This window comes from Zeus faber (assembly GCF_960531495.2).
Source record: "Zeus faber genome assembly, chromosome: 13".
In the NCBI taxonomy this organism is placed as follows: Eukaryota; Metazoa; Chordata; class Actinopteri; order Zeiformes; family Zeidae; genus Zeus; species Zeus faber.
Window position 1 is genome coordinate 16787575 of NC_137198.1, and position 138079 is coordinate 16925653.

A 138079-nucleotide genomic window follows, 5' to 3' on the forward strand; every position below is an offset into this window, starting at 1 on the left:
TGAAATCAAAGAGAATTTTGGGATAGCATCATTAAGCCCTTGGTGGAAAACCTCTTGGCCGCCCTGGATAAATACTTTCAGCGCTGTAATAGAAAGCCAGCGGCAAACAATTGGACTTACTTGACCCTAATTGAGTCACTGGCAGTGCAGTTGATTGTTCTGGTATTCAAGCCTTGATGAGGCTGCCAGCACTTGTGTTGTTATGCCGAGTTCTTCTCTCTCTGGGATATCTCAACTTTACTACTTTTCCTAAGCTTACTTTTTTTTTTTTTTTTTTGTTTGTTTGGTTTTTTTTTTGCAAATTTGTGTTTTTAAATCCTTTGCACTCATTATTTTCAGTAATAGCCGAGTTGATCGTATTGAACCGGCACACATGTTCGCTTCGGGAGAGATCTCGATACTAATGCGCTTAACGAAACAAATGTTTATACAAAAATGATAACGAGTGATCTACAATGCATCACGGAAGCGACCCTTCAGCAGATGTGCCTGATTGCTTTAACCTGATTGCGGATGGGGCTCACATCCCTTTTGATAAACAGTGTGAGAGAAGAGCAGGACAGGTTCTATGATGCTCAGACTGCGAGGCTGTAAAACAATCAGAGTTTCGAGGGCCGTGTCAGGGAACGGAGGAAAGGTGGAAAGTGAAGCCAGCGGAACAGCTCTGAACTCTGGAGAAAGCCTCCTTCCTCGGGTCATCCACTCCTATTGCCTCTGTTTGCTTTTTTTCCACGTTACTCGGCAACCGCCGTAGCACAACATTGCCTCCCGTATTCCTGCTATTTGCTCAAAATAGTATTTTATGGTAGAAACGAGCCCTAAACGGCGAGCTCCCGGAACAATACGTCTGTGTTGTTATTGTAAACACTGCTTTATAAAGAAGAGATCTCAGCGTGGCGGAATTTGTGCCAAATGATTTACAGCAAAATGGAAATAAACAGTGCCAGGACTCGAGGAAACAAATAGACTACACAATTCGTTTATTTTTCTTCCCTTTTCTAATAGAGTGAAAGTCTTATCTGAAACAACTTTAGCCGGGCCCTCTCCAAAGCCGAGGCTCATGCGTCCGTGACCAACACGTCATCACTTAGACCCACCGTTGAAACAGAGCCGTAAATACATATACCGCAGACTGGAATTCTCTATCTGCTTCCAGCAACAACACACTCTGGGGCTCTTTAGAGGAGCCAGGCATCGTCAACACCAAGGAGTTTGAAGATCTCTTCTCCAAGGCCACGCTGCAGCCAAAGAAGAAGCCCCTGTCCGACACCTACGAGAAGAAGGCCAAGACCAAGAAGGTAGGGGATGTTTTTTGGCTGTTCCTCCGGCGTATGGCGCTATGTGTTTGATGAGACGTTGCGACGGGTTAAGACAGGTTGACGTCTCACTGGAAAGCGATGAAATGGGGGCTTAAAAATAGAGGTTTTGTTGATGGCATGATTGGGGTACGGGGGTCCTACAGTCAGTAGCACCTCCCTTGTAGGAGGCTCCAATCTCCCTGAAGGCACAGAGGAGTCTTCGTTCAATTCAAGTTCGTGAAGTCTCTCATAAGAAATCTCATAAAACATTCTAACATTGGGAACACTACCCGTACTTGCCAGGAAGAAAATGATTTCTGCTCAAATATGAATCTATTCATTTTTTTTTTTTGGCTTTAAATGCTTCAAATTATTTCAGGACACTATGAGGCGGTTCTTTTGGATTAAGAACGCTCCCGATAGAAATACGTTCGACCCTGTGCTTGTACAGTATATTCTATCGCCTGTACGTATCCCAATCCCTTCGATGTCGCCCACTGGCCTGGCCGCAATGTCATCCATTGCAGCCAGGCCGTGCAGGAAGACCCCGCCCTCCCTCTGTGACCCCTTCTAGAAGTTTCTCTTTTCTGAGAGTTGTCCCGAGTTAAGACTTTGCCGTTAAATTCCGAAAAGTGGCCTCGCGAAGCCCTTTGAAACTCTACGGTGGCCGAGGGCGATACTGCGTAAACTTTGACTCGACTTGACACTGCGACTTAATGGCTGAGGTTCTGCAGTCGATCGCCCACTGGACCCTGCCTGCCCAAGACACACTTGTTGATGTCAAGTCCGATGCTGCAACTCAGCACATCTGCTTCAGACAGAGCTGTGTCAGCAGACCAGCCCCTCCGTGGTCCTCAGTCTGGCGTCCGAGCAGTTAAAAATCGGCCGGTGGCCCAGACTGTCCCTCTAAATCCATACCCGTCCTCCATTCTGATCAATTTGTAAAGGCTCCTGTGTGTGTGTGTGTGTTTGTGTGTGTGTGTGTGTGTGTGTGTGTGTGTGTGTGTGTGTGTGTGTGTGTGTGTGTGTGTGTGTGTGTGTGTGTGTGTGTGTGTGTGTGTGTGTGTGTCTCTGTTTCCATCCATCTGGTCACTCTAAGGCCGCAATCTGCCCAACATTTGATCCGACTCAGTTAGCCACAACCAGACGCTAATCTTGCCAACTTTGTCTAGTCAATGTCTTGCATCAACCTCCGAGAGGTTTTACAACCCCGATGAATTGAAGCTAAGAGAACATCGTGTTGAGGTTAGGCAAAGTCTCTGATGGAGCTGTCCGACCCGAGCCAAACTACAGTTAGATAATGTTCGTATACTTTTGTCTTGTGATCGTGGGGGAGCTCAGCACTCGCTGACCCGTGTTGAGGGCCAGATGGAACATTGTCAGTCCAACTCCATTGCAGAGGGTTTTGTTTTTTTTTTGTTTTTTGGTTTTTTTTTTTTTTTTCATAAAACACCAATACGTGAAGGCGCAGTTGTCTTTAGCTCCCTTGGCAGTCCAGATAATCCCTCAGCTAGTCTAAATAGAAGCAACTTGTTTATTCTTTTTTATCCGGAGAGGCTCGCACTCTGTTTAAAGAATAAAAAATATATCTGAATCATCAACAGATAATAGTTTCCCAGAAGTTCGACATGTTGTGTGTGTGTGTGTGATCGAGAGTGTTAATGATGATGATGACATCCGCATGTTGAGAAGAACTGGATGACAGAGATGGATCGACTAGAACGATGAGGAAAACTGAACTGGTGGAAAAAAGGATGGAGAAGACAGTGTGTGTGTGTGTGTGTGTGTGTGTGTGTGTGTGTGTGTGCGTGTGCGTCCGTGCGTGTGGGGGGTGGAATTGGAAAGGAAAAACATGTTCATGATTTCCCTCTCCCGAAATCTTGACGGTGAAGGAAGAGGAGATTGTTTTGCAATATTATTATCCTCTTCTTGTTGTCTTAACTACCAACAGCAACAACACACACGCATAAGGAAACTTGAGCAAGGATTTTTGAGCCCGAGACAAATTTTTCAAGATATTAAGACATTTGTCCAAAAAAAATCTCTTGTCTTTAAGAGTTGTTAAAAGCAAATATTTCAGGCTGGCTTGATATCATGTTATATTCCATTTGAGAGGAATTCCTTTCATTTTTGAGTGTGTGCGTGTGTGTGTGTGTGTGTGTCCGTGTGTTTTCCCACTTCTGTGCTTGCACAATGCTCAACGACCATTCGTCCGGACAGTTTCTTAGGCACTTTCTCAGAAAGCGTTGCCAGATCGCGTTAACGCCACAGCCCCGGGCGTTTGCTCAGCAAATCCAAAATGGGTGGAAGAGAGAGAGGAGGGGACGTGTGTGTACATTATGCATATATATGAACCATTTCCCCACATACCAAACAACTGTACACGCCAGATCCGAGCGGGGTGTGTGTGTGTGTGTGTGTGTGTGTGTGTGTGTGTGTGTGTGTTCGATGCCTATCCACGAGTGAGTTAATCTTTATCACGTGTGCCATCGAAAAAGGGGGGAAAGAAAGAAAATCAAAGCGCTTGTTTACTCTAGAGCTTTTTCTCTCGGCTGATTACCATATCAAAGCCGACAGGATGACAGGCGGAGAGCCCTCTCACCCTCCCAGACCAGAGCAGAGCAGAACAGGGGTATAATTGCAGGCATGTGGCTTCACTCCACCGGCCAGGGGAGGCGAGCGGAGAAGGGAAGGGGTTCCAACTGGGGGTGGAAGGAGGGCGGGGGCTGCAAAGCCGGGAGGACGCGCGTGCCGGTGCATTTGTGGTTTTGGCGGATGAGGGTGTGGGGGGGGGGGTGGCGAGGTAGGTGGGGAGGGGTGGAATGATGGATGGACGGATAGAAGAGCACACGAGATAAAAAGTGAAACTTGTGAAGTTGTCAGGGCTGCTGGAAGGAAGATATGAAGAGGAGATAAGAGAGAAGATTGATGCAGATGAATAAACAAAATCACTCACACTGTGCGTGCGTGCGCGCGCGCGCGCGTGTGTGTGTGTGCGCGTGCGTGACGTGCATAGCGCAAGCGTCAAGGCAGCGTTTTCATCAAGTCCATATCAGGTTTATACGCCGCCGTTGCTTTTTAAACAAACGGTTGTCTAAACCGCGTTAGAATCACGGCTCCGCGGGAGTGAGTTATGCATCACGGCGCTGGGTTTATTAAAGGCATATTTGAAACGCGGGCTCTGACGTAGGAGAGTGGGCGTAAGATTAACAATGAGTGTATCTTAGGGGGTTATTGATGACAAACCTCTTGATCCGCGCGTGTTATTGCAGCGTGACATCTGTGTGGCTGAAGCCAGACGGTCCGACGGACCGGGCGGACGGTCACCGCCCGTGTGCGCCGGCCGCCCCGGCGCTGGCTGTGTAAACTATCCGCTCTGCGATGTCCCTCCCCCCCCCCGATCTGGACCCGCTGGACCCCCTCAATAACATCAGCCACCTGCTGCACCTCCGCGACAGCGTAATCTTCCCTTCTCCTTTTCTGTGGGATCTACAGAGAAACTTTCGTTTCTCCCTTTTTTCCCCTCCCGCCTCACACCCTTTGACCCAGCGATACTGTTCTTTTTTCCCCTCGATGAGAGTTACCTTTCCACCCACAGGAGGGAGCTGTTCCCTGTTAATATCCGCCCGTTATTGGTCTCAGCATCAGCATCACACAGTCGCCCCCACGTCTGAAAAAAAGCCCGAGCGTCCAGCGCAGAGTTGTCTTTTCTCATTAACTTAACTGTTCGGGCTAATTGGAGAGTTCTCGGAGAGGTTTCCCGGGACGCTTTTAGTGTGGCCCGTCCAAAGCGGTTAATTAGAGGTGTTGGGAAAAGCCTGGCGCGCTGAGCCAGCCTTCCCAAGACTCCAGAGTGGGAGATCCCCAGTGATCCGGGTAATAGTGCTGGAAGCAGCATGGCACCCACTAACGCCCTGTAATGCAATACCGACTTCTAAGGCTTCTGCGCTGCAGCTCCCACTGGACAGCCCCAGTAGCCGTTCGCACCGTAATACCTAATGAAGAAGCCTGACACATTAACTTTTAGAGCAGGCCTTTAGCTTGCCAAAACTTTCTCTGGCTTTATGGCTAATACAGTCATAAGTAATTGTGACCATGTGTAGGCACAAATAAAAATCCTGTGAATTTATAGTTTGTTATAAAAATCCCGGCTTCTCCCTTGCCTTGCTCTTCTAGACTGTCCTTTTATGGTGGCATTTCTGCCTTTGTACTTTCACTGTGACCTGATATTTCTGATAATGTGACACATGCTCTTAAACCTAAATAGGGAGTGTAGAACATTACGTCCCGACTGATGCAACTTGACAAAGTGTGTCCCGGCACACTTGTGTGTATGTGCGCGCGTTCGTGTGTGGGTGCGTGCGTGCGTGCTTGTGTGTGTGTGTGTGTGTGTGTGTGTGTGTGTGTGTGTGTGTGTGTGTGTGTGTGTGTGTGTGTGTGTCAGTGTGTGTTAGACATTTCTTAGTGTCCTGGCGATAAGCGATGACAATTTGTGTTGATGGGTCTGGGCATTCAGGGTCAGTCCAGAGGATTCACAGACATGCAAGTGTGTTGCATCCCTCGTCATCCATCACCAGCTCCTCCACTCCTCCGCCCCTTCAGGCTGGGAACACATTTTTTTTGTTATTGTTGTTTTTTGGTCCTCGCCTCTCGGACCTCTTTGCATATATCAAAAAAGGGTCCTCCCGACCACGGAATCGTGTCTTTGAATACGCTTTAAATTGGTGTTTGTAAGATGGGCCTTGACTCGTGTAGACACATTTTTAAATCGATTTCTTTTTTTTTTTTTGATCAGATATTGTCGGAGCTTTATAGCGTAGGTTTACTTTAAAGAATGATGTTATATATCTATAAATATAACGATAATATGTATGTGACGGTCACTCCTATCATGTTTGTTTTGATTTCTGCCTCTCGCCAGATCATCAAGCTGTTGGATGCGAAGCGCTCCCAGGCGGTGGGCATCCTCATCTCCAGCCTCCACCTGGAGATGAAGGACATCCAGCAAGGTGACTCCCAGGAAGTAGCCCTTATTTACTTGATCCCAACGGCAATAAACCAAATTTACAGTCGCTTTCCCTCATAAAACGGGGATGACTCGCTGACAAAACGCAGACAGGGGGGGAATTCTTTTTGGAGATGAGACATTAAGCCGCCGTAGGAGAAAATTATTTTCCTCCCATTTGACAGCTGCTCATTCGTAACCGGATCCACTTTGATTTCTTTCTTTTTTTTTTTTTTTTTTTTTTTCACGCTGGGAAAGGAAAAGGGCCCGCTCCATCAAAATGCCTTGATACGCCAACGTTGGAACCAGATTCAGCCCTTTTGAGCATTTCTCTCGGGTTCTGGCCGCGATCCTTTCTGCGCTGGTTAAAATCAAATTGCATCCTCCCCGACAACACAAGCGGCGGAAGAACCGCGAGGAATGATTACACTCGGCGTTTCAGTGGAAAATGCAGGCGCGACCGTGCGTGCGTGCGTGGTGCGTGCGTGCGTGTGTGTGTGTGTGTGTAAACACATAACGGCTGTGCTGGGGGACCGTGGCTGCGCCGACCAGGACTCGGGACTGAGCTCCGTGCACGGTGGCGGCGAACGCCTGCCGCCTGGCTGTCTGAGCATGCGGCCAGGCGATCTGTTTATTGTAGCCAGTGACGGTTTCCACAAGCCCTAATGGGAGCGACACCCCGTTAATGATGTGAGCGTGTATAAATCCACCTTTCACAGTTTGCAGACACCGCGCTGCCACATAAAAAGCACCTCAAACGCCGGGGCGAGCGGCACGCAGGACCCCGGCCACCCCCTTTTCGGGTTTTTTTGGGGGGTTCTTGTTTCGTCTCGGGGATTCTTTTCTATTTATTTTAATTTTTTTTCCTGTCTTCCCTTGTCTCCTTTTTTTCCGCCAATCTACTAAGTTGGGAAAAGGCCCCAATAAAAATGCGCCTGCGTTCCCCTGTGTGTGTGTGTGTGTGTGTGTGTGTGTGTGTGTGTGTGTGTGTGTGTGTGTGTGTGTGTGTGTGTCTGCTTCCTAATGGGGGGTGTGTGGAGGTGAAATGGACAATTTGAATCTGACGATGAAGGACAGCGCCTTAATAAGCGCCTCGGAGGACCTGGGTCCCCCGGCCTCGCCTGCTTGCCTTACCCTTTGTTGCCAAATTAAAAGGACATGGGACATGTAATGTAATTAGAGCGACAAGGGAGGGAGGGAGCAATAGAGTGGAGGGGGGGTACCGAGGTACTGGGGGACCTCAAGGGCCACCATGGTTCAAGGGCGAAGGGTTGCCCCCACCCACCCCGCCCCCCAACACCTCGCTCCACCACACGCACAATACTCGTACTCACACAAACACACACACACACACACACACACACACACACACACACACTCTCGCTCTAACCACATACAGCCAAAGCCGATGAGTGAAAACTGGAAGGAGAGGGTGTGAGGCGGTCGGCAGGCCAGCTTTGATCTACGGGTGTGGAGAGATATCCGGCCCCCCGCCCCCCACCCCACCTCAGATCAGAGCCCTTGGTTGCACACTGGACCAGTCCCCCCCCCCATCCCACCCCCACCCCCCTTTCCGTGTGTGATTGACGGCTGCATGGCTGAGGGAGTGAATAATCCACTCTAATAAGATGTAGGAAGCGGGGACCTCCAGCGCCGACCCGCCCCAATCCAGACGCCGGGACCCAGACCACATGGATGGTCTTCACCACGGCAGCGACGCAGAACGTCCCCTCCCTGTTTAAAAGTCTCATTTTCGGTCTTTCACTTAAAGGCCGTGCTCGCCTTCAAAAAATCGTAGCTCTAGATCTACAGTCGAGGCGTCGCGGCCGTTTGTTTTCCGCAGCCCTGCTGAGCTGACGGCAGCCAGATCACCGTCAGCTGATCTGGGGGGAAGGAATGGAGCCCCACCCTCCCATCCCCTCTAGCTCCCCCCTCCTCCACCCCTGCGTCCTCCGCGAAGCCGTAAACCTGAGACACAGAGCAGGAGTCACTTGCTCTCCCCCTACAACCTTTCATATTCTACCTCACAACGCAACCAGCTTCGTGCTTTTTATTTATTTTTTTCCTTCTCTTTGTCTCGTCAAGTCGCAGACTTGACTTAGGAAACGGGCCGGGATATAGACAAAAAAAAGAAAGCGTCCTCACGGTGTTTAGGTCTTTATGAAGACGCCTCAATGAATGAATCCCGCTGTCTTAGCTCCTCTCACTCTGTCCGGCTCTCTCTCATTCTATAAAGACTGTCACCGCCGTGCGCTGCACCGGTTCTAGCTGCAGGTCGGTTGCGGCGCAAGCATTTTATTTTTATTATTTGCTTGTTTTGATGTGTAGACCCACGGTGCCAAGTGAAAGTTGCATTGATATTTCCCCGGATTTTATTGTTGGATATGGCCTCTCTTTAATATCACTTTTTATTCTCAAAAGCCGTTGCAACCACCGCGAGTTTACATCCCTGATAATAAAAAGCATTTTAAATCTTGGAACCCTGGCATGGGTTTGAAGGAAAGCCTTGCACCGCCAGTGTTTAATCCTTTAATAAGGCTGTAAATGTCTCTAATAGATGTTACTGTTTCAGCTGTTCTGACTGTGGACAACTCTGTGGTGGATTTGGAGACCATCGAGGCTTTATATGAAAATGTAAGTAAGCAGCGGGGGCATCGTTAATTATACTGATCGCCTGAAAGGAACTTGAGAAGCCAAATTCTTTCTTTTGTTTATTGCCGCGCACATTTCTCTTTTTACTGCGGGTTCTCTGACCTACAGATTGCACTTTGAGTTATTGTGTTTTGGGATTCGTTTGTCTCTTGTAGTTCATCTCTGTGCGTGGGGAGCAACCTGTCTCTGTGTCTTTGTGTCGCTCTAGAGAGCCACCAGCGACGAGATCCGGATGATAAACAAACATTATGAGACGTCCAAAGAGGATGAGGTCAAACTTCTGGACAAACCTGAACAGTAAGAATACACTGGAAAAATACTTTTGCCTTATATGTATATATATATATATATATATATATATATATATATATATATACAGTATATATGGTAGATGTCACTTTTCATTCTTTACTTTGAGAGCCGGTCTTATTTTATTCAATTTATTTAGCATCAATTGCAATATTTGCAATGAAGTATTTTCCATCTTAAAAAGACAATACAGGGAGTCTAAAATGCATAATAATCAATGTGTATTTATTTATTTATGTACATATTCATTTATTTTTCTAAATATATTCATTATGCAATGTTTTTTTCACTTGATGGTTGCAGGGCAGTTTCAGCCCTCTTAATCCAGCTGACTGGTATAGCAATATTGGAGGGTTGGGGGTGGTTTTTCTGCGGTTCTTCTAACTTATTGAAAGATTTCACCGGTACGCCGACCAAATAATTACGAGGTGTAAACACGCAACACAACGGGATCGGAATCTTCACTCATCTATTTATACGCGCTTGTGGAAAAGTTAAGCAACCCCGAGTTCTGAAGTTTACGCTAGGGCGGTAAATATTTGCCTACTTCAGCTCATCCGTGACCGGTCGCGGAATAAAACTGCGGCGTGACACAAGGTTCACACGCGGTGCTCCTAAAAGTCTTCCGCTGCCAACGCATTGCATCGACATGTGCGTTGTTCCCCCCCCCTCCCGTCGAGGGTTAAGCAGTCTGGGCCGGTTAACGAGGCCCGTGTCCCGGCGGAGCCGCTCGGCCCCCGGGTTCCCGCCCGTTTGCCGTGTTTGAACAGAGCTGTCAGTGGGGCGACCCGAGCCGTCCCCGACTCAGCGTCTCGCACCGCCGACCAGCCCGGACGTCCACTCCGACGTGGCGCTGTTTACACGAGTCGTCCCCCATCAGCCCTGAGTTTCCTTTGATCAATCACTGTATGCCGATGGCTGCGCTCTCTCTCTCTCTCTAGCTCTCTCTCTCTCTCTCTCTCTCTCTCTCTCGCTCGCTCGCTCTCTCTCACCCCAAACCACCCTCCACTCTGCGGGACCTTTCAAACCCAGCCGAGCAGCACTGTCAGCTGCCCGGCCGCCTGTGAACAGCAACACTGACTCAGCCGCCCCGGCGCGGGGGAAGCGCCCCCCCACCCCCACCCCCCGAAAAATAGCTCTTCCTGTCCGACGTTTTGTTTAATCCTGTCATAACACATCACACCCTGTTCTCCGCCACCCCCCCCCCACCCCCCATTCTTCTTCCTTTTTCCTTTTCTTTTTTAATTAATTATTATTATTATTATTTTTTTTATTCTTTGAGGTTTCTCTATGAGCTTTCCCAGATTCCGGACTTCTCGGGTCGCTCCCATTGCATCATCTTTCAGTCGGTCTTCCTGGAGGGAGTCTCCTCCATCCGCCGAAAGGTGGAAATCGTCTCCAACGTCTGCAAAGTGAGACCACCCCCGTCAAATACGGTTCCTTGATTCAGAAGAGATGGATTGGATGGATGGAGATAGAGACTTCTTGCAATTCCTCTAACTAGGGGAGTGAGTTAATCCAGATGTGTGTGTGCGTGCGCGTGTGTGTGTGTGTGTGTGTGTGTGTGTGTGTGTGTGTGTGTGTGTGTGTGTGTGTGTGTGTGTGTGTGTGTGTGTGTGTGTGTGTGTGTGTGTGTGTGTGTCTTAACAGGAGCTCCTGGAGTGCAACAGCCTGCGGGAGGTAGTGGGCCTGGTTTTGGCCTTTGGGAACTACATGAACGGGGGGAACAGGACGAGGGGCCAGGCCGACGGCTTCGGGCTAGAGATTCTCCCCAAACTGAAGGACGTCAAGAGCCGGGTAAAGGCGAAAACTACACGCGCTCCCTGGGCAATCAATACTTTTGCTGTACAGAACTGGCTTTCAATGCAAAGTATCCCATCCGAGCCATCCGAGAAAATTCTACACATACACTGAAAAAACATGCTGAAATTCTAGAAATCGATATTTCTTCTGGGTTCACTGCTTGAAATTGAAAAATTCAGATTCACATTTTAAGTTCAGAAAACTTCAAAAATATATATGTTCAATTGAAGACATTTCTTAAAGTTGATCCAATGACTTCAATCCAATGATTATTTTTTTTTCTCAGTGTCCACCCACCACTACCACAATTTATTCAAAATAAATCTGCACTCAGATTTAAAGATCTCCCTCCTCTGAGATACACACTCCTAGACACACACTTTTCCCCTGGCAACGACACTGGCTGTCGAACTGCTCCTGCACTGCTTTTTTCCAAGTAAAAATTGGCAACCAGATTCCAATTTCACCGTCACGGCAACGTCTAAACAAAGAATACAACTTTAATATCTGGGGCTTTAATTAGCGCAACCAAAACAGATCTTCATTGTTCATTTCCGCCTCAGGACAATCGCATGAATCTTGTGGACTACGTGGTGTCGTACTACCTGCGCAACCTGGATCTGGTACGTCAACGCCAGAGCCTCTTTTTCAGGGAGACAAAAGAATTTTGAACCCGGAGACGTCCTTGATAAAGTTCCCCCCCCGGGGTCAATCTCTTCCAGCACGCGGGGACGGATAAGAGCGTGTTCCCTCTGCCGGAGCCTCAGAAGCTCTTTCTGGCCGGCCAGGTCAAGTTTGATGACCTCACCAAGGACCTCAGGAAGCTGAAGAGAGACCTGACTGGTAGGACGCGCATTATTTCCCCCTCCAACCGCGGCAAATATTGTGTGAAGCGCCTTAAAGTGCACGGTAGCACCGAAGCATCTCGGAGCTTTGTTGCGAGTCAATTAGGAGCAATTTAACGTAAATTGTGTGATGCCAATTGGCATCCAGTGCATTAGGTGGGTGTATTCAAGACCCTGAACGCCCCGCAACAAGCTTTCCAGAGGCTGTGTCACGCCTTAAAAGCCGTTGTGCATCACGCCGCCTTTGCTTCTCAAGACGAGGAAACAAGTCGGATGAAAATCCCCAAAAAAGCGAATTCCGACCCATCAGAACGGTGATCGGTGGGTTCAATGAGCAGTCGTCGTTTCGCTTCTTCCGCGCTCGCGTCGTCCGTGGCGAAACTCTCTCGGGCGCCAGCCTCCGAGCTAGCCAGTCAATAACCCCTCTAGTCAGTCTGTCGGTCGTGGTCAGGGCCACGCAGGGGTTACGAGGGGACGACTCCCCGTGCCCTCTGTGTCTGTCGTTATTTAAATCAACCAATAATACGGCATATGAAAGCAATTAGATATGCTCCGCAAAGCTCCCCTCCATTTTTAGATCGCTGTTAAAGCCCTCCCCTCTTTGACCCGGGGGAAAAATACAAAGAGTCTACTAAAGTAGCCCAGACCCACCTCAAGCTGTCACTCATTTATTAGGAAAAATGGAAGACTTGAAGACAATAAATGCGATACAAGGGCCCTCGTATTTGATCTGGCCCGGCTCTCCTCGGGGATATTAGCAGCGTTGAATCCCGCCTGTTTGATGAGCTCCACCTCTGACTCCCAGCATTTCTGTTCTGTCAGCCAGTCGCCAGGAATAAATATTTATATCCCGCCTATTATAAACCAGCCTACGGAAAGCCAAGTGGTTTTAATTATGACGCCAGAAAAGGCCGCTTCCATCCGCATTTTGAAGCGGTGTTGCGGAGGCTGGCGAAGAAAAAGACACTCGAGCTGAAGCCACCGGACCCGTCCTGAGGTGGAGGCTCCTCCACAGACAAGGTGGTAGCCATCGGGAAGACATCACTTCCTATCGAGCCCTTTCCATGTAATCGCTGCAAAGCAGTGTGTGTGTGCATGTGTGCGTGCGCGTATATATGTGTGTGTGTGTGTGTGTGTGTGTGTGTGTGTGTGTGTGTGTGTGTGTGTGTGTGTGTGTGTGTCTGGTCCGAGGCTGCGCTTGGCAGCGGGTCAGACTGGCTGCCCTCTCCTTCACTGGCTTGTGCAGAAACATGATCCTCTTTTGATGGGGCTTCCTGTTTGGGGAGAGGGTGCTGACCTCTCTGCGCTCCGCTCAGATGGAGAGAGGAATGAGTGGGAGGCCGGCGGGATCCCGGCACTACTGTAGCGCGCCGCCCGGCTCTGTCACCGGCGTTATGTTGATTGCCGCGGGTTTCGACCGCGCGCTCAACCCTGGAAAGTAACACGTTGTGAGATCTTCACTCCGAAAAACGTATCTGTCATGTAATGTGAGTTCATTCTGCGTCCGTGATTCACCGTCCGCGGCTGGTGGAGCAAACGGCCTGGTTAACCGCCGGGTAATTGGGCCGGACGGCGAGGCCCAGGACGCTCCTTGAATTGAATTGTATCAAATAAAAAGGAACAGTCAGAGCTCATTTGCTGCTCAGGGGAGTTTAGTGTTTCACAGAAGCCCCGGCCCGGGTTCAGCATTCACCGCTGTGGCAAATCAGACAGTGTCCTGGTTTTAAATGGCCTTTAATGTCAGGTCCAGGCAGGGCCTTAGGCTGACGTGCGTTTTATGATGGAGGCGCCTCTTAAATCCCCATTCATGGAGTTGCCGTGTTAAGGTATCGCTGCCGCCGCCGCTCCCTAGCCAGAGCCGCAGATAAGACAGACCTGGGGGTGCGTGTCCCCGAGTGATTTACAACAATGATCTCATAGCCCCCCTCTGAATGACAATGAATACTTGAATTCAACAATGATCGGGGTTTGTACCAGGTCCTTGAGCTGCTTGAATTTGGTCCTCAAAGTTTTAAGCACCGGAATACCTTAAAAGTAGCCCCTTTTGTGGTAAAGTGCTTGAAAGGTCCTTGAAAAACTCACTTTTAAATTTTGTAAAAATAAAATCCCTTAAAATCCCTTTTACAACATCAATTGAATCCAACGTGGTTGGAAATAGACATTTATACTAGTAGATGACAATGAGATTTATATATATATGTATATATAAATATATCATGGATTAGAATTATTTTATATTTTAATTCAGATTACAGTGAAAATTGATTACAGTTGTTTTGCATGAAGTCATTGAAAATGAAATGATTGTGCTTAAAAAAAAGTGTTTGAAAGTCCTTGAATTTCATTTTGTAATGGCAGAATGAACCCTGAATGATGCTTAATTTGATCATTGTTGTTTTTTTACATGATCATAATATCGCATTCAGATGCGTGTCTCGTGACTGTCCTGGTCCATACCTCTACCTTCATTCATTCACTCACTCTGAAATATATTCAATAATTCAGTATTTATTTATTCATCAGTACCTTTTCCACTTTCTGCTTCCTTGCATATGCTGCTCACTCATTGCACACATTGTAATTACTGTTACTGTTTACTCAGATCCTACCTCGTGTATGTAAATATTACTTACTTTTTCACATTTTTACTATTGGTTCTATACGTTCTGAGCATGACTGAAAACCAAAGTCTAATTCCTGATGTGCGTACTGTAAGCACACTTGGCCAATAAAGCCCTGATTATGATTCGGCTGCTGAGTCGGTAGGAATACAGACACAGACGGATCGTCCCACGGCCCCCGACGTATTCCCTCACGTCGCGTCACACCAGAGGTCATTTATGACGACCGCTTCCTCTAACCCCCTGAGCACGACTTAACTCTCCTCCTTATCTTATAAGTCTTGGCCGATATCCCCACCTGTCAACACGCGTCTCCTCCAGCACGCGGGAGGAGCGCCGGGGCCGGACGGGATCGGGCCGCTCGGGCTGATTTATGGGGAGTGGAAAGGGGAGAGCGTGTCTTACCTTTTTCTTTTTCGGAGGCGGTTTCCTGCCCGGCCTCGACGAGGGGGGAAGCGAGAGGGATTTTTTTTTTTTGGGTTCCTGGGTAGAGGGGAGACGGGGGTCTCACAGTCCACTGGGATTGTATATAATTGGGGATTAGCGAGTGAATTCCTCTGATGGAAATGATCCACATCCTCGGTATAAATAACTGTGATGTGCTGTGGCCAGAGCACAGCAGAAGTTTAACCTCTGATGAAAGGTAAGAGTCTGTAAAAGAGTTTCCAAAACCCTTTAAAAACTGGTGTGTTTTTTACAATAGAGCGCAGGAAGAAAAACAATCATTTGAAGAAACGTATATATTATTCTTGTTTTTATTATTATTATTTTTATTTTTTTAATTATTATTATTATTATTATTATTATTATTATTATTATTATTATTATTATTCATTGTTATTATTATTCATTGTTATTAATTATTAATAACAATAATTTAAGTATTAACTGTAATTATAATGACATCAACAATAATCGTCATCAACATTTAAATTGTTTTGGTTATTCATGGAAGCAAATGGACAACAAAGTAAAAATAAATTGCAGAAAACAAGGTGAAGATTTTTCCAAAAAAGCAACATAAGCAAAGGCCCAGACAAAGGAAATATCAGAGGGATTTTCCACTGAGAGAGAAATAAGCACGCACAACTTTTTTCCCCAGTGAGAGCGTCGCTTCCCTCGTCAACCGAAACGCAGAAGATTGAAAAACTGCGTTGGCATCCGAAGTTTTCTCATCGTGGCTTTGCCTCAGCTATGGAAACACATTTTTGATGAATTATTTTTTTTTTTTTATTAAGTACAACTGACACCCTGCTCTTAAAAGCTGGAAAGTTTTTTTGGATTAGACAAAGGGAGAAGAATTTGCTCCCTCTTAATCAATCTGTGTGAAAATATTTCTCTCTCTCGCTCTCTCTCTCTCTCTCTCTCTCTCTCTCTCTCTCTCCGCTTCCTTGTATTTCTAAACTTTTGTATTGAATCTGGCCAGCGTGTGTCTCTGTCGGGGCGGGGGGTTTTCAGACCGACCCCTCAGAGACAGAAACATCCATCAATCAGCTAATCCCAGTATCTTGTGGTGCGCCGCTGGCTCTCCATCCATGCTTATGCAGAATGTTGTTTTTTGGGGTTTTTTCCCCCCAAAATCCAACCAACAATGTTTCATTGTTTCGCTGCAGTGTGATTTCCTGGTAGCTTGCACTAAGTGCTGCGCTGCGGTCAAATAGTGACCACGTATTGACATCAAAGCCGTCATCTGACGAGCCAAAAAAAAAACAACAAAAAAAAAAAAATGTAAGTCATTCTCCGCTCATGTTTTCCTTTTCGTGTGTGCATCGCTCTTCGCTTTACGCAAATTCCCACAGTTATTGTTGCGTGACCTCACATGGCTATGATCCTCAAATGAGTCTTTTCCATTCAAATAAGATGAACCTTATGGAATTCCTGTAGATGTTTATCCTCCTGTACATGTACAACAGAAATTCTCAGTTGTGTGGGCACTTGACATGCACATGGGGTCAAGGGACATTTCTAAGATTTATACAGTATATTGAAATGTATTGATATATATTTCATTTGTAAAAGTTAAATATGTTGTAAATATGTCGTTTCATTTATATTCCATGTGGAGCTCCGTCTTTCCTCTGTGATACATTAAAAGTAGCCAATGCGATATGCAAATTCACATGAAACTTTTTACATTTCCTGAAATGCAATGTGCAATATCTGCACTTTGACCCATAATGCCACCTTTCAAATTTGTGGAGCAGGCTCCAAAATAGTACTAAAAAATCCTATTGTCGCTAGAATTTTGGGACCTAAAAATGGGCCAAATGAGGCTGAGATTCTAAGATTCAAGATTCAAGATTCAAGAGGTTTATTCGTAACATACATATACATACTTTCATACATATATGCAGTGAAATGTCAATGCAACGCACCCGGTGATTACACTCAATATGTCCTAGACTGATGTGTTGTAAACCGCTGGCCAAAACCTATAGCACACCTCTCAAGCCGGTCGTTTCGATATATTTTGCGTGTATGTGACTCAGTAACTGAAGGGACTAGTGCAGTGCATTTGGCTAAAATATAACATGTGCGGTCATAGTAAGTGTGCAGTGCTGCCAGCACACTTAATGAGATAATTAATTGTGTCCTGCCCGGGAAAATGAACTTGCGCTCGAAGACATACGACATTAAATTCAAGAAATGCCAGCCTCTGTGGAAAGATGCTGAGTCGGCTGGAATCCGAGCCATCCTGCCTGTGAGGTAATGGTGGCGGGGGGGGCGGGGGAGCGTGTTAGTCCGTCTGGGGTGGGCGACGGGTGCCCTGTCGTTGGTTGTCTGCAGAAAAGGCCGGCGAGGACACGCAGTCCCAACAGAAGCAGACAGCGCAGTCAATTAAACCCGAGTGTCTTTGATGACATATTAGAAATCTGCCGCGTCTTCTTGGAGGAGGGCGTTGCGTCGGCAAAAAAGACCCACGGTGCGTCGGGATTGGATGGGGACAGGGTGGTATCGTTTACTGGATATTTTTGAAACAATGCAGAAATGACAGAAAACACTGGGAAAACGTTGGGAACCCTGTGTTTTGACACCTTTGTGGCCCTCTTCCTGGCATTGACATGAATGTTTGTATCCAGAAACCGTCCTGTATCGTGTGAAGTCACATTACAATGACTTGAATGCCTTTTTTTTTTTTTGATCTCGTCCCCGAAGGGCGGACGTCAATGCAAAGTCTAATTGGAGCCAGACCACCTTAAGGGACCCCCACATCGCAGTCGCTGGGTATTGTCAAACTCAAAACTCTTTTCCTCATTGGCTGAAATGGCTGCTTTTTAAAGCGTTGTCCTATTAACATATCATTAGAATATAATGCATCGAGCGGCAATCTTCAGTCCCCATTCCCTGCAGATGCCTATCAGTTTTTTTTGCCGTTGTTGTTTCTGTGGGCTTCCTCCTTGCGGCCTTTGCTGTCTGGACCACATTTGGTGGAAAGCCACCACTAAATTGTAGACTTGCTGTTTTGAACAGTTTTAATGGGCCATGTTGAGTAGGGGGATTTCTGGTGAGGAAATGTGGGTTTTATGTAAAGGATATTGTGTGTGTGGTGTGTTTGTATATCGGTCTACCTGATATTTTCCACTACCCAGATAAACACAAGCTGAAGCCGGCATGCTGAGTGTATATTATAATAGCTGTATTAGTCGTACATGTTTCTCGAGACAACGTTTGAGCGAAGAAGGTCACAAGCGTCATGTTGCCGTCACAGATATTTTTGCTCGCGGTTCCATTCGTCACGATCAACCCCTCAAAGAAATGGCGTCTGTGACACAAAAGTCGAGTCGAAGCAGGTGTAGTTCCTGCCCCGCAAAAGATGTGAGAGCCGTTTCTTGTCGCGCTGAGGAACTATTTCGATATGCAGTCATAAGCAAGTCGAGGTATTTACTGCGGCCATTAATGACTAACAGGCTTGGAGGATCGCGCCGCTGCCAAAGTTGTTTTACCAGCCGTCTCTGCAGCGCAAACCGGGCTAATAGAGGAAATGACAAGGTTTGGCTGGAATCAGATTCAGTCACTTGTGTTTCCTCGGAGCGTGTGTCAGTCGGCTTGAGGGAAACATTTTGGCATCACAACAAACGCCCGTCCACAAACAGCAGACAGATCTGCCGCCGCCACATGTGCACAACAATAAGCCTGCATGTAAAATGTGTTTTTTTTACGGCAACAGGCTCTGCCTTTGAAGTAACATTTCCTGCAAGTAGTGTTCAGTCATAATGGAGTGGTCAAATCGCCGTCATTTCTCTTCCTTCTCTGTCCGTCATAACTTATTTGAACTGTCCTCGCCTTCTATACGTGTGTCCAAAAGTGTCCAAAACCTGAGTGAGTCATTCCGATTGGCCGTTTTTTTTCTTGCGCACGGGGCTTGTTTTTGTCTTTTTTTTTTTTTTTTTTTTTTTTTTTTTTGCTTCATTAGTGATTTATATTGAACCTTGATTTAATAAACATTGTTCCCATTCCATTGTTTATGCTGCCAGTAATTGTTTATACTGCCCGGTTTATGTTGCCAGATCACTTTAATAGCCAACTGAGTGGAAATGTTTTTAGTAAGATGCACACACCTCAAAACTCTTGACCGACTGCATACTTTGTATAAAAAGCTTACCTATATATGAGACGTCAATAACCGGCTTACCAATTGTATGTTGAGACATTGTTGTATCCATCACCGACTGCGTTCCAGAGCCAAACTGTCTTCCTCTCCTGTGGCCAGAGACAGTACTTACACCTGAACTCGTTTCCTCTCACCTTCCTCCGCTCTGACCAGCTTCCGAGAAGGACCTGCAGAAGGTGTGCGCCAGTTCCTCCGGAGAACACCTCCAGCCGTTCAAGGAGAAAATGGAAGCCTTCGTCTCCGACGGTGAGTGAAGCCGTCACTCTCTTTGTATCCCAGAACAGTGCCGGAGTGCTGCTGTGCAAACTCAATGTACTGCGCATGCAATCTTACATTTTAGGGCCGTGCTGTGTTGTTATTATTATTGTAATATGCCTTACAGATCATTTTTAGACCTGTATTCAATCTTCTCCTGCAGGATTGTGGAGGATATGCATGATGTTCGCGATGTCGGCATAAATTTTGACCTCTATGAAATAGTGACTTTTAAGATTATAAATACCAAGTGTGTGGAACCTCTCCTGAATCGGAGACAATCAGCAGTCTTGTCAGTAGCGATGAGGGATGGGCTGCGCACTCCTCTGCGACTTGAGCCAAATCATGCACAATGACACCCTCCCAGAGCCTTCCGGAGATGGATATTTTCCACCGGTCATGCTTGTAAGGGGCTCGTCACCTGGAGTTGAGGAGGAATAACATAAAACTCGGCTACCCTGGAAGGATAGGTTCGTCGTTTATCAACCCAGGCCTTATTAAAATGTCAGTTCCCACCATTAATAACTGTTCATAGCACATCCTTAAATCAAAAAGGAAGCTCACAATAGTGTCAGACATTCTTTATATATATATATATATATATATATATATATATATATATATATATATATATATATATATTGCAATTGCAAAAAGCAGTTTTACTTAAAAATTCGATATGACTGTTCTTCAAAATATGTTAAAGAAAATAGACCAAGACACCTGGGCTTGTACTGCGAGTTCCCCATTTTTGAACGGAGTTTTACAAGGTTCTTTGTTTACCGCTTCAAACTTTGTCCCGTTGAACTGCGTTGAAGCACAGCAAGAAGCTGCAGCAGAGTGGTAGGTTTCTCGGTAAGTAAGGCGCTCAGCGAGGTTGTGCTATGAATAGCTAAATGGTGGCAACCAATGAGGCCCTGATTGAAAACTAGAGAACCTCTTCTTAAAAACTATGCGAAGCTCAATTGATCATTTCTTCTACAGGAATTCTAAGTTCTGTTCACCATACTTCCTTGTTTTGCGCTCACTTGATCCCGCCTCTGCAATACAACGGTTGTTTTTCGGTGCGAGGCAGGCCTACCGCCTTCATTCTCGTGTCTTCCAAATTCCGACAACTCTTTGACCCGAGAAGCCATAGCTGAGGAGATGGTTGTTTGGAGAGCTAGAGTAGCCATGTTTTCCTCCCGAAGAACAGCAAGCGACCTTTAAAATCGCGAAAGGTATAATTATGCCTTTTGCATTGTCAGGCAGTGGTGCAGGAAGGAGTGTGTGTGTGTGTGTGTGTGTGTGTGTGTGTGTGTGTGTGTGTGTGTGTGTGTGTGTGTGTGTGTGTGTGTGTGTGTGTGTGTGTGGTGTGTGTGTGTGTGTGTGTGCGTGCGCGTGTGTGCGTTCGTGCGTTTGTTCACACTGGGAGATAGGAACTGGGTAGAGTGTAAGACAGCACGGGGACAGCAGGCTACAGGCCTGTAGAAGGGATCACATTGCCCCTTACGTGGTTCTCATGTACTCTTGGCTGCCATAAAGCTGGCAGGACATCCTTGGCTGCAGTCTTGTAAAGGCAGGCCAGCCTCAGTGTATCGAGGCTGAAGACCACCGTGACAGGGGCAGGGTCACTCAAACCATGTCTGATCACACTGCTCCCTGTTTTCACTTGCCCAAGAAGCAAACTATACAGAGTTCCTTCACCTCCGTGCTTGTTCCTTAAGGGTAAAGCAGCAGCTCTCTGAGCATAAATAATAAGGTTTAACCTACTTCCCCGATACCTCAACTTTGTGTTAATTGTTACCAGGCCGTAACTTAAAAGTGAGATATCCAAAACCCTGAGGCTACGGGAGTTTGTGAGAAGCGTATATGTGTGTGTGTGTGTGTGTGTGTAGCAGAGCCAGAGGTAATTTCTCTGCGGAGAAGAAAAAGGGTCACAGAGGAAAGGGGTTGCACAAAGAGTCATCACCAATCATGGAGTTCCTTTCAAGGAGCTTGAACTACGACTTACTCCTGCTCATCGGGAGCTGCGAGCTAAGAGTATAATAATTTAAACAAAGGTGATTTGCTTGAAGTTACCGAAGCATGCGGGAATGTGCAGACATTTCCACGAGTTATCATTCCTATCTAATGGAAACTGGGGTTCGGGGAATCGGAGTATGATCTGCAGGAAAGCCACGTATTAGTCACATACACCAAAGACACTCCTGATCCATCTCCACATGCAGACAATAGCGTCCAGCCTTGTCACAGACAGCTTCATTTATTTTTTACCTGAGCCATTCATCGCGTTCTCGCGACTCTTACTGAGGATAAATAGCAAAAGCGCCACTCGAAAGAAGCATGCATTTAAAGAATTGGTTGCCAGTCTAATTGCCACCTGCTTGTAATCTCTATGGTGGTTTTGCGTAGAGGCTGCAGGGTACAGACCCCTCACCACAAAGAGCCAGCTGTTAACAACCCATAGGGTTCAATCACACCCATAGGGCCTGATTGAACATCAGCACTTCTCCTTCTAAAGTGGAGATACCTGCGTCCGGCCAACACAATGACGTCTTTTCATCCTTTTTCCAAGGCCTGCGCGACTCGAGCAAAAGTGCCGGTGTTACACAAGGAGAGCTACATTTTCACCGTTTTAAAGCCCTAATTGTCCGTGTTGCTTGCAGCAGGGGCAGAGAAAGGTGAAAACAAGAGGCTCTTTCTATCAAAGATTCTGACGGGGTATCTCGAAAAAGGAGATTGAAGCCACATGTTTGCGGCGTAAAGTGTGAATTGTTGGGACGGCCGTAGCAGTGCAAATCCTGAAGCGCTGCCTGTTACTGCAAACAGGGTCGGTTTTGTGTTCTTGCAGCAGTCGGAAAATGTGCGACAACCCGTCATTACAATAGGGTTTTTTTTATCCAACCGAACTACTTTGAGCACATTGGCCCTCCTATTGACCTGAAAGAAACAACAACAAAAGCACATATTAAACTCATTAAACCCAACTCAGTTAAACCCTGTATAGAATACATAAACTCCTCTTTCGTGAGAACATCCTCCCTAGTGGTTGCCCATGCTTTGTGAGGATTGGTATTGGTTATTATTGCTCTTGATGAGTCCATGACCCAAAAGGAAAAACAAAACATCTCAAAGAACAGTGACGGCTCCTGATCTCCCGCTCCTCTCTGAATATGATGCCTTTCGTCTTCTCGGGTGAAATTTGCCATCTGTGTAGCATCTTAAATACGGAACTTTTCCCGTTTTTTTTTTTTGTTTTTTGTTTTTTTCTCATTTTATTAACTGTAGCAATGAGTTTTTCCATCCCTCCTCCACATTTGTTTACCCAAGTTGAGAGGAAACAAGCGGAGGCCCAGCACACATCACCAGCCGTCCACCTTTCGGTGTTCTCTTTAAAATAAGCTCTTTGAATCCACTGGGGACTATTTTCAGAGGCATAATGTCCCTCCGTGCCGAAAAATCCCTGCACGACTAATCAAAAACAAATTCCTGTCTTTAATCTTACGTTTGCTTTTGTCTTACTGTTTAAGGGAATGCCCAAGCGTTCTCAAAGCACTTGCGCTCTCTTCCCTGTCAGTGGCACACCGAAGCTCCACTCGTTTGCGTGGCTGCATGGATGTTGTCAAGCGCAAAGTATTTACAGACTGTACTTGCTACCTTGCTTAGATTAGGTGAGATGAGGTTATCTGTACTGAGAGGGGAATGGAACATCCGAAAGAGAAATCACAGAATTTTGGCAGATTCTGGTCGCGAGCTAAATAATGACATTTCCAGGCGTCCCCCCGCGGCGCTCTCTTGGTCCCCCTTTTGTTATCGCGCGACGAGGTAACGCGGCAGTTTAGAAAAGTGTGTCAGAGTTTTAAAGCCCCTAATTTATTGTCCCTCTCAGCATGCGCGTCTCATAACTTTCTAGTTAGACACTACTGGTTTCATGTTTACACAGAGACGAGAGGAAGAGAAACTTCACACATCCTGTCACTCTGGGCCACGCTCTCTCCCTCTCTCTCTCCCTCTCTCTCTCTCTCTCTCTCTCTCTCTCCCTCTCTCTCTCTCTCTCTCTTTCTCTCTCTCCTTCTGTCTCTCAGCACCGGTGCCACCTCTGTGCAGAGTCGCACCAGAGGGGTACCTCAGGCGCCAGCCCGACCCCCACTGAGACTAACGCCATTGGTCACGGCCTCCCTCCTCGCTTCGTCCCCCCACCCCTCCACCCCTCCTCACCTCCTCCTTTCAGAGCCATGCCCCCCACCCCCACGCCCCCCCCCCCCCCCCTTCATTAGGTTTACCCCAACCCTCTTGCCCACATACATGTAAAAAGGAGTAAATGCAAAAGGGGTGGTTGGTAGGAGGCTTAAGATCGGCCTCTCCTAAAAGACCCCCAAACCTGCCTTTGAACAATTTTTTGGAGACTTCCCGCTCTTAAATCTTCAAGTGGGAAAGGTCCCCCATCATTGTAAAAAGGATGAATCTGGAAAAATGCAATAAATCTGAGATCACAGGCACTCTGGCCCTAGATAAATTCTTGCACCTCAGCCTGGCCTGCCACACACATCTGCCTTGCATTTAGACACTTTTACATGGCAGGAGTCCACGGGAGCCTCCAGTTCCCAAGCCGAGCCGCTTCGGCCCTGCACCCCTGCTGCAGCTCCCCTTTAGCGAACGCATATGCGCGCGCGTATGCGCGCGCGCACGAACGCTTAGACCGCCGCGCCCTCGTCTCGACACCGGGCATCAGAAACGCAACGTGACAGACGGGAGCGTGTCAAATAATTTACAGTGCGATTAACGGACACCCTAAGAAGCGCGCTCCGCGTCTCCGCCCGGAGACCGTCCTTCCTCCCGTGCGCCTCATTTGAAGAGGCGACGCGGCGCTAATGAACCAAGCGCCCCCCGCTGGACTCAGCCCTCTGTGATTTACTTCAGCTTACTGTATCTGTCAGGCTTAAAAAATGTTGCGATGGTAATCTCGGCTCAAAGTAGCCACAACAGTCCTGTTGACACATTACCCAGCGACCCTGTTCTTTTTTGTATTCCTAGTCTGAACTTATCTAACCTCTTCTCCATTTTTTCCCGTCTTTACAGCTCAGAAGGAGCACGCGGCGGAAGACGAAAGGCTCCAAGCGGCGGAGAAAAGGTGGGGAGATCTCCCGATGCAAAAAAAATATATATATATATATTTCAAACTTTCCTGCCCAAAGTGAAAGGAATTTGGGGGGGGGGGGACAGGTGGAATCGTGCACATGTGAGAGCTGGACGTGGTAGACAAATGAACGAGATGTTGTGGAATTTTGTTTTGTACGTGCACAACATGCCACACCGTACGCCCTCCCCTGTAGCTCCTATCCGTCTTATCTCCCATGTTTCGTACGAGAAAACTCCAGAGAAGCCTGAAGCCTGAAGCCTGTGATTTATGGCCGCAAGGCACCCTGGCAGCTGCATAACTCGGGTTAGAGCGAAAATCATATCTGGAACATTTCATATCGGAAAAAGTTTGCTGGGAAGGACTAACAAACCAAGCAGATTATTTTAGCCCTGTTTGGATAGCGAGCAGAATTGTTTGCTTTAAATCGTAACTATTCCACTCCCAAATAAATCACAAAATAGCACATAAAGGGCAACGCGAAAGATTCCGGACGCAGAAAAATGGAAACTATAAACAATTAGGAGAGTTGATTGCTTAAGGCAGTACTGTAAGTCTGTGAACGGTTCCAAAGGGCTCTGTTTCATGTGGCCGTTTTCACGCCAAGAAATCCACTGACGCAGCCACATTTCAACTCTTTTTCCTCTTTTTCGCCTTATCCCCCCCTTCTCCTCCGTGATAAGTGATATCTCTAAAGTCCGGGGGGTAGGTGTGTGTGTGTGTGTGTGTGCGCGCGCGCACCACCGCCATAACGAAGGTGTTGAACTTGGAGAGACATACCTATTGATCAAAAGGGACCCGCTCACAGCGCCTTTTGCCTTTTTAATGAAGTTTTCCTCTATTTTCATCCAAAGAGGGAGAGCAGGCGGGTGAGTGCGGGCTCTCTCTCTCCTTCCCTCTCTCTCTCTCTCTCTCTCCCTCTCCCTCTCGCTCTCTCTCTCGCTCAGGTTCCCACTGAGACACCTCGTAAAAGTGACACGCCGGTGATGAATATGGGCGTCCGTGGGCGCAGCGGGTCCTGGGTGGGCTCTTATGTCTGTGCTGAGCGGAGATATCCAGTCACTATCTCTGTCCCACCGCGCACACGCAGACACAAACAACAACGACTCGTTGGTGTTAATAAAGGGAATAGATCCTAATTTTTAACCTAATACCTCATTATCAGCCCCACGAGGAGTTTGAAACCCTTGCTTTTTTAATTTGCTTCTATGACCAATGGAGTGGATTCTCTGAAATCCTCTACCAGGCCTTCTCTTTATTATTTATTTATTTATTTGTTTGTTTGTTTGTTTGTTTGTTTGTTTGTTGAAAAAATTGGGGGGGAAAGCGTGAGCATCCAGGCCTTTTACTCAACATGCAATCCTAATTTGTCCGCTTCATGTTTGGGTTCCACTGAGGTTTCCTGGTTCTGTCCACAGTTCCGGCCCATTAAGTTCACTGCTTCCACATCATGCCCAATTTCACGTGACGCAACTGCTGCCTGTACGGTCGCCACGCGGTTACGCCTCTGCTGATCCTAGGTGGTACTACTCGACTCAGTATAAATGCCTGGTTCCCCAAATTCCAGTTTTTCCGACGGAATGAGCCGAGAAGATCAATTTTACTTAAAGAAAAGGAGGCGCTTTTATTCGCTCATTTGGCTCTTCCAACAAATCCGTGTACGTCTCGATACGATTCATTTTGTTTTTGGAATTTTTTTTTTTTTTTTTTTTTTTTTAGAGCTGTGACTGAGGCACGGCACCAGAGCCGAAGCCCTACAATAACAAGTGTCATCATCACAAAGAAACGAGCGTTTCCTTTGTTGGTTTACTCTCGAGCACGTGTGTGTATTCCCATCTGTTTTTGGTGAAAACCTGTATATTTACATGGTGGATGTGGAAAGAGGTGAAAGGGAAAAGCGCAAGCCCGTCCCCCGGTTATTGTGATTTGTGCTCTGCCCTGACATCACGACCCAGGGTCAGAGCAGGAACCGGTGGAGAGGAGAAGAGCCTGTTAATCATGTTGGATGTTGGACGATGTGGTTCATTTATGAAAGTCTTTTGTTGAGCGTGGGATGGCCTCCGCGGGTTCCTCTCCCGTCCTCGGGGGCGATGCCATGGCGTCTTTTTTTTTTTTGTTTTTGTTTTGTTTTTTTTTTCATGTTGACGGTCCGGCTGCCTCCGTCCCAACGTGTCTTAGATTAAGCGACGCGGCAGCCACCTCCCATCTGGAGCTCGGCCTCCTGTCGGTGTCAGCGGAACAAGGAGCGTCTCCTGAATCATGGCCGCTCTTTTATCAACCCCCCCCCCCCCCCCGACAGTTAAGGCTCGGAAATGTCTTTAAAGTTTTGGGTTAGGGGAGGGATCCCGGAGCAGCAGGCCAAGCAAGGGCTGCTCGAGAGCCGAGGAGCCAGCAGTTTGGATTTGGTTACAATTGAATTACGCTAAAGTCGAGATCTGAGCCGACGAGAGATCGCAGAATGTGTTCAGCGGGTTGTGGTGAGTTGTTTAACAATTTAGGACGTGCATCGGTTTGGCTGCCTGCGCGGTTATGCGCACGAGGGGACAGTCTCGCTGGTGTTTTAATCTGTGGACTGTGTGTGTGTATCTGAACATAATGTGTTCACTTGAGGAAATGTCAAATCATATTTGGGGCGGTCGCGCTCACGACATTTTAGTTTCCAATTAATTGTCATGCAAATAATTACGGCAGATTATTTAATGTCCCTTTGTCTTCATTTTATGCCACTTTCGTAGTATAAGCTACGAGACTTAACAGTCATGAAAACGTACTTAATTTTAATTCTATTTGTTGCAACCATCATTCAAAATTACCATGAAATTTGGATGGAAACGTGAATGTAAGAATCTTAACGATTTTACAAAACGGTCGCGATTACCTCCAATAATTGCGATTGGGCTCTTACAGAATTATTGTGACAGCTCTGGTCATATATACAGTTTTATTGACAAATTCATGTTTTTTTCTGAGTGTGCACATTATACGCCGATCAGCCACAACATTAAAATCAACACTTATAACCACTAATATTGTGTAGCTCCCCCTCGTGCCGCCAAAACTACCCTGCCGTGTTGAGGCATGGACTCCACAAGACCTCTGAAGGTGTCCTGTGGTATCTGGCACCAAGACAGCTCTTCTGTGGGATCCGACCAGACGGGCTAGACTTCCCTCCCTGTGTGCGTCAATGAGCCTTGGGGGGCCATAACCCTATCGCCGGTTCACCGGTTGTCCTTCCTTGGACCACTTTTGGTAGGTACTAACCACTGCATACCGGGAACACCCCACAAGACCTGCTGTTTTGGAGATGCTCTGACCCAGTCGTCTAGCCATCGCAATTAGGCCCTTGTCAATGTCAATCCTCGGTCCAAAGTCAGTCCTTTCGCTTGCCCATTTTTCCTGCTTCCAACACATCAACTTCAAGAACTGACTGTTCACTTGCTGCCTAATATATCCCACCCCTTGAGAGGTGCCATTGGAACGAGATGATCCATGTTATTCACTTCACCTGTCAGTGGTTTTAATGTTGTGGCTGATCGGTGTAGGTACATGTGTGCAAGTGAGAGGAAAAAGAACGAAAAAAGCTGCATCTGGCCTGTCTCCGTCTCCTCTGGCAGTCTTCTCTGGAGGCTTTGAAGGTCAATGTGATAATGGAGCCGCTGCTACTGGCTTTCCCCACAGCCCAGCGGGGAGGACACTTACCTACCCGCGTTCTCTCACTCTGTTCTTTTCTCCCATTTCACCCTCTTTATCTGCATGTTTACTCACTGAGCTGGCCTCTCATCTCTCTGGTCTTTTCATCTTTTTATTTTTTTGTTTTTTATAATAAAGGTCTTGCAAATAACAGTCCGTGGCGCATTCTGCACACTTTTTGTTTCTCGCCCCGCAGTTTCCAGGACATGGTGAGCTATTTTGGGCTGAAACCAAAGTCCGGGGAGACGGACGTGGCCCCCGGTTACGTCTTCATGCTCTGGTACGAGTTCTGCAATGACTTCAAGAACACTTGGAAGCGGGAGAGCAAGAACATCTCCAAGGAGAGGTGAGTGTTTCCCAGAATCCCTCCTTCTCCCGGTTCTCTCGTTCAGTGGGCGTCAGGTAAAATGGCATAAAGTTTCCTCGGAAATGTGACAGGTGTGTGTGTGTGTGTTTTGGAGAAAAACAAGCTGCAAATCTGCAAAAACACAGGCACAGACACCAAAGTGGACTTTAATCCTCTTGACCCTAGAACCCAAATACTTTTCTTCACCTTTCATGCGGCGCTCACTCGAATCGCTACACATTATCTTGAATTGAGTCAAATTCTTAAGTACTTTCAACCAAAATAAGGAGCGAGGCCGCCAAGCAGAAAGCCAGGAGGCACTGAGACGAAGCCCTGTGGACCCTGGTCTGAAAGCTCGGGCCTTAAATTTACGACGTTCCCCCCGACCCCAGGCGTCGTGTAGGGGTGGCATCCCACTGGGGGACGGAGGGCCCTCCTGGCGGCCCCCTGTCTTTACTAGCGAGGGGACAGGGGGGCCCGGGGCCGCTGAAGGCTCCGGGTCATGAGAGAACTGTTAAAACATCGTCCACCATGCTCAACATGGAGCTAGAGGCCAGCGCCACAGCAGACCGTCTATAACTAACGGACCAGAGTTTCTGATGGTTTAACTCTGTGCTATTTCTTAAGAACCAAATCATAGTGTGCGCTCCTTCAATCCTATTGATGCTCGTATGTGTTTGTTACTACGGAAGAAATACTGCAATCAACTGAAAAAAAAAGAGTTCAAATTGTGCACGTCCATGGTCCATTTTTCCACATGGTCGTTCTGCTGTGGAGGAATTGAAAGACTTCAGAGTCCTGCCTCGGATCCATGTGCTCACTCTTAATTGTTTACTAGGCAATGGTGTCGCACATTGCCCACAGCTGATTGTGCTTATGTACAATTAACTTTATTTTAAATACTGTTTGCACACCCATAAAAGCCAAGTGTTTTTAAAGACTGCCTCATTATCTCATCGACCCACTGTCATGCCGCCTCGCCTCTTGACGGTGAGGTTTGCTCGGCCACAAAAAACCCTGGAGAAGGTCAACGCATTAGTGTTTGTGTGTTTGTGTGTGCACGCGGGTTCTTTTGGTGCCTTCATGAAAAACGAGAAGATCCCGGGGGGGGAGAGGGGAGCCTGACGTGTGTGAACACACAAACAACTACACTCAGGATGGACCAACAAGAGGCCACTGTGGACGATCTACGAGTTGTCGTTACGGCTCTTCACTCAGCAATGTATTTCTCTTGTTGTGTTTTATGGTTTGAGTTACTCATGGATCAAGTCCTTACTGAAAGGTTGTATTTCATATTTTCGTAGATTGAAAGAAGCGCAAGAGAACATCAAGAAGATCACTGCGGAGAAGAGGGTTGAAACCAAGAAGATCAACACCAACAGTCTGGTAAGAACTTAAAAGTGCCAAGATTTTCATTTAAATAATTGTCTGTTAATTCACTATCTATCTCAGAATGAGGTAACACAAAGGTGATCGAGCCTGTGGCCCACTGATGAAAGCCCTTGCATTTGTAGTATTCGGAGCATTAAGAACCGGGTGTCTGTGGCAACTTTCCCACCATGCATTCACACACTCCACATTCACATGCATTCACTCCGCCACAACCCTGCAATTTCCACTTTTCGCCAGAGATGCCGCCAAAAAACAACAAAATGAAAATCTTTGAGATTGCTTTAACAGCCGAGTGGTGGAAATCTCTGAAATCACCATTTCTCCTCATCGGTCTTTCACTGAATCTCTTTCTCTCTCTCTCTCTCTCTCTCTCTCTCTCGTTCGGTTCAACAGAAAGACAGACTGCGGCAGAAGGAAGCCAGCGTGTCCTCCAGCTGAGTGAAGTGTTAAGTTAACAAAACTACGCAAAAAGGGCGGGGCGGACGAGGGGAAGATTAGGAGAGGAGACACCTGAAGAGAAAGCTTTCTGGCCTCATCTTTTCCTGCATTCACCACCTGCCTGACCCAGTACCATACCTCATAGTGCACCGCCCTCTGTGCCCATCGTGGACTCCCAAAAAAAACAACCTTGCCAACCCATACGAGACCCCTACGAGACCCACCACCGTACCGACATCCTAGTCAACGCTCCCCGGACCCTGGAGGCCTCCCGTTTCCGAACAGTGTATCTCAGCAGACTGTGTGACGCGAGGTCTGGCCTGTTTGGTGCCTCCCCGCTGCAGGGATGTGGGCCGGCCTGCGCCCGTGATGCACGGCCCGACACGGTCCAAGTGATAGGAGTCCCGGAGGTCAAAGGTCGACCTCATTCATCCAGCCCCGGCGTGACCCCCGGGTGCTCGGCTTGTGAAAGGTCGCCGGGGGTCAGTGGCATTCACAACAATGACAGCTGATATAGCTGCTACTGCGGCGACTCCTGCTACTTAAATCGTATTTATTCTATATGTGTTCAAGACGGCGCCTGTGGCGGAGTTTACTCAAAGTGATAGAAATAGGTCATAGCTTATATACGCCATCACGTTAGTCCATGTTGATGCTGTAGCTTTATGAACAAGTATGGCACCTAGTGAGGCAAGTCAATGGAGAACACATGGTGTCTTTTTTCAACTATCAGTAAAAATAAGAAAGAAATATCAGTACTGCTATACTAGTTTTTAAGAAGTAGCTTCTAATTCGGTTCATAAGAAAACTTTTATTCATGAGTTTTTAGAAGGATCTTTTAAAGCAGGGTCCATGGGGTACGGTGCGGGGGTCCAGAGGGAATGTGACGTGAGATCAGGAGCTCGTTTCTTGTTGTTTCCCCACTAACCTGTTTGCCGTTCAGTGATTTCACTGGATTCTGTTGCACTGCATCCCTCCTGAGTGAAGGCCAAAGAATGCTGTTATTGCCTGTCGGCCGTCGTGTCCCCGATCCCGTAACCTACCTGACAAACACACATACTGTATGCCCTCACGCAGGTCGAGTCCCAGTGGGGGGGGGGGTTGAATGGAATCAAAAGAGTCAAGTTTTTGCACTTTACCTATCCTCCCAACGAATCGGGTCTTTATGATGTTGAATTATTTATCTTTTAAGTGAATGCTTTACACACTGTGTTCTGTTGGTTTGAGGCACTCTCCTGCTTTTAAGAATGTACAAAGTCCATAGCTTTGCCGCCCCCTCCCTCCTTCCCGCTATGCTACCTGTGTGTATACTGCAAATATATTGCACTTCTTTGCACTCTTTTTCTATGCAAAAAAAAAACCCCTAAACGCTTCCCTCGTTGAACACTTTATTCATTTTGTTTTGTCACAATGAAAACATGAACAATTTTAACTCGTTGAAAAAAAGTTATTTTTAAGATGTACCCATCTCATTGAAAGACTTTATTTTCAAGATATGTAAGATTTTACCATTAAAAGATAAGACAATGTCCCTCGGTCATTAGGGATACGCTTCTATTTATGTAATAAAGGATTTATTTTATGCCAAAAACACATTTGATTTGATCCGTCTGACGCTATATTTTTCCAAACCTGTAGAAAGTATTTTTAATGTTGTTGCAATACGTTTATCAACTGAAGCCATCTGAGCCATTGGCCCAATGCTTAGAATCATCCAGTCAACAGAATTTGATGAAATTATTTATTTTATGAAATAAATAATAAACTTAATGTGTAAATGAGATGATGGTAAAATGTTGATTCAAGTAGCCTTCAATCGCTGTCATATAGGTGCCGTATAAATTATGTAATTAATCTATAATTCCAAATGTTGCAAAATATTACTCCACTCCATATAAATATATATATATATATATATCAAGTTGACAAGATATTAATTTTTCAATTTCAAGATATATATATATATATATATATGTATGTGTGTGTGTGTGTGTGATTTGTTGATAACATCGAATATTTTATATATATATATATATATATATATATATATATATATATATATATATATATATATATAATTGAGAAATTTATATGCACATTAAAGTTTAGAAATCCTAGAAAATATATTGGTTTAACAAATTGAAGAACTTTTATTAAGTTGATCCAGTGGCCAATGTTTTTTTTCAGTGTGTTTAAAAAACTTTTCAAGCAGACAAGTGGCATTTATTTCAGAAGAGTTCTTTTTGTCTTGTTTTTTGTCAAAGTAAAGATTTTCAATAAAAAAATATATTTCACCAGTGGATTGTATGTGTGTCGATTCAGTTCATCTGATTTTTAATAATTGTTAATCAGTCTAAGTTCAAATTAAAGGCCAAATGGGAAATGCAAAGTCTTATCTCTTGGTTTTACAGATACTTTGAAGTGAGTCTGAGTGTGAAGGGGTTACAGTGGTCAGCAATGCATTACATTTAAATAAAACAATAGTCAACAGTCAACCAAGTTTTTAGGATGAGAGTTTACAAAACAAATCACATTATCAACTCATCTGTTTATTTTATATTTTGTGGATACCTTAGTCCAAAAAAAAATAAACATACATTGAAGGTGGCTTCACATTCTACATTTACTTTATTCCAACAGTCTACAATAAACCAACACTGTACAAAGCATCTACTGATGGACTTCGAAATTCACAGAAATCAAAGAGTCTTGAAAACCTATAACATCACTCAGCCATCACTTTCCACATAGTGGAAAACTACCAATTTTAAACACGTAAAATCTCAAAATTATTTGTTTTAGGCGGAAATCGTTTCCTCATTTAGCTTCGTCGGATTTGAACAGAGTACAGACTTTTTTTTTTTTGTTGTTTTTGTTTTTTTGGGACCTGGTTATCGGTGCGTAAAAGCCGTGCGTAAAAAGACGCGCCCGTTCCGTGGCGAGGTTCATTCCGTGCGGCGTGCGTGCGTGCGTTCCGAGGAAACGCTGTGTCGAAATGCACTTTGTTTACAAGGCGCTGTGCGTCCGCTTTTCATCACATACATTATGTAAGGGATCGTGTGCAGTCACTGCCAGACGGTCATCATCACAAAATAACCCCCCCCCCCCCCCCCCCCGACATGGAGATCAGGAGGACTATCATCTGCAATCTGCACATTATCCCGCTTATTACACGGCCACTGGCGAAATGAAACAACACGTGGAGACGAGATGTCCATTCCAGGCGACTTTCTAACCAGTCTGCCTGGTTCCAGAGCGTCGGCTGAGAGAACAACCACGTCCACGACAACGCGGACGCGAAACGACGGACGTGGGCCCGGGCGGGGACGCGGTTGCCGCGGCAACCGTCACGATTACGACGACGACGACGGCGGTCGTCGCCCAGAAATAACCGACCGCCGATCGCCGCTATCGAACAATCGGAATGGCCGTGTAATAAACTGAATTAAAGCGGGACTACACGCTGACAGACCATAATATATACCATATAGTTAATTATACATATCCCCAGATGGAGATGGGCGCATAATATTGGATGAAATGGTTGATTTTTTTTTTCTTCCTCTGAACAATCCAGTCTTTTTTAAAACCAATAATAATAATAATAATAATAATAATAATAATAACAATAAAGCTACGCGTGTCTTAGTCCAGGTCGATGGAGACGCAGCGGCACTGCTTGACGCGCTGGATGCGCTTCTTCTTGGTGGGGGGCTGCTGGTCGGGGCAGTTCAGGGTCAGGGTCATGGTGGTGAACCTCTTGGGCTTGCAGAAGGAGCAGGACTGGAAGGCGCCCTCCTCCTCCCGCCGCACATGCCGCGGGATGTAGAAGGAGTTGCACTGTCCGTAGCAGAAGCGGTTGATGATGGTGCGGCTGACGCAGCCCTCCTCGTGGATGGTCTGCTTCAGCGGCTGCGTCTTGCACCAGTCCCGCTTCAGGTAGCGGCGCTCCGTGACGTGGAGAGCCTCCTGGCTGGACTCCAGCACCTCCTCGGCGGCGGCGGCGGCGGCGGGGCCCGGCCGCCCCCGCCGGGTGCCGGAGCCCGGCTGGGGGGCCTGCGGCTGGGGGTGGGGGGCCTGCGGCTGCCGCTCCGACTCGTTGGGGTTGTACTTGTCCGGGTGAGGGATGGCGCCCTGGGAGCCCCGGTTCCTCTTGGAGTCCACCGACGGGGAGAAGAGGAGTCCCAGGAGGAAGAGCGCGCCGCACAGGGTCAGGGCTGAGCTGGCCATGCTTTTTTTTTTGTTTGTTTTTGTTTTTTAAGAGGGGGATGAGAGGAGATACAGATCAGCGTTTCCCAAACTTTTTTTTTTTTCATATCAAGGACTCACCACGATTTAATAAGATTCCATCTCCGTGAAAACTTTTTACTGTTAGATAGGACTTAGTCCAAACTTCCCGTACCTGCCTACATTACGGCATAAGGGGAGGTAACAGTGAAGCCGTGATTAAAACGGATATTATTTTGGATTAACGTTGAACATTGACTTTAAATCTTTGCTGGGGACCCTTTTGAAGGAAGAGCGCCCTGGAAGTCCCCGGACCCCACGTTGAGAACCACTGGAACCAGGAGATTTACGCTGCGTAAATGCGCAGTTCGATCCAGCGTTGTACTGAATTCCATGGGTTTTTATTACCCAGCACATAACTATATTTCTGTTAGTCTGATATTCTTTACCATGCAAAACTTCGGGAAGGCAATAGCGCCAGATGAGACGCGAGACGAGGCTTCCCAAGCTCCGCTGTGCGTGACCCGGTTTTAACTTCTTATGGAGTCGGATGGGTAGTTGCGCACATGGATAAACGGAGGGTGATGGAAAATACGGGGAACGTTGCGCAAAATGTGAATTAAAAACGCACTCACCTGTGGTGGGCTTCAGGTTGAGGGGGTCCGATTAAGTCCTAGTATGTGTGGTAAGATCCGAGGTGAGACGGAGCCGATAATGTGGACCGTGTCTCAGGACGCACTGGTGTGACTCTAGATGCCTGGCAGAGGGAGCATCTCACAGACTGGGGCTGGGGCTGGGGCTGGAGGGAGGGGAGGAGGGGGGGGGGGGTTTAATACAAATTGCTGCAGCGCCGGACTGTCTCCTTTTAAATGTCTGCCAGCTGAGATGTGCACAACACTTCCCTCTACATTATTGGCCAAGCAGCATGCAGGGGAAATCAAAACTGTCCGCCCCCTCAACACTTTCCTGAAGCCACTTCAAGGAAACGGCAGCAAGGAAAGTGGAAGGAGGAGGGGGGCAGGACCAAACAGCGCTTTACACGATATTATCCACAGAAATATCACCATAATATCATTATTATTATTATTAGATCATTATTAAGAGTTAATGTGATTAAGAAGCGTCAATAATAATAATAATAATAATAATAATATTCATCATAATAATATTCATCACAACAACTATAATTCTTGTGATTATTATTATCGTGCACCAGAAGGTATTTTAAAATGTATACAGATCATTTATAAATATTTTGGGAAACAATCCGAATATGTCACCTCTCGCGTAATGCTAAAGGGCTTTTTGGTTTGTTTTCCAAAATGCATCAAAACATGTCTGAGGGGTAGTGGTATTCTAAGGCATTTAAATAAGCAAATAATAATGATAATGATAATAATAATAATGAGCACGGTAACCACATCATCACGATCGCCACACATGATGCGGATATTAACATCGCGCAATTCAAACAATGAATTCACCAGTTCCTTCCATTTTCTTTGCTCGGTGACGAAAATATATAAATATTATCGATTTTAAACGTGCACGCATTTACCTCTAAAAATACATGCAAACGAATTATTGTGAATCAATCAGGCAGACGCATCAATCATTTCATGATTATTAATATTATTATCATTATTATTATGACGACAAGTCTTGAGTGGACCACGCTGAGGGAACTTGGGAAACTAACGTATATTTAGCCCTACTTCACGCATGCGCCTCAGCTGAATAATAAGTCACTAATTTGATAATTGGATTTCAATATTTTAGGTGAAATAATGAATATAACTGGAATTAAAATTTGAAATATTTAATGCAAGCTTATTTAAGGTCAGTAGCATAGATTATCAGTTTTTTTATTATCTGGGTTTTCGGGAAAGTGTATTTTGGTGACCAGCAGCACTTGTACCTAACAGACTCACCACTCCACCCATCTGCTCAACACATGGCCTCCATCCTGCTATGGAGTAAATCTAAATTACATTTTAAAATAATAACAGATTGACCCGTAAGACACTTCCAGCATGAAAATTTGCCAGCGGTGGCAGATTGCGGTAGGACAACGTGTTTGAAACCAACCGAACTAGTACTTACACATCTAGAGGTGCCGGCAGGATAAGGTGTGCGGAATAAATCTCCATAGATGCATTTGACCTCTGACCCTGTCACCGAAGAGCCTTCTCTCCACCAAACGCAGAGGCTTTAGGGTATCTGTAAAAGGGCTCTAGGTTTAACTGAATATAAGCGGGCCTGTTTACACAGCAAGGCCATTCAAATGTAAAACGTTGATACCAGTAGTTTAAATCAATAACATTTATTGTAGGTAACAGGCACCACGCCACAATCAAATTAATGGATTCCTTCCATTAATTTAGTATCTTCAACCAATGGTTGAAAAAAATATCCTCAGCTATAAAGTACTTTTAACCGGCGATTCCGCCTTTATATCAAGAGTTGGCTTTATTGTAATTTCTGATATATGAACTGTTCAGATTATAAACCTCATTAACATGAGCGGTATGGTCAGAATACGCAGCTGTTTTTTTTAAAACTGCTTCTACGACGCCCCCGTGTGGAGAGACGAAACAAGTACTACAATAAAGTGCCATTTGATTTAAGACCATGTTTGACTTTATTTTGTTGGAAACATTGCAAACGTTTAACTTGATGTGAAATTTCAGGGTTGCAGAAAGGCTCCGCAATACAACAGGATGTCCAAAATAAATACTGCGTGGCAAAATAGCTTGATTATTTTCTTCTGGATACTAAACGACTACAAATACAAGATATATAGCTTTAGTTTCTTTTCCACCTTCCAGTTTTTCTGTTTTAGACAATTGTTCAACTTGAAGTTGATAAGAAAAAAAAAAAAAAAAAATGGGTATAAATTAAAACCATTGAAAGCAATGTCTAAAAAAAACTCCCATCCATACCCATCAGACATTACATTGCATGCAACTACACTCTAGGTTCAATTTGATAAAATAAAAATAAAAACATGAAAGGCTAATATGCATCCATACCGCTATTCTTCACTTGCAACTATAGTGAATTTCCTTCCTTTTTTTTTTTTTTTTTTAAGGCAACCGCTAGGAACATCTCCCAATAAACTCAGGCGTAACAAAAAAGGAGAAAAGAAGGGGAGGAGAGGGGGAGACAAAAAAAAAAAAAAAAGCATCAAAGTTCAAAGAAATAAATTAAACCCCTGGAAACCATGAATTGATCAAAGGCCTGTTTTTCCCAGACAGAGACCTGCAAAGTGAAGACAGTGGAAGGCAGCAGGAAGGAGCGGGAACTATAAGTCTATGGGCTTGGTGGCGGACAGCAGCCGTGCCTGGCTCAGGGGGTGTCTGGGGGAGCCTTTGTAATGGTTCACAGGGCGGTCCGCTACCTGCTGCAGGACAGACTTCTGACCCCCCGGGGGATCAGCGCAGTCTGCCTTAATCTTGGGTTGAATTTTGTTGGTCACGTCACCCAGAGCGCACGCCTTGGGCTTGCGAGACAAGGTGCTCGGCTTTCTGGGCGGGACCGGAGGCGGTTTCTTCGCGGCGCGAACTTTGCCCGGCTCCGGCGGGTCTTCGCCCTGGAAAGGACGAAGCTGGGGTCCAGCGACGAAGACGCTGTCCAGGCTGACCGCCTTCCCTCCGGGGCCGCACGAGTCGACGGGGTGGCCCCGGTCCCTGGGGGGTCTCCTGCTGTCCCCCAGCAGGGAGTTGATTCTACGGATAGACTGCTGCACGGGCGTGCGCTGGAACTTGAGGGGCGACATGACCCGTTTGGAGGCCTTGCTGGATTTGGGGGAGTACAGCGTGAGCTTGTTGAAGTGTTGAATTCGGTCTGCGACTCTGAGCTTCTGCATTTGGGGGGATAACTCTAAGACGGGCTGTCGGGCTTGGCCTTCCGTACCGCCATGCAGGGAGAACAGCATGTTCTCAAGTACCGTACCGGGCCTCTGGTCGAGCGCGAAAGGTGCATCGGGCTCGTCGCTGACGCGGCGGCCCGACCTGCACGGAGTGGACTGGGAGCCGACCGAGACGCCCAGCTTGAAGTGAGCGGGACTCTGGATGTCCAGGGCGTCAATCAGTCTGCTGCAGTTCACCTGCTCCACCTCCGTCTCAGCGGCTCCGACCTGAGAGTTGTTGGGGCTGCTGGCAGCGGCGCCAGGCGAACCGTCGTTTCTCTTCACCGCCGAGCCGTAACACGGGCCCGTCTCAAACAGCGTGCTATCGATGTGCAGAGGAGACATGGGAACCATTTCCATCTGGCTGAAGGTGATGTTCTGCTCATCGGCCAGATGCCTTTTTGGGGTGGGAAGCCTCAGTTCGTCGACGGCATCAGACATAACTTTGAGCGTAGGGGTCTCCGACAACGGCATTGAGGTTTTTACACACGGCCTCACCGGGACCTCCGCCGGGGACGGGCTGTGGTTCTGAACATACTGGCAAGGTTCTTCTAAGACGTTGATCTCCGGCACCGGGGGACGGGCCCGGGCCTGGACAGGGGAGCCTTCGCTTTCCAGGCTCTCGGCACTGGAGGCGCAGCACAGCTTCTTGGGGAGGCCGGCCCCCGCGGGCGGCTTGGACACCACGATGGCTGGCTCAGAGTGATAGGCGCTCTTAAAGCACAGGCTCACGGGGGTGTCCGTGAACGACCCCCCGCCGAAGACCATGGATCCTCGGGGGGTCTCGCCGTTCCAGGAGGTTCGGTAGGCGCTCGGGTTGCACTGAGGGGTGAGCAGGTTGTCCTCAGACTTACTGATGTGCTTGGAGCCTACAGAGAATGAGGAGAATGGCAGAGGTAATCAATACGCGAGAGGGGTTGGACATCCCACTCATAATGAACCAGCGCTTCTAAAATTGATTGATCTCTTAGACGCGTACTTACTCTTGGACTCCGGCCTATCGCGCCGAGCAGCCGGGGTGAACTCTGCGTCTTTGGTGGCGCAAAAACTGACGGTGCTCTCCTGCGTGGCGAGCCGCCAGCCGATGGTTTCTGATCCCTTTGTCCAAGCATGGAATGAGAAATGAAAGATGAAGAAGGAATCTACTCTCCGTCCGAGTCGAGACAGCTAAAAGAGCACTCATTGGATAACACTAAAATTACGTGGGATTATGTGAAGGATTATTTAGTTAAAACGGTCTTGACGGATGTCAAAGTGCGAGGTTAATGGTTCATTTAGTCATTTGTTAGTTCTTCGGAGGAAGACTCGGAAGACTCATTGGTCAACAACATTTTATTGAGTCAAAAATGTACATTTATTGCATTATTGAGTCATCAGAAACCTGCTTCCCCAGCAAGCAAATTAAGTTACCTAGGATAGACTGAAACAATTGAGTCACTAATGGTACGGATTATGAACTTAAACGGCTGATGATTGACATAATGGGAGATGATACGTCAATGTGCGGAAAACCCAAGTTGCTTCTCTTTAATATCTGTCATTAAATGGCTCCCGGTTTTTGGAAGCACTGTATTTAAGCCTGGCAGTCAACAGTCCATCCCTACAGGTTACATGTGTATTCAGGCACATTAGGTTACGTTTCTACTATTAATATATATATATATATATATATATATATATATATATATATATATATATATATATTTTCATACATAATCTTTTACACACTGTAAACATTTGACATGACCATTCAGAACATTTGAGATATTTGAGGTTATTTTGTACAATTACAAATAACAACAGCTCATCCATGCATGTTATAAAATTAATCTTAGTTATATAAAAAAACCAGTACCCTATCCCGTTAGAAAACAGCTTTATAAAAGTGCTTCTGTGCAACACCGTACCCTACAATTCCACCACACATGCATAGTTAAGCGAATATATTTGATTAATATAACTGAACCGGATATAAAAAAGGGCACATTGGGGCAGTAGTTAAAAAAAAAAAATAAAACATTTAAATGGATCATTGATCTGGGAGAGCAGGGGATTGGAATGTGAAGTCTATGAGGCGACCGCACTTACAGACTCTTTGCTGCTCTTTCCCAGGCTAAAGCGCATCCGCAGGGACTTGCGCGGCGCTTCTTTCTTGCCGCCTTTGGGAGAGAAGCAACCCGCTCGTCCAGATTCCACCCTGGAAGAACGGGCGAATTCCAGCGATTACTTTTCAGCTACACACATTAAAAACCTTTTTTTTTTTTTTTAATAAATAAATAAATGAAAAAAGGTGGAGAGCTCTTTGAAGGCATGGGTGAAGCGCGTACCTGCTGACCGTGTGTCTGCCGCTGAGACGCCGGCTCTTTCTTCTGGCGGCCGATTGACGACCAGACCTCCCCGCCGAGGGGACGTTTTGGGAAGACTCCAGGACTTCGGTGGCGCTGTACGCTGCAGGTAGGGGGGAGAGTAGGATTCAATGCCAAGCGCCGGGGGTTTGGAGGACGAGCCCCGGGAAATAATCAAAACGACGCGCGATTCCCGTTTGGACCAACCTGATCCGGGGGTGGAGGTTCCGCTGAACAGAGAATTAGGGAGCAAATCTAGACCCAGGTTCTTTTTGATAGACCGGCGCTTCTTGTTGGAGAAGCCGAAGCTCTGACCCGACTCCAGAGGGAGTTTGCGCTTCGAGCTCGGCGTGGCGATGACGGGAGTGGCGGAGGAAAATACTGGCGGGAATCACAAGAGAACAAAAAGGTGTATGAGACGCCTGGAGGATCATACGGGCTAAACAGGAAAAAACACTGCACAAAAGGAAACAGATTTGGATGAAGGGCGAACGGAAGACGATTGAAGCAAGGGACTGACATGCGGGTGGAGTCCGGGCAGCTCATTTCAGACGTGATTCCACATCATTCAAAATCAAGGGGCGGCAGTGAATTCATCTCAGCGCAAAAGCACATTCGGCCAAATCGGCAAAAGTATTTGAAAGCGACCGCTGACGTTCCGCTCTGTTACCTACCCACACTGTCTGACTGGGGGGTGCCTGTGGGGGTTCGACTAGTTTTTAGCTTACCCAGAGCCCCATTAACCACATCTGAAATGCGAGAGAAACCAGAAGCTCATACGGTGTCGACTGACTGAGGCGTGATGCAAGTTTTTCCTCGGGCCGAGACAAAGGAGCCTTGCGTACCACCCAAGCTGCGCCTGCGTCTCCTCGTCGTGGTGGAGTTGATGTCCGGCTCGTCCAGGCCGTCCTGCGGAGTGGACAGGCCGCTGCCGTCGCAGCCCATCATGGCGGGAACCTTCTCCACGAGGAACTGCGGCAACACGCCTAAGCAACACAGACAGTTCCTCGACTTAAAGACAGCAGGTGGCATTTCAAATCTTCATTTCAATTCATTTGAAGAGACTGCGACCGGGGGGGGGGGGGTCATACCGAAGCTCTTAGCGTTTTCTATGAAGCAACGGACCACGGCTGCCTGCAGCTTGAGACGCTTCTCTGTGCCGGAATTCATCTTTTCGGCGGCTTCTCCGGAGTGGAGGAGGTTGGGCGCCAGGATGACAGAGAGGTTACTGCTGTCCATCTTGTTCTCTGCACTCCTGGAGCAAGGAGGAAGAAACAGAAGCTCTGAGGGTGTATTTATTAACAAATAACCAAACTACCAGGGCTGCCGGGGACCCGTCAGTCGACTGAGGTTCTTCAAGGTGAGCAGTCTTTTTTTAATACCGTCAGTGTGCATTACAATAACAGGATAAAACAGATAGAAGCTTACAAAATGCACAGGGATACCATTTCAATGGCGAACCATAAATATATTTTTTATATGTGTGAAGGCGCTTCATGCGCCCCAGTGACGGAGAGCAACACGGAGAGCCGAGCCCCGTTCCTCCAAATAAAACAACTAAAACCAGTGTGGGGACAGAGGAACGGGGCACGACTCACTCGTTCAGATTACTTTTTTTTTTTTTTTTTTTGCGCATAATGCATGGAGAGTGCCACGGAGAAAGTGTCCCCATTACATAATTGTTTCGTTCCATAAGCAGACATAACATTTAAATAACCTACATCTAAAATAAAAACGTTGTTTTGGCGAGGCGATCGCAGGCGCGCCCATCGCCAGCATGCATCGTTGGTATAGCCAGAGAGGGAAATAGGTGCACTACAATCGCTCCCTCCCCATGCCCGACATGGGGATGGGGCCTTAGGCGGCCGCCTATCGAGAGCAGAGCTGGCTATCTAAAAAAATAAGGTGTAATTTAAACATTTAATGTTTAAAACGACTCTCATTATGTTTAAAATGTCACTATAACGATATAGAATCGTATTGTGACTCTTTGTATTGAGATCAAATCAGATCATGGGATCCAGCTCCATACTCCATTCCCCCTATTTAGGAAGTTGTATATAATCGATTAAGAAGAAAAAAAATAAAAAATAAAATAAAAAAGAGCTCCAGATTAAATTACCTCCGGGAGACATTGTGAAGGAAGTCGAAAAAGTGTTGCAGGACGCTGAGGATCCTGTCGGGCAGCACGCAGGACAGCAGCAGGGTGGCGGCACTGCGCTCCTCCTCGCTGGGGAGCTGCTGCGCTTTGAGGAAGACCTCGCTCAGCTCGGCCGGGAGGACGGGCTCCGGAAGCTCCCTGAAGAACTGCTTCACCAGGCCGGCCACGTCGCCCGGCAGCGCGCTGGACAGGCACTCCTCACCGGCGTCCAGTTTGGCCTGTGCGGAACAAAAACCATGCTCCGCCGTGTCAGACATCTGCCCCCCCCCCCCAAGGGCGTCGACTGAATGCAAGGTCATCGAGAGCCATCACTCACCCTGAGAGCCTTCAGACGGACAATGGAGCCGGATTTTCTGAAGAGGCCCTCTGTGTCGACGTGGGCCATCAGTTTCATGCACGCATCGACCAGAAATCTGAAAATGCAAAGAAACTATATGAGCATCGGGGGGGGGGGGGGGGGGGGGGGGGGGGGGAACAAAAGAGAAGCAAAACAAAAAAGTACCAAATGTATTTTCTTATATTGGATTTACGTTAACAATTTCCACGACTTGCCTTGGTACCCTGCCATGTTCCATATTATAATACGGGAGGTTCTCGAGCGGCACCCCAAACACTTTGGCCTGGAAAAGAGATCAAATCAGCGCGATGCATTTTTTCCACTACCAGCTGCGGTGGTTAGTAGTCGAGCATTTGGGTTATTTCACAGGCATTCCTGGTCAAACATGTGACCGCTCCAGGCTGAGTGACGGAGTACCAGACTGAGGCAGGTACAGACTTAACTCCCTCAATGGATCTCGGTGGATGCCAAACCTCGCTGTGTGCTTAATTAATAGCATTAGACCTCAAATAGAGGAAGCTCAGTCAGAAGATCTCGCTGGTACATCTGAACCTCGTGACTCCAATGAGGAAAAACAAACTATCTGGCGGTTTCCAAGATCCAAGAGGTTTATTCATCACATACACACGTTCATACATATATGCAGTGAAATGTCAATGCAACGCACCCGGTGATTATGCACAATATGTTCTAGACTGAACACAATAGCTACCCAATTTCTACCTGACTAACTGATTCCTAAAACGTAATGCAGTAAGTAAATAGAATACTATAGAATAAAATGACTCATGGGCGTAATAAAGAGTGGGAGGAAAAAATAGAACATAACGTTATGTAAAGTTAGTGCCAAAACTGGACCTAAATAATCCCTAATATACTGTAGAAACAAAGTGTCACAGGTTATTATGGGTCATTTACACTCTGATATAGCGGCATAAAATTGAAGTCCGACAAAGGGGCGAGTTATTTCTTCTGCCAATTAGTCGTCGACTGAAATCGTTAGTCGTGATGGTGACAGCCCTGATAATGATGGCGCAGTCGGAGTTTGGAAACAGGATGTCAACAGATGCATTTCTGAAGTGTGTGTGTGGGGGGGGGGGGGGTGCTTTCAACTATATGCAAATTAGAAACAACTCCAACAACAAGAGAGCCATAGATCGACTTGAAGATTGTTGGGCAACACGCAATAAGGCTAAAGAAGGGGGGGCAATAAGAGAAGTCGATTGACTCGTGGCGAAATCGGGAATCGTCAAATGCAAACCTTAAAAAAACTAAAAAAAACACTTTGGATGAAAAGGTTTGCACTCGACGTCCGCGTGTTTTCGGTCGGAGTGGGACTCACCGAGCCGGTGGCTGGTAGCTTGGGTCCCGCAGCCTTGTTTTTGTTCCAGTTCTTTGTCTTTAACCCGTAGGCCGATCGGAGGTGCTGCGCGGCCACAAGCCGCGTCACGTTTCTCTCCACCACCTTCATTTTCGCTCCGCTGCCGGTCCCTCCCTTCAAACGCAACTAACTACGCCCGCGTTCATTCAACCCCCTACCGTCGGCGCCAAACCAAACGGCGCTTCTCCTGCTCCGGAGGCCCGGGTCGCTCACACGTTCTCTTCTTTACATTTTCCCCCAAACGCGCCGGTCTTCGATTCTTCGCCCCGAACGCTGCTTGGGTCCGTTGCTGCTCCGCGGCCACTTCCGCAGATCAGCATTTCAAACGGCAGCGCTGCCCACGCTCCGCGCTCTGATTGGTCGGAGCGGGTTCGAACGTCCGCGCTGCGTTGCGTTTGTTTTGCCGTACGACCGTCGCCTGGCCGGGGCGGGGCGTTCGGTTTCGGTGCCGCGGTGGACGGTGGACGTGGTGCCGCGAGAAGCCGCCTGTGAGATATTTAAACAAGCGCACCCTTTCAGAATGGGGCATTTAATGGGGCATTTTGCGTACAGCAGTGTTATGCAACGCACACGGTTAACTTAATTATACAGTATATCATTATGTATGTTATAATAACTATAATATGATGATATCAGTTACCTATAATTTATGACACACACACACACACAAATATATATACAAACATTTCAAATTAAATGCTGATGCATCATTTTTCAAAAAGAAAGTCAAATAGTGCTAGAATATCGGACCTTTTCAAACGCTTGCCTACATAATAACATCTATAATCACAGGCCATACATTGTAAACAGCTAAAAAAAAAAAAAAAAAAAGACGTACTTTTAGTCCGTATAATTATAGTATTTTCCTTTTCACTTTTTCGAAACGTGACGCATCTCATCTAGCTCACAAGAAGAACTAAAACATATATATACTAAACATAACATATACAAAACAAACAAGTAATTTCCCCCCTGGGATTATTAAAGTATTTCTGATTCTGATTCTGATGAAACATATGCTGAGACACTGTATTTCAAATGTTCACAGCAATTACTCGAAAGTCACTTCAAATTGCACTTTTCAGTTGTGACAGGCCTACAATGCGTTGAGAATGTCTGGCACCCTGACACACTGTAGTGAGACCCATCTCAGGACCTTACCTGCTTGACCTCTCCGCCTCCGAAGGAACGGAGTCCCCTTCGACCCTTTAAAGGGGGCCTATTATGAACAATTCACTTTTTCAGTGCTTGTGTGAAATAAGGCAGAAAGCAGTCCATTTTTTTTCTTTTTTTTTTTCAGTTTTTCTGCCTGGATCAGAAAACATCCAACCAGCAGTTCAGATTTGTCTCCCAAGTCTACGTCAAGTTGGGTCTCCTTAGAATTATAACCACCCCCCCATCTGAGTAACTCCACCCTAACCCTTACAGCCACCACTAGCGGGTCAGGTGGCTAAGGGTTAAGCAAAGACCTAAGCAGGGGAACTGCTCTGTTATTGGCTGCAGAGACCAGCCCAAATATTTCAAAAGAAAAGGGAAGTAATACCAACTGTCCGTTACAAAACTGCAGACCATGGAAATGCAAGTATAAAAAAAATGATTGTGTATTGTCGGTAATGTTGATCCGCTGCACGGACCGTGCAAAGTCAGGGAATGAAGATTCCACATTGGACTGCTTATTTCTCGCATCAAAAGTTTCATAAACAGATTTTAGTTGACTCATAAGGTGAAATAAGTAAAAGTTACGGAGTAAATAAAACAGGATCCCAAACTTAATCTCAAACCCCGTTGGCTCACAGCACCTGGAACTCGTTCTCAAACCCCACTCGCTCATAGGACTAGGGGCCTCAGGAGGGTGGCTCCACCCACTGAAACAGACCATATTGGAACAGGATAGTTTAGAGGCATGTTAGAATGGCGAGAATGCATTCCTGCAAAAAAAATACAAAAACATGTTTTGGGAACCTCAGAGACCTATATTAAGAAAATCTTCTGACTCTACTAATGTTAGTTGTCCTTGCTGGTGACTTTGATGTGCACTTGGTTTGGCTAATGACAGAATGTCACTTTGGAGAAAAGCATTTGCTTAAACGCTGTGATGTAATGAAAAGTGTGCAGTAGGGGTTAATATACTTTCCAGTTTACAGTGGTGAAAATGAGCAAAGTACAAATCCTTCATTTATGTCATTTCAATAGCATTCAATTGAGTTAATAGTAGGATGCTGTAATAGGTAATGATAAAGGGTTGAACAAGTTGGCTTCTATGACCATTAAGCCATGAGATGGTCTTTATAACCCCCAACTGAAAAATAGGCATATTTTTCCAATTTTCTTCCACCTTGGCACTCCCTCTGTATTTTATGAATTTTTAATTTGATGCGATTTTGGTATCCATTGAACAACCACAAACATCCTGGGGAATACTGTGACAAGTTTCTCTCTTTATTACAACAGAACGTACATATATATATATATACAGTAGACAATGACGTGGACACGGTTGCACGAATGGAGGTTGGGTGTTTAGAAGCACTTCCTGTGGACAATGGAGGGGCCGGCCTCATCGTACTCCTGCTTGCTGATCCACATCTGCTGGAAGGTGGACAGGGAAGCCAGGATGGAGCCGCCGATCCAGACGGAGTACTTCCTCTCAGGTGGAGCAATGATCTAAAGAGGTAAAAAACAAACAAAAGAAAGAATTGCTTTTTATTAGGCTATCATGCTTTACTCAGGGTTAAAAATGTTTGGTCAGAGTCGATATCTCAATGTTTTTTGTATGTTTTGTGTCTCACAACTCACGACATTTGTACACCCTATGTACACTTACACTGGGCATTGGGTGTCACTCATGGAAAGCTATGAAATATATTCTTTCTTTCCCTTACCTTAATTTTCATGGTGCTTGGGGCCAGGGCTGTGATCTCCTTCTGCATGCGGTCAGCAATACCGGGGTACATGGTGGTACCACCGGACAGCACATTGTTGGCGTACAGGTCCTTACGGATGTCAATGTCGCACTTCATGATGCTGTTGTACGCGGTCTCATGGATACCAGCGGACTCCATACCTGGTGTGATGAACACAGAAGAATGTTACGTCTCAAATACGTCTTGACTCCAAGATGAGACTGGACTTGAGGCAGCCAATCCGGGGCAAATTCATTCACACGACTCACCAATGAAGGAAGGCTGGAAGAGAGTCTCTGGGCAACGGAAACGCTCATTACCGATGGTGATGACCTGACCGTCGGGCAACTCGTAGCTCTTCTCCAGGGAGGAGGAAGAGGCGGCGGTGGCCATTTCATTCTCAAAGTCGAGAGCCACGTAGCACAGCTTCTCCTTGATGTCACGCACAATCTCACGCTCGGCTGGAAGGGGGATCGAGAACTGAGAATGAACACCGAGGCAACTTTCGATCCTTAATAGAGAAAACACGTTCTTGAATGAGGTGTGGCCCGATAGACCCGAGCCCTCTTGAACGCACCAGTCGTGACAAAGGAGTAGCCGCGCTCAGTGAGGATCTTCATCAGGTAGTCGGTCAGGTCACGGCCGGCCAGATCCAGACGCATGATGGCGTGGGGAAGAGCGTAACCCTCATAGATGGGCACATTGTGGGTCACACCATCACCAGAGTCCAGCACAATACCTTTAGCGGATACATCAGGGCCAGAGTTAGCCAGGCGTGCATGCCTGGAGGGGTGAGCATTGGCTGCCAAATGCATGTAATCTCTCTTCCAATGTGTCACGTCATAAACGAAACTCCTCTGACAGCTTTAGAAGCGTGCACTTCCCATTAACCCTCCCAGGGAGGGAGTAACACCAGTCAGTCATCTAGACGAAACATGCTTCCAGAATTTCTACATTAAATACTTGCTCTGAAACTATATTTAAAAGGATTTCTCTGTGATTTAGGTAAGATTAAACAATTAAACAGGGATCTAGGTGAATTAAATGAAAATATACAAGTGTAACAAAGAGGGATTGCACGGTCGTAGCGTACTGACCGGTGGTACGGCCGGAGGCGTACAGGGACAGCACGGCTTGGATGGCAACGTACATGGCGGGAACGTTGAAGGTCTCAAACATGATCTGAGAGAAAGACAAGAAAGAGTGATGAAAAAAACCTGGTCTCAGTTGGTTGCATCTATCATAACAAGGAAGTCTGAGTTTACGTCACTTTAAAATACCTGGGTCATCTTCTCCCTGTTGGCTTTGGGGTTCAGGGGAGCCTCCGTGAGCAGGGTGGGGTGCTCCTCGGGGGCCACACGCAGCTCGTTGTAGAAGGTGTGGTGCCAGATCTGACAACGGCGCAGAGAGCAGATGTCTTTTACAACTGGATCAAATCAAGTGGAATGTGGAACTCTCCCCTGCCAATAATGTCGCAAAAGAGACTCTCTATCAGTGCACACCTTCTCCATATCGTCCCAGTTGGTGATGATACCATGCTCGATGGGGTACTTCAGGGTCAGGATACCCCTCTTGCTCTGGGCTTCATCACCTACGTAACTGTCCTTCTGACCCATACCCACCATCACACCCTGAGAAAGAGCAGAAGAAAGGAGAGGTTAAACTTAAGCCATATTTTGGAGACGGGAAATCTCGTAACACATGCGTTTGACGCCGTTTGTCCTTTTTCAACCGGTGCGTACCTGGTGACGGGGCCTTCCAACGATGGAAGGGAAGACAGCACGAGGAGCGTCGTCTCCGGCAAATCCAGCCTTGACCAAGCCAGAGCCATTGTCGCACACAAGGGCGGTGGTCTCCTCGTCGTCACACATGGTCGGGCTTTGCTGGGGTGGTCTGGAGATAGGGACCAGAGCGCGGAGAGAGGGAGGGTTGAGGGCGAGGAACAACTGTCTTAACCCAAGCACTTAGTGGAGTCATTGTGTGAAGGCCTGTAATGACTGAACAACCACAAAGACCTCAGCCCCATGGTCAATGTCATGATGGACCGACCGGGCTTGGGCTATACTCAGGAAAGCAACAACAGGTTGTTTAGGAACCACCAGATCAAACATACAAAGTACTGACTTAAAGTATTAGCACCCCGGACTGCGAATGCAATCCACTTGAATGGGCTCTATCTTTAGAGCACTAATTAGACATGCCTCTGGGCGTTATTTTGGTCCCAACCTTGTTGAACGACTACTGATACCGTATCTCAACAGCCGTGATTGTCTCGGGACACCACAGAGCTGCTGAGGTAGCACCAAAAAGGGGCATAAGAGAGAGACCTGTGCTCTATTTTAAGCTCTGTACCTAACAGGGTGAAACAAGTGGCCCGTGGAACCCCGCAGAGTCTATCTGCAGCTATTTCAGGTCGGACGTAGCTTGTCTCAGAGCCGCACCAGTGCCCAGCTGTCGGCACATTGGAATACTTTTGTTTCACTATCTGTCTGGCGGTCTCCGGTGCAAAATAGTTTTACTTATTAGACCCATACTTGGGTCGGGCCTAAATGGTAACAAATGGTAACAAGTACTTGTTACTACTGACAGTCAGTGTTGTTTTTTGTGAAATAAATGTCAATACCCTTCTTAAGATGTGGTTGCTCACTCATAGATTTCTGCATGAATGTTTTGAGTGAAGAAAATCCTCATCATTTATTAATTAAAATGTATTATAATTCCTTTCATTATAACTGCAGTGCCCTTGAAATACGAATAATTCCCTCAACCTAGAGCATCACTGTTTTAACAACACTCCTTAAAACCAGATAGAACTCATTCATTAATTTCTCTAAATTTACCATCACAAAGAAATAAATGTTATACAATTTAAAACACAAAACATTCCTACTCTCCACATAAAGAATCCGTAAAAAGCATTCTAAGATAAATGTATATATGTGGTATAATGCCTTTGCTATGAAGAAACATATCAAAATTCAAGCTGTGCAGAGTACTCACCAAGTTGCTCTGGTAGACGGATGCTTCCACTGGGACAAAGGCCGAGGGTGAGAGGAGCCCTTAAATAAGACTCATCCTGGGTCTGGGGACCAGGGGTGGGGCTTAATCCAAAAAGAGCTGCCAGAGAAAAAAAAAAAGAAAAAAAAAAATCTTTGAGCGATGAAAGAAACATTATCAAAATAATTTAAACTGGGAAGAACACAGCAAGATGCTCCCTTCTTCTATTTTAATAATCTGATTCACTTTGGCAGGGGGGCAGAAAAGGTTAGATGCTTGTATGGTGACATTTGAGGACTGGAGGAGAGGAGATGGGAGGTAGTGGAGGCTCTCACAAACTTTTTATTCAGAGTTTGTCCCAAGGCATACCCTTGTTGTATTCATATTCTCTATTCCCCATTTCTAGGTTTAGGAGAAATATTAATTTCTCACCTGAAATCATAATGAAATTAATGGGTAATGTATCTCAAGGTAAATTTCATAACAAGTTCCTCGATAAAATATTTTCATTTGAGCAAATTGAATACATAGGTTGGATTTATTTTCACAATGGACGGCTTTGGTCTGCATGTAGTTATACTGTCAGGCATCAAGTCCATCCAGAGGTATAACCAGCTTCATAAACCAGAGTAGGCCAAGTATGACGGCCCAGAGGGAACAGGATCCCCGGGTGTCTGGTTAGGGAGATGAATGAGTGCAGCCTCAGTAACCGCTCTGCAGTGTGTGTGTGTGTGTGTGTGTTTGCAGAGTGTGTGTGTGTGTGTTTGCAGTGTTTATGTGTAAATGCATGGGCCATCCTGCCAGTATGCGCACGCTGAGCCCCCCTAACACGTGGAACAGCTGATGGTGACGCCAACCAGGGGTCTGTGTCTGGTCTGGGTATCTGAGTGCTCTGCTGGTCCCAGTGCTCAACCCGGATTGGCCCGGCCGTCTCCTTGTAAGGTCATGGTGAGCAGCACTGTCACTAACGTGCACCCACTGAGCTTCTCCAGAGGCATGTCTGTGATAGGACGTTCTCATTTGTCCCGCCCATCTTTGCAGTATGTCTTCCTGGATGCACACTGTACCTTATGAGGTAATGCTTGCATCTATAGACCTTGGCAGTTAATTTATCCGTAAGGTATTACTATACAATCACACTGTCTAATACCATACATGGTCACACTTCTAGCAATACTAACTCATTATTCAAAACTGTAACTTTTGATGAGAACTTTTATTTTAAAATGATTTTATTATATATGTGCATATATTTATTATTCATTCATGTGCATATATTTATGATTTATTATATACATTTTTTTATTTTACTTTTATTTATCTTTCTGGTGCATAGAGCACATTTTGTACATTCTATGTATATAGCATTTGTTTTGTTTATTTTACCGCATTTTTAGATGGTTTGTATGGTGTGTTTCTTTGCACTACAATGCACCAACGCAACAAATTCCTTGTACATGTCAATGTACTTGGTTTAATAAACAGATTCAGATTCTGGAGCCATAAAATGCACTGTCCTCCAAGACAATGGTGTCAGGCAGGGTTACTTTGAGGTAATAGCGTATGTGGAATGTGTGCGTGGTATTTAGGTTGTATCAAAGCTTAGGGGTATATGAAATCATTCTTCTTCTTTGGGCCATCAGGCCAGACACCAAAGCCTCCTATTTATAGTTGTATTCCTTCTCTATCTCCACAGATAGTCGCTGGATGCAGGGGCCAAGCCCTCCATCACAAACCCACACCCCCTTTGTTCTGCCTTTTGGTGTGACGAGGAGTGTTTAGGTGTTCGTAGTTTCGTGAATATTGGAGAAAGGAAGTTAAATTGAGGTCCATGGCTCTGTAAAGCCCTGTCATTGTCCTGGATTATAAAAATGGGAAATGTGATGAAGTCAAGGTATCACTTAAAAGATAATCTCACTCTAGACTGCCCATTCCATGGCCGTCTCAAAAGTGAACTGGACCAGTCTAACGTTTGGGATTGAATCGTTGGGAAATTTGTACTTGGTGTCGATAGGAAACAATGTGTTTCATGGAAACTCTGAAAAGTGCAATACGTACCTAGCACGACTAAGCTGGACCCCATGTATTGCTGCCTGCAGCGTCATTTCAATTTATTTTTGTGCATACAACAACACTGCGAGATGAATTTATCAACATTTGAGCTTAATTCAACCACAAGACCACAACAGTGCACACACACACACACACACACACACACACACACACACACACACACACACACACACACACACTTATTTTATGCCTTATATAAAGCACTATGAGTCTTGCATATTAGGTTTATTTAGAGCAGATCAATAAACTTGTCTTTTACTTATACATAGTTATTTATCTGTTGCTATAGTTGGTTTTTTTTTTATAATAATTTTGTGTTGTTTTTTTGGTTTTTCTCCCAAATCTTCTGCTCCAGACTCAAGTCCAGCCGGTGGGGGCCAATGCACCAAACAGCTGGTTTGCCACGTTTAAAGCAGCGGAACCGATGAGCAGAACACCGCCCCCTGGAGGCGGACGTTAGCACGCCACCGCGATGACGCTTCATCTGCGACGCGCCCACGCCACACACATGCGCCGGCCGCCGTGTTGTTGTGGTTGCCGTCGCTCTACGGTCAACCGGACGCTTTCCGTGCGGCCGAACGCCCGATCTGGTCCGAAAAAAGCACCCGTCGGGGTTGAGAGAGCCGCGCCAAAGGAGGCGGGCTGGTCCAGCGGAGCTTTCCCGACGGCTCCCGGTGTCGGGGTGTGAACATGTGAGCGCCATGTAGCAGGAGAATGAGCGGCACGCACACCCCCGACCAAGCAGAAGACTATGTGGTGCAGCAGGAAAACGAACTAGAGGCTCTGGCCTCTATCTTTGGGGAGGACTTTGACGATCTGCGGGGTAAAGACCCATGGAAGGTAGGGGCTGCAGTTTCACAGAACGATATCTATTTTGCAGAGTGATTTTTATTATTATAATTATTTATTTTTTTATAATAATGGGCCCTTTTTTTTATATCAATGGTAATGCTATCGACACTTTTGGTGAAATCTGTCTCAATCAACTATCATATGAACGGTCTTAGATGCATACGCATTATACAGACTTTGTGCATGTACAGTGGGGAGAACAAGTATTTGACACACTGCCGATTTTGCAGGTTTTCCTACTTACAAAGCACGTAGAGGTCTGTCATTTTTTTTTTTTTTATCATAGGTTCACTTCAACTGTGAAAGACGGAATCTAAAACAAAAAATCCAGAAAGTCACGTTGTATGATTTTTAAATAATTAATTTGCATTTTATCGCATGAAATAAATATTTGATCACCTACCAACCAGTAATAATTCCGGCTCTCACAGACCTGTTTGTTTTTCTTGAAGAAGCCCTCCCATTCTCCACTCTTTACCTGTATTAACTGTACGTCTTTTAACTTGTTACCTGTATAAAAGACACCAGTCCACACTCAATCAATCAGACAACTTCTCCAACTTCTCCACAATGGGCAAGACCGGATAGCTGTCTAAGGACATCAGGGACAAAATTCTAGACCTGCACAAGGCTGGGATGGGCTACAGGACAAAGAGGCAAGCAGCGTGGTGAAAAGACAACAACTGTTGGCGCAATTATTAGAAAATGGAAGAAGTTCAAGATGACAGTCAATCTCCCTCGAGCCTGGGGCTCCATGCAAGATCTCACCTCGTGGAGCCTCAATGATCATAAGAAAGGTGAGGGATCAGCCCAGAACTACACGGCAGGACCTGGACAATGACCTGAAGAGAGCTGGGACCACAGTATCAAAGAAAACCATAAGTAACACACTACGGCGTCATGGATTAAAATCCTGCAGCGCACGCAGGGTCCCTCTGCCCAAGCCAGCGCATGTCCACGCCCGTCTGAAGTTTGCAAATGACCATCTGGATGATCCAGAGGAGGAAGGCGATAGTGGCGCCGCCCCTAGCGGTCGCCTGCGCCGGCGCTCCGGTAGATAGCTCCGATTTTTTATCATAATGTACACCAAAAAAGCATCGCCAGATTGATTACATTTCACTGCATATATGTATGAAAGTATGTTTATGTAAGTGATGAATAAAAATCTTGAATCTTGAATGGGAGAAGGTGATGTGGTCTGATGAGACCAAAATAGAGCTTTTTGGTTTAAACTCCACTCGCCATGTTTGGAGGAAGAAGAAGATGAGTACAACCCCATGAACACCATCCCAACCGTGAAGCATGGAGGTGGAAACATTCTTTGGCGATGCTTTTCTGCAAAGGGGACAGGACGACTGCACCGCATTGAGGTGAGGATGGATGGGGCCATGTATCGCGAGATCTTGGCCAACAACCTCCTTCCCTCAATAAGAGCATTGAAGATGGGGCGTGGCTGGGTCTTCCAGCATGACAACCATCCAAACCACACAGCCAGGGCAACGAAGGAGTGGCTCCGTAAGAAGCATCTCAAGGTCCTGGAGTGGCCTAGCCAGTCTCCAGACCTGAACCCAATAGAAAATCTTTGGAGGGAGCTGAAAGTCTGTGTTGCCCAGCGACAGCCCCGAAACCTGAAGGATCTGGAGTGAGCGAAAATCCCTGCTGCACTGTGTGCAAACCTGGTTAAGAACTACAGGAAACGTCTTATCTCTGTAATTGCAAACAAAGGTTTCTGTACCAAATATTAGGTTCTGTTTTTCTGATGTATCAAATACTTATTTCATGCAATAAAATGCAAATTAATTACTTAAAAATCATACAATGTGATTTTCTTGATTTTTTTTATTTATTTTTTTATTTAGATTGTCTCTCACAGTTGAAGTGTACCTATGATAAAAATGACAGACCTCTACATGCTTTGTAAGTGGGAAACCCTGCAAAATCGGTAGTGTATCAAATACTTGTTCTCCCCACTGTATGTGTGCAAAACTTTCCTGTTTTTGACAGTGAATTGTTGATGCAGAGCTTTATCGTATCGTATCGAGCTTTATATTTTGGTATTATTTTATAATTGTTTATTTTTTATGTGTACAGCTGTAAACACCGCTATTTAAAAATATCTATCTATCTATCTATCTATCTATCTATCTATCTATCTATCTATCTATCTATCTATCTATCTATCTATCTATCTATCTATCTATCTATCTATCTATCTATCTATCTATCTATCTATCTATCTATCTATCATCTTGTCCTCTAATAATATAAATAAGATAAGTTTGATATGTGATTTTTATAAAAATGACTTTTATCATATCAATAGTAGTAAGCTGCAGGCAGCAATACACAGCTTCCAGTTTAGTTGTGTTGGGTGCGTTTTACAGTTTCCCGGGTTCTCTGAAATGCAACACGATTTTCCGAGTCTACGTTGACCGCCGCATGGGCTCCATCCCGGTCTGTCTTCTCCCAGTTGCTCATCTCGCGGAGCAACCACTGTGCGGTCTACATAGCGCAACCTTCCTGTCTTTAAAACAACTGTCCATGTTTGCCTGTAAACCAGAACTGGTCATCGTTATAACTCTGCGTGTTGTCTGCGGAAATATAGCTGCACCTCAGTGATGGACAGGTAACCGTTTGGTGCCGTGTTGGGCACTTCATTTATTTGTTGAGCTTTTTCATTGGTTTGGATTTTCAGAAAGTGGCGTTTCCATGAAATATAAAAAACGTCTTGGTATTTCTGTGAGCAATTACCATTGCACGGCTTCTATTTTTCCGACGCCTCTCTGGATCTTGAACGCAGACTTAGTCACACATTTCAGTGGTTTCGACTGGACGTGGTGACGCCTGTCGAAGTTGGTGTTCCAGATAGCCTTAGACTTCAGAATTCTGAGGATTTTCCCCAGAACAACAACAATGGAACCATGGAATGTAGCTTCAGTTTGTGCTGTCGCTCCTCTTCACATTAGCATTACGTCTAAAACAAGTAAAATGTTGCAGTTTCCAATGAACGCATCTTCCACTCACGTAATGACGCGGTGAGTCTTGGTGAAACGCTGAATTACTAATACAAGAATACACTTAAGTGTTATGACTTTATCCTAAAAAATGAGGAGGTGGCTGTCTACTACCTGTAGCGCAGGGAGTCCTGCCTCACGGTGTCTCTGTGGAAATCACTTTGTGTGGAAGTTCCTAACAACACGGTTCCATTCAAACGGATTAAACACTGCATGTCCCTCTGAGACATTGCATCAACTTTCTAAACTGTTTTAAACCCGTTGCTCTGGAGCTGCAAGCAAACTCTTATTTTGAGAACACAAACGCAATATGTTTTGGACTGTTATTGACTCCTGCAGGTTGTGTGTTACTACTAGCTCGAATGCCATAAAATAAGGAGGGACACAGCACCGGGTTAGATGCGAACAGAATCCATTTTTATTTACAAAAAGGGCAAAAGAGATAAAACATCAAAACAAAAGCCTCGCTGATGTCAAGCAGGTAAGATAATACATACATGGGATGGACCCCTAATAAATATAGCTGTAGGCAGCAATGCACAGGGTCCAGTTTAGTCACAGCAGTTCATTCTCCTGCCGGAGATCAGCCGGTATCATGTTGTCGAAAAGTGCCAAGATAACAAACCTTGGGACTACCAACACGAAAACTGTTTTTAGAGTTCTGTGAAACACAGCATCACCTCCTACTGACACTGATTCGTTTTTCGGGTTCCCATGGAACGCAACATCACTTACTGCTGTCATTCCAGCGCAGTGCACAGCGTGTCCTATGTGAAATCCTCCGAGAGCTGCATATAATATCATATTGGATGATGATGTCACAAGGCCCCCGTTTTGTGGAATTGGATGATTAGCTGATGGATGGATGTCACAAAGTGCCCCACTCCACTATACCGGTTAACTTCGCTCAGCTACTTCCGGTACATAGGCAGAAAAATTGTTTAACTATAACTATTCCTACAAATATAGTCTGATTTTGATTGAACTTGGACCACGGCGTGTGTGGACTGCCCTGCTGCAACTATCATTTATTTGTATCCGTGGGTTCTATGTTTTCCTAGCGCCTGACATTAACATGTGATAGTGTCCAGAAGAATAAGAAAACACCCTATTGGACCCCTAAAAATGTTAATATCAATATCAGTGATTTTATAATAATGGGCTTTTATCTTATCAATGGTAATAACAATAATATTGATAATTAATGAATAAGTGTTCCCCTGGAACACAGCATCAGTTTGTGCTGTCCCTCGCCTTTACGTCAGCATTATGTCTAAAACTAGTACAATTTTCAGAGTTTTTATTTTTTAATATCAACTATTTATGAATTGAATATACAGAAAACAAAGGGGGCGATTAATACAGTGAAATACCGTATACCGTGGTATTTTGTTTTATACCGTACCATACTGTGAAATTTTATACTTTCACATCCCTACCACGCACCGCACATGACGCAAATGGATGTTCGTAGCAAAAACCTGCAGATTTATAGCAAGTTTTATGAAGATGTGAAGCATCTTCATCGCTCCACTACCAGAAAGGTTTGGCTACTTTCGGTCAAATTTTGTCGGTTTTACACCAATTCCTGCTCGGTATGTGGATTGATTTTGATGAAACTTGAACCAATGTCTGCGACGTCCCGGTTCTAACGACACCTCATCCGCGTCCGTAGCTGCAGCCGTCGGCCTGTCCTGGACACTTTTAGCCTGAAAGGTGCCAAGGAAAATAATTGAAATCCTAGCAATCATTAGGATGGACCCCTAATAATAGCATCAATTTCCTTTTATTTTTTCAGATCAAAAGGCCTCCCGAGGTGTTCTTGTGCCTGCGACCCAATGGGTTGAGCAACGAGCAGAAGTGCTACGTGACTGTGGACCTGCAGGTCAAATGTCCTCCCACGTACCCCGACGTGTGAGTACAGTTTTACAGCTGTTCTTTAAGACATCCACACCAGCCCAGCCAGGGTGGGTGTTGGACACAAGTTGTAATACGCTGCGTGGGTAATTTCATACAGGCCTCCGGAGCTGGAGCTGAAGAACGCGAAGGGCCTCTCAAATGAAAACCTCATGAGCCTTCGGAGCGAGCTCACCAAGCTGGCAGCTGTGAGATGCGGAGAGGTGAGGACCCAAGAGTGTCCGCTGATATGGAAGAATATATGACCACGCCATGGGGCCAATCGTCCATTATGTCCATAAACCGTGAGATAATACGAAATGCCCGCCGTCCCCCCAGGTCATGATCTACGAGCTGGCAGACCACGTTCAGGCTTTTCTGAGCGAGCACAACAAGCCCCCGTCCAGCTCCTTCCACGAGGAGATGCTGAAGAACCAGCGGCGGCAGCGGGAGAAGCTCGCCCTGGAGGAGAAGTGCCGGCTGGACCAACGGCGGAGGCAGGAGGAGGAGATGGTGAGGGAGGGGAACGCACGCACGCACGCACGCCCGCCCGCCCACACAGCAAACCCAAACGGCCGTCGTTCCGCTGCATGTTCACTCTGTGTGTGTCCTCTTCACTGTGTCAGGAGAAAGAGATCATGGCTGAAATCCAAAGACGGGAGGAGGAGAAACGGGAGGAGAGGCGAAGAAAGGAAATGGCCAAACAGGTGACGAGACTGGTTGTTATTGACCTCTGTTGTTCACAAAAAAAAAAGAATGTTATATAGGGAGTGAACCCATTGTGTGGCTTTTTGTTTTTAGGAGCGCCTCGAGAGCATGGAGCAGCCGCTCCCAGCAGCCAGCTCTGCGTTGGGGAGGAGCTCGCCCAGCTCCGGTGGACCCTCCCCCGAGCAGTCGGAAGCTAAGAAAGGACTTGGCAACCGGCGCAGGACCACCTCCAATACCCGCCACAGGTACCCCGCCCCGCACACTCTACCGCCATTTTGAAACGTAGGGTGTTGGTTTCTTCTCATGTGTGTCGTCTTTATCAGACGTGAAACGTTCAGCGAGGACAGCCATCGCTTGCCCGAGCCGCTCCATTTCAGCAACTGCACAGTTGGGGATCTGGTCGTCCAAAGAGGGAAATGCATCGGTGAGAGTGTGGATATTGTTGACTTTGGTTGGTGCTTTGGAGCACTGTGAACAGTGTATTGTTAAATGTTGCTTCTAAGCAGGTTTTGTCTTTATTTTTATTTTTTTTCAGGTGAGAGCAAGACACTCGGCCGTAGCGTCTACCTCGGCCTCGAGACGACCGCGGGAGAATTTGTCACGATCTACGAGTGGTCACTGCGCTGGAACAAGAAGATTGGCAAGTTCTTCACCAGCCTGGAGAAGGGCAAGATCGAGAACTGTAAAAAGCAGGTGAGCCCCGAGGAGCAAGTTCCGAGCCGTGATTAGAAGCAGAGCCGAATCTTTCTGCCAGTGTTTTTTCAACCTGACATAATCATGGGGACTCAAGCCGAGGGATTAGAGTGCACTGTTCTCTCAATACTGGATCACATTAAACGATTCTTATGACAATCACCTGACCTGCCAATAATCGAAAATTAAGCTTTCGGGAATCAAACAAAACAACAGTGTTCCTTTAGATAATTGCTGTACAAACATCTCAATGAATCTGCACCTTAGATCCACGCGGCAGAGAGCGAGCTGAACTCCCTTTTGAGGCTGGAGCACCCCAACCTGGTGCACTACCAGGCGCTGAGCTCCAGCGAGAGCGAGGACTGCCTGGTGGTGGATCTGCTGGTGGAGCACGTCGCCGGGACCAACCTGAACCAGAGCCTGGTGGACCACACCCCTGTCCCCCTGGACCGGCTGCGGCAGCATGCCGCCCAGCTGCTGGCCGCCCTGGACTACCTCCACTCCAACTCCGTGGTCCACAAGCAGCTGGGCGCCTCCAGCGTGCTGCTGGACGCCCGCGGCGACGTGCGGCTGACCGACTACAGTCTGTCCAAGCGGCTGGCCGACGTCTGCAAGGAGGACATCTTCGAGCAGGCCCACGTGCGCTTCTGCGAGGACACGGCCATGCCCACCAAAACGGGCAAGAAGGGCGACGTCTGGAGCCTGGGGCTGATGCTGCTGGCGCTGTGGCAGGGCACGGAGGTCCGGGAGTATCCGGTCAAGGTGCCCAGCAGCCTGCCAGACGATTTCCAGGACTTCCTGAAAAGGTGCGGCCGGGTCTTTGATGACGCCTCTTCCCCGGGCTTTAAATGTGCCCTGGAATGAATGATAGACCATAATGGAATGGGACTAACCTTTTCTTTTTATAATTATTTCTTTGTTCCATGTATTCACCAATGCTCTTGTTTTTCTTACAGATGTGTGTGTCTGAACGATGCGGACCGCTGGACAACCCAGCAGCTCCTGGAACACCCCTTCCTCAACCCTCCATCCCCAAAGGCCTTGTCTCAGTGCCACGACTCCAGTCCGGAAGGTGACACACCCTACATACACAGTATACACGCATATAGACTTGAAAACAAGAGAATACCATTAGTTATCAAGTATGTTTTCCCATATATTTCCCAATAGGGCTGTGCAACATGACACTATATATATATATATATATATATATATATATATATATATGATTTCTCTATTGTAAGCTGATACAGAAATCATATAATTTATATATATTAAATTTTTTATTTTTTTATACCGTTTCTTCCACCGCAAATCAGCGGCAGAACTGCTTTATGGCAGCATTTTACATCATTTGGAGTCACGGTGCTCTACGTTATCTGCACACGGGAGCGAATGTAAACAAACGGCTCTACAAAATGGCTCTTCGGGAAACGACTCACGGACCAACCAGGATGCACAGAGCACAACAGGGGAGAGAAATAAAACACTGTCCTTTTTTTCTTATAATAGCTTACATTATGCTGTAATATGTACTTCCTAGAACTGGCCGTGGACTTTGCATCGTCAGTCATTCCGCACAGTCACATCCTCAGCGCTGCGTTCAGCTCCGGGGTGCAGCGGCAGTTTTCCCGTTACTTCAACGAGTTCGAGGAGCTCCAGCTGCTGGGGAAAGGAGCCTTCGGCGCAGTTATTAAGGTATACTGTCTGCAACGAGTATCGTTTTTTTGCGAGTTTCTATTTTGTGAATAGGATTTTAGAATACATTTTTTTTCTTTTTTGCTAACCCTGTCGTGCTGCTCCAGGTCCAGAACAAGCTGGACGGGTGCTACTACGCCACGAAGCGCATCCAGGTGAACCCGGCCAGCCGGCAGTTCAGGAGGATCAAGGGCGAGGTGACGCTGCTGTCGCGCCTCAACCATGAGAACATCGTCCGCTACTACAATGCCTGGATCGAGCGGCACGAGACGCCCTCCACAGGGGTCCTGAGCTCCACCGACAGCTCCGGGCCCCGGGTCCCGGCCGGGGGGCCCCCCCTGGGGGCGAGAGGAGGAAGGGAAGGGGGGCGTCCACCGAGCCTCAACGACCTGGGCCTCCCCGACGACGTGGAGGACAACGCCCCGCCCCCCGCCCTGGCCAGCTCCGTGGAGTGGTCCACCTCCATCGAGAAGTCCTCCAGCGCCAGGTGCAGCGGGCACGAGTCCAGTGACGATGAGGACGAGGACGAAGATGTGTTTGGCGCATCGTTTTTGTGAGTTTGTTTTCAGAGACGGTATTGGATGTAATCTTGCGCGCCCCCTTGAGGTTCACTTGCTGGAGTTGTCTTTCTTTGCCAGCCCTTGTGGTTCACTGCTTGCGCGGTCTTTCTTTTGTCGATCCAGGCCGTCCGATAGCGACTCAGAGAGCGACATTATCTTTGATAATGGCAACGACAGCGCAGATGAAGTCTCCCAGGTAGAATGTTTCTACAGCAGGGCTCGACACTAACTTTTAGAAGTGTTTCGAAGTGTTGTACAGTTTTTATTCCTATTTAAAAAAAAAAAAAAAAAAAAGTCATTTTTTTATTTAAGCTTACCTTTACATAGCTTTTCATATGCAAATATATCTTCTTAAAAGCAATGTTTAAGATGGTTAACAATGGGCCCAAATCTGGTTGCACGGAGCAACTGTGCAACTATTATTGCTGAGCCTGTTACAGTATGTCCAGGTGGTACTTTATTATTTTTTTTAAACGGCAAATTCTTCCCCCTGCAGGTCGAGCCGAGCAAATGGCCTCTGAAGGACATAAGTGAGAGCACAGACTCAGAGCGACCCGCGCAAATAGCACATTACCTCTACATACAAGTAAGGACAAGGATTTAAGTTAAGTCGGACCGCAACGCTCCATATTTACCGCCGCGCGTTCAAGATATAACCGGTCCTTCCCACCCACCGCCCCCGCAGATGGAGTACTGCGAAAAAAGCACTTTAAGAGACACCATTGACCAGGGGCTGCACCAGGACAACAGCCGCCTCTGGAGGCTCTTCAGGGAGATCCTGGACGGCCTGGCGTACATCCACGAGCAGGTGGGTCGGCGTTGGGAGCCCGAAACACCGCCCAGGCGTGCGGGAGGGAGCCCTGTTTCCCCTCAGCGCCTTGGATGAGACGCTAAAAGGCTGAGATTAAAAAGACGACGTGAAGGGGAAAATCAAGCTCGGGGACTTAAGGTGCCGTGTCCAGTTTAGCGAGAGGCTCTGCAGGACAAAAGCCCGGGGTGAACCGACGCTTTCATGGGCTCTTAAAAGCTTTGCCAGGAACAAATCTCGACAGAACGTGACCTTTAGAAAGGACTAAGACGATTTGTTCTTTCATCTAAATATGAAAAGTTGCTGTCTGGGACGACACAATAACACAGATGTGTTTTCGACAGGGCTCTCTCTGTTTACGCCGTCCTCTTCAACAGAAAACCATCTGGACTTTACACCTCAGGACTTTTTTTTTTTTTTTAATCTTCAACCAAGCGCATCTCTTCTCCGTCTTCATCCCCAGGGCATGATTCACAGAGACCTGAAGCCCGTCAACATCTTCCTAGACTCCCAGGACCACGTGAAGATCGGAGACTTTGGCCTGGCCACAGACCATCCGGCTAATGTGGTGGGATTGAACTTTCAGCCGATCCTCAGTGTCTCTCTCCGTTTTATTTATTTATTATTATTTTATTTCTTTTACTAATAAGACATCTTGGCTTTGTTGTTCCCAGGCGGCAGGTAAATTCGATGTGGAGGAGAGCGGCTCCGTTGCGCTGCCGAAACCAGATCAAACAGGTGATCGACCACACCTTGTCCGGTGACGTCCGCCTTGTTTGCTCTGCTCTCTCTTGACGAGTTTGCCCGTTCGTTTCGTCGCTAGGCAACATGACCGGCATGGTTGGAACTGCTCTCTACGTAAGTCCGGAGGTCCAAGGGAACACCAAGGCCACCTACAACCAGGTAAGGATGTCAAATTCCAGAAACCCGCCGACTCCCGGTTGTGCCAACGTCCTCCGCTGTGATTCCTGTTTGTCAGTGTTAATGGAAGCATATACACCCCCGTTTGAATCAACGCTCTCTCCGTCGCCCCGTCCCCCAGAAAGTGGACCTGTTCAGTTTGGGGATCATCCTGTTCGAGATGTCGTACCGGCCCATGACCACTGGGGCCGAGCGGATCTCCGTGATCGGCCAGCTGCGAGCGGTCAGTCCGGGATCTGGAAACAATTTGAGAGAACGGAGACTCCACCAATGTCACGTACCTCATCTCTCTCTCTCTCTCTCTCTCTCTCTCCCTCTCTCTCTTGCTCCGCAGGAGGCCATCCACTTTCCTCAGGACTTCACAGAGTACGAGAGTGGAACGCAGGTGATGCAATACGGTCGTAGTCGATCTATTCTTATGTCGTACTCCTGCACGGCCGACACAATCATATCAATCATAAATAATATGAGTTTCGACATCATGACGTAAGATAGGGATAATGTGCAGCCAACTGGTCAGAGCCCTGTTCCTCCTGTCAGGGGTTTTTGTGTGATAATGTCTAGTTGCCTTATTTCACGGCCAAATACAAAAAACAATGTAGCTGTGCCAACTCTGCAAATATTCACCCTACAAAATAAAACAACAACATAGCCCTACATATTATGAATGGGATGTTGGGGGTTTTGATATTGATGTCTTGGAGTTTTCATTATAGTTTATATATAGTGTCACAAGAGGGCACCACAGTTAATTGTACACAATAAAAATATGGCAGAATAATCTGAAAACAAACCTGAAAAATAAAAGCTGTATAAAGCTGAAGTATTTAAGCACTAAACACAGAATGAATAATTTGGAAAAAAATAAGAATAATCCTAAAAAACAAAAATCCTCCACAGTAAAAAATTTAAAAATAAACCTCGCTATTAACAAATGCACACTTCACACTTTCGGTTGTTGCTCAAGTTATTATTATCATCATTTTTTTTAAGCATTAGCATTTTAGACTGCGGGAAACGAGGTACCAGGCCGAGTAGTGGCTGTTCACTATTAACGGATCAGCGGCCGTTATTCAGAAATAACCGACCCCTGATTGCGGCTATTGACCAATCAGAGTGGAGTGTTCCGCAGAGGCACAGTGTGACAATTACGATGGGCCCCGTCCTCCAGAGGAAGGTGATCGTGTGGCTGCTGAACCACGACCCGGCGCTGCGGCCCACGGCGCAGGAGCTGCTGAAGAGCGAGCTGCTGCCGCCGCCGCAGATGGGGGAGTCGGAGCTGCACGAGGTGCTGCAGCACACCATGGCCAACGTCAGCGGCAAGGCCTACCGCACCATGGTGGGCCAGCTGTTCGCCCAGAACCCCTCCCCGGTCATGGACTACGCCTACGACATGGACCTGCACAAGGTAGGGCCGCTGGTATTTTCTTGTTTTGAAGGACAGGAACGCAAACGTGTCATTGCTGTTTTGTGTATTGGTGTTCACCACAAAGTCGGCTTAAAGGATCATTTGACCTTACCCCTGACCATTTTACTGATGATGGCTCACATTTTTAGAATTTTTTTTTTTTTTTTTTTTTTGTCCCTATTTTTCCATTTTTTGATTGTGCCATAATGTGTGTTTGTTAATTGAACAGGCATTGCACATATTTGTACCATCTATAATTTTTGAGGTAAACAGACACGGAGGAGAGGTGAGAAAAGGCATATTTTGCCCTTGGTTGGATGGGGTTAAAATAATCCTATACATCATTTTGGTCTCATGGGGAACCATTAACTGTAAATCTAGTGTGTTCTTATAATTAGTTTGGTAAAATCGCATTGCTTTTTGACCCTTTCGTATACTGTATTCCCAGAGTATCTTCGAGTCTAAGCCCAGCACTTCCCGTCTCTACCACATGGTGCCGCTGCAAACACACAAATGGACTCGTAAACCTTCATCTGGTCCTTGTCAGCGCGGCGGAGGGCCTGTTAGTGCTTAATCCATGTCTCTTCATCCCTAACAGAGGCTGTTTGTTTGCTCTCCCCCTCCAGGGCAGCTTCAGCTTCTACGCTGCCAAATTGCAGCAGCATGTGTACGAGACCATCGTCAGGACCTTCAAGAAGCACGGCAAGTACCCTGCATGCACCTCCAGCCGCTGTGTGTGTGTGTGTGTGTGTGTGTGTGTGTGTGTGTGTGTGTGTGTGTGTGTGTGTGTGTGTGTGTGTGTGTGTGTGTGTGTGTGTGTGTGTGTGTGTGTGTGTGTGTGTGTGTGTGTGTGTGTGAACAATGAGCCGCTTGGACTCCTGACCCGATGCAATGCCCGTTTTATGGACCCAAATAAAGCTCCATCTGCTCCGGCAGAACCGAACAATACTTGCAGTGTGTTGGTGGAGGTTCCGTGCAGGTGGAACCTCTATTTTTGGACACTTCTCTGATGGCGTCCAGCTGGACCCGTTTGTTTGTATCTGCACGCATCTGTGGGGCATCCCCAGGGGTCAGGGGTCGTGTTATCCTATGCAGATGCTGTAGTGGGAGGTTACAGTGTGTGTGTGTGTGTGTGTGTGTGTGTGTGTGTGTGTGTTCAGGTGCGGTGCGCCTGCAGACCCCACTCCTCCTTCCCAGGAACAGGAAGCTGTATGAAGGCAGCGAGCTCGCCTGCTTCATGGACCACAGTGGCATGCTGGTCACGCTGCCCTACGACCTCCGTGTAAGAAAAACAAGGCCACACACACACACACAAGAAACAAGGTGTGAGCTCGCAATCAGCAGCAGATCTCGGTTACCTCAGGAAACCCACAGGATTAAAACGCAGTTTCCACGCAGTGATTGATTCGTGCCTGGCGTGCACGTGACGTGCGCTAACCTCCTCGTCCTTTTGACAAATTTTAAAGTGTTAATAATAATAATAATAATAATAATAATAATAATAATGTTTGTTTTCTCAAAATCTGTGTCTAACCCCAGATGACCTTCGCCAGATACGTGGCCCGCAACAACATAACCCACTTGAAGAGGTAAGAGGTTTCTCTGTCCTCCCGTCCTTCAATGATAAAAGCACAAACATGAATAAAAAGGGCGTGGCACGGGCAAGAGCTCACCGTTCGATTTTGATGTAAAGGCTCACGACACGATTCTGTAAAGTATATTGATATCTTGACATTTTATAACGAGAAGTGGAATACAGAAAGATATCGAGATATTGTTTAGCTGAACTCTCAGTACTGTATAGAACTTTTAATTAAATAATATAAAATATTAATAACTGAAGTATGACATACATTGTGTTTCAAAAAAATAACAAAAAGTGCACTGACACCGAGAGAAGGAGTATTTAAATTAAGGGTAAAATGGTCACACAGCTTCTAGAAGAAATGGATCCATTTGACCAAGTTGCTAAATTGACTCACAAATGGAAACAATATAATTGAATCGTATCAGTGTTGATTTTTAGTGTCTAGTGTTTTCTATTTATTTGTATTCAACTTATTTCTTTTTAAGTTCTTTTTTTTTTTCTATGTAAAGCACCTTGAATTGCTTCTGTAGGAAGTGTGTGTGTGTGTGTGTGTGTGTGTGTGTGTGTGTGTGTGTGTGTGTGTGTGTGTGTGTGTGTGTGTGTGTGTGTGTGTGTGTGTGTGTGTGTGTGTGTGTGTGTGTGTGTGTGTGTGTGTGTGTGTGTGTGTGTGTGTGTGTGTGTGTGCGCGCGCGCGTTCGTTAGGTACAGCATCGAGCGCGTGTTCAGGCCCAGGAAGCTGGACCGCGCGCACCCCAGGGAGCTGCTGGAGTGCGCCTTCGACCTGGTGACGCCCGCCACCGGCAGCCTGCTGCCCGACGCCGAGGCCATCTGCACCGTCTCCGAAATCATCCAGGAGTTCCCCGCGCTGCAGGTCGGACATCTCGCGTTTTTGCGTTTCACACCGACGAGCCGAGCCGCGGCGCGGGCCAGGGAAGGTCACGCATTGTTCTTTTTGGCTCGGCTTTGTCACCGTGTCTTCCTGTTGTTTGTTTCCTTTCCACTTCAAACATTCCACTCGCATTCCTGTCGTTCCACCATCCATCACGCTGTGTCAGTCAGGTGGCTCCTTGAAGCCAAATATTTTATTGGTCATCTGTCCATATCCTTCCCTCCCTTCCGTCCACACGCACACACACACACACACACACACACACACACACACACACACACACACACACACACACACACACACACACAACTTTTGCAATAAACATCTTGGAATGCAATACGCAATATGTTTTTCCACATTTTGTATTAACCAACTACAGGTTGGTGGCGGTGGTTATTACGTATTGCTGGGGTTACACACTTTTTATGATTAAATATTTAACTATTAGCTATAATAGGTTTAACTACTAGCTATAATAGGTTTTCGCGCATTATGCAATTAAAACCATGATTGCGGCCTTCCTTTATATCAAGTACTCGAATGCGAGTCACATAACTAGTACTTCAGAAAGTGCAACTTGAGCGCTCACACAGACACTTATTATGTAGGAGGTTATAACAAAATGGTGGTAAAACTTGGAAGGTGTGGTGTACAAAATGCAAGCGTCATTACGTGGTGTAGGTCAAATGCGTTACATTTTGGTAAGTTATTGCGGAATGTGGCGTTGTTATGTAATACGTTGTTGTACTACTCTTTCACCACTGCAGCTGTTTGTGTGAAAGGTTTCGGCAGAATGTGACTCAGACCGAGCGGGAGGCCCCGGCTTACACAAGCGCTCAAGGTTGTACTGGGAAACTATGCCCCCAAGGGTTTATCATAGTTGTGTGTGTGTGTGTGTGTGTGTGTGTGTGTGTTTCTACGGCCGCAGGAAAGGAACTACCACATCTACCTGAACCACACCAGCCTGCTAAGGGCCGTGCTGCTGCACAGCGGCGTCCCCGAGGACAAGCTGAGCCAGGCCTCCAGCATCCTGTGTGACGCCACGGTCCGTGCACCACGCGTACACACACACACACACACCCACCAGCGTCACAAATGTGGTTCCACATGTATAGTGAGGTACAGCTGGGGAGCGACCTCCCCGAAATTAAAAATTCTGAGATCCCCAATCGTTCTCTTCGTCTTTTCCTCCAGAGTGAGAAGCTGACCAAACGTGAAGTGGAGGCCAAGTTCTGTAATCTGTCCTTGTCCACCAACAGCGTGAGTCTTTAAAAAAAAACCTCCCAGAAAAACTATCTCTCCAGGTCTGGTTCCACCGCCGCCTCCTCACAATAAAGACGCTTTTGCAGTTGCAGACGCTGTACAAGTTCATCGAGCAGAAGGGCGACCTGCACAGCCTCGCGCCGCTGCTCGGCGCGCTCACCAAGCACAAGACGGCCGTCACGCAGCTGGCCAAGCAGGGCCTCAAGGACCTGGAGGAGCTGACTGTGCTGCTGCGCAAACTGGGCGTCAAGCTGCAGGTGAAGGAGCGGAGGATCTGATGTCGGGTGGGGATTGTGTTTGGGTAGCAGGGGGTGGGGGCGTATCGGAGCTCAAAATCGAGCTTGGAGTTGTCTCCTATCGCTGTGAAACTGGGTTCTTACCAGGTCCTTGAGGTGCTTGAAGCGCTTGAATTTCATCCTCAGAAAATTGGAGTGCTGGAATATCTTGAGTATAGCCGCTTTTGTGCTGCGGTTCTTGAAAAGTTCTTAAAAAAAAAACTTGCGATCATTGAAAACCTGTGATATTCCCCGTTTTGGTTTTTTTTTATTCACATAAACATTACGTAATAACATTTTTCCCAGAATCACTTTTATGACACAGATTATTCCAGATAAATGTAAATGCAATAAATAGACATGTAGTAATACACAATAACAGATGACAATAAGATAACAATATACAATTAGAAATAATAGGCACAGAGATTATATTATATTTGAATGAATGAAGATCTCGTTGAAATTCATTTTGTTATGTTTTGCATGAAATCCTTGAAAATGAAAAAAAAAATAGTGCTTAAAAAAGGTGCTTGAAGGTCGTTGAATTTCATTTTGTGATGCCAGAACGAACCCTGCTCAAAGAAACGTGAAATATTCCGATAGGGCACCAGAACAGGCACAAACAATGTTTCCTCTCTCCTAAATGTGGATGGGATGGCTCCAGGTGGTGGTGAACCTGGGCCTGGTCTACAAAGTGCAGCACCACTGCGGCGTCATCTTCCAGTTTGTCGCCTTCATCAGGAAGCGCAAGCGGACGGTGCCGGACATCCTGGCTGCGGGGGGACGCTACGACCACCTGGTACATCTCACACCCCTTCTGCGGGAAAGCACCACTTTGTTGAAATTGTCGTGCCTTTTCTGCCCGAAAGCGAACATTTTGACAAAATGGCCACATCGAGACACATGTTGCCCCTTCCCCCGAGAAGACAGAGCCCACGTGACTGAAGCTTTATTTTAGAGAATTATTACTGGAACCCATGCAAAAGCGTGGTATTTTAAAAGTTTTTTTTTTTGTGTAACTTTGAGCGCATGGTTCCTAATGCTTAGAAAATAAAAAATGATGAGTACAAAAATATTCCATTTATTTATTTATTTATTATCCTAGAAAATGATGACACATGTATTTCTTCACTGATGGTAGTTAAATAAACAATAAATAATTATTTGTCAATTCCTACAACTTTTACTGCAATAAAACCCACACAAAATCAAAATCTGGCATTTTCGGTCGCAACAATCACAATAGTGGCTGACTTCAGTGTTACGAAACTACCAGTTTTGAGGCTATGAGAAGCAGGGCCCAAAGCTGATTTCCCGTTTATCCTGTTGACCTAAAAGCATCTTTTTCCCCTCTGCTGCAGGTTCTGGAGTTTCGAGGACCAGCCTCCACCACCCCCGTCCCCTCGGCGGTGGGGGCCAGTGTGGCCCTGGACAAAGTGTGCGCCGCCATGGCCAACATGGAGGAGCCGGTAAGCGAGAGACACACACACACACACACACACACACACACACACACACACACACACACACACACACACACACACACACACACACACACACACACACTGTTCTGACGTAGATAATTATTCATAATGGGGCAACAGCAGGCTTTCATATTTAATGACTCCTCATTACTGTAGGCGGATTACGGCCACGGCCACTTTTGGCTTCACGTTAATAACTATGATTAGTGTGACTCCACCAATTTATTTTAGGAAATCTGTCGTTTCTTTATTTTTGTTTTTTCAAAAATGTTGGGGCTTGGAGGCTTTAGCACAGCACAGCACAATGGTGACTGAGGACTGATTAAAAGGATTTAGAGTCATTTCATATTTATTATTATTTTATACATTTATTTTTATTACACTGAATGAATAAGTCTATTGATTCCCTGCTCTTCTTCCCGTCAGCCCTCCGTGAGTTCCTGTGACGTGCTGGTGGTCCCGGTGGGACACTCCTCCGTGTCCAGAGCCGTCAGTGTGGTCCAGAAGCTGTGGAGCGTCGGCGTGTCGGCGGATATCGCCTACGACGTCTCGCAGGTCTGGAGCGACGTCATCGTCCGTCCTCTGAATCACTCTCAGCCTCAGAAAATGCGGCCCCTCTAGTTTGTGCCGAACAATCAAACGAACCCTATCCTGTAGGGGACCGGTTGGGAGCATGACCGAAGCACTTCAACTTAAATAATGAATGGACTAACTGCGGCGGCTGTTGGAATCCTCAATGGCGGAGTGAGTTGTCCACAGTCTGCGCCTCCAGTTCCCGAGCGTGCCGTTGTCACCCGTCCTGCAGTAACCGCCTCCGTCCTGCAGATGGCAGACCTTTCACTTCACCGGGAGCACAACGCCCCTCAGCCCCTGCAAGAGATGCACCCCCCCCGTTTTATTGCGTTATCGGAAATGGTAAACTCTCCAAAGAGTGTGCTGGGCTCTGCGGGTGTCTTTGACAGAATGCTACAAAAACAACCGCAAGCAGCCGTTTTTGCTGTGTCGTCGCGTGGCACTGGAACGGATGACCGGAGCGTCAATAACCCAGGAGAAGCGCTCTCAATTGAGCTCGACAATGTTACGTGTTGTGTTTTCTTGTTGAGGCCAACTGCCGTACGACTGAAAATGTTAATAATATATATCACGGCTACGAAAGGTGTTGTTCCTTATCTCTAGGGTAAAGTTCCACAAAAGTGCCACGCCCCCGTCACACTCTCCACGCCGATGCGACGGCGCAACGTCAGCTTTGTGTCCCGCTCGCGTCTCGGGTGCGCGGGTTTGTGCGACTCTCCTGCACCACCCGTCTTTGCCGCGCAGTCTCGACGCGATTGTGCCACTTTTTTTTTTTTTTTGACCCTCCCGCATTGTTTCACCCCACGCCCAAGCTGCCTTCCCTGGCAACGAGAGCTTCGTCGTCGCTAGACACCGGGACGCGCTGCGAGTAAGAGGTCGCCGCCGTTCACCTTGAGCGCCGACGAGCAGGAGAAGTTCACCGAGTCCTTCTTCCGCGTGGAAGCAGCCATGACGACGCGCTCCTGTGTCAGTGTTGAGAAGTTGAGAAGGCCAGCCGTCGTCAACACATTCGGCATAACGGCCTTTTTTTCTTTCTTTCTTCACCGACCGAATCTGACTTAAGCTGCGTTTCATGCTCCGCGGACAGATCCTTTTCTGGTCTTTTTTTTAGGCTTTCTCGGCCAAGTATGGTGAACCCCTTCAACATGCGCGGCACTCAGCGAGACATATGGCCCAAAGCTGCCCGCCGGCCTCCAGGCTGCGGCTCGCCTTTGATTTCGTCTTTTTTTTTTTTTTTTTTAATTGAGAAAGTGCCGAGTGAACAGGGTGACCCACGGAGAGCGCTGTGGAGGGATTGGCTCGCGCGCCAACCGGGACGTGTCGCGCGGCACAGTGCAGGGGTTTGTTCAGCTCACCCCAACCCGGCGGCCGGATGGACCCGTCTGGCAGCGCGCGCCGTCCGCCTCGGCCGAGTGCACTACCTGGAAACACACGCTGTGGCACCCGGGCACCGAGGACACGGTCCAAGCAAAACTTTAGCTCGGCTGACTGACTGACTGACTGACTGACTGACTGACTGACTGACTCCCCCGGCGCTGGAATTCTGACGCCACGTGCGTTGTTTTGTTTTTTTTTCCCCTGATTTCCAACCCATAGACCGGAGCCAAACTGCATCCCAGCCTCCCTTCTCCTCCCTCTCTCCCTGCGAACCACATCAGTCACGGTGTGAAAATGGGCGACTCCACGGCTTAACATTATTATTTATTTATTTTTTATTTTTATTGCGACATTCCGAACACGTTGTCGAACACGGCCCGGGGTTTTTCTTTTTTTCCCTCCGGGGGGGGAGGGGGGGGGGTGAAAACCGCCTCGGCCAAACCTGTGTCGAAACCTGGGAGGCTTTTCAGCGCACCGTCTCGGAATTGGTCTCTCTCTCTCTCTCTCTCTCTCTCTCTCTCTCTCTCGCCCCCTCTCCCTCTCCCCACGTGTCCGCCGCGCAGACAGACAGCTCCGAGCTCGGCTCACTTAACACCTTGCGCTGAACGGCAGAACCCCCGCCCCCCGGCGCGGCGAGAAGCTTTTCATCATGTCTTCCCCACCAGAGCCCCTCGGCGGTGCTTCTCTGCGATAACGCACTGAGTGAAGACAGAATTGCTCGCGCACCTGCCGGGAAAAGAAGCTCCATAACAATCGGAAGTCCGTCTAAATTGGCCCTTTTAAGATTCTAAACCCACGGGGATGGGGGAGTAATTTGTCTCTTAAAAAAAAAATAATAATAAAATATATATATATATATATATATATATATATATATATATATATATATATATATATATATATATATATATATATATATATAATTTTTTTGTCTGTGTGCATTCAGTCTCAGGAGACCCTGCTGGAGCACTGCAGACAGGCCGGCATCACCTCCATGGCCCTGGTTTCTGATAAGGAGGGAAACTACGTCAAGGTACGCCACCCGTCTCTAGTTCTCCATCTAGGGGAGGGAAAAAAAAGCTCATATCAATTGGAATGCGCTTGGCAGCCAAATGCTCCTGTTCTAGGGTTCTTACCAGGTCTCTTGAGGTGCTTGAAGTGCTGGAGTTTCGTCCTCAGAAATTGAACGACTGGAATACCTTGAAAATAGCCTCTTTTGTGTGGATATGCTTGAAAATTCCAGAATCACTTTTACGACAAAAGGCGCTATTTTCAAGTTATCCCAGTACTTACATTTCTGAGGGCTAAATTCAAGCACTTGAAGCAGGGAAATGTAAATTTAATCCATCTCTGATAGTAGATGACAATGACATTAATAATAGATAATACATATACTAATATATATATAATATAATATAATGTCATATAAATGAGAGATAATGCAATTAAGATTATATAATATTTCAATTAATAAAGATCACATTGAAAATGTATTATATTTATCTTGTGTGAAGTCCTTGAAAATGGACAAAAAAGGTGCTTGAAAGCCCTTGAACTTCTTTTTTGTAATGCCAGAGTGAACCCTGTTGTTAACCCAGGGTATCGTGGAGTGAATCTTTATCCAGGCTTGGATGAAAGAGTGAACAATCTGAAAATCCAAAAGTTACGGTGTGCTCTCCAGGTCAAATCCTTCGAAAAGGACAGACAGTCAGAGAAGCGGATTCTGGAGTCGGACCTGATGGACCACCTCCTTCAGAAGTACCGAACGCGGTTCTTCGAGGAGAGAAACATCCGGTAAAAAGGAAAACTGTATTCCCTTGTCCCGTTTGTAGACGATCTGAAGGTCAGCTTTCTTGAGAAATGAAATGCGACGCTCTCCACCTCTCCAACAGAGAAATATCTGAAGTCATCTCCCTCCAAAACCCCAAGGGATCAGTTCTCAACCCCTCAGGTACCGCGCCTCACTGCTCATCAACATGGCTTCCATAGATTTTTAATTCTTCTTCTTATTATTATTATTGATTTATTCTGTTTTTGCATTCTGTGATCACTGCAAATGTAACCTCCACCTACGGAGAAGTACTGTATATTGTCTTCCAACCGAGGGAGGAAAAAGTACTCAGACCTTTTAACTGAAGGTAAATACCCTGACACTCGATTGCTCTCATGTAAGTGAAAGTACCACACTGCTCTTTCTACTGAAGTAAAAGTATATAAGTAGATATCCTTAAATGTACTTTAAGTCTTAAAAGTAAAAGTATTTCAAAAATTCAATAAAAATGAGGAAACATGGTAGCTATTCAGACTGTATAAAGGATAAAGCTCATGCATACCCTGATTACAATTGACCAAAAATGATCACTTACATATACAGTACATTACTTAGTTATAATTACTTATTTATTAATATATATAAATATTCATTTTTAGAAACTGTGTGTCTGTCTGTCTGTCTGTCTGTCACCGGCCACTTTATTAGGTACAGCTGTTCAATTGCTTGTTAACACAAATAGCCAATCAGCCAATCACATGGCAGCAACTCATTGCATTTAGGCATGTAGAGATGGTGAGGTTCAAACCGAGCATCCGAATGAGGAAGAAAGGGGATTTAAGTGACTTTGAACATGGCATGGTTGTCGGTGCCAGACAGGCTGGTCTGAGTATTTCAGAAACTGCTTTCCGACTGGGATTTTCATGCACAACCATCTCTAGGGTTTACAGAGAATGGTCCGAAAAACAGAAAATATCCAGTGAGCGGCAGTTGTGTGGACGAAAATGCCTTGTTGATGTCAGAGGTCAGAGAAGAATGGGCAGACTGTTTTGAGACGATAGAAAGGCAACAGTAACTCAAATAACCACTCGTTACAACCAAGGTATGCAGAATACCATCTCTGAAGACACAACACGTGGAAGGAACCTTGAAGCAGATGGGCTACAGCTGCAGAAGACCACACCGGGTGCCACTCCTGTCAGCTAAGAACAGAAAAGTGAGGCTACAATTGGCACAAGCTCGCCAAAAATAGGCAAAAGCAGATTGGAAAAACGTTGCCTGGTCTGATGAGTCTGATGAGCTGCGACATTCAGATGGTAGGCTCAGAATTTGGCGTAAACAACATGAAAGCATGGATCCATCCTGCCTTGTATCAAGGGTTCAGGCTGGTGGTGGTGTAATGGTGTGGGGGATATTTCTTGGGCACACTTTGGGCCCCTTAGTACCAACTGAGCATGGTTTAAACGCCACAGCTTACCTGAGTATTGTTGCTGACCATGTCCATCCCTTTATGAGCACAGTGTACCCACTTCTGATGGCTTCTTCCAGCAGGATAATACAACCTATCGCAAAACTAAAGACATCTCAAACCAGTTTCTTGAACATGACAATGAGTTCGCTGTACTCCAATGGCCTCCACAGTCACCAGATCTCAATCCAATAGAGCATCTTTGGGATGTGGTGGAACAGGAGATTTGCATCTTGGATGTGCAGCCGACATAATCTGCAGCAAATGCGTGATGCTATCATGTCAATATGGACCAAAATCTCTGAGGAATGTTTCCAACACCTTGTTGAATCTATGCCACAAAGAATTAAGGCAGTTCTGAAGGCAAAAGGGTCCAACCCAGTACCAGCAAGGTGTACCTAATAAAGTGTCCGGTGAGTGTATATGAGAGAGAGAGAGAGAGAGAGAGAGAGAGATCATCATAACAGAATATACTTAAGTAAGTACAGATACTTGAAAAATGTTTAGTACAGTGACGTAATTAATGACTTATACTCTGTTACTTTCTACCACTGCTTCCGACTTCAACATGTTGGATAAATTCCTGCTCCCTCTAAAAATAGCATGAGAGATTGGAAAACATAAGAATTTTTTTTTTTTTTTTATCATGGTTTGATTAAACTTTAATGACCTTCATGGGAATAATCTGCTTCTAGCAGCAGCAGATGAGTTAATTACTGTATAAGCCGGGAGCCAATGAGGAAGGTGTCGTCCGCAAAGTCATTTCTTACAGTTTTAGAGTTCACACTACCACACACACACACACGTAAGCATTTGTTAGTGTCGGGTGTGAGTTTTGGGGCTAAAGACCTTTTAAGACCCTCTTACCCAGGCCCTTGAGGTGCTTAAATTACATCTTCAGGAATGTAAGTGCTGGAATACCTTGAAAATAGCCACTTTTGTGCTGAGGTTCTTGAAAAGTCCTTGACTGTGATCACTGAAAACCAGTGATTTTCCGCCTGGTTTTGTTATTCAAATCGTAAGGTAATAAACATTTCCAGAATCGTTTTTACAACATATGTTATGCCACCAAAATGGACATTTAATCTACTGTAGCATGGTGGAAATAGACGCTTATAATAGAAGTGACAGTGAGATGAATAATATAAAGTAAACTAATATACTGTAAATTATAAACAATGAATAAGATTCCATTATATTTTAAGTAGTAAGGTCACATTAAAAAAATGATTATATTTGAATTGTATGAAGTCCTTGGAAATGGGGGGAAAAAAAAGATAGTGCTTAAAAACTACTTTTTGTAATGCAAGGTGTGTGTGTGTGTGTGTGTGTGTGTGCGTGTGCGTGTGTGCGTGCAGGTTCCTCTGAGCAGCATGGGAGCGGCGGCAACATGAATGTGAATGTCATCAGCTTGGAAAAGGTGTCCGCCAGCACCAGACGACGCTACGAGATCCAGGTGGATCCCCCGCCACACACACACACACACACACGCACCCAGCCAGGTCCAGTCACGCAGCTGACCACCAGATCCAGCGACGCAGAACAACTTTGGGACTCGGAGACGGAACTTTTCTGTTGCCGCCAGGAGCTCTCTTCAAAAAATTGATTACAAATATAAGGGATTTTTTCTCTCTCGCTCTCTCTCTCTCTCTCTCTCTCTCTCTCTCTCTCTCTCTCGCTCTCTCTCTCTCTCTCTCTCTCTCTCTTCCCCCCCCCCCCCCCCCCCTTATCAGTTAGCCTCTTAAGCGCGGGTCTCTGAGAACTCGGGGCCCGTAACTCTGCCGCTAAAGCCCACTGGCTTACACGATGAAGGGTTCCATGTGAGGACGAGGATATGGGATTTGTTTTTCTTCTCGTTTTCCACCGTTTCTTTTTAATCATGTCAGCAATCACTCTCCCTCCGCCCTCCCTCCCTCCCTCTCTCTCTCCCCCTCTCTCTCTCTCTCTCTCTGTTTTTGTTTTTTTTGTCCTCAGATCCAAACCAGATTGCAGAATCTTGGTAGCGTTCTGCAGAACAAGAGCAGTGACATCGAAGTCCTGGCCGTAAGTCGTTTGTTTGTTTATCTCTTTAACCCCGCGATTTCCCACCTTATCTCTGAAAGTCATGTGTGAAATTGCGGGGTGGTTAATGGCCGAAAATTGCCAAAACATCAACAGGCGGCAGGCTCTGTGATAGTTGTTATTTTGCTGTGCAGCGTAGGTTAGAGCCCCCTGCTGGAGGGGGAAAGCAAAGACATTCCTGTCGCTGCAGGGGCGGGACTCTAAATGGCTGTCGTATACGGTTGATTTGCGGTTCGGTGGTAAATGCGCGGTGAGGTATTCTCAGAATAAATCACGACTGTTTCACTTCTCCCGGGCCGCTACGTATCCCATACGCGCTTTGTCAAGTCCCTTTCTCCGTGGATTGCATCAGCGGCGCAGGTCATTCAAATATAACAGGCACGCCAACCTTAAATACACGACTGCAAGTTGACCTAGCGGTGTGCGAGCAGGATGTTACCGGAATATTCCGGAATCAAATGTTTAATCAATTCTTTTTTTTACATTTGTAAACCGTAGTGGAATGTTTGGAATACAACTTTAAAAGTTAGTAATGTTTTAACCCAAGGATGAATATGCAGCGTGCCCCCCTATTATACATATATACAGTACAGTTCAAAATTACCCTGCATCATAATTTTTACAAGTATGTACATATTATTTAATTTATACTTAATAAAACTAAGAAACAATGAGTTCACAATAAGTTGCATTTTTTTTTTTTATTCCTTCTTTGGAAAAGAAAAATGTCAACGCCTTCAACTTGGATTGGGATTTTAGGGCATTCTAGGGTCAAAGAAATTGAAAACAAGTATAAACAAGTTAATATTTCAATTAATCAAAGGGCAATGAATGACATTTTAAGTTGGACTGAAGTAGAATGTTCGTAACTTTCTTTGATGATGAATGTAGAACGTATGCCAAAAAAAAAATCTGGGAACGTCTTGGGTAGAGGTTTCCTGTGATCAGTTTGCTGATGCAAAATTGGTCTTAAATTTTGCTGAAACCATTGTTGACCAATGGTTCAACCAATGTCTTTAAAAAGTCTGTGGTCGCTCAAACTAGAATCCTGCGGGGGGGGGGGGGGGTGGTGTGTGTGTGTGTGTGTGTGTGTGTGTGTGTGTGTGTGTGTGTGTGTGTGTGTGTGTGTGTGTGTGTGTGTGTGTGTGTGTGTGTGTGTGTGTGTGTGTGTGTGTGTGTGTGTGTGTGTGTGTGTGTGATAGCGTAAGATAAGTGTTGCTTTGTGTGTCTCCCCACCAATTCTACAGGTGGACCTACAGAAGGAGACGCTACTCAACTTCCTGGCTCTGGAGGTGGGTCTCTTATTGGCCAATCACAGAAAAGGAGGGGGGAGAGGAAGGGGAAGACGAAGACTGGGCCATGCCCAGTGTCCATAACAGGAAGAGGGGATCCCGTCTCCTTCCTGACAGGCTGGGAGCGAGGGAACACCCCTGCTGCGTTCCACCGCTTCCTGAACCTGAGACAAAGGCCGCCCCCATGACCCCTGTGCGCTCGCCTCACGTGCGCGGACGGCGAGAAACAAACACCAAATACGACCCAATACACCCTGAAAAAAGGTGTTAATGTTCGCATTCCTTTCCGCTGACCCAAATTACACCCACACGGCACGGCCGGTACTCCTCTGAGGGAGCCGTAAAAATGGGAGCGCGTCAATTAAGCGGCGTTAGGAAACACAAAGGAGCGGGGGGAAAACACACCCACGCGGCTGTTATAAAAGCCAAACGCTCCCTCGCGCTGCGAGCGGACGAGGGGGACCCTGTGCCGTCGGCCCCTCGCCGCTCACACGTCAAGGAAAACACCTTTTTGTGTATGAAACACATCACAATACACAATGTGCGCGGCCAGGCCAACAGGAAACGCCTGTTTTAGATACGGTTGATTACCCCGAGTCTGACCCGCAGTCTGGGACCGAGCTCGGCATGGGAAAGTATACAGCCTGTAAATGGAGAAAAATGCAAATTAATCTTGTGCCCAGAACCACTTAGACCCGACTGCACGACCGAGACCCACTGGCACGGCAGAATGAAGTTGTACCAAATTCGGAGTACTGGAATGTCTTTTTGAAGGCTTGTCTTTCCCCTGCTCTCTCTCTCTCTCTCTCTCACGTTCCCTTTCCCCTCAGTTCGATGGAGAGGAGCAGTTCAACAACAGCGTCAAGCACCTGCTCTCTCGCCTCCCCAAGCAGCGCTACCTCAAGTCCATCTGCGAGGAGATCCATCATTTCAAAATCGTTAAAAGGTTGTGTGTGTGTGTGTGTGTGTGTGAGTGTGAGACTCTGCTTCTCTTTCCGTGCACATTAGTGCAGCCCAGTATAGACCTATCTCAAGAAGGGGCTTAAATCCTCCATCTCATTAGGGTGACCTTGCGGAGCGGTCAGGGAAACCCCTCGTCCTTGCCTCCATTCGCTGCCAAATGCTCCACTCAAGCCCCGGCACAGCCGACACGACATGCCTGACATGAAACCCCGAGTCAAACGGCGGACCACGTTTAAGACTCCCATTTAAAAAAAAAAATAAATAAAAATAAAAAATATATTAAATTTAAAAAATAAATAAATTTAATTAAATAAATTAATTGGAAAGAAAGGCAAACTTCCTTTTTCGGGCAGCCACCCCTCCAAAGCTCTTGACCAAGCCCACAAAATCCCAGGTGTGAGAGTGTCACTCTTCCACCTTCAAAAGGAGCCGCTGGAGGGATAACGCCCGGCTGCTGGCGCACCAAATCCTCAGCTGATGCATCTCATGAGGGGAAATCTGCGGAAGGATTTGCCTTGTTTGGTGCTCTGGTGTCTGGCCCTTAGCACCCCAGCTGATGCAGTGGAGGGGGCGTGGGGAGGGGGTTGTCATTATGGTTCCAATGTTACTCCGGTTGTGGACAATAGCGGTCAATATGCCCAATCTCCCAGGCAGCACACTTTTTTTTTTTTTTTTTGCAAAGCCTCTTTGTTTGGGCTTGCAGTGTAATGACATTAGCAAATGCCCGTACAGAGTTACTTTGTGAGGGATTTGTCGGATTTTCTCTTTCATGAATGGGATCGCCGCAAAATAAATCAAAGGCGCCCTCTCCCTCCGGCTTCCCGGTAGCCTCTGCAGACGCAGTTGGTTTTAATTTCCTGCCCGTGCCGTGCGTTTCATTTGCTATTCAGGGGAGAAGTCTTAGCTGATAAGTGAGCGTCATGGATGGTGGCTAACAATGGAGATATTCGGGGGCGGGAGGGGTGTTTTCGTGTGTTTGCTGTTGCTTGTTTTCGTGGGATCTAGGGGCACCGCCAGTGGAGGCCGGTTAAGTGGGCCAAAGGCCGTAGCAGCAGCGGTCGCCCGGCCGCACCGGGACCTTAAACCTCACGGTCTTTGAGCTTTTTCTTTCAACCAAACTACTGCACTCCAGACTTCCATGTGTCGCTTAAAAATGGGACTCCCAACCTGTGGCCCACTTCATCAAAATTTCAAAGGCTCCGCCTTACGTTTTGGTGAGCACCAATAATGAAGGTGTTAACGGACATAAGTAGGCCAATTTCAGTGCCAGTTGCTGTTGAAACGTCTCATTATTCATATTTTAATGACGTTGGTCATTGGACCGTTTCGGCAACAGGCATAAATCAACAGGAAACATGGTTTGTGTGGAAGTCCCTCTGTGGACTTGGGCTCAATAAATCACCCTCCATTGCTGTTTAAGTCTTGACGGGCCAACAAAATCAATCCAATGTGGACTCCATCTGGCCAATGTGGGGTGTCGGAAACGAGAGGGAGGGAGGGAGTTAGGCATCATCAAGCTGATGGGATATTTAAAGAACCCCCCACCTTCAGCCCTAAGTCCTCAAAAGGGAAAGGAAAACCTCCTAAATACACTAAAAGTAAAAAGATGAAAAAATGCGTGATGGGACCTACCCCAAGTGGCTGACGTGGCGTGACAAAGGCAATAAACATACTTGATAGAAGCATTACCCTCGGCAAAATGTGAAGGAAAATTGGAAAGCCTCTGGTGTGTCCTTGAAACGTCCCTCTGACCTTCAATGACGCCATCGGGGCATCGATGACCGCAGGCCAAGGAAGCGGAAGGTATAGATCGAGGCCATTTCTTTATCTTAGCCAGTGAGGCGAGTTATCTTGATAGCTTTTGTGACCTATCCGTGCAAGCTGACTAACGGTTGTCGCCATGTTTCTCAGAGCGGCCATGGTGGTCCTCTACAGCTACAAGGACGACTACTACAAGGTCCTCCTCTGAAAAGCGCGAGGAAATGACGGTCCAGGCCCCGAGCCGCGACATCGCCCCGGCCCGTGCGTTGAGACCGCCGAGCTGAGACCTCGGGCAACAGCGACGGTTACTGAGGCAACGGTCCACCTTTTGGAGAGTGAAACACACCAAACGAAAGAAAAAGGACGAAGAGGCCTCTTTGTTCCAGACGATATTGAATTGCACCTCTACAACCCGGTGTTGCAAGTGAAGCGACGCGGCGCCTTTCCCCCCCCCCAGTGTTTTGTGCTCTTGGACTGGACTCGACTGCCTTAATAGAAACAAAGCAAAGGGCTTTTGTTGGTATTTTACATTTCTTGGAAAAAAAAAAAAAAAGTGATGATCAGTATCTGAAATAAATATCCCCCCCCCCCCCTATTCTGCAAGTTTCTGGTTTCGTTTTCAGGGTGTGAGTGCTTTCGTGAACATTGCCCTTCAGACCCGGGGGATTATCTCCTGAATATAGAACGTTACCTCATAAGCTCGCACTTATCCTTATTGTCATAAATACCCGTGACGCGTGAGTTACCGCTCGATTCAGACCCGATGATGTGACCCTTGATTTTTATTTTTCTTTATTATATTAAAGTTGGGTTGTGTGAAACTTGACCACCCGGAGCGCCTCCACGGTGTCTGCGCCTCAAACGGGCGTGGTAGCACGATATTCCCCTTCATCAGTGGCTGGGAGAACGACCTTCCGCTCAACTCTTCTGCGCCTTGAGGAAACGCCCGCTCACCTTGAAGTTTATGGGGAAAAGCTGCAGACGGACAAGTCCAGACGTCCCAGCGGGCAGACGAAAAAATATGTAAGAAGTTGCTGTCCTGTCTACTAGTATAGTTAAAATATACCACTTAAAATGGCCGAGGCTCAAGACAAACTACGTTTTCATGGCCGTGTCCCCCACACATAATTCACAACCATCACAGGACGGGGAGATAGAAGTGAAGTTAACCCTCCCCCACCCAACCCACGAGTCCACCTTGTATCACACATTTTATTTTATTTTTTCAAAATAGGTGTAAATGTTACAGTCTTAGGAAACATATGTACAGGGTTGGCAACAGTGAAATAAATAAAGCTTGTACAGAATATAGCCGACAGAAATGGTAAATGGTTTTACAAATAATCTAAAATGTACAGCAGCTTTGGCTACCAAAGTTCATTTTTTTTTTTTTTTTTCAAAAAGAAAAAGGAAACTTTCAAGCTATAGTTTAGTATTAATAAATAAAGCTATGTGAAAAAATAAATAAGATACTCTTCGTCCCGCTAATTTAAACTAAACCTTTTTTTTTTTGTCTTTGTTTTTGTTTTTTTTTAACACAGAAGTACAAAGAACCGTGCGAGCTTTTTAACCAAGTCGTCTCTTGCATTTTAAAGCACGCCGTTGCCACGGAAACGGACACAAATCTACTGAGATCTTCGCGTTGTGATTGGTCTCCAGCCAAACATTTGGCGTTGAAATGAGTCTTTGTATTGAGGAAGCTGGCGGTGGACTGGAGAAACGGGGGACTGTGAAACGCCGCCCGCCCCGCCCCGGCTTTATTTCCGGAAACGCCGCCTCACCTCAGGTGGGCGAGACTCTTTGAGTGGTTTAAACTTCACAAACAAATCACCTCCCCATTAGAGCTTTTATTCCCCTAGGGAGTTATGAAGTGGGCGTTCTAAAAGCAAAAAAATTATAATAATAAAATAAACCACAACCCGCAAACAAACGAAAAGAAAAAAAAAAAAAAAGACGAACAAACGCTGGCCCCTAATAAAAGTGCTATGTCTCTCACATGCTCCGATGTTGTAACGTGTACCTTTATTTACACTTTTTACCGACTTCATGACCCCGCTTCACATAATTTACTAGGCGCTAAATAACGGAGCGGATAAAAATCATTGACAACTGTATGCTGTACAATACATACGATCTGTTGATCTGGGTAATGAGAGAATATATTATTTTTTTTCGTCTTACATTTCTCGATATGGACTAGCGTATAAGTTAATATATGGGAAAAACGAGATAACAACAAATAAAAAATAAAAAAAAACTAAAATAAGGCTATGAAAGTGTGGCTTCTTTCTTTCAAACGGCTCCGCGCGCAGCTGAAAACGAAGTCGTGAGAAGCGGGGGCTTTGCAATCGTCCGCATTCCTCACGGGTTTAGAGGAGTTGATGTCATTCCTCCCCCTCCTCCTCCTCCTCCTCCTCAAGAATTTTTTTTCCCCCCCCCCCCACTTCGCTGGATGAATATCAATCAGCCCCTCGCGTCAAGTCAGGTCAAGCCGCTCTGAGGTTAACCGATGCGACTGGTTTCATCCCGGAAGAGAGACGCGGTCGGATTAGGTGGAGGTCATTGTCTTAACAGAGAATTACCAAAAGAAATGCAGGTCGCATATTTCACCTTGGTGGACTGCGCCGAGTGTTGCGTGAATGGAATGACAGGTCGCGTGAAGGTAAGAAGCTACTTTTGCCGTTGGGAAGAGTTTCTTAACCGCACAGAAAGAAGTGTGGGGGGGGGGGGGTGTTTAGACTGGCGTATTCCAAAAGTATCTTTCTGGCCACTGTAGAGACACCCATAATAAAAAGCAAGGAGGTGGCCAAGGATAACACTACAACTATTACAAACACTGTAAAAATATACAAAAACAGCTAAGATTGGAAAGCACACATTCTAAATCGGAGGGTTTGGGTCTGTCAGAGTCTGATGACCTCTGGAGATAAATGCCCCATTTGATCCAACTGGAGAAATGGATTTGGAACTGGACTTTTTTTTTTTTTTTTTTTTGCTTCCTTGAACAATGAGATTGACACAGACCTGCGGCCCGTAAAACCCTCTACGCAGCCTCTAGCCAGAACCCCTGCCCTAAAGCTTTTCATTTACATCTTGTGAGTCCAAGGTTCTGGATCCAGTTCCCGCGGAGGCAACGGTAAGAAAACATAAACCGCTGCGCTAGTCGAAGGCCGTCCCTGGCGGGGCAGCTTTTGTCTCTTTGTGTCCTTGTTCCAACGGGGAACACATCCACCGTCTTTTTTTTTTTTTTTTTTTTTTTTTTTTTTAATCTCCCAGCGTCAACGCGCTCCGCCCCAAAAATGTCCAAACATGATGATATGGACACGGTAAAAAAATAAAAAAAAATAAAAAAGGCAATAGAAGTCACTGTGTTTTGTCTCCCGTAGAGGTTCCTCGGAAGGATGGGAAACAGGTGCGGCCCGGCCCCAAGTGCATTGTCCGATAAGTCACCTCGGAGTCGTCGGCGCAGGGGAGTGGGTCCGTCTCACGGAGTTTTTCCGGGGGGGCTCCTTCAGTGCTGCGCCCGGCCGTTGCTCATGCCCAGCTTGGCCCTGGGGATGGTCATCCTATCGCCGCAGGGGGAGCCCATCTCGGGGGAGAAGTTGATGATGCCACAGTCGTTCTTCACATTCTGGAACTTGTTCTCCTTGGACGGCTCCATGTAGACCACGGAGTTCTTGTTGACGTGCTTCTTGAGGATCACCGTCTGGAGGAAGGGAAAAACCAAAGCAGGGTTTAAGGGTTTGAGAGCGCGGCCTGTTTCATCAGAAAGGTCTCGGCGGCCACCTATTGATCATGGCTTGACTGTTTGATGGCGACTTGCTGCGGGGGCCGGGGGCTACGGGAGATTCCTCTGCCCGGCCCGAAATCCCAACCTTATGAAGACTTGAGCAAAGATTTTAGCCGGGGCTCAAAGATCATAGGAAAACTCCCTCAAAAATAGGGATCAACGGCGCTCACATGGCTCTGCGTGTGTTTGTGTGTGTGTGTGTGTGTGAGCGCACGGTGGGATAAAAGTGAGATAAGATAAGAACATCCTCTAACCTTCTTGGGGGCGCTGTAGCAGGACATCTGCACCCACTTCTTCTTCTTGTTGACGAGCAGCGCCACGATGAGGAAGATGATGATGGCGAGGAGGAGACCCGCCAGTATCCAGGCGGCTGACTGGTAGATGAGGGCCATCTCTGTCTGGCTGGGGTAGTTCTCGCCCAACGCCGGCGTGTCTGAGGGGAAAGTACCGAGATTAGACGTCCTCTTAGGCACACGTCATTTCGGCACGTTAATGATTTAATTACGTAATTTTTCCATGACGGCATGTCCCATCTGAGTTGTAGGAATAAAATTCTGCTTATGTCCACGCTCCGTGTTTGGCAGATCTCCTGGCCCAATGCGTCACACAGAGAAACATTAACGCCGGGGTTGTGCCGATACCGTTCGGCCCGCGTCCATTTATAACGCTCGTTTCATCTTAGCGCGCGTCGGTATACATTTCGCTCATTCTTTAAACTTTCCACCGTGGCGCCCCCCCGCCGATGTAAACACTCCAAGCGGATTTGGCAGCGAAGGAACAGCACATTTCGTGGGCAGCTATTCCTCGGCGACCAAACAGAGGGGATTGTGAAGAAGAAGGATGGGAGGCCGAGTCGCTGTGTTTGGGGGGGGGGGGGGGGGGGGGGGGGGGGGTGAGGGAGAGGGGAAGCGCGGAGAGACGGGAGTCACCTGTGGCGGCGGCGACGGGCGGCGCGGTCGCCGTGGTGACCCACAGGACACTGCCCGCCGTGGTCGGGACGCCGGCCTCGGGGACCCGGGTGGACACGACGACCGGCAGCGAAGTCGTGGTCATCTCTGTGAAAAAAACACCCCCAAAAACATCGTGTCAGTCATCTAGTGGAAATGATGTAATAAAATAACGGCCCAGACATAAACATGTGTAACAGAGACTTATTGTCAGGAGTCTCATGAGTCTCCGTTTGAATATGTGTTTATGAGATTTTGTTCTCTTAACTCTACAGGCATTACGTAAAGGCTTCGTTTTTTTTTTTGTTTTGTTTTGTTTTTTTCCACGGCGCAAACGACATAACAAAGGCCCGGTGAAACGGCCACAAATCTGGGGTGTTGAACAATGACGGCCTATGCCGAGATCACCCCCGCGCGCCCCCCTCCCTAAAGGAAAAGCTGACATAGAGCTTTGGCTTCCTGTGGCGTGGTTCCATTCAGCGGGAGACGGGAAACACGTGTGAATGTGCGGATGCTGAAGGCATGTTTTTACTCCGCGCCGGCAGCGTGTGTCACAATGGAATGCTGCCGCCAATGGCCGTGTTTGCCCACGTAGCGCCAGAGTGGCTGGCTGTAACGCACATGCACAGATAGACACATACGTTCAGATCGCCTCTCCCTTGCTTGGACGTGTCGTGTTTTTAAGGTTTTAACGATTTTCCCATCATCAGGCTGCCCCTTGTTTCCGGGGGCACCGCTGGTTTTGACGCATTTTCAGTGGAGACAAAACAACTTCATACCGCACGCATGAAAAAAAAAAACTATGAATACATCGCTGCAGAATACGCGGGAGGAGGTGGATTTGAATGCATGTTTGATTCACAAAAACACTCCGAGGCGCCGCTCACCGAGACAGTGGGGGCAGCACTGGCCCTTGCGCAGGACGGGCACCCTGCAGTGGGCGGCCGGGCAGCGCTGCGAGAAGCACTGAATGGTGCCGTTGTTGCAGGTGCAACTGGTGCAGGCATTGGCCTTCCAGGAGTCGCCCGCCAGCAGCACGTCGCCGTCGCCGGTGATGCAGTACTCCTGCTGGCTGTTGTTCACCGGCAGCAAGGGGTTCAGCTTATCCTCTGCGGACGAGCAGCACAAGCAGGGTCAGCGAGGTGAAAATGCTTCAAGGTTCAGGTGAAGGGGTTAGAGCTGTTCGCCAACTCCGGATCGCGGATCTCTGTTTTTACTTAATGGGTGGAAAACTTCATGGGAAATGGCAGTTTATGTTTGGATCGATAGCTCTTTTTTTTATTTCATATACCCTTATCAGGCCCACAACGGGGAAATTTGCAATTTCTCTGCATTTACCCATCGTATTATCTGCCGTATCTAGGAGCAGTGGGCTGCCATGTAGAGGTGCCCGGGGAGCAGTTAGGGGTTTAGGTGTCTTGCTCAACGACACTTCAGCACGTTACCAGGAGGAGCCTGGGTTCGAACCAGCAACCTTCTGCTTACTAGACGACCCGAGCTTGTAACACTTCCCCCGTTTCTGAGGGTTGAAAGAGAAGAAAACTTTGTCCAGGAAGAATTAAAGCCCCTCCAACACGGCTCCGATACTTCTCCCTGCGATATAACATCTTAATCCAGAGCGGGTTTTTTTTGGGGGGGGGGGGGTGTCCTTTCGAGGTCTGCATTCGGAGATAAGACATTGCACCGTATGTTAACATAAACAGTAGTGCTGATGACTTGGTAACATGTGTCGGCCGCCGGTTCAATCTCCGGTCTTTATCTCTCGCCCTCATCGGCCCCTCGGAGGCCCTGAGATCAATGGCCTTCCCATGACCGAAAAGCCCTGGTTATAAGTGTACACAGAGCGCGGCACTACTGTACGCACTCATCATCATAGGGCCCGTCGCTGAGATGTGTGTTATTCCCACATTCCTGGTGACCAGGACCATACATATATCAAAGGCCAGCCTCTGACAATCTGCTTTTGTGGGGGGTGGGGGGAGATGCAGCGATAAGGCGGCCCGGCCTTCCCAAGGAGCGGCTTTCAGGGGCAGTCATGCATATCTCATTTGTGAGGCTCACGCTCGGGAGTGCTGGTGATATGCGGTTTGCAAGTGTACGCCAGAGCGAATGAGTGTTTGGGTGCAGCCGTAAATAAAATATGCGTGTGGTTTTTTCGCTTTGGCCCCGCACACCAGTTTCTCATGTCTGAGATTCAGAGGAACAGCGAATAGTCGTACTGAGAGCCTTTTTGAGTGACACTCTTAGTTTTCCCAGCGGTAAGAAAGCCAGCTAGGGGAGGGTCTAGTGCGGAGCGAGAGCCTCGGACATGGGCAGCTGCCTGAAGGAACCCTATGCAAACACAACCGGTCTGGGCCGGTTTCTTTATGAGCGCATGTGTCTGACATAAAACCTGCCCGGCGCAGTGCAACATGTCAAGACCCCCCGCAAACCACATGCTGATAACTGATCCAAGACAGCTTTGTGACCCTTCACCCGGGCCGGCGGGCCACTCCTTCTTTTCCGCCCCGCGTGTGTGTGTGTGTGTGTGTTTTACAACGTCGTCATCGCACAGCGGCTTTTGTTTTTTTCTCTTTTACCTGGACAGACGTGGCAGCAGGTGTCCTTGTTCCTCGTGGGCGCCTGGCAGAGAGCGGGCGGACACACCTCGGTGTCGCACAGGACGCGCCCCTGCCTGCAGGTGCACCGCGTGCACTCGTCCAGGTTCCAGGTTTCCCCCTCCACGTAGAGTTCCCCCCCTGGGGCTCGGCACACCACCAAGTCCATGCCCTCTGGTTGACCGCTGCCGGACTCATCTGCGGGAGGAGCGAGCGGAACGGAATGTGTGTCTTTCGAACAGCGTTGGTGAAGTTGAGAGTAAACACGGGACCTCGGTTGATGAAGTCAACGTGTGAAAGAAGTCCCTCTACTGAATGGAGCCTCGAGAAGTTGGAGCACAAGTCGTGGGTGTGTTTTGTTTTTTCTAAATACTAATTCAGTTCTCCGTCCGAGAGCAGGGTGTGGACATCTGTAAAGGGTTAGCCTGTTGTGCCCTCCAGACTACAAGTTGTGTGTAAGCAGTAGACATTCTTTCACTCTTAAATATTTGAACAGCTAACTGAGTCACTCCTCCATAAATATCCCTGAGTATGAGTCGGAGGGGGCGTGAGGACGAAAAAAAAGAGGGGACGCGGGTCGGCGTACATTCCATTTTTAGAGAAGCAGACGGAGACGGAGAGAGAGCGTCTCTTGAGTGCAAGTGGCCGGGGAGTCTGGCGCTTTCATGGCAGGCGAACGGACCTGGGTGGTGTGTGTCTGTGTGTGTCTGTGTGTGTCTGTGTGTGTGTGTAATATTATATATATATATATATACACACACACACACACACACACACACACACACACACACACACACACACACACACACACACACACACAGTATACATACAGTATATGTGTGTATATATATTCAAACCCTACCTTCACAGGAGGGGCAGCACTGGTCGAGCCGCACCACCGGATGCGAGCAGCTGGGCACGGGGCAGGATATGAGCACACACATCTCCCGGCCGGCCTGGCAGTAGCAGTCGCGGCAGCCATCGTGCCAGCTCTCGCCCTCCTCGTAGCGGTGGCCGTTGGAGGTGAGGCAGTAGCTGGGTGTGGGGGCGGGCGGGGCGGGGGTGCTGGGCACGTGTCCACTCTCTGCCGACACACACACACACACACACACACACACACACACACACACACACACACAATGAAGGGCACTGACGTTAATTGGATGGTTAGAGGCTTGTGTAAGGGGCTTTGTGAAGTTGCAAAATCCGAACGCATTCACAGCGAGAAACCCCCGTAAATTCGACGTGGAAATTTCATTAAGCACAACTATTTACGATATACAGTAAAATGGTTGAATGTTATTGTCCTGGGTCCAATTTCATTAGTAGCCTCAAAAAGAGAGTTCTGCAAGTGGTTACGGCTCCGTTTGGTGGAAGGGTCATCAAGGCCTTCTCTGCGGTGATTTTATTCCCCAATAATCTATTTACGGCTCAGCCGCAAACAAATACAGTGAAATCATTTCTCTCCGGGTCCCGTCACCTGACCGAAAAACCCCAGAGGTCCTGTGATTTGAGTTGGGAGGCACATTGTGTTTATTGGAGGCCTGGGCGTCTGCTTGCTTTGAACTGTCTGGAACACGTTGCTTTAGAGGAGGAGTGTGCCAGTGAATCGCACCCATGTCCACAGTCCAGGCACATGTTTACATGCATCTTCTCCTTCATTTCACTCGAAAAATACACAAGGAAGAAAGCTCCCAGAAATAAATCCCACTGATAAATATTTAAACAGTCCCACAGGAAACCTATCCACGAATTTCAAAATCAGGTAAACACAGATTATTTGGGGCAGGTATGGTGTGTGTGTGTGTGTGTGTGTGTGTGTGTGTGTGTGTGTGTGTGTGTGTGTGTGTGTGTGTGTGTGTGTGTGTGTGTGTGTGTGTGCGCGCGCGTGCATGGGTGCGTGCGTGCGTGCGTGCGTGCGTGTGTGTCCGTCCGTCCGTCCACTTATGAAGACGAAGCGTCCCCGGCGCTAAACACCTCACCAGTGCTTGACCGCCACAAGTATATTTTAGCCCGACTATTTATAAAACAGATAAAAGAGGAAAATAAACACTTCATGTAAAATGTGGCGGGGCGAAATCACTCCAGTCTGCATAGTTGCTTTTAACTTTGGGGGCTTTTGGGAATCTAATTAAGAGTCGAGAGGCACGGACCCAGGAAGGAGCTGAATAAAAAAACACGGATCAAAACAGGGCTTCCATAAAAGTCTTTTGCGTCCGGGTATGAAGAGGTCACGGCAAAACTAATTCCCGGAGAATGTGGCAGAGAGTGAGCGCCGCTAACGCAGTGCAGACACTTTCCGACTCCCTTCATCCCTTCATCCCTTCATCCCCTCATCCCCTCATCCCCTCGCCCCCCCCGCTCGCTCTGAGCCATTATATAAACCCCGCCTTGGCCTGGTCACTCGCTGTGGTGGAGCTGTGTTGTGTAATGGGGGTGGGGGTGTGTGGTGGGGAGTGGGGGCATTAACATGGTCCAGATGAGTTCTGCGGCCCGCTTACCTTTGCACATGCAGACGGAGCAGCCCTTCCGGTTCTGCCGGTAGCCGTCGCTGCAGTGCTTGTCGCAGGTGAAGGGCGGGCACTTGACGCAGCGGCACATCTCGCAGCCGTGCTTGTTCCTCCTGCGGCGTGGCAGACACACCCAGACACAAATGAAACACACGCGGGCAGGTGAACGAGCCCTCCCTCCCCCCTCCCGATCCTGGCACCGTGAACTGCTCCCCGCGTGGTGCGGCGTGAGCCACGTGGTCAAGCCTCGGTATAGTCAGCATATGGTCCCGCTTCCCCACCACCCGCCTCCCCCCGCACCCCCATTATTAGATGCCTTTGAAGAGGGCCAGATAAAAGGCCAACACGTGAGATCCCTGTGGTGCACGCACCGTGCCCGGCCCGGGTCTCCGAAAGGGAGCAATCTAAAGCCAATTCAGATGCTTTCAATTCACCTCGCTCGCCTCGGACCCTTCATGTTCCAGAAAGCCTTTTGGGTCGGTCATAAAGGAGCGGCCGAGGAACAAGGGGGGGCGGAGAGGAGTCGACTGAGGTGTGCAAGAAAAAGAGGTTCGACTAGAAACTAAAACAAATACGGGAGCCGCTTAGACAGAAAGACTCAAAAGCCTTTACAACTAGAGCTGTCGCAGTTATCACCTAATAACAGGTAGTTACTTAACTACATGTTACTACTACTTTAACACAGTATAATAATGTCTAATTGTAGTCGTTTTGTAAAATGTCGACATTTTACACGTTCCACAATCATATGTTTCCATCCAAACTGTCGGGAGATTTTAGGCAAATGTTAGAAATATGAAAGTTAAATGACTGAATAGACTGAATTATAAACTGATAAACTGAATTAGGTGCATTTTCATTAGTTGAACTGAGGCAAATTAAATGTCGACACCGGTTTTAATGTTGCAATGTTAAATGTAAATAAATGGCTGTTCTTTCCAAGGTGCATGGGTAATATTGCACTGTTATAAGATTATACTATGACCAAGTGGTAAAATGGGAAAAAAAGGCAATTAAATCAATTCAAATTAATCTCACTATATTGCATGACAATTAATCACCGACTAAACACGGTGACAATAATTGTGAAAGTAACTCTAATAAGTGAAAGCAGCACCGGAGCGGACAGCAGAGGATGAATAGCGGGAGCTGTTCGGGGTCAAAGCGGAGCCACACATGCAGTCGGATCCAACTATGTGTCTCATAAAACATGGATGGGCTGGAGGCTCGAGAAACTGATAATCCAGATGGGTAAATGGCCTGTATCTATAACCCCTTCTTGTCTCACTCTGCCTTGCTTCCCTCCTCACGCTTCTTTCATCCTCTCTCACTCCATCAGCCTCTCTCCCTCCCCAGATAACTAATGGCACCTATTTAATCAAGCGGCGCTCTTGTGTTGGGCCGCAGTAATTACTCTATTAATCTCTGTCGCCTTGCGCGCTGTAAATTAAACAAGCTCTCTAGTGCGGCCGTGCACACGGCGCTGCATCCAAAAAGGCAACTGAGAAGTCAATAAGGGCCGTCAAGGAGAGCACTGCAAACATTTGGGGGTTTTGCCAAGACTTCACATTACAAGTACGGAGGCGGCAAGTGCCGCAACCTCAGACAAAGGCTTTGTTTTGGAAGTGGCTGTAGTGGCAGGAAGTGGCAGAACTGGACGGGGGGTTGGGGGGTTGGGGGGAAACCAGGGAAGCACTTAGGGCCATGGCGTGGGACTGGCGCTCGGGCACGGGTTCCCGCATGCCAAGTCAGGAGAGCCGGGTCAGCTCAGGTAGGAGACATCCGCCTCCTGTCGGAGGCGGATGTCATAAATTCCGCCAGTGTAAACAGACGGATCCTCGGTGGGTCCCGCTGTGCAGCTTGATGCAGGGGTCCTGCTCTGGAGAACGGATCCCTCTGAGGGATTTCGGACTGAGACTGCTGCTCACTGTATGAGTGATGAAGTCAGGACTTCCACTTCCTCGTCCCCCCGCAGGGTGCCTCTCATCCTCCCTGTCTCCTCTCCTCCTCTACCATCGGATCCTATTCTATCCCCCCGGCATCCTGCGCAGACGTACCAGGCCCATCCTAAGCCACGGCTCGGCCCACAGAGCGAGAGAATCTCCGCTGTATACATTTAATAAAGGCCGCTTTTGTCCGCGATGCGTATTTGATCGTTGTTTTGAGACGGAAAGATGATTTATGAAATGAAAGTGGTCCCAGGGGAGTTGCAGTCCCGGTCAAGACCATTTCCAGATGTTTGATTGAGTCGAACGGGATTAAGGGGAGTGGAGGTAAAGGAGGCCAAAAGCCCAGGGAGGGCCGCACGGCAAATTGCCTGCACACACACACACACACACACACACACACACACACACACACACACACACACACACGGGGCCTTGATTGGCCACCGAGGCAGGTCCTTTGTTCTTTGCTGCCACCGGCATCCGTGGACCACAGGGGCAACAGTAGCAGCTGCCTCAATTAATTTAAGTTGTTAATCATTAATCAAAAATGTGTGTGTTTTTAAGTCAACGTATAATCGAAAGCATCCTTTCTTCCTCTGTTTGTTTAACAAATTCTCTAATTTGACGGGAGCTCTCACTCACAAAGAAGCCTCCAACCAAACGTAGTCGTTTCGGCTTTGGCATTTTGAGTGCAATGTGTACGGTTCCCCCATCCATCAGCACCGTACGTCAGCGACGGCCACAGGAGCCTTTGATCACGCCGGAGCCGTGGATGACTAATGAGCGCTGCAGGGCTGCGGGGGTATAAAACCCCCATTAGGTCACGGGGTATACTTACACATATCCATAGGGGCAGGTTTTAGTGCAGGTCAGAGGTCGGCACTTGGGCACGGGGATGCTGCACTCGCACACCTCACAGCCAAAGTCGTCCTTCTCATATCCCGTCGGGCATTGCAGGGAGCAGTATCTCTCAAGATCGGGGCAGGAGTCGTCTGAAAGAGTCGGGGGAGAGGTCAGCTGAACGCGGACACGACAATCCATCAACCACATGAGTAGTTTAGAGGTCTGCTCCCAGAAGCGCCCCCCGCCCCGATGACGGATAACCCCAGACAAACTGCGGTCGAGCACACAAATTAACCGTGATGATTAAAAAAGGTGTCCGCGGCCGTGCGAGCACCGCGCAGCCACAGCCTCGCAGTCGGATTCTCTTCCCCTCATCAATAGCAAGCGGAGCGCCGCACGGCCACCCTGGGAATGCGAGACTGCAAGAAACAGCACGCCAGGATCAGCATCCATCACTGCGGAGAATGTTACATGACTCATGCTCCCGCAAGTCGGCCCCGTGAAAATGTTAACCCTCTGCGTTCCCGCTTTCAGGCAGCGCCCACTTACTGTTGAGGCACTGGCAGAGAAGACACCCGTTGCTGTCCTGTTGGAAGCCGAACGGACAGTCGTTCACGGACAGGGAGCAGTTCTCCAGCGGGGGGCACAGCAGGGGGCTCACCGTCTCGTAAGAAGGCTCTGGAGCAGGAGCACAGGAGAGAGGAGGGTTGGGACCTTGACAGCAAACAGCAAATTAAAGTATTCAACTCCAGGGGGGGAAAAAGCACTTCTTTTCCAGCTCTGATTCAACACATAAACACACCGGTATTAAGGTAAATATGATCATGATCATTGGTTCTTATAAGAATTATATGTGTCCCGAGCTTCCCCCGGGTACACTACATCACGGTCGCTGTAATGGTTACCTCTTCGCACTGTTCTTATTTGAGCGTAAACTGTAATTACAGTTAAATGTGGGGTTATTACACCAGGGTGGGTCCTACTGTTAGAGGGATTGCACCTCTCTGTCTCACTCTCTGGAATCGTCTCACATCAGTGAGCTGGAAACGTGTCGGGAGCATGTTTTGGCTCCGGCGCTCGCGCTGCAGATAGCAGGGCGTGCCTTGGCACCGAGTAAGACTTTGCCACCGGCCAGGCGAGTTTGAAATGCTGCCAACTCGAATACGTGGGGAGCAACACGGCGTAAGGTAGTTTGGGGCAACATACTTCTGCCCCACCTTTCGCGCTCACACACACACACACACACACACACACACACACACACACACACACACACACACACACACACACACACACACACACACACACACACACACACACACACACACACACACACACACACACACACACCCGCCAACGGCTCCTGCCACGTTCGGGGGGAGGGGCAGCCAAACGAGCTGTAACTAATTATGCTCACAAAAAAAGGGATCCACTCCCAATTAAGCAGCCTCATGCGCTAAAAGCTCGCTGCAAACCTCGCACACATGCAGGTGGGTCTCATTTTTGCGGGCAAGGGTAATAAAGAAGCACAAAGAACCCTGCATGTATGGTATGCTTTGTGGTCTCTCCTTTAATGAGCCCATGACGACATGGCCCCTACAGCAGACTAACCGGGCCACTGGAGTCTCCTCCAGTTAATGTATAGTTCCATGTAAACAAGTGCATGTACTTTACTTAACCATATAGGAAATTAATTAACCAATTAATTAATGAATGAATTAATATATCCACAATACTTTAGTATAAATGCCTGCTACATAAGAATTCATCCATCTTTTTTAGAAGATTTAGCAAGATCAGTGGTTCTCAACGTCGGGTGCGGGGACCACCAGGGGGTCCCCAGCAAAATCACCCACCGTTAAACTTCCTCATTATTTCATTTACAAGATTTTAGCACCATTAGAGAAAGTACAATAAGGACCTTTTTTGATCATAGTTTCACTGTTACCACCCCTATAACCATAGTAAAGACAGGTATGGACGTTTTGAACTCAATCATATCTTCAAAGATAAAAATATAAAACCCTTTTCAGATTTGGGTGCCAGAGGCAATACCTTATGAAGTGGGGTCTGTGGGCTAATGCATATCAAATTGAGGGTCCTTGACAGGAACGAGGTTGAGAATCACTTCGCCGGAGTACACACATCGAAATCCATCACAACCCAAGATTGGAATCTGCATTTCTTCCCAATTCTGGTCGGCCTCGACATAGCCGCGATCTCAGAATGTGAGCTTGCGTGGAGATACTGTCAAAAGTCGGGAGCAAGAGCTTTACCTCAGCTAGATTGATTGAGGCCGAGTACAACCCCTCCCTCCTTCGCGCTCTCCCTTTGACCTTCCATACCTTCGCAGAAGGGGCAGCACTCCCCGGGGATCTTGACAGGGTTCTGGCAGCTCTGCTTGCAGGCCATGGCGGTGCAGTGGGGCTCTCCGTCCACGCACTGGCAGAAGGTGCAGTCGTCCTCTTTCCACTGCTCCTCGTGGCCCCTCAGCTTGTTGTTCACCCAGCAGCTGGCCTCCGTGCTGTCCATGGACAGCAGCTCCACGTCTGAGGAAGAGGAGCGCACAAATGCTGTTTGAATTTGTCGAAATTCCCCCCGCACGGGTCCTAAAAAAGTAAGTGCGTCGTTTGTCTTGGCCAGCGCAGGTGGAACATTATCACAGGAGTCCTCTTGAATCTCGTCCCTTATATTTCCTGTGATTGACTTAACAGGAGACGAGCGGTGCGAGCACCGCCGGAGGAAGGAGGCTCTGGCACGCCGGGGGAAAACCGGCCACATAAAAGACAACGATGGAGAAAAACTCGGAGAGGACATATCCTCGAAGGACAGGCTGCTGGCCCTGCACTAACGCGTCACTGGACGCGTCAGCGGTGAATGAGTGATTTAAAACGCAGAGACGCAGCGAGGGAACTGACGTCGATAGTTGATGTTGTGTCCTTTGGTGTTCCGTCTCGGGAGCTTGGAGAGTCTCAGGCATAAATCTCTGGGTCAAAGGTCGGGTCGGAGCTTGATGCCATAGCTCTCCCTCCAAAGCCAAGACACCCCATTACATGCGTATTAAGTTTGTAGCCAGTTGTTTCTATTCTAGTTGGAAACATTATCGTGGGGACAGTTTAATGGCTGCTCTTGGAAGCCGTTATCCTCGGTTTTCTGTGACTTTGCCATTTCTGGGAACCGGTTCTCATGTCTTCAGCGTTTACCATAAACAACCTCGATTGTTTTTGTCGCACCGATTCTTGGTAACGGAGGCAGATGAGGCAATGCAATGAGGGGGAGCTGGAAGGTGGTCACAGGGATGTTTATCCAATTGTGTGTGTGTGTGTGTGTGTGTCTCTGTGTGCCTCTTCGCTTCGTTTGTTTGTAAAAGCCTCTGAGAAATACTGTATATTCATCTCCTTCAGAACAGAGTTCCCTTGCTCTCTCTATCTGAACCCAGCAGATTTTTGGCGGCGGAGGCTCCGTCCATCTGGCTATGATTACCCAGACAGGATCGATTCTCTCTCTCTCTCTCTCTCTCTCTCTCTCATCTCTCTCTCTCTCTCTCTCTCTCTCTCTCTCTCTCTCTCTCTCTCTCTCTCTCTCCTCTCTCTCTCTCTCTCTCTCTCTCTCTCTCTCACTCTCCTCCTCTCTCTCTCTCTCTCTCTCTCTCTCTCTCTCTCTCTCTCTCTCTCTCTCTCTCTCTCTCTCTCGGGAAGATCATGAAACGAGTTTCTATAGTTTCAATATCTTCTTTTTGAATTGGGTTTTTATCCCTTATTGCACATGCAAAAGAATTTTGGATTACCGCACTACTCATCTTCTGAAATAAATTGGAATGCTCCAAAAATGGGAAATTATGTTTGGGTCACAGCTTAATGAGTAAGAACCAATCTGGATGCTGAGGCCAGACCGGTTGAGAACCACTGCACTAACATGATTTGAGATGGCAACGCGGTTTATCAACCTGCACTGCTCCTCCATGAAGTCGAACCGCTGACTCGGGTCTGACTCGTCCTCCTCCGGTTCTCTACCTGGTGCAACAGTATTGCACCTGATGCTCTCCCACACGAACCCACACGGTAAGAGCAGCTTTCCATAAGGGAAAGATGAAAGCATTCCATACCATCTAAACGCTGCACATTCCAGGTGTAGATCAGACTCTGACCTGCAATAACTTCCCTGGCAGTCCTCTCCCTACCTCCCTCACTCCCTCTTCTTGTTCTCTCATGTGCGGAATCAATTATGGCGACGCAGGCAGCCCAAAGCTGGCCTCCGCCGCCGCTCTTACGTCCTGGTGTACGGTAATGTGTCGGCCACATGCGCGGCCATCCCAGGTGCACAAATCAAAGCTCCCTACCTGCTTTGGCAGGTGTGTGTTTTTGTGAGGGCGTCGTGAACACTAGGGTTTACCCTTGCCAGTGTCAGATATTAGAAAGCAGGTTTTAGCCTTTACCTCTTTTCCCAGTAAAAAAAAAGATAAAGAGAATCCGGGGCCTGCTATTTGGTCCGTGTCTTGTATGCCAGGTATGTTAACGACTGTGGAATCCAGCTGGATCTATGCGAAAGCCATTAAGAGGTCAGTGTCACGAGGCCTAAGGGGCGGCTCAGTGGTTGTGTGGATGGAGCTTGGGGATACGCGGTGTGTGTGTGTGTGTGTGTGTGTGTGTGTGTGTGTGTGTGTGTGTGTGTGATGGTTCTGGTTAGTGCATATTCATCTCCATCTATCTTCCATTCTGTTGGGCAACTACTTAGAGGGCTCCTAGTCTGTGCCACAACCTAGTCTGCCTACCCTTCCCCAAAAAACATAACACTTTAAACTAAAAATCCTGTGTTTTTTAACCTAAGGCTGCGACCACGTTCTTCCGCGACGGGTTGCCCAATCGGCTGCGGTCGGCTGAAGATATTCTCTCAATAGTGAATCAAGATTCTGATGCCAATCACTTGGGTCGACCCCCAATGATCTAAAAATAAGGCTTGGGTTAAGTACTGTGGATTTCCTTTAATAATTATCAGGGTGAGACACTGTTGTGTTCAGCCAAACAGGGTAATGTTTAAATGAAAGACAGTCTTCTGGGTAACATTTTCATCATTGCACTTCTGGCGGCAGCAGCATCAGGAATAATTATGAATTGAAAAACAGCGATGTGGGATGCGGCAAACATTACCAAGGTCTGTAGAACATACGCAGTACATACGCAGTACATATGCAGTACATTGACCGGAAAAGCACTCAGTGAGCGTACCTATGCAGACCGGGCAGCACTCGCCCTCTGGGATGTAGAAGTTCTCGCAGTCCAGCTCGGCGCACTCTGCCTTGGAGCAGAAGGAGATGCCTCCCCTGCACTGGCACAGCCAGCAGGGGTCCATGCGGTACACCTCACCCTCGGAATACTCCTTCCCGTTGTGCACACACTTGGGGGAGACTGGGGTGGAGGGGGTGGGGGGTGGGGGGGAGACGTGGAAGTGGACAGGTGTGGTCAAGCTGAAGTTGGTGTTTAATTATGAAACAGGGTTCAGAGTTTGAAGGATTTTAACTGTGTACAGTACAATCAGCACTGTGAACAACCATTCAACGTCTGCAGAACCTTGTGCATCTGAGTCAAACAGCGCCCCGGCTCGGTACTTAGTGGCCGAGTCTACGCATCGGGGAGATTGCAGTCCGTCAGACAATGAAACCAGCTCCCCGAGGTGGAAATTTAACGGCGCTCACGTCCCAAAAGAGGCAGCGGGCTCTTGCGGCGCTGTGAGAAAAAAACAAAGCGGCAGAGGGTCTTGAGCTACGGCGGAATATGAGCCGAATGCGCCGTCACGGGTGGGGTCAAGTGGATCTCTCGCCGGGTGCCGGCTTTTCCAAACGCGTCCTAGCGCCGAGAGCCACTTAAGTTGCATGCACCTACAAACAAAACGGAGACCGTCTAGAGTGCTGAGAGGTCTGAGAGACTGTCTGGCGTGCAGACAGAAGGCAGGCCCAGCAGAGCCACAGTAAGGACTGGGGAAACGCGTGGCTGTCTGTCTGTGAGCGCTGGGCCTCTAAACAATGGCTACTGTATGCATCGTAGTCGAGTGATAACAGGCTCCGCGCGCCAAGTCCCTAATCCCCGCCTTCCCCAAGTATGCTTTTCTATGTGTGTGTGTGTGGGTGTGGGTGGGTGGGTGGGTGTGTGTGTGCGCGCGCGCATCTGTAACCAGAGGGGAAAAAAAACCAAAAAAAAAAACCCTCGGCCTCCTCAACAAAGTTCATCTGCTTCGTATTTCCATTATATTCTGCTATCTCAATTAAAGGACAGGAATATGATAACCCAAGGAAGATAAATCGGCGTGGTCTCCCGGCCAAAGTTAACGGTGATTACGACGTGTCATCTTGACAGCCATACCGTATTACCCCTCCAAGCGTACCACGGCGGTTTTGTCTGACTCAACAATATGGCGGTTTTTGCTTACCGCACATTGACTTCTCATCAAACACACTCCAACGTAACGCAAATGAAGCAATGCCGTTATGTAATAAAACCAGGGCCTGATGCAAAACTTTCTGTGCATTAAAGCTGCGTATATACAGTATATATAGTGTATATCCCTGGAGGAGGGAGCAGGGCGATGGCAGCATCTGTGCACCATACCTCAGCGAGTCCCTGTGCCAGTGACCCCACGCTTCCCTGCAACCAGCGCCGCACCCTAACACAAAGCAGGTGCGGCAAATGAGTTGAAAGAATGAAAGAAAGAAAGAAAGAAAAAAAAATAAAAAATCGGGCATAGTTTACTTCTTCACTCATTTTCTTTCTTTTACACATTCTCTCCATCTAACCCCCCTCTCCTTCTCTCTAAATGCTGCCATCCTGCCTCGCGTGCAGCATAACCAAGCAGAGAAAATGCAATAAGCGCTTTAGCCGGCTGAAATCAAAAGGCACGGAGCATTTTTTTTTTTTTTTTTTTTTTAACGCTCGCAGAAACAATAGGAAGTCACATGAGGGGATGCTCACATGTGATTTCCGCAGTGTTTGTTAATGGTAATCCCTAAAACAAACTCGCAGCACAGACGCCGGATTCCAGTCATTCTTTCTGATGCTCCGTCTTCCCTGAAACCGAAGGGACGATTCGATGTGGGACTGGATATTCAATAAAATGCTGACCCCGAGCCTCACTAAATCACAATGGTGAAAAAAGCCATAATTACAGACGTAAATAACCATTCCATTCGGAATCTTTTCCCATGGAGTAACACTTTTATTTTGAGTGCCATCAGGGGTTGTTCAACACATGTGTTGTGTAGAAGTACTTGATGGTCATGTAGAAACAAGGCCTAACTAATGTGTAATGCACGATATCCTGCTTGTGATTACATGGTTGATATGATATGGTTGTATTGTATGTTGCTCATTGAGTTATATGGGCTTAGTGAGTGCAGGTTTGCTTTTCAGCAGCCTGGGTAAAACTCTCAAAAGCGCCGTCTTGACCTAGACCGTTGCCGAAAAACCACTACAAACCATTTTCCCGAAGTGTTGATAAACAGAGCTGACCAAAGTTTAAGTGGTTACTAAATGGTCTGGACTGTTTACAGGTCCAGGGGATGTCAAGTCAGAAGACGAGTGGCTGCTTTGCTGTGGCACCCGGTTCCTAATCGCTGTCCTGCCAAGAGAAGGAACAGCGGATCGTCCCTACGGGGCCAAAACACACATGTTGGGAGCTCTTGTTCACAGGATCTCACAGCACAATGACCCTGAGTAAATGTCTGGCCGCGGCCAAACCGCCAGCGGAAAGTCAGACGGGCCAGTCAATGCGCAGGGACAACAGGTTTCTGTGTCAGAATATGTTCCATTCCCGGTTACTGAGCGATATTCTGTCTGGTGCGGTACGGCAGCTACACCCCTTTGTCACCGACGTTCTAAAGAGGGTGTTTGGGAAATACCTGGGGGTGCCTGATTGCGGTTACCGGGTGGGCGGTGGCATGTTGCTGTGGCCTCTCCCTGTCCAGGCAGCTTTCTGAGGTGTGGCGCAGTCATGCGGGCCTAACGGTTGGTAGGGGCAGCACAAAAGGCATCAAGCCCCCGGGCCCAAAAAGCAGCAGACACTTGTTATCAAAACACTGATCCCCTGGCCCCCACGGCCACCATTCAGCCTCTGTCAGCCTGCCTGACTCGATTACCCTCCCCACTGGCAGACTGGAGCACATAAAAAGCATTCCCATCAATGAACTGTTGAACCTTTTCCCTTTGGACGTGTGACCAGACAGGAACCCTTTGACACTGCACTTCTGTTGAGCAAATTTGTAGCCTAAGCACTTTTCTGGTCACTGGGCTCGTTAAGTCCATTAATTCCAGGACACGGCGCTCATTTATGGACGAGGAGGGGCCAGAATGGGAATCTGTTCTGTTGGTAAAACAGCGAATATTTGCTGGGAGCGCAGAGTAAACACAGGGACACCACTTTGCCCGGTCCCCTCCGTCGCTGTCTGTCCTGGATGAGTAGCCCGGACACAGAGGCTGTTGACGTCCCCCACGCTGTATGAGATCTAATGATCTTTGCTACAACTGTTATCTTCCTCTCTCACACACCACTGTAACACACACACACACACACACACACACACACACACACACACACACACACACACACACACACACACACACACACACACACACACACACACACACACACACACACACACACACACCTCTCTCTCCTGGACAAGGTGAGGACATGCTCCAGGAGCCTATTTCAAGCTGGCAACCCACCTTATGAGACTTATTAGGGGTTAATAACCCCGGAGGCCGTCTAATTATTTGCGGATACACCCCCCCAAAAAATGCCTTTGAAGCTTGGTGCGAACACTGGGGGGCTGCGGGCCACACTGATAAATAGCCCAGGAGTAATTACCATCTAATCAGCAACTTTCCCTTTTCATCTTAGGACATTTGGTCAGCAGGGAGGAAAGCATCACTCTGATGAAAATAATCGCCCTCTCAAAGGCGACGTTTCTCACACCAGCTGAGCCTTCGCTTTGCTCAGCAGGAAATAAATTGCAAAAATGCTCCTGATAAAGCTCGGCGCGGTGCAATTACCTTTCTGACATTCAAAGACATTGCAGCAGTCTCCCGGCTGTCCGCTGGCCTGGCTGAGTGTCACAGGGCGCAGCCCGGCGGAGCACTGGGGGTCATGGCAGGCACTGAGGTCGCAGGTGCACTGGGGTGGCAGGGTGGGGCAGCAGCCAGCAGGGGGCGTGTAGCTCTTGGTCAGGACCGAGCCGTCGGGGCAGGAGGGCACCGGCAGAGCAGGGCACGTCACCCCGGCACACTTCAGAGCCTCTGCAACACACATAGACTGCGGATAAGTTCAATCGTGGATACGGTACACTGCAGATCAAATAGCAAAGATGTGCACATTATGAACTCTCGGTCACGCACATGTGCACACTCTTGTACACACACATATATAAACACTTGGCTGGAACCTCACGTACAACAACACGGCTCTGTAAGGCAAACTGTAACGGCACCTAACACCGGACATACACTCCGACAGTGCCCACACTGTTCCTTCCAAGGCCAGTGCAGGAAGAGAGCCAGGCTGTTGTTGTGTGTGTGTGTGTATGTGTGTGTGTGTGTGTGTGTGTGTGTGTGTGTGTGTGTGTGTGTGTGGTTTCGACTCCCCTGAGTGTGGCGCCGCTTTTTGAACCGGCGCTACTCAAATTGCAGTCTATGAGCTGAATTAACACAGCCAACCACACAAACTCTGTCCACAATCACCAGATGGACCTTTCAGTGTCCTTTTCAGAGACGGGAGGAGCGTCACTCGAGTCCTGTCTGCACATAGTCCACAGGCTGCTGATCCCACCCAACATGGCCCTGCTGGCTCCCGGTCCAGAAAGCCCCTCACTCACTACAACCAGCTATTAATACAAGCCAAGCTCCAACAGAGCTTTCCTTCATCCTGGTTTAAGTTCTCCCCTTTTCTTAGCATACCAGGAGAGTGTTTGTCTATCCATTTGCCAGGGCCAACATAATAGCTCTGATATCCCTTGTTAAGAGGCAGAGAGGGACCGAGGTGCTGAGGATCTGGGCAAGGGGGCTCGGGGTTGTATTTTGGAGACCGTTCAGGAAAAGAAAAGTGGAGCGCCCCTCTGTACCGACATTGTGCAAGAACAGTAGCCACCTTACAAAGCTTGGATTACCCGAACCTGAGGGCCATGTTTATTTTGGTTCTCTGTGTCACTGTAATATATACAGCACGGGCAGTGGAGAGGGATTGGAGAGTGCAGACTCACGTCCTGTCCTATAATTATCAATCGCTAAGTCATTTTACAGATCCCTTAGTGAAGGGCATGCATGCATGCATGCGTGCACACACACACACACACACACACACACACACACACACACACAGTACACATCTCTCACACCCGAGAACACACACACGTGCCCACACAACCCAGGTGGGGGAGGTTGAAAGATGAGTGAAAGAAAGTGTGAACTAACCATTATCCAAATGATGATAGATGAGAATGTAGAAAAATCTGGTAATTGCACATCAAGTGGAGATCATCACTGGGCAATTTACAAGAGCAAGGGCCACAAAGCTCATAAATAACCAATTACGTAATGAGCGCATGTAATGAAACGGCTTTTGTTTCAGTTGAGTATGCGTATGGATTTTAAGGGAGAGGGGAAATAAAACAGACTGGGATTGCATAACAGCGCTTGGGGTTTCGGTAGCCCTTCCAGAAGCAAAAGCCTTTCGCTGATGGCCTTCCCAGACTGGCGGTCTCTAAAGTCGGTCGGCTCCCATGCGCAAGACGACTCTCTCAGAGGATGTGCCTCATCCCTGACATTTGAAGACCTGTAAGTGGATCTCTTAAGGTTCAACCACCAGATGGGGAAAGCAGCAGCGGCGAGCCGTTTGGGGCCCGGGACGTGGAGCCCCCCTGAAAAAGTTCCACTGCTCCCATCCCAGCATTTACTGAATCCTCAGATTCTGAGCCTTTTTGGTATATTCTCGCCAATCAAACATTCAGATGCTGAAACACATCGGTCCAACCCAATGCTCTCCCGGCATTTTAATCTCGCAGTTAAGAAGCCGTTTGATGTCTACCTGACCCAGAAAGAAACCGCGGAGGGGAAAGAACGGTGGGATTGAGAGAACCCTGGAATGGTATTAGGGTAAACGTCTGACAGATGAAATTGAGGATGAAGGAAACGTTGCATTTTTCGGTCACCGGATAAATAGAGAAAAAAGCAAACGGTATCTGCGCTGTACTGTTTGCTCAGGCTACCTGGGAACAGCAAAAGGGGTTGCCACAAAGCTCTCATTGATAAACTTTGTGATGAATGGTGTCATAGAAAAAGGGAGGGGGGAAATCCATGAATTAAGGGAGGTTTCAACGGTTTTTCTTCCTAATTCAGATGCGGGAGCAAAATAAACTTCAGTTGGAAGGGCTAATTGAAGAATGTTTTACTTCCAGCAGCGGGGCCAACGCACCCATCGCTGCTCAGTTAAAGACTGATTTTGCATATGAAAACCTTGAGCTGTTTAAGGCCATAGAAATTGCCCTGGGACGATCTCGCACAATGTTATGCACTGAATAACACTTTCTGTGCATTGTATGTGTCCCAGAGAAGGCTGATTACGCTTTCACTTGTGATAATGGCTTGGTTTGGAGTGCGCTGGGAAAAGCAGCTGGCAGACATACCATTGTCATTCAAATTAATGGAATTGTAGCCATCCGTGGAAGCGGTCCAGCCCTTGGTGGTCCAATTAAGATCATTTTCCAGCAGCAGCATTTATGTAGACAATGGGCAGACAGAGGGGATGCAATGGCTGGCTGTGATTAGTGAGTCAGCGGCCACAAGAGCAATCTTGGTACCACAATGGTGGCCATTCCCCAGCTTACACAAAAAACAAACACAAAGGCCTAATTTGGCATGCTTGATAAATTCACACTGTAGATTAGCCAACATGTGCTCCCGTTGGACTGATGAGATAGCACTGGATGCAAACTCTAGAAACCCTTGACCTCCATGTAGAACTTAACACCTGACTCGGTCTGTGTGCCTTACCCCCTCCACTGCGTACACACACACACACACACACACACACACACACACACACACACACACACACACACACACACACACACACACACACACACACACACACACACACACACACACACACACACACACACACACACACACACACACACACACACTTAAGCTGGTCTGGACGAGGTGGGATGTGGAAATTGCTTCATTACCACAGAATGGCCTCTTTTGTAAACAATGCATATTTCTGGCATCTCAGCAGCTCATTGAAGAAAGAAAAACACCTCTTTGTAAAAGGCTTTTTTCTTCCCCTTCGAGCCAGGGTACAAGGAGCGCAGTCTTTCCTCGAACCAGAGCGACTGGGCTCGGCAGAGGAGGCTGTGTTGACAGCCTGAGTTTACTCATGGAAAAAGCGCACAATGTGAGTCCTGTTCACCGACTGACTTTGGAAGCAAGTCAGCAGAGAACAAAGCTGTCTCAGTCCAGCTGCCCTCTGTGGGTTTTCGGGTCCGTCCTCAGGTTTTATAAAGTTGCTCCGCAAAGGGACACATCGGGGGCCGTCTCTCGCGTAAAGCTGCGGGGGGCTGGGCCCTGTGCCCGCCTGTACCTGTAGTCGACGGCTGAGAAAGTCAGTATTGTTTCCTACATTTACACATGTCTGCGTGCGGGTGCGGGTGTGTGTGTGTGTGTGTGTGTGATGACCACAGAATGCTTCTGGGACGGGGTCCAGGCCAAAAGACACAGACAGGGTCACCACAAAGAATCACTCATTGCTCAGTGGGAAATTTACACTACGGTTACACGTGTGAGGTAGCCGACAGCCCTGCGTACACTCCCTGTATCCCTTGTTCCATCCCTCGCCATGAAACGTGATCTCTGTATTCTCGGCAGCGCGGCTACAGCTGTGAATGTGTGTTTTGGGGGTGAGGTAATTAGTCTGTACACCTCTGAATGCCCGTGTTTTTGTGCAAGCAATCGAGCATGTTTATTTGCATTTGTACAAACATGTTTGTGTGGGTGTGGGAGTGTTCCTACACTGGCTGATGTGTCCATGGTAACCCACCCATTTCCTTGCTGTCAGATGTCCAATAAGATTAGGCCAATGAACCAAAGTGAAAGGGACGGATCGTGTATCGCGCTGAAAGTTCCCTTAAACAAGTTGCCACACTACTGTGTGGCCTACTGTTTATGGGTAAAAGCAGCACAAAAGGAATGGGAGGACATAGAGAGGACAAAGTCTGCTCTAAAGGAGCATAAAGTGCAGTCCCTACGAACAGTCCATCAGGAGGGTTATAAGGTGAAAACGAGCTGCTGTCACAGGCACCGGGCCTCAGAGGATTCCATACGTTAAAACCTTACAGAGCAATGTAGAAGTCCTTTGGCAGACCCAGGCCGCCTAACAGCTGTTGAAGATATTGTGGATGAGGTTGAGGAGTTATGTAATGTTGGCTATTGAGTTATGTTTCCTTTAATGCAAAAAAGGAAAAAGAAACGGGCTGACAATAGTGGGAGCGTCTGGCATGGACGTGGTCTGGCTCCGGCTGCGAATCCGTAATGAACATAGGGGGCTGGGACTGGGGCGAAGAGTCCCGCAAGGAAGAGGAAAGCCGAGCCTTTGGATTTGACGTGCATGCATGTGTTTTGAAGTGCCCTTGCCGGATGGTGGCCACCTTGGCAAGTGGCGGTAAACTGTGTAGCGGTGATTCCAACACGCTCTGCATGGAAGGACTCAACTGCCACACCAACTGTTTTGTTTCCTCTTTGAGATCACCGCGCGCCCACACACACACACACACACACACACACACACACACACACACACACACACACACACACACGCACACGCACGAACAGGAACAGGGGCACAGCATGGGCCAGCTTCAGCAGACAACACACAAATACTGAGCGGAGAGTCGTCTCACACCCCTGCCAGCCAGCAGCGGTCTGCCCAGTCAGCCCTGCCACAAAGAGTCTGCAGCCAGGCAGAACTAATGATCCTTTCACAGGAGGTGAACGAGAGAGAGCTAACAGAGCCAAGGTGACACAGGTGGACCAACAGCTCCGGGCTGGCGCTGAGGTCTGTTAACACCATGGCTGCAGCTCCCCCAATGTTTGACCGACCTTCCGTGAACTTACTCATCCCGAGGACTTTTAATGCCCTTCTTATACGCCGACAGCTATTTTAAGGACCAGTACATACCCGTTATTTTGACTGTCCAAAAATAGTGCAGAGTTGAAAGAATGTCAATATGGCACTCTCTGTTCAGGCGAACTGAGACCTTCAACATGTCGTGTTTACCCTTAACATTGCATGACGCTGGATGTCCCAAACCATTTCATGGCTACACCCGATAAACACGGTACAAAACAAACGCCCATAAAACAGAAACCTGGACGTTCATTTCAGATGCCTAACCTGCAGGGGTCTGTCAGCTATTACAAGGCACCACTCAGGTGTTGGCTCGTGTTCTTGATGGTCGGCCCCTGTTGCTGTTCGCCAAATCTCAGTTCGTAAAGTGCCCAGGTTTCTGAGTACTCGGTGCCCTGTCCTCCATGGCGTTGGGATAACACTCGCTGCGCCACCATGGGGAGCGACGCATTTACAGCAGACGACCATAGTGTGCCCCATGCAGCAGCTCAAATAAAATATCATCTTCTTTATGACCCCGAGAGGAAGACAAGGGTCCAGATGAGTGTAGATCTGGACAGTATGGGGGTCGGACTAGTGGGCCAAAGACTGAGACAAGGGTGGGGGGGCTAGAGAGAAGGCCTCAAAAAGAGCCCGGCCAAACCACTACCATGTGTGTGTATTTACAAGCCCCAACCAGGAGACAGGAGATGCTATGTTCCAATCAGGGGCTGGAGGGGGCTTTGTGGAGCGGCATGCCACAAGTTCCACTTTCATCTCCCCTCGCGTTTGAAGAGGCCGTACGACCAGTGGAGCTCCCACGCCGAGGGAGTCAAGGTTTTACAGTGTGCGTTTGCCGGGTTCGAACTTCAAAACTGGGTCTGTGTTCATGGGCGTAGGTTTGTAGTACAATGGCCTGCTACCTGTTCATCAGGGAGCGGGATATTAACCATACTGTGGCCGGGCCTGGTCACAGAGGAAGCTTCCGCTGATAACAGACGAAAGGAAATCTCTGCCTCAGACATCCAGACAAACAAGATAATTATCACAGACGGGCACATGCCCGAGCGCGGATGCAGACACACACGTACACTCGCATGGCACGCTCGCGCAAACACAAAACAGACGCGAGCGCTCACGATTGGATAAACAAGTGCAGCCGACTCTATTTTCAATGTCATATGTCAATACGCGCCTACAGTGCATCAACAAACAAAGCTGCCCCTCGCTTAATGAGGAGCCATCGGAAGGGTGGGTTTATGAGGGAGCGGGTGCTCATAAGCCGCTGAAAAATGTTGTTTACTGTTTTGGATGGTGCGAACGTCCACTGTCATCCTCCCCCGGACCGGGAATTGCGAAACATACCCAAGCACACCAGAGTAAAAGTACTTTTTTTTTTATCTCACGAAAAAACACCTTCCCTGAGAAAATGTATGAACAATAAACACGAAAATCCAAGGTTGCTGAACAAAAGAAGAGAATTTCAAAGTAATTGTTAATGTTCTGTATTAACCTCTGTGCTTCCTGTCGGACTAAATCATCTTCGACATAATTCCATGGCATGTTTCAGCCACAATAAACCAAGGCCCTCACTATCCAAATAACTTCTGGAACATCGGCGAATCGACAACAGAAGGAAAAACCCTTGAGTGCTCTAACACAAGTTGAAAAAATGCAATCATTCATTAAAAGAAAAGAAAACAAAAAAAACATTAACGTCTCGAACCACATTTCTTGGATCTGAACGCCATCATATGTTAAGATGGATGAGTGTCATGGCTGACGTAAGGACTAAATTTGATGGGATGGAGTTATGGAAAGCCTTGATAAGAAATAAAGCAGATGAAGGCTTGGCCGACGCACGCACGCACGCACGCACGCACGCACGCACACACACACACACACACACACACACACACACACACACACACACACACACACACACACACACACACACACACACAAGGTTCGGTGAGTTCACTCCCTGGCACCCTCCTTTTTCAAGCACCCTCCTATTCTCTGAGTGTCTATGGGGGGTGGGCGGGGGCCTGTCACCACTTCAGGGCCTGTCCGTCCCTCTCCCAGATCACAGTCAAAACGGGGAAACAAAACCCACTTACACACTAAGCTCTTTTATCTCAGAAGTGTCAATCAGGTTGGGGGTAAGCTAAGGGTGCTGCAAAAAAGCACCCCCACCATTCAAATAAACGCCTGGAGAACATTCCAGGTCGGCGGACACCTTCACAAGTAGCATCAGGTCTCACCTCATTCATGGCTGTCTGGCTGTTTTACCCCCGTGGCGCAGGGCGAACACTCGTCACACACACTATACGGTTACACCCAAAATATCTCCGACACTCCATGTTTCCAACGACAGCCCGTGAACAGTCCCTCTCCTCTTTCGTTGTGGACGACCCATCGTCTCCGCTTCTCCATCCCTCGCTTCGCACGTTCCCCTTCCTGGCGCCCTTGTCCGTCTCCTCTCGTGCCCCTGCGGCGCTCCCGCTCGCACATTCTCTGTCTCGTTCAATTTGTCATCCTCCTCTTCCATCTCTCTCTCTCTCTCTCTCTCTCTCTCTCTCTCTCTCTCTCTCTCTCTCTCTCTCTCTCTCTCTCTCTCTCTCTCTCTCTCTCTCTCTCTCTCTCTCTCTCTCTCTCTCTCTCTCTCTCTCTCTCTCTCTCTCTCTCTCTCTCTCTCTCTCTCTCTGCGCTGCAAAGGGGGGCGTCGTTTCCAGCCATTTGTAAAGGCTGTGCTGACTGTTGGTGTGAGTGAGGTCAGAAACCGTTTAATGTAAATATTAAAGGCACATCAGCCCGTACGAGATAAAGCTCTGTATGGAAAAACAATGTGTAAGCAAAGCAGACTTAAAGAACGCTGTGTTCGTTCTAAAGGGCAAAACTGCTGCGGTCCAGAGTCCAGACGATTACTTTGGGTCAGTGTTTATATTGAAATTCAAAGGGAACCCAAATGGAAAGATAAACAGCTGTTGTATATATGTGACTTGGCAGCAGTAGATCTATTTCTAGACTCCGGTATCAATCCACGTATCTCCGCCCTCGCCTCCAGAAACTGTGCCGATTTTGCTTTGGTCGGGGGAAGGTTGTTGGGAATTTTTGGGTTTTACCTGCGGCGTCCTGGCACTGGCTGCGGTTGATGTAGGCGAAGTGGTGGTGGCAGCTGTGCGACTCGCACACGCAGCCCTCGGCCGTCAGGTTGCAGCCGGAGAACATGCAGGCCGGGTTGGACGGTCCCACGAACCTCTCCCGGTGTCTCTCCCGGTGCTCGTGTCGCCGACCCTCTGGTTAACCAGACACACACACACACACACACACACACACACACACACACACACACACACACACACACACACACACACACACACACACACACACACACACACACACACACACACACACACACACACACACACGTCATCATTTGCTACGTTCACACTGCAAGCTTTGGTGTTCAATTCCGATTTATTGCTCAGATCCGATTTTTTTGTTTGGCTGTTCACATTATTTTTTGAAATGTGGCCAATATCAGATTCCAGTGGGAACGGGTCACGCTCCTGAACTGACCCGCATGCGCACAAGTAACAAAAGACGTCACACACAGCACGTTGTCGTACGGAAGTTTGGCAGGCAAATGCACCGCGGCCCGGTGGTTGTCGGGCGCGAAATCTTTAAACCCAGACAGGGGCACGGTTGCTTTTTTGTTTCTTTCAATAAGGAAATATCGTGAAATAAAAAGTAAGTTCTTAAGTAAAAAACACAATGTGCACAAATTGCGCCCCGATCTCTCTCTCACACACACACGCACGCACGCACGCACGCACGCACGCACACACACACACACACACACACACACACACACACACACACACACACACACACACACACACACACACACACACACACACACTTTTAGATCCCGGGCTATTCATAAACGCTGCGAGCGTTGGTGCTGCCTTGCTAGGTCGGTCTATTGATTTATCTATTATTTATTGTCCCTCCCTCCACTGTATACCCTTCTTAACATTGGAGGGCGGGCGCCATGCGTTTGCGGTGGGGGCGTCCGCGGTGTGCCTCCACTCTGCTCGCCAGTTCTGAAGTCGGGGGCAGAATTCAGAGTTTATTCTAGAAACACAGGGGTACTTTTTTTTTTTTTTTGGCGTTCCCGGTCGGTGAACATTTCGTCCACATTGTGTTACGTTCTTTACAGTGACGTAAAAGTCACATGGATTCCGATTTGACTCTTCAGACTGAGGTCGCATTGCAAAAAATCAGACCTGTATTCGATTAAGGACCACATACAAAGTGGCCCAATTCCGAATTGAAAATATCAGATTCCATGTGATTTGTGCTGTTCACACCGTCATGAAAAAAACCAGATCTGAGTCACATATGAGAAAAAAAAATTGGGCTGGATTTGGGCCACTTTGGCGTGCAGTGTGAACGTAGCCAATGAGTCATAGACCACGGCACCACTCAAGAATGAGTGGTGCACCGCAACACTGTGTGTCACCGCAATAATCAGTCACATCTGCTATGGATTAGATACTTTCAGGGAGGGGAGGAGAAAGACCTCACCTGTCTTGCTGGCCTTCATGCAGGTCTCCTGGTCTGGGAAAGAGAAGGATCCCAGACAGGAGTGACGGGCGTCGCACACACACTGGCCTCCCACTCGGTCGCAGCCTGTGATCAGCGGGCAACGCTCGTCCTCCAGACCGGCTTCTGGATGGTCCGGAAGCACTGTGGAGAGACAGAGGACGTTTTTAGGAATATTCATTTAAAATTCCCTGGATTCAGCAGTAGAAGGTAACACAGTACAAGTACTTTGTTACAATCCAAAGCAGAACAGAATCTGTAGACTGATCTGTCAAAGTGCTGATTTAGGATTGCTCATCAACGATTCATGAGGGCAACAATGTCAGGAGTTGCCCTTTCACCGGCGGGCGCAGACAAAAATACCTCTCGTCACAATTGGATAGACCTACAACCAATCAGCGCACTGGATAGACCTACAACCAATCAGCGCACTGGATAGACCTACAACCAATCAGCGCACTGGATAGACCTACAACCAATCAGCGCACTGGATAGACCTACAACCAATCAGCGCACTGGATAGACCTTCAACCAATCAGAGCATTGGATAAACCATCTACCACCACTCAGAGCATTGGATAAACCATCTACCACCAATCAGAGCATTGGATAGACCTACCACCAATCAGAGCATTGGATAGACCTACCACCAATCAGAGCATTGGATAGACCTACCACCAATCAGAGCATTGGATAGACCTACCACCAATCAGAGCATTGGATAGACCTACCACCACTCAGAGCATTGGATAGACCTACAACCAATCAGAGCATTGGATAGACCTACCACCAATCAGAGCATTGGATAGACCTACAACCAATCAGAGCATTGGATAGACCTGCAACCAATCAGAGCATTGGATAGACCTACCACCAATCAGAGCATTGAATAGACCTACAACCAATCAGAGCAACGAAACGTGTGACGCAGCGCTGAGAGAGTGAGTTGGTGGATTAAACTTTTACTAAATCCTGTCGGAAGTACGGCAAACACATCTTTCTTACCAACAACAGCTTTTTACAGAAAATACACCGTCCAGTTTGTTTAACACCATCGCGACAGCGGATTCCGGATTCCGCAGCCTGGTAGCAGCATCTTGGTTGCTTACAAAAATGCCTTGACGGTGCTGCTCTGCACCGCCATCATATAAAACCCGCCCCATATTAGAAAAGTCTGTTCAATGTCCTGAACCGATTTGGACATTTACGTTCACACATATAGTTCCTCCGATCGATGTCCGGATAATTTCACGGTTTCAAGATTCAAGATTCAAGAACTTTATTTGTCACATTCCTATACATAAGTTTAAACATATATGCAGTGAAATGTCATTGCAACGCACCTGGAGATTATGCACAATCAGTTCTAAAAATACTAACAATGTACGTGCGGAAACAGCTTAACAGAAGCATATTCGCCTCAAGAAAAATGTGCTCACAAAAAAGAAACAAAGATAACAAGAATAGCTCCAGGTCGTAAACTCTAGCCGAAAATTGCTCGCGACCCCTGGCCCCTGACACGCAGCGATGATGTATGCGCTATGGGGGTCAAACATCTCGCAGCTCCTGCTACAAACATGACCTCTGGGAGGACTGTTGTTTAAGTGACCGGTGCTTCTGGCCCGCAGCTGCCGCCTCCCTGCCAAGCAGAACCACGCCGCCTCAGCCACTGAGCCCATTTGTTTGCTTTTGTTCCACAGCGTGGGGCCCTCCCGTGGTCTGCATCTCTGCAGGCTGCTGGAACTTGTCTATTCTATAACTCTCTATCAAGGCCCCTGACACACCATTAGCCCATTACGCATGCAGCCTTCCCCCCTTTCCCTCTCGACCCCCCCCCCCCTTCCTCCACCAATGGCACCTCGTGGCTTAGCTTCTCACAAACAAGGACATTTAGGCGTAGGGAAGGAGGAAGGAGGCCCGGTGCAGGGACGGGAACAGTAGGTTCCATAACGCCCCTGAGAGCCGAAAACACGTCTAGGAACCTCTGAATCAGAGGTGCCGTGCTCAAATAGCAGCGGTAAAGAATCTTTAACGCACAGATCATTTTTCTCTCTCGCACTTTCTCTCCCCTGTGCTATCTCTGTCCTTCATAATCCTCGGGGACCCTTAAGGGTGGCCAACTCCGTGCCTGCAGGCAGCAGAGTAAACAAGGTAACACACACACACACACACACACACGGTAACACCAAGTAACCCCCGTCCCAGGGACTTGGCTCCTGGGCCTCAATCAACAATGTGGAGGCGTGATCTCAGCTTATGAAAATACTCTGGCTTTTCTCTTTGGGCGACCAGAACAATGCAGCGGAGGAATGGGACGGACATAACCGTCGAGATTCAAAGCTCACGGTGGGAGCATGTGAAATATATGAAACATCACGGAACACAAATCTTTTGCGTTCCCCGTCGGAGGTTGTGAAGGATTATAATTGAGTGAGTCAACGTGATGGGTAGGAATGGAATTCTGTGGCTTTCCCTTTAAAAGCCGGTGCAAACAATTATAAAAAGCACATTCTGAAGCTAATTAAACCAAGACAGATATGGCTTTGCGAGAGAATTTCACTCTTTCTGCTGTAATCAATTACGCAACCAAAGTAAATCAATATGATGGCAGAAGGAATCACGTACAGTATTCCCATATTTTCCATGTCCAATTCCAGGTATAATTAATGGGGATTTGGAAAGGTTTCTCAGAGAGCAGCCTCCCGGCGATGGCAGATGCTCACACCCCTGATAAAACGCAGTCAAGGGCGGGGCGGTCGAGGAAGGGGTAAAGGGAGTGGGTGGCTGTATCACCTTTATCTTTCAAAATCTCATTCGGAGGCACGAGTGCGTCAATCACCCTGGGAAGGGTAATAACTCCATGAGACGAGCCGCCAAGGCACAGACAGCCCCTTTCACCCCCCCCCCCCCCCCGATGGTTTCTCCCACCACGCTCTAACACACGTTGTGAATTCCTTTCACCTTAAAATGATCTTCACCTCCAACAATTTTTTCCACCCCGGGCCCTTCCTGCGTCTGAAAGGGTATTTTTTATTAGCGATGGTGGTTTTCGGTGTGAGGCGCTCAATCTGGCTAGCAGAAGGACGAGGCGGGACGAGGCGTCGGGGAGGGGGGGGGGGGGGGGGGGGACATTACGGCCGGCGGGGGGGGGCCGGGGCATCGTTAGCTCCTCCGCCGCCTGGGCCCTGTTTCGCCCGGACTTGACCCTCGTCTGGTCTAGCCTGGATCCGTCTAGACTGGCCCGGCCGGGTCTGGTTGGCTGCGGTCTGGCTTTGCTCCGGGCGACCCTCGCCTTGCATAGCTCTAACCGGGGGTCCGCGGCCTTGTCCGAAAGCGATTTCTTCCGTACAGTCAAGGGGATTGCTTGTCTTGGCATCCTGGACTAGGATGGGAGAGCTGACCTCTGAAGACCCCGTGGCTGATAGCGAGCTAAAAAGGAAGTCTTTGAAACATTAGATAATGCGGGAGGAAGGGGGGTGGGGGTGGACGGCATGTGAAGGAGTGGAATGGACACAGTGTCCGGACCCCCTCAGGACAGATGGTGAGTTCGGTGGTATGTTAAGTGGCCCTGTAGCACCGGAAGAATCAGGTCATAAGACAGTGATATAAACGCAGCGGGGAATGTGAAAACAAAACAACCAATGGGCAGGGTTGGGTTGTATCGTTCCTGACAGGACATAATGAGGCGGAGAGCACGGCAGCAATACGGGTGAAATGAGAGGCGTCTCTCCTCGACAGTGTATTCCAGTAGTCACAACAAGACCCTTAAAAGAGGAAAACAGAAATATGTCCTGTCAGACTCAAGAAGAGCCTTTCACTCCAGTTGTCATTACAACACATTTCACCCCAATTATTCCATGACTTTTCCATTTCCTATTACGATATGTGACTATGGCTATACAAACCTGTTAAAGATTTTCCATTTCCTACTTCATAACATGAAATGCAATATCCTTCAAAGGCATTTATTTGTGCTTTTTTGTGTAAATGTTACATTTAACTGTCACTATATGACAATATATGACTTTTTGGATAAGGAGAAGCATCACTTACGCCTCACGTAAGTAGGCATGTATTATTTTGTATCATCGATCGAAAGGTGACTATATCGCTATCCGTTGGACAATTGTGAAATTCATTTCAAAGATTAGAAAATGATGCCTTTAAAGAGAGGCTATGATTCTTTTGACATCAAAAAAAAAAAAAAAAAAAGAATTTTTTTTTTATATCAACATCTCCAACGACTTTTCCAGGCCTTGAGACAAACATTTTTCCCCTTGATTGTAGCGTCTGTACACCGTGCTAAAACACGATCGGCATTCGTCTAAGCTGTTTACTACATCCAGAGGAATGACGATACATAACCATAGCCAGAGAACCATAAACAGATTAGGAACACATGGAAAGATCTATCCCTCTTGTTACACATCTCCACACCAACACCAGCTCCGCAGTCAATATTGACCACCCGCAACACTCAAGGCTGTGAGCAGAAAAGCACGGATCAGAGAGCGGAAACATTTACCCCCTACTTCTGATTGCGAGCCTAATCACTTTAAGACCCGATCCTCAGCTTGAGGGGGGAAATCTGGGATCAGCCTCCATCTAGCCGATGCCTGCTGACCGTGGCCCTTGCAAACACACCAGGAGGTGTTGATTTTCCCCCACCTAGACCCTGTGGGAGGGTGAGCGTGTGTGTGTTTATATGCTTGTGTGTGCATGTGTGTGTCTGAGTGAGTGTGTGTGTGTGTGTGTGTGTGTGTGTGTGTGTGTGTGTGTGTGTGTGTGTGTGTGTGTGTGTGTGTGTGTGTGTGTGTGTGTGTGTATGTGTGTGTGTGTGTAGGGGTCAGTGGCGTGAACCCGAAGAGCTGGAGCCACAGGACCAGCGGCACAACTCAATCAGAGAGACCATTAACTCCACCACCCGTTCCAAAGCTGTTAATTTGCAGAACGGTTGCCGGGTCACGGTTGGGGGAGGACAAGGTCCTGTAAACGAAGCCCAATCAGCACCGGCGTCTCCTGGGACGGACGGTGCGGAGCAGCAGGGCTACTTTGAAGCCCCAAAGAGCGGGTCCTGGCTTAGACCACCCTGCGATGGCATGATGATGGGGAGGGCAGGGTCACAGGGACCCGGACGCCCGGCAGGGGCTGCTTACTGTCTCCTCAGGTGCTGGCAGCCCGCGTCAATCAACCCAGAAAGGGACAAGAGACAGTGAGACCCCTCACCGGTGGTGAGGGGGGTTTAACATGTCTAATCAACCCATTTGGAGAGACAAACAGCTCCCTCCCTCAGTGTGTGAGAGCTCAACATCCTAAACAGCTCTTATACCACATAGAAGTACTATGAATAACCTTTATTTGATGCCAAATGTGACAAATTATCATGAGAGCCAAGATATAAAAGCCTGCCAGGGAGATTTTGACATCTTTTAGCCAAGCTCTATTGATTTGGAGGCACACACTGACCTATTGACTGTACAATCAATTTGTGGAACTAAAGCACAGGATATATAATTCAGAGTGAGTGTGAGATGGAATCACTCAGGTTAACAAACAGAGTCAGCAATTGAACACTCTCATTGGTGTTGGGTACTCTATTGGGTTACGGGTTATTGGGCACCTTTTCACTCACACATATCAAATTGGCAATATTTGATATGTTTGATATTCGATAGCACTTTTCGAGAAATGTCTCGATGAGCAGCAGATTGGGAGGAGATGAGCAGAAGCTGCTCCAGGCAGCAAGACACATTGTATAGTGACTTCACTCAGGGGTTCCTAAACCTTTTGATGGCAAGGCCCCCTTGGCAGACCAAGCTCTGACTAAGGACTCCCCCCATAAAGGTTTGCGCAGTTTCTTTTCTTGTAATACAGTGTCGTGTGGAAATCCCCCTATTATGATTAGTGAAGTTGAGATCGATATTGTATAAATATTTTGTGAATGTTCTTTTATATATATATATATATATATATATATATATATATGATAAAATATTTAAAAAATAATTGAAGTAAATGTAAAACAAAGGAAAGCAATAAAAATATTTAAAACATGTATTTTTATACACAAATATATATGCATGTAAAAGATAGGTGAAGCGACCCCTCCCCACACCACCCACACCTCTCCATAGGGGACCGCGGACCCCGGTTTGGGAACCCCTGTCTTGAACGACATTTGAACAGGGATGCCCCCCAATATAACGAGAGAAAGACACGTCTGTCCAATGGAAGGGATGCACAATCTAATCTCATCACTTTTCTAATACCCCCCGCCCCCAACCCCTCCAAGAGGTGAACATTCTAAATGGGAAAAAAAAAAAACAACCTTTATGTAAATATAAATAAATAAGACACCTTTGCACACTCCGATCTCGGGCAGGGCGGCGGGTCCCGTCCCGTTGAGGGATGCGCAGCTGAGTCCCAGGCTGCAGTAGCCCAGCGTCCAGTCCTGGCCGCCGCACGGCTCCCACTCCAGCCGGGCGCACCGGTCGCAGCAGCCGCACGGGTCCCGGGCCGGGGTCCGACCCGCGTCGCACCCCCCGTGCGCGGCGGCTTTCCCGGGACACGAGCGGAGCTCACACGGCGTGCACTCGTGAGCCAGGAGCGCACGGAACAGGATGGACGCGTTCAACACCCCGAGGAGGAAGAGGCACTTGCTGCTGGACATGGTTTCTTTTTTTTTTTGAATTTGTTCTTTTTTTGGGGTTTTTTTTTTTTTAATTGGCGTTCCTTTATAAAGTTTTCAGATTCAGTTTTCCCTTTTTTAAGGTCAAAATGTCCAGCCACATGGAAAAACGGAAAATCTCCACAGAAGTCGATTTGGTTGTATTTCCAAAAGTTCTCCAGACGGGGGTAAAAAAAAAAAAAAAAAAAACAACAAAAACAAAAAAAAAAAACGGCAAAGTTGAGTTGAGACACTGTTTTTTCCACTACTTCTCAAAAAATACCTGTGAAAAACAGATGGTTGTATCCAGTGAGCAGGTAGACGCACTTCTATATGAAAACACAATAAACTTGTCTTGTTCAATAAATGTATTATTCCAGAAAGAAATCCGCTGGCTCTCGGCGCTGGGAGCTCAGGATGCACTGACAGGGATACACGGGATCGCAATGTGGGACCCCAAATTGACATCCAGCCATATAGAAATTAGTGGGACCCCCCCCCCCCCCACCGACTGACAGCGGCGCCGTCCAATCAGGAGGGGCGCACGGAGGGCGGATTTCCACCCAGTTATCCTCACTCGTCAAACCTTTTTGGTGGGTTTCGCAATGAATGCCACTTTTTTTTTTTTTTTTTTTTTTTATGATTCAGTGACTTCTCTTTTTTTTTTTTAAACTTTCGTTTCATTAACGGTATGGGTGTGTACGTGATCTCGGTTGGAAATCATTTCGCAGTGTATTGTAATGCGTTCAAACAAGAGTTGGTAAAAAAAATAATAATAATGAAAATAAACTACTAAATATACTAATACATTATAGAATAAGCTGTGTCAGGAGATATTTAATGAAGAAATGTCGTATTTTTTTTTAGCCGCTTTTGATCGAGCTTGCATTTACAGCAGGGATTCTCAATCTTTATTGTAAGATATGATTTTGTACAAAATTAGATACCCGTCTCTACTGTAGTTAAGCAGATAACAGTGAAACTATGATCAAAAAAAGTCATTCCTTACATTCTATAAAATAACGGTCAAGTTTAACTATTAATAATTTTCCTGTGGACCCCCCAGGGAACCTCTTGAAGGACCCCCCGGCGGGTCCCTGGACCCCACATTGAGAACCACCGATTTAACAGTACATCAGCCTCGACCACGTGATCGTTCCAAGGCCGATATATTGTTCAACTGTACAAACATTGACCTGTCAGAGCCTTGTAATCAAACACTCATGTTATCAGATTCGTATATCCGTTCACAATTCATCATGGTCTGTGTGTGTGTGTGTGTGTGTGTGTGTGTGTGTGTGTGTGTGTGTGTGTGTGCGCCCGTGCCCGCACGTGCGTGGGTGTGTGTTTGTGTAAATGTGTGAGTGTGTCTCTATATTGTGTCAGATTGTGTATCCAGGTGAAGTTGGGGTGGCGACAGGTCAGTTGGTGTTTGCCGAGCTCGTGTTTGTGTGCTGACGTTGGCAGATTGATGGCGAACATGTGGCGGGCGTGTGTCCATATGCCCGCACCCTGGGCACTGCCGAGGGATGGATGTGACGTGTGGCGATGGCGAGGAAACAGAAGCTTTAAGACAGCACAGCGGCCCGCAGCGTCAACACGGAGCCGGCGAAAGTTCACATGTGAGTCTGGGAAGCTTGAGTTCGGAGCGCAGGGCGGCGTTTCTTCGAGCAGCACAATAGGACGGGGGTCACCGAGGATGACAGGAGCATGAGGGAGAGCAAGCCCACAAACTCACAAGGCCGTGTGACGAAAAACACTTCACAGCTCAACAACTCAAGTCAACGCGGGCTGTCAGAATTTCCAAAGTAAGATTAGGCAAAGTTTTTATTTGCCTTGATGTTTGTTTCAATAGCGTCAACAGAAACACATCCCCCTCCGAGACAATCGTGTCGGCAATGTCAACACCCAACAGCGCCTCCTTCATTTGCAACATCTGCATGGAGGCGCTGGCTCCAACACAAACACAACATCCAGGAAACCCGCCCCGTGGCACGCATAATGAGGCCTTGCAACACAACCCGGCTCTTGTCCTCCATCTCCCCCTCTACCCCTCCCCTGCCTCCATCCATCTTCAAGCCTCTTGTCAAACCGGCCGGCCCGCTGACCACTGGCAGGACACCCACTGCTTGCCGACGACAGATCAGACCCGGACCTTGGAGAGCCTGGCGTTTCCATTCACTTGAAGAGGTGGCCAGAGCCGCCCTCGCCGTGCTGACCTATTTGCCTGGGCGATGGGCTTTCAACCGGGGCCAGCTGGCTCCGCTCGGTCCTCTCATCCTCATATCACGGCTTGGGCTTTGCTTTGGCAGTCAAAAAGTACCAGAGCTTAGAGAACGCTCGCCACTCCCTACTGTCTTACCGTCATAGTGTGTAAAGTAGGGAAAAACAACTAACCAGATGTGTGATTGTGGAGAACGACGGTCAGCCTTGGACGCATTTCTTGCCAGTATGGAAAAGTTTGGGGATACTCCTGGAAGAGTCGGGGAGACTCCTGGTGAGACAGCGGAACCTGGCTTCAACCTTCACTCTCATTAAGACGCCCGGTGATACTGTGTATGCCCTCTGTCAAATGTTGCACTGGTGTGGTTTTTGGAGACCCTCCTCGTGCATAAGCCTGAAAGACGGCGCCAAGCTTTCCATGACTTTGGGTTTGTTGTTAATTTGATGTAAGTGCCAAATTATGTCCATACAAAGTTAATGAGCTTGTTGTGTAGTTTGCTCTCCGCTCCACTCTTTGTTTGTAGGCTCGCCGTGTGCTCGTGCACAGGGACCCTTGGCAGAGGGAACAAGGGGAAAAGGGTGGGGCAGCTCCACTCATTTGCAGACCATGAATGGCTGTAGTGTGTCGGCTGATGACGCTCTGAGTCACAAATCTCCCGAAAAGGAAAAAAAAAAAGTCATATACCTTGACTGAGGTAATCAAACCTGTGTGCACACACGCCCTTGGTCAGAGGTTGCGCTGAACACAACTCGTGAACACGGGGACGGATCCTAGCGGTATGGGTGAGGCTGCTGCTCTCTAAAACCGTGACACTCTGTGGAATCGCACATGCTGCCGTGGAGGTGACAAACCGCTCTGAGTGGGTGTCGCTGATTGGTGAATGGGTGCACGTGATGAACCGGAGGTGGGTTGGGCCTGTTAGAGGAAGTACAAGAGTGTCGGTGACAAACAGACTGTGCGGCCTCAATCGACCAGATAGCTTTGTGGTGAGCAAATTGTATAGCGGGAGGGGATTAGCCCGTGTGTGTTATGGTATATGGAATAGTCGATGTGTTGAGGGCATGTAGAGTGGACGGCGTGCGCCACGCCTGATTACAAGTCCCCAAAATGTGTTCAGGGCTTTGGTCTGCCCACCCACCCCAAAGGGCCCTGCGTGCTGGCCGGCCAATGCCATCGCTCTGCTTATCGCTGAGAAAAGGGTGCTGGGCTATAGCCGTGGTTTTCAGGTCTGGGCCAAGGGGTGACGGGCATTGGGGGGGCTGAAGGAGCGTGATGGCAATCCATGGTGACAGTTGAAAGAGGTTTCCAGCCATTCACATGTGTCGAATGAATAGCGGAAATATGGAGCTTTTGGCGCTGAGGCTAAATAACATGCAGGCTGATGAATGGACTGATTTAAAACCAGGCTATGTGAGGTCATCTGTTTCTTATACACAGCCAACATGAGTTAAAATCCTGACAGATATCGAGGGGGGGGGTGCGTACAAACAATAAAAAAAGCATCTTTTCAACGGTTTTCTGAACCAGGAAACGTGCTACAAAGATAGATTTTCTTCTTTGAAACGGACAGCCGTACGGCATATTGAGGTAATAATGCTCTGGGATGCTTACTTTCCTTTTCCATAATTACCATCCAGAGGGAATCACCAAGCGCTTTCATTTCTCACTTTGCACCCTTCACTCGCCTGGACCTCTGTGACGACAGAGCGGAAACATTCAGACGAGTCCAACCGAGAAGAACCAGCTCCAAGCGGCGAGACGCCGGAGGGGCCGTCCGGTTTGCGGAGCTCCTCACGTGCGTCCTCGAACCGTCTCCCTGTTTTTCTAACTTAATTTTTTTTTATATTTTTTTTCCTCTCCATAAACTTCCATCCCCTCCCCACCCCACCCCTTGCTCACTCCTCCTCTGGTGTTTTGTTTGTCTTGTTCTCTGTGAGGTCTCTCCTCCACTCGCGGGGGTTAAGCACTGTTTTTCTCGCAGAGACTATAATAATGTGTTCTGACACCGTTGGGTCTCCTGCAGTCTTCTCTCTGTCTCGCTGAACCCCCAAGAGACATCAGAGCACAGGAGCACAATAGAAATACGGCGGCACCGAATGAAAAAGCAGTGAGAGGTCTTGCTCGAGCGTTTAAAGGGGGGGTTCAGCGGGTTCACCCGCGCCGAGGCTTAGAGACGCACTCTGGCTTTGTGGCCTCATCACACCGACAATTTACTGCGATGAAAACCGCCTGAGGGCCGACATCTGAAGCAGGCCCCTGGTTATATAATATTGACATGTAAATCGCTGTGTGTTCTTATGAGGTAACGTCCATGTTCGCTTCTCCTTTTTCATGGGGCTGACAAGTCGAGAGAAAATTTTGGCACAAATGCCCCGAGACGAAATTGTCACTGTGACTCGCAAGTCAGCAGATGCGGAAGTTCCAGGTTCGCAAAGTAAAAACTCGACCCCAGTATTTTCGGACAACCATGTAGATAGGCCAGCTATCCCCAATCAAGAGGATTTTGCAGGACTTTTACTTACGAAACCCGCAATTGTCCAACACTGAAAGTCAGGTTGATCATGTTTTTGAGTCTAGCACTACACTAATCGGTGAGGTAACATCAACAAACTGTTGCCCAAATCAGTCTGCGTGTGCTCACAGACACTAAAGGGCGGTCAGTCGCTTCCTAATCACCACCCTATAATCCCCAATTTAGCAGTGGGCATGCGTCCAACATGCTATCCTACACTGTACCTCTCAGCTAGAGTTAAGGTCTTCAGAGTCTAATCCAGGGATGGGGCCAGTGGGTAATGGCTTATCCCTCAGATTTACACACCTTACATGGTAGACCAATGGACATTTGCATTGACACGAACATACTGTAATAGGGCCCTTGGCCTCGGACCATGCCTCACTCTGCGCCTCTTGCTCTCACCCCCCCCCCCCCCCCCCCAACCCAGTCCACTGGGGGTGAGCGGGTGATTCTACGACCTTGAGGAGGGAAGGGCCACAGGCTTGTTTGACATTTATAAGTGGCATACTCACTCACCCCCTGTCACGCTCCGGCGGCACGCTAAGTGCACCGCTCAGAAGTTTTAATCTGCAATGTGTTGATGGCTAGCTCCACAGTTGGATTTGGGATCTAAAAGAACCTTTGAGGCCCATTCCCGCAACACCTGCCCAGCGCAATCGTCCCTGGTCGTACGTGAGATCACTGAGACCGGTGAATATCTGTGGCGGGGCCTGTGGTGTACATTTACATGACCATGAGTAATAGGGTAGGTAGGCGTGGCTCAGGGCGGTGATCAGGTAGACAGCTCTACGTGATGATGCGAGCACCACATGCCGTCGCTACGAACGCCCCAGTAATCCTGACCCATGTCCTCATGCCCCTACCTCTCCATGCTTCCATCCTCTCACTCTCTCCGTATCTCCTATTCCTCTGCCCAGTTTCATTTCTTGGCCTCCTCACTGTTGTTCTCTGAGTTGGCGTCCCCCTCTCTCTCTCTCTCTCTCTCTCTCTCTCTCTCTCTCTCGCTCTCCAGATGTTCTCTTTCTTCGAGGCTCCCACGGTACAGATGCTGTCCTGCCTACGTCTTTCCTTGGCCGAGGCTGTGGAGTTAGGGTTGGAGATGGACTCCTGGCGTGCACTCTGGCATTGAACCTCATTGCTCACGTTTGTCCTTTGTTTGGTATCTCACTGGTATCACTGGTGCAGTGAGGAGTTACATGTATATGTGTTTGGCGATCAGGGCAACCTCATGTTTTTTTTCATTCCTGTATCGTCTTCTACACTACAACAGGAAGTCGCCGTCCATTCCTATTTTTTTTTTTTGTTGCATGTTTTCAGAAGTTTATGCGCAAATTCCTCAACCCTATGTCGTCAAACAAAACACATTTACATACTTGCAAGCATATCTCTCTGCATAATAACATGCACCTGTGTTTGTCCCTGGAAGGCTGTAGTATTTTCTATGTGCGTGTGGAGGGTGGGATTCCCCCAGGTGAAGGCCCCAGATGTACAGACAAACCTCCACCTGGCACTGGAATGTCACAATCTGTGTTTCAGCTGTGAATCCTGACATAATTACAGTGCCACAAAGTCAAACACTGGGGTGAAACAACCACCTTGGCGGGGGGAAAATCATCACTGCTTAATGCTACGTCTGGGGTGGAGGACGGATGGGCTGCAAGACGAGGATTTGCAGAAATTTGAGTTCCGCGACCTTTAGGAAGGTGAGGAGAAAACAGCGTGTGTGTGCACGCAGGCACACGGCTGCGGCTGCTGGAGGAGACAGAGGTCAAACGTGGGAGAGCGAGGAGGGCAGGCTGCAAGCTTGCCCCAAGTTTTTTCCGTCAATGTTGGTCTACTGTCGACTGTCATTGATGGTAAATGTTAAATTCGGTGATACAGTGAAGCAAGACGGAGTCGGAGAGCAAAAGAGGTAACAGAGGGAGGAAGCAATAGAGAGAGGAGAGAGGGCGCAGAGAACAAACAGCTCCTAAAATTTCTATTTGTCTATGTGATGCTGTCACCTAATGGCCGAATATAGGAAGTGCATGGGGCGGTGGATTTTAAGTTTTACAGAGGTAATCCGTAAGACTATTTTTTTATGCCATATATTATACTCAATTCAGCTGGTAATTTATAAAAAAAAAAAACTTCCAATGTGTTTGTGTAATGCATGTGCTCCGTTCTATGCCGTTTCCATTGTTGGTGGCGGGGTCCACTTTTCCTAGAAAGAAAGCACTGACAAAGAAAAGAAGTGAAAGGCAGAAATAACAGCATCGGATCCCAACGCCTCAAGTGACCAACAGAACCCCCCTAAAAACAATGACAACTAAATCAGTGAATCAGGGTAAACTCGGGATGTTGAACCGAAACATTGCAGTTTCGAATGGAGTTCTGGGACTTGTAGTGTAATCCACCCAACACGGACGGTCTCATGGATTTGCACTTTAAATGGGTTATTATATTATAACAGGAGTTTGATTATATGGCTGCCCGCCTTCCTGCCGGTGTGCTCTCCCCATGTACCAATCTTCTCATGCAAAGGGGGTCCATCCAAGGTAGGAAGCTTATTGACGTACACTATAGCTGCAGGGTCCGTATTTTTATTGACTGAGTCACAAGCCTCTTCCTGTTTTTCTCCTACTGCTCACCGCCAACAAACAATGCAAGGAAGGGCTTCGCTCTCAGTCTAGACTGTGATCTGTCAGCTGTGCCCCCTTTGATTTACCCCCTGCCATCCGGCCAACCCCTTGACTTTTCATGGCCACCATGCAGACTGTGAAAAATACCAAATAAATAATAGCATGAATATGTACATATACAGTATATATGTGTTTGACAAAATAACCATGGACCTTATAAGAAGTTGGGCCATGCTTTGCTTCCAGAACATCTGAAATCCTTCTTGGGACGCTGCCGCACGCCCTGAACAGTGCAGCGGGACCTTGTTGCATCACTGTTCAAGAAAAGCTGCCAGTTCTTGGAGGGATGAAGGAGGTGGGGATCTACTTTGCACCTCTCACTTCATTACTTTCCAAAAAAGTCTGATGACGTTGAGATCCGGTGATTCGGGAGGACATGGTCAGCAGGTGACGGTAGTGTATTCTGGTCTTCTTGAAAGCGCTTTGGAATTCGTTAAGCATGTGTGTGCATGTTGACTTTATCCTCCTAGAATAAGGGGACATCATGAGGGAACAGCGCCACAGCGTGCAACTGGTCTTCTAAAATGACTTCATAGTCCCTGGCCATTACATGACAGCAGAGCAGTTATAGGACCCTATGGCTCTTATAAGATGGCTGGACTGTCCATACCTTTTACGAATCCCCTACCACGTTTAACTGTTGGTAAAGTTCACCATGTGTAGTCTTTCTTTAGACTGGGTCACAGAGGCAGTGGCCTTTATCCGCCGTCCTGTTAAATATCTATCCACCCCTGTCCATCTCTCACATAGAGTTCCCCTTGATCCTTGTGACTGAGGAGCTTGCAGACTTTTTGGCCGCCTTGCAACTCTCTCTGTTAGTTGGTTCGTGATCCTTTGAAAACTCACTGGCTGCATTGCACGCTGGCTTCCAGTGTGGCATGGAATTGCTTTTGAAACACAGCCGCTTGTTTATAAATCTCTCAATGGTGTTGGGGCAACAAAAAAAGAAAAAAAAAAACCTCCAATTTGCTCGTCCAGTTTGAACTGTCTGAACCTCATCTGGGAGTGGTCTACTCTCACCGTACCTCAAGACAAAGAGAGAGAAGCAGCGTTAAGTTATTACGCTACACCACGTTGGGACAAGTTTTTGCCAGATTTCTGAACTATATATATATCTCTCACATAGCAAAGCGATAAAGAAACTCAAACTTGTCGATTTTTCCGAGCTTGTGTGTGTGTGCACATTAAAACAGAATGTCTGCAATGTCTCCTCTCTGCCAATAGAGGGCAGGACAACACAGCGCGGCATCGCATCTCGCGCTGGGATTCAAAAGGTCACAAGAGGTTTGTGGCCGGGCACAGATGTTTACACGAAGTGAAGTGCTTCTTGAGGTTTCACTTATTCACTCAGTTTCATAGAAAATGTACATTTATTTCCATCAAGTTCTACTGTAAGAAAAACATTATCTGCAACATTTGGCCCTGCCTTCCACAGTGCAGTTTTGCCCGCGCAGGTGAAAGTGCACCTAATGCTTAACTGAGTTGGTGTTCCTTGGAATATCACCTCATCTTGGCCTGTAAAGAAGAGCCATTATCAGTTTGGAAAAAAGAGCCATTACTCAAGACAGTGTGAGCTGATCTGATCATAAAAGACTAAGCTAAGAAAGCAGCAGAAACAGCCTGGAGGGTTATTACTCACTCTAACCGAACAATGACTAAGTGACACTATCTCCGGCAAAGCACAGACTCTGCACCTTGAATACTCATTTGACTCACTTCACGGTTGACTTACCTCCCATTCAGGCTGCAAAATGTGTGTGTGTGTGTGTGTGTGTGTGTGTGTGTGTGTGTGTGTGTGTGTGTGTGTGTGTGTGTGTGTGTGTGTGTGTGTGTGTGGGTATGGGTGGGGGCGTGAGTGTGTGGACAGGCTCTGAAAGTGTGAGACGGGGGACAGTATACCAACGTGCATACGGGCAGACTTTCTGGAGCCGGCTCCCACATGCCCTCTGACTATACCTGCCACTGGCCACACCAGTCACATTACACACACACACACACACACAAAGAGAGCGAGAGAGCGAGAGAGAGAGCGAGAGAGAGAGAGAGAGAGCAGGGAGTAAACGGAGACCGTATTAGGCTGTAACGACAGCGTAGAGGTGAAAAATCACAGGCGGTCTTATGCAATTGCCGGGTGTCCTGCACGCTCGGGGGCCTCGTAAATTTGTAAATTAGATTTTTATTTTCCCCGATTCCTGAACTCCTGAGTTTTGCATCCAGGACCGGCAAACACAAGTGCTGGACAGTAAAAGTGCCTGGAAAACCAGAGCTGAGCGTAAAGCTCAGCTTGCAAAAGCTGACCTGGCGTCGAACCTTTAAGTCCAGCAACACTAATGTTCTCACGTAACGACTAATCTCTTTGAGTCGTCATTATAGTATTTCATATATTCATAATATTTTTCTTGTCCCAATGTCTTCTTCTAACTGAGCCCAGAGCGCCCGAACAGTTCAGTTTGAATTATCATTTAGCTTTGCTCGCTGAAAGGAGCTCCCTCTAAATAGTTTTTTGTGTTCCGGCCGTGCTTGCGTTAAGAGAGGTGGAGAAGGGCCTCACACCCGGTCCTGCCTCGGGCCTCCGGATCGCTAAGACCGGAAACCTAATGAGCGGAGTACTGCTATGATAACACATGGAGATCGAAAGGGTGAGACCGAAAGAAAGAGAGAGTCAGAGTCGGGCGAAGAGAAGAGGAGGAGTGGTGGAGGAGTGGGTTGGGGTGGGGGCGGTGGAGAAGCAGAGAAGCTTGCCCCAGGCATGGTTTGTCTGGGCCCGGCGCAGGGCGGCCAACAACAGTGTCACAACACACTGCTGAAGACATTCGCTGGCAGAGGCAGAGCGCATCTGGATTCCTCATAATGACATGCAGTTTGGCTGCGCGGGCTAACTGCACACAGGAGGAAAAAGAAGAGGAAGAGAAAAGAAGAGAGAAAGAAAGAGAGAGAGAGACTGAGTGCAAACTGCTGGATTTGTTTTTTTCTTTGTTTCATTTTGTTTTTCTCACAGTGAATTTGCCACTACTGCTGCTGGCGCCGCCGCTGCTGAAACGCACTGCGCTCGCCGACCAGACACCGATGCATTGGCGTGCGTGCGTGCGTGTGTGTGTGTGTGCGTGTGTCGCACGCGCACGACCGTACACACTTGTAGCTTTCGGCAGGTCACTTTCAGATGGATGCGTGGTCCCGTCTGCGTCTCGGGGCAGAAAGTGGACGCAGTGTGTCGAATCGCGTCGCTTGGCTGTACGAGCGCCAGCCTCGGGGTTAGGAATCTATCATTACACGGTCCTATTACACAATTACTGCTCCCAAAATACACCAGACACACACGCACACACACACACACACACACACACACACACACACACACACACACACACACACACACACACACACACACACACACACACACGTTTACAGTGCTCTCCATCAGATGGCCTTTTTGTGCACCACGTCCTCCCCCTTTTGTCTCCTCCTTGTCTGTCTCTCTCTCTCGCTCTCTCTCTCTCTCTGCACAGCAAGGAGGAGGAGGGGGTGCACGCACACGCACTCGGGTTTCCAACTCGGGTCGGACCTCTCCGCCTGCTGCTCCCCAGGGGGAGAGAGGGGAGAGTGGAGGGAGGGAGGGAGGGAGGGAGGGAGAAAAAAAAAAGAAAAAGGAAAGAGGAGACGATGATGGAAGGAAGACCCACAATAACAATCTGTTTCCTCGCGTGTCGGGGCCTGCAGCCTAACCTACTGCACCTGTTGTGGAGGCTCATACCGCACACTGGCTGTAAGGGGGTGGCGGTGGTGGTGGTGGTGGTGGTAGAGGAGGGCGGAGGGGGGGGGGGGAGGAGGTTATAGGCATGATGGGGGAGGATGGGAGGGAGGGTATGAGGGTGGGAGAGTCGGGTGCTGAGTGGTGATCTCGCATGGCACCTGTAGGATGGCCCCGGCCCAGCTGGGACCGGGCCAGGCATGGACGCAACTCAACACACACTCCATCAGTATCCGCTCTCTCTCTCGCTCTCTCACACACACACACACACACACACACACACACACACACACACACACACACACACACACACACACACACACAAACACACACACACACACAGTGCACCCAGTGACCCCATTACACCCCCCCCCCCCCCCCCCCAACGTTCTTGTGTGTGTGTGTGTGAGTATCGCTCCCCCACCTGGCCCGGCCCAGTGAGAGCCCCGCTAGGTAATTGGGTAAGTGTGTAATGAGGTTGGTCACGGGTATCTGCGGCCCTGGTCAGGGTTCAGTTGACCCGGGACGCACCGGGGCCCTGTGGGATCATTCTGGGTCTGTTTATGATTTTGGAGAGTACTGTGTTGGGGCAGAGGGGGTGCACGGTGGTGTGTCAATAGTGCAACTGTATCGGGATCACATTGGGTTCACACTGCACATAAATCCCTCATATCATTTTATTTTCAAACATGGTATTTTTCCATAGGGTGCAGTGTATTAGTGGCGTGTCTTATTGCAGATTAACCAGTGGCAGTGCCAGGGAATGGTTACATACAACCAAAAGTGCTTCGTAAAACTTTATGTCTGTGAAAATGCAGAGGAAAAAAAAGCCTACAACAATTATATTATTAAATATAGCTGCACGGGGTCCAGCGTATTCATTTTTGCTACTGGCTGTCTCGCAATTTTCACTTAGTTGGTGTTGTTGGTGTTGGTCGTTGTGTGTCAATAATATCTGTCTGTAATCCGGTGATTTAAAGTACAGGATGAGTTTTGCAGAATGAATTATAACTATTAGAGAAACGCCGACGGATTCAATGTTGTTGTCGTAGGGAACATAACTAGTCGGGTCATCGTATTTATTCGTTGATGCTTGCATGTGAATCAACAACTGCATACCAAGACCCCTTTTGGATAATTGCACATGTATTGCCGGAGATAGTTAATAAACACGCATCATTATTATTTAACAGTGACTTCTTAAGTACTCTATCAATTGGTAAAGCAATATTATCCAACACAGAGTCATACTGATTTACACCAATACAGCCGGTAAATGGATTTGCGTACGTTATTTGAAATGTTTTATTAAACATAAATTGTCTTTTTTGGCAATTCTGTGGCAATATAATCTCTTTCCAAAACACTATAATTTATTCTACCAGACGTTTTCATCTCCTGATAAAGATTATTTCCTTTAATCAAAACATCAGATATATATTACAAATATATATATATATATATATATATATATAATATTAATTACAAATTTATAAATACATATTCTTTGTAATTAATACTTTATTCTGCTTTTTATGTTCATAATGTACAATTGTAAAACGGAGTATAATAGATTATTTATCTAAACTGTATTGTAATGCAGATACCATTTATGTAACTTTAACAATAATTTGCAATTATTTTGGAATAATTACTCAAGATCACTCAAACTTTCTGGCTTTTCATTACAGTTTGCTAAGTGTAGTTATAGGACAATGTTTATACATGGCGTTTATTACCAAAAAAAGTAATTTTTTATGTTTTATTTTAAACGATAGGTTGTCATTGTTATATCTTACCTTGCCGCATTGAAGTACATTCAGAGTTTCTGTGACAGTAGATGTTGTGTGTCTTATGCGTCAGTTATCACATATTTGCATAAATTTACGACAGCAGTGTGATGACGTATTTCTTTAGTAAAGATGAGTTCAGTTTTTTAGTTGTATTACATTTTCAGTAAGTTCCGTTTCCATGAAATACGAAAAAACGTTGGGATATTTCTATGGGAAATGACCATTGCATGGCTTCTATTTTTCCGACGCCACCTTGGATTTTGAACTCATCATTGAGTCGGCTGTTTCAGTGTTTTCGAGGGATGCTTTTTTTCATTTATCCGGCCAAGTATTGTGGACCACGGATTTTAAATATCAAAAAAAAAAAACAATAGTATGGTAACTTCTAAAGACTACAGAGTGACTGATTCCACGCCACCTCATGGACACGGTCCAACTAGACATTCTCAATAGGAATCTGTACATTCATAGTAAATAATATGATGACGTCATAAAGCATCTTACTGTAAATCTCATCTCGTTCATTTTAGAATGATACGTGTGACAGTTAAACAAGACCAACGCAATATTTTGCTGTTCAAACAAGACATAACTGTGTTCATGTGAACTTTCCCTTATTTTTCCTCTTACAATAAAAATAAGGGGCTGCTGTACAGTACAATAGTGTTCTGGAGCTGGACCCCTAATATTAATAATAAAGATAATAATAATAAATAAAGCTACAGGCAGCTATACACGGCAATTCAGTTGTTTTAGGTACCTATGACATTTTTCCTGGTTTTATGAATTGCAGCACAAGTTACGAACACCATGGACTTACGTCTGGACCAATCAACGTGCACTTACGTCACTGCATGTTGCTCTTCTGGCGTTCATTTAAATATCCCCGATGGCTTTAGTAATAGTAGAAGTACAGTGTACTACTAGTTATGGTGGTAGTAGTAGTAGTAGCAGTAGTGGCAGTAGGAGGAGGAGTAGAAGTACAATGTACTACTAGTTATGGTACTAAGAGTAGAAGTTGTAGTGGTGGTGCTTACAGTAATAGCAGTAGTAGTCATAGCAGCAGTAGTAATAGTAGTAGGAGTAGCAGAAGTATAGTGCACTACTAGATATGGTACTAATAGTAGAAGTAGTAGTGGTAGTGCTTACAGTAATAGCAGTAGTACTGGCAGCAGTAGTAGTAGTAAGAGTTGTCGGAGTATAGTGTACTACTAGTTATGGTGGTAGTAGTTATAGTAGCAGCGGTAGTAGTAGTAGTTGTAGGAGTAGCAGAAGTATAGTGTACTACCAGCTATGGTTGTAGTAGCAGTAGTAATAGTAGTATGAGTAGTAAAAGTACAGTGTACTATTAGTTAGGTGGTAGTAGTCCTAGTAGCAGCAGTAGTAGTAGTAGGAGTAGGAGAAGTATATTGTACTTTTAGTTATGGTAGTTGTAGTAGTAGTAGTAGTAGTAGGAATAATAGAAGTGTATATAGTGTATTACTAGTTATGGTGGTAGTGCTAGTAGCAGCAGTAATAGTAGTAGGAGTAGTAGAAGTATAGTGTACTACTAGTTGTGGTGGTAGTAGTAGTAGTAGCAGCAGTAGGAGTAGTAGGAGTATAGTGTACTACTAGTTATGGTGGTAGTAGTAGTAGGAGCAGCAGCAGTTTCAGTGGTAATACAAGTAGTAGGGTACAAGACGTTTGGGTAGTCGTAGTAGTAGTAAAATGAATAATAATAGTAATAGTGCCGTATCAAGTAGTATCAGCGGTATTACAATTATGACCATCATCACTTTTATTGCATACTCTTGCAAACGTCCTTGAAAACTCCACGGCTAGTGCCGGAGTAGGTGCCCGGACCCCGGGCGGTTTCCATGGAGACCAGCACATTCTGCCGGCATAGAGCCCCAGGGGAGCCCAGCTCCGTCCGTCCGTCCGTCCCTCCCTCCCTCCCTCCCTCCCTCCCTCCCTCCCTCCCTCCCTCCCTCCCTCCCTCCCTGCTTCCAACCCCAGCGCTCAAACCGTCACTCACTCCGGCCTCCCTCCGCAGCCCTGGCTGACATGTTTTCGGCACACTGTCTGTCGGGGCTGCCTCCCGGGGAACACGCCACATTCATCATACCGGACATGGGATAGTGGTGGGGCGTTCGCCGAGAGTCCCCTCTCAGTCGCCCCCCGCTCCATCCCTGATTGCCACGCTGGAGGAATCTCGTGACCACATCATCGTCATCATCATCATCAACATCATCATCATCATCATCGTCGTCGTCGTCGTCGTCATCAACAACATCATCATCATCAACAACATCATCATCGTCATTATCATCGTCATCATTAACGTGAGGAGTGCTGGGCGTGCAAGCGCAGAGATTATTATCCCTTGTTCCTTTTTGCAAGGAGCAGGAAATGAACCAAGTGAGGGTGGAAGGGAGGGGCGGGTGAGGCGGTGGGGTGGGGGGGTGGGGGGGGGGAAGGAGGCGGGTGAGGGGGGCAGGCGAGGCGGTGGGGGGGGGGGGGGGGGGGGGGCGAGTCTCAGAGGATTCACGCTCTAGTGATTTGATGACTTTTTCTACCAACTAACCAAAACACCAATTACACAATTCCCACAACCACCGCGTGCGCTTGCGCGGCGACAACGAGCGGTTGTTGTTGTTTGCTTTTCCGCGTGTTTAGTCGAGTGTTAATAGAGCGTTTACTTTTGCGCGCGGCCCGGCGTCCGGCCGTGCGGTCTTCTGTCCGTCAGAGTCCGAAGTAAAAAAGGTAAAAACAGGCCGTTCACACCCGACGCTTCCCAAGACTCTTTATGTTGTTTTTTTTGTTTTTTTTGTTTGTTTTTTTCCTTTTAATTTGTCACCCGTGTGTGTTTACAACGGTGTGTTTCGGGCAGTCTGCAAGATCGCTGACCGGAGATAAGCTCCCCGGTGAGGCTGTCGCCGGGCAGAACCCCTCCAACAAGCCGCGCCGCCAGCCTGGATCCTTATAAACATGTCTAAACGGCGACTCCTCGCCCTGACAGCGCTGTCATGGAGTATTACTGCTCACTACGGAGCCCCCACCCCACAGCCTTCCCTCCCTCCCCCCCTTCCTTCCCTCCCTTCCTTCCTTCCCTCCCTCCCTCTCCCCTTCCTTCCCCCCCTCCCTCTCTCGCTCTTCTCCCGCTTTATTTTATGTATTACCCACTCCCCCACCCAAGAGAGGCACCATCCCCTCATCCATGAGTCTTTTTTTCAGACTTGCCATTTTACTCTAAGCTGTATCACATCCCCCCATCCCTCTCTCTCTCTCTCTCTCTCTCTATCTATTAGACTCCCTCTCTCCCCTCCGCTTACTTTCTCTCACTCTATCTCCTTCTCGATCCCTCTCTCCTTCCCCTTTTTCTCTCTTTCAAGTCTCTCGCTCTCTCTCTCTCTCTCTTACTGTTCCACTCCTCTTCCTCTCTCTCCCTCGCTCTCCCTAACGCTCACTCTACCTCCCTCTCTCCCTCACCACCCCCCCCCTCTCTCTTGCTCTCTATCTCTCTCCCCTTCTCTCTCTCTCTCTTTCAAGGCTCGCCGTCTCTCTTTTACTGTTCCAACCCCCTCCCTCTCTCTTTCTCTCTCTCTCTCTCTCTTTCTCTCTTTGCTCCTCCCTTCTCCTCTAAGATTTGACCAAGTCTGTAGTTGTTGTCAGACAAGGCGGTCTCTGTCTGAGGGCAGTGTTTTCTGTGTGTGTGTGTGTGTGTGTGTGTGTGTGTGTGTGTGTGTGTGTGTGTGTGTGTGTGTGTGTGCGTGTGTGTGCGCGCATGCGTGTGTGTGCGCGCTAGTGTCTCGGGGGCAGTCCTCCTTTGTCCTCCCAGCCATCCCTCCCAGAGATGGATGTGTCTCCAGGGAATTGGCCTCAGTAGAAAAGCACCTCCAACCTCCAACTCACTCATATTAAATTCTGCTGAGCAAATACAATCTCCTGCCAATGTGCTTTTTTTATGCTCCGTGTGTTGCAGAAAAGGGGCTAATTTAATGTGTGTGTGTGTGTGTGTGTGTGTGTCTGTGTGTGTGCGTGTGTGTGCGTACATGCGTGCGTGCGTGCGCGCGTGTGTATTTGAAAGACACCGTGAACGGGTGAAAGGAAATGTGCTGGGGTTTAATAAAGTAAAAAATTAAAAACATAAAAAGTCAAAAAAATAAAAGTCATATTCCCACTTCACTTTTCAACAAACATAAGTTCCCCGGTAGCCTTGCACTCAAACTCTTCTTTTGGGGGTGGGGTGGTGTTGGGAGGGGCGCGGGGGTTTAATGGAAAGCATTCATCACGCAACGTGCGAACGTCTGTCAGGGCTGGGATGTCTTTAGCAAATGCCTCAGCTCTTTTTTGTTGACACGTTGGGATGTCACGCTATCCCCCGCCATCCCCCTCTTTCTCCCTCTCTCTCTCTCTCTCTCTCTCTCTCTCTCTCTCTCTCTCTCTCTCGCTCGCTCTCTCCCCCTCCCTCTGTCTTGGCGTGCCGCTGGCCTCCCTGTTCTGCTCAGCACCAATTTTCTCTTCTTGGGTCATAAAAAGCTCTGTTTGTCCATCTTTGCGGCGGAACAGCAGAACCGAGAACCAGGGGGAGGAGGAGGTTTTGCGAGCGGACCTGTCGTGCACCCCCGCCACCACCACCACCACCACCACCACCACACTTTCTACTTTCCCTGATTTGCCCTCCCCCCATCCAGGCTTAAAGCTCAGCACCTGTGGAGCCCCCTTCCCCCCTTCCACAGTCTCTCTAAGCTCCCTTCCCTCTTGTTGGCGGGATGCCCGGCAACTTGCCACACTCTCTATTTGTCTATGGCTGATGTCTGCGTATATATATATATATATATGTGTGTGTGTGTGTGTGTGTGTGTGTGTGTTTGTGTTTGTGTTTGTGTGTGTGTGTGTGTGTTGGCTCCCGTGCCCCAGCGTCAGTGTGTGTGCGGTTTCGTGGACGGGATCGCCTGAGCGTGCTCGCCCACACAAAAGGAAGGCTGATGGAGGTTCAGAACTGTTCTGAAGCGATCCCCGAAACCCTCGGAGA

General features: G+C 47.6%; 6 protein-coding genes across 7 annotated transcripts in view; 2 read left to right on the forward strand and 4 right to left on the reverse strand.

Moving 5' to 3' along the window:
• LOC307238881 (formin-1) overlaps positions 1 to 30385 on the forward strand; it is a gene marked incomplete at both ends in the record, with an annotated part of 51722 nt that extends 21337 nt beyond the window's left edge. The window contains 13 exons of the mRNA XM_080012035.1: positions 1157 to 1298; positions 6220 to 6307; positions 8876 to 8937; positions 9164 to 9252; positions 10547 to 10676; positions 10915 to 11061; positions 11631 to 11690; positions 11790 to 11910; positions 19299 to 19391; positions 24462 to 24513; positions 28406 to 28555; positions 29860 to 29941; positions 30341 to 30385. Of these exons, the coding sequence (XP_079868161.1) occupies positions 1157 to 1298; positions 6220 to 6307; positions 8876 to 8937; positions 9164 to 9252; positions 10547 to 10676; positions 10915 to 11061; positions 11631 to 11690; positions 11790 to 11910; positions 19299 to 19391; positions 24462 to 24513; positions 28406 to 28555; positions 29860 to 29941; positions 30341 to 30385 (1261 nt within the window). The remainder of the gene's footprint in view (positions 1 to 1156; positions 1299 to 6219; positions 6308 to 8875; positions 8938 to 9163; positions 9253 to 10546; positions 10677 to 10914; positions 11062 to 11630; positions 11691 to 11789; positions 11911 to 19298; positions 19392 to 24461; positions 24514 to 28405; positions 28556 to 29859; positions 29942 to 30340) is intronic.
• A 3645-nt stretch (positions 30386 to 34030) lies between these two features.
• Positions 34031 to 34615, reverse strand: grem1b (gremlin 1b; the record flags this gene model as incomplete). Its single annotated transcript, XM_080012847.1, has 1 exon — positions 34031 to 34615. The coding sequence occupies one exon, from the start codon at positions 34613 to 34615 to the stop codon at positions 34031 to 34033; it is 585 nt and encodes a 194-aa protein (XP_079868973.1).
• A 2632-nt stretch (positions 34616 to 37247) lies between these two features.
• On the reverse strand, positions 37248 to 44998 carry arhgap11a (Rho GTPase activating protein 11A). The gene is made up of 12 exons (XM_080012260.1): positions 44708 to 44998; positions 43581 to 43648; positions 43345 to 43441; positions 42990 to 43246; positions 41959 to 42122; positions 41713 to 41853; positions 41542 to 41616; positions 41075 to 41248; positions 40850 to 40970; positions 40611 to 40719; positions 39506 to 39620; positions 37248 to 39391 (listed from the first exon to the last, which is right to left on the reverse strand). Exons 1-12 carry the CDS (start codon positions 44834 to 44836, stop codon positions 37917 to 37919), a joined length of 2925 nt encoding a protein of 974 aa, XP_079868386.1. The 5' UTR covers positions 44837 to 44998; the 3' UTR covers positions 37248 to 37916.
• A 2166-nt stretch (positions 44999 to 47164) lies between these two features.
• On the reverse strand, positions 47165 to 50685 carry actc1b (actin alpha cardiac muscle 1b). The gene is made up of 9 exons (XM_080011877.1): positions 50650 to 50685; positions 49392 to 49542; positions 49152 to 49280; positions 48930 to 49040; positions 48747 to 48831; positions 48227 to 48388; positions 47919 to 48110; positions 47629 to 47810; positions 47165 to 47410 (listed from the first exon to the last, which is right to left on the reverse strand). The coding sequence occupies exons 2-9, from the start codon at positions 49518 to 49520 to the stop codon at positions 47267 to 47269; spliced, it is 1134 nt and encodes a 377-aa protein (XP_079868003.1). The 5' UTR covers positions 49521 to 49542; positions 50650 to 50685; the 3' UTR covers positions 47165 to 47266.
• Positions 50686 to 53323: 2638 nt separating this feature from the next.
• Positions 53324 to 82622, forward strand: eif2ak4 (eukaryotic translation initiation factor 2 alpha kinase 4). Of its 2 annotated transcripts, XM_080012763.1 has the most exons (39): positions 53324 to 53559; positions 58384 to 58499; positions 58603 to 58705; positions 58821 to 58994; positions 59108 to 59188; positions 59283 to 59434; positions 59513 to 59613; positions 59725 to 59882; positions 60150 to 60688; positions 60839 to 60954; positions 61426 to 61580; positions 61688 to 62133; positions 62264 to 62336; positions 62637 to 62726; positions 62826 to 62948; positions 63412 to 63516; positions 63623 to 63686; positions 63772 to 63851; positions 63991 to 64092; positions 64204 to 64254; positions 65041 to 65277; positions 65904 to 65979; positions 66438 to 66559; positions 66817 to 66866; positions 67568 to 67736; positions 68683 to 68799; positions 68949 to 69014; positions 69104 to 69274; positions 69960 to 70094; positions 70657 to 70764; positions 71206 to 71334; positions 73676 to 73762; positions 74411 to 74523; positions 74622 to 74680; positions 77327 to 77424; positions 77943 to 78011; positions 79277 to 79321; positions 80152 to 80267; positions 82196 to 82622. In XM_080012763.1, exons 1-39 carry the CDS (start codon positions 53434 to 53436, stop codon positions 82251 to 82253), a joined length of 4980 nt encoding a protein of 1659 aa, XP_079868889.1. In that variant the 5' UTR covers positions 53324 to 53433; the 3' UTR covers positions 82254 to 82622. The 2 variants fall into 2 exon arrangements, 1 of the variants encoding a protein (XP_079868889.1); XR_013844470.1 differs by lacking the exons at positions 79277 to 79321; positions 80152 to 80267; positions 82196 to 82622 and adding an exon at positions 74810 to 74867 and having other exon boundaries at positions 77943 to 77969.
• Positions 82623 to 84502: 1880 nt separating this feature from the next.
• LOC307238762 (cysteine-rich motor neuron 1 protein) lies at positions 84503 to 120297 on the reverse strand. The gene is made up of 15 exons (XM_080011890.1): positions 119795 to 120297; positions 113420 to 113581; positions 111952 to 112125; positions 103723 to 103965; positions 99907 to 100086; positions 97027 to 97230; positions 95231 to 95359; positions 94677 to 94830; positions 91881 to 92002; positions 90242 to 90463; positions 89362 to 89577; positions 87670 to 87891; positions 86765 to 86890; positions 86090 to 86268; positions 84503 to 85751 (listed from the first exon to the last, which is right to left on the reverse strand). Exons 1-15 carry the CDS (start codon positions 120105 to 120107, stop codon positions 85557 to 85559), a joined length of 2841 nt encoding a protein of 946 aa, XP_079868016.1. The 5' UTR covers positions 120108 to 120297; the 3' UTR covers positions 84503 to 85556.
• Between the last annotated feature and the right edge of the window lie 17782 nt (positions 120298 to 138079).

Coding starts and splice junctions, on each gene's coding strand:
- arhgap11a (XM_080012260.1), bottom strand. CDS start 44,836: ATGAAGGTGGTGGAGAGAAACGTGACGCGGCTTGTGGCCGCGCAGCAC. Junction 41,617..41,712: donor ACGCAGGCGCAGCTTGGGTG/GTACGCAAGGCT, acceptor CTCGCATTTCAG/ATGTGGTTAATGGGGCTCTG. Junction 39,621..40,610: donor GAAAGAGCAGCAAAGAGTCT/GTAAGTGCGGTC, acceptor GCTTGGACAAAG/GGATCAGAAACCATCGGCTG.
- actc1b (XM_080011877.1), bottom strand. CDS start 49,520: ATGTGTGACGACGAGGAGACCACCGCCCTTGTGTGCGACAATGGCTCT. Junction 49,281..49,391: donor TTGGAAGGCCCCGTCACCAG/GTACGCACCGGT, acceptor GCTCTTTCTCAG/GGTGTGATGGTGGGTATGGG. Junction 48,389..48,746: donor CGCCTCCGGCCGTACCACCG/GTCAGTACGCTA, acceptor TATCCGCTAAAG/GTATTGTGCTGGACTCTGGT.
- eif2ak4 (XM_080012763.1), top strand. CDS start 53,434: ATGAGCGGCACGCACACCCCCGACCAAGCAGAAGACTATGTGGTGCAG. Junction 59,189..59,282: donor GAAAGGAAATGGCCAAACAG/GTGACGAGACTG, acceptor TTTTGTTTTTAG/GAGCGCCTCGAGAGCATGGA. Junction 74,681..77,326: donor ATCAGTTCTCAACCCCTCAG/GTACCGCGCCTC, acceptor GTGTGCGTGCAG/GTTCCTCTGAGCAGCATGGG.
- LOC307238762 (XM_080011890.1), bottom strand. CDS start 120,107: ATGTCCAGCAGCAAGTGCCTCTTCCTCCTCGGGGTGTTGAACGCGTCC. Junction 94,831..95,230: donor TCTCTGCCAGTGCCTCAACA/GTAAGTGGGCGC, acceptor CGACTCTTTCAG/ACGACTCCTGCCCCGATCTT. Junction 86,269..86,764: donor GCCCGTCGCCGCCGCCACAG/GTGACTCCCGTC, acceptor CTTTCCCCTCAG/ACACGCCGGCGTTGGGCGAG.